The following is a 126,289-nucleotide window of genomic DNA, read 5'->3' as shown; positions in this document are numbered from 1 at the left end:
TATTACCAAATACTGTATTTAATTAACAATCTCAGGAGTGCAGATGCTTAGAATAGAAAGGCCATCAAATGGTTCATTTTGATCTGTGGTGAATATCTCAGTCACTGACTTTTTTTTTTTTTAACTGAAGTTTTAGTTATTGGACAGAAAAATTAATAAAGAAAGTGTTGAAAAGTTCATGAAGTTGTCTTCATTTGTCCAACTTGTGTGAGTAGGTTTTTACAGACTTTACAACAGCTGTACTTACTTTGGGTTAATAATTTGGGAAAAGGTATGTGTTTAAAAAAAAAGAAGTTACAGTGGTTGAACTGAGTCTAGTATTGTACTTTTTCCTGGGTTTTTTTACACTCATATGTTTTATAATTCCATTCACTGTATGCACAAAACATTTTCACTTATTCCTAGAAGGGCTTGAAGGATAAGTAATTTCATATTAGAGATATTTTCATATTAAGCTACATTTCTTTGAATATTGTATATTACGTGATAGATGAACTTTTATTTCCTTCTCTGAAGAGAGGCTAGCATGAAATTGATCTTTTTATAGAGATGTAAAGAAGAAGGCATTCTAAAACTATTGAATTAATGGATGTTAACGACAGCAAAATTTGGCTAGCTAATACTCCCAAAGATAACGATTATTCCCTGCCTGGTCTATTCATTCTTTCATCTGTTTTAATCTGTTGCTGTATACTTCCCGAGTTATACTTGAGAGATCCTTTTAACAATATCTACTTGTTTTTAGTTTTCAGAGTTTATACTTCTATAATATTGCACATTGAACATTGCATATTGAACATTGACACATTAAACATTTCCAGACTGAAAAGGCAAGTGTTAACTTTCATGAGCTGGTCACCGTCTATACCTCATAATATAATTTCACTCATATAATTGTATTTGCTTTTGGTTTTGCCGTAAGGAAGATTCATGTATCAAAAAATATTGAATCTACAGATGGACATAAACAGGCAGGTAAAGGAATGAAGACTGAAAGGTGGTGTTGATAGAATATACATGCACCTTTGAAAAATGCATGTCCATGATGCTGTTGAGCAGGATAATGGTGATTACTTTCAGGGAAAGAAAACACAAAATTACTCTGGCTGTTGTAGAAGCCATCAATTTGTGTTAAGTGACCTTGGTCCTTGCTGTGGGGAATTTCTCCATCCTAAATCTGGAGCAAAGCTCTGACCCAAGGAAATTCTTAGTGTAAAAGAATCTCATGGCAATCAGTTGTTTTGGATACGTTTGTAGTTCTGTAATGTTTAAATCGCATTGGTATAAATCTTTCTGTGTTTCATTGGAACATGAACTAGCTAAATGAGGTGTATTTTTCAGTACATAGTGCAAAGTGCATAGTTAAGTCTTTGAAATGATGGTAATTAGTGTGAGCAAATGAGTTTGAAATTCTGTATATCGTTACACTTCTTCCATTCCTTTCCCTAAAGAGGGAGTAAGAAATGTGACAGAATAAGTATCCAACTAAATCATCTTCCTCTCTTTGATGAAGGAATATTAGTTTCCATCAAACTGTCTTAGGGACTTGCAGAGCTATAGGTGCTCGTTATTAAATTTAGGAACTGTGATAGAAAAGTAGTTTTGCAGACTCCATACCTTTTGTTTGGTTTTGAACCTGACATCTTCCAGCTTTGGTTGGTGCTTGTTAATCTTTTTATGAAAATATTTTAAAATGGTGAACAGCTATTCCCTGTTTTCTTTACGATTTTTTAGAATGCTGTTACATCACTATTTAATCTTCCCTTTTTCTAGGCTGAAGAATCCTTAGTTGGTTCAGTTATTCCTCATTAAACAGCTGTAATGTATATTTCTCAGCCCTTGCTAACCATTTCTGTACTTTAATAATTTTACTACATAACCTTTTTGAGGCGAAGTCAGAAGATTTTGTAAGAATAGTATTTTCTATTTTATTCCATATTTTCCATAGTATTTATATGTATATTTCCATATCATCCCAACATCTGTTTTGTTTTCTTGGCCATTGTTGAGCAGTAAGATGCATTTTCATAGAACTCTATACTGTAACTCAGAGGTCTTTTTCTTCAGTGGTACCAGCTCATTCAGGGCCACCAAAATATATATAAACTTACAGTTGTGGGCATTTTGTTTGATTTGGTTTAGTTGTGGTTTTTTTGAGGTTTTATTGTGCGTTACTTTGGGGATTTTTTTGTATCAAACTTCACCTACCGTTTTGTCTCGCCATCACTCAGTATCACTAACTTACCATGCAGCTCTTTTCACGATCTTTTTACTACGCTGGTAGGTTAATATGAGCAGTAAAGTATATGATCACAATATTTACCTCCTTTTTCACTATGTTGAATACCATTTAATGGGACAAAGCCTTGTGGGACTTGATTAGTAGTTTCCCTTCAAAGCAGACCCTTCATTCTTGGCAATTTATTACTGTCCATTTTGTTATGCTGTTCTGTAATCTCTGTACTCCACATAATGGCTTGAGACATCTACCAATATGTTCCACATAATAAACGATTTTGTTTTGGAAACATCCCTACTCACACAAAAGTTTTCTTAAATCTATTTGCAATGACCTTATTTCTTCTGACTGCTGCTTCTATAAATTTCATCTCCTACAGCCTTCTCTTTCAGACTACCTGCTACTGAGGTATTCACAAATGAATACGAGTTTTATGACTTTAGAGATCCTTAAACTTGTGTGTGTGGTGTTAGGTTTACATTTAAATTGCCAGAGTTCATTTCGGTAGTGGTGTGGTGGTGGTGGTGGTTTGTTGTTGTTGATTGGTTTGGGGTTTTGTTGTTTTGTTTGGTTGTTTTTTCTCCCCACTGCTTCTGATACCACTGGAGGTAAGATGGCATCCTCAAAAAAGTTCACTTTGGTACCTAATTATGCTTGGGGAAGTTTTGTTCTCTCTAAGGTCTTGATTGTTGGAAAGTAAAGATGTGGGAAAGCAAGATGTGTGCTTGCAGCCACCTGGCTGATAAAGGAAGATCAACACTAACATGACCATCTGTACGGTCAAAGAAGAAATAGTACTAACATAGTTAGATCACAGCAACTAGTCAAAATATAAAGGGCCTTGGACAGGTTGTACTGAAGTACGTTTCTCATCATTGTAAAGAGTGATAGGCCAGGCTCGCGAGAATGGTATCTCGGGCTGGATAACCGCCCCCAAGTACATGTGATGTGTGGATTTCCTTGGGCCTGGTCTGTGAATGAGTGGGAACATAACTGAAACAAACATAAGGTGAGTGTGGTGTGTTTTTAATAACAATTATTGATAAAACATCTTGTGTAACCTCTTAGTCCAAGCCCGTATCTGTAAATCCCATAAATTGTCAATGGTTAATAAAGAGGGTCTCAGCTTGGCTCAGCTCTCTGCTCTGCCCGGCTCTGCGCTCCTTCCTGAACAAGATCTGTGCCTGTGTGTGCATCTTTGTCGGCATCCCAGTGTGCGTCGTTCCTCATCGCCACACTTGGTAATGTTTAATTTTGCTTACTTTTATTTTTTTAGTAGTTATTTTCTTAACTAGGAATTTTCATAACATCTAGCAAATTTAAAAATATTCCCACTGGTTTTATTTTACTGCATAGGTGAGAGAGACAAAATAAACGACACAAACAAAAACCCTCTTACCCCCATGCCAGTGGGTTGTTTATTTTCTTCCAATAATATATGGATGTTCTAGTTTTATCAGTTAATTAAAAGTTTAAAGAAAAATGAGTCTGCTGTTTTATTTGCTATTTTTCAAGAAGAGATGGCTGAGTTACTAACGTAATAACATTTCTTCCTCTTAACTTACAAAAGCCTAGTAAGAGTCTTACAGATATTAGCGAGCTTTGGATCAGAAGTTCCGCTCTTTTTTTGTTCAAAAACCAGAAATTACTGCAATTAAATATCACAGTAGCTAATGAAATACAGCTTTGAAATAAAATGTAATACTTCTCTTAAAGTTAGGGTGTTTGCATGGCACAAGAAAGATGTTTCAAGTGTATCTCCAACTTCATAAAAAAAAACTGAGAAAAAAAGCAAATTTTCAGCTAAAACAAACAAACAAAATCCCAGAACATCATAAATCCAAAAGGAGTGAACAGATCTTAAAAAATAATTTCTTAGTGTTTTTCTGGCTCAAGTTTTGCCATTCACTAAATTTTTTCATTTGTTGGCATGAATAAAATTAACCTCTGAATTGAACTAATCAGAATTAAGCCTGTTATATTAGTGAATTTTGTATTTGGTTTGGTGAATGACATTCGATTTATATCATTGCAAGTCATTAAATTCTATACAAATAGAAGAAATGTCTATCGGAAGAGCGCAAATCTTCATGTGTAAAGTTGGTATACTAATATGGATTTGGAGGAGTTCACTTAGTAAATTGCTGCTACTGCTTTAACAAATCGCATAAGTTATTGTAGTAATATTAATACTCTTGTGACCGTAGCTATTTCAAATACTGAAAATTTATTATAGAATGAGAAAAAAGTATTAATTCTCTTTTTCTATTCTGTTTCATATTTCTGTGAGGATCTTGATATTTCTCTGTTCAAATGAGTTATTTTTAAAACGCTTTCTCATAACCAGTTTTTAATTACTTATATTAAACCGAAGATACTGTTTAGTATCCAATCCAATGGATGTTAACCTCAAAACTTGGCAATGTAGGCAGATACGTTATACAAACATACATTCGATGTACAAATAAACAAGGCAAACTGTTCATAGACAAAGGGCCATATAGATTTTAAACTGGAAGAAAGTTTCTGAATGGGAAAAAGAATCAGTTTCTGAACAGATAAACTACATTTTACTAAGGTTTCCTGGTTTTCCTGTTGCAAGGGCAAAGTTAAGCTTTATTTGCATCTTTTAGTGAAATGTTATGAGTATTTTCTTCTTATCTAAGGTTACTTTAGTAATGCTAATAAACAAAAGCATTTAATGAAGACTGGTCAGTTCTGGTTTTCATACTGTAATTGTACTCTTCTTTATTTGCTTCTCATATACCTCTACATTTATTTCCTGAGGATGCTGTGTTCATTCCCAGCCCTGTAATACAACAAAACCGTACTTCAAATTCTTGAAGGAAGGAAATATTCTGTATGAATTAGGCAGAAATTTAATAGTAAGTCTGTTCCAGTAAATTTTATGTGTGATTTCTTTCATATCACATTGTGATTATTACTAGAGTGAAATGCTTTTCAGATGACATCATGTGGAACCAGGAAAAGCTGAATATCTAGCAGACATTCTACTCAATTGAAGGCTGATGATGTACTGGGAGTATGAGGAGTACTTCATGCAATCATTTAATCAGGATAGATACTGCTTTTTGGAAGCAGAGTTTTATCTAAATATGAATTTATTTAAGGGTTGGTTTAGCTTATGGTTTTTTAATTAACTTTATTAAATAGATGATCACTACTGTTCTGTAAGTTTCTGTTGTTACAGTTATATATCTGTGCCTATTTTTGCATGAATCTTTGAGTACTTCTTTAGGACTTTAGCATACGTTGTGTTGGTTTACATACTTTTTCAAATAAACTGTCCTCTTATTTCTAGATTTATTGCAAGAATTATTAAATGGGACTGCACTGCACAGCCAGACACCTTACTGATTGTATGTACTACCTGCATTTTATGCAGTAACCTTCAGAAAGATACTCCTTACTGCAGTTTAAAGCCACAGTTCTTCTTGACTGAACTATCAGCCAGGAGAATTGATCAAAGTGTACAGAGGAGACTAGTCATGAAAAGTGAGTGCCATATAAATATAGATTTGTCCCAAGTTTAGAGAAAATTGCACTAGTTACTTCAGTGATGTATAAAATACTTGCATGAGTATTTGCCCTCAGGCGAGGAGGACGTTACTGTTGGAATTTTTCTTGGTGGTGGTGCTCTAACTCAGAAATGTAGTGCTACTCAGCAAAATTATAGTGAACTCTGACCCTGAGAAATCTAAATCCTGTGGCTTCTTATTAGCAATCATAGTTCTTGACAGCATAAACCACAAAAATCTGGTCTGAAGAAGAAACCACAGAAAATAAACAGCAGCCACTAGACGTCATAGTAGAAATTGCACAATTGAAGTTAACATAGCAAAAAATAGTCATGCTAAGCTCCAAAAACAAATAGCCCCCTTCTTTCTATCCTTAGAAAAGAAGGGTAAAGGTAGATAATTATTTTGTAATAATATGTAATCTAATTTAATTATCCCATTTTTCAATAATACAAGAGAGTGGAAGTATTGAGGATCCAGATACATCATCATCACACCGACTTGAAACAAAACAGCAGTCCAATATGTGTTCTGGCTTTCTTAACAGAATATTGGCTATTACAGTGGTGGTGTTTGAAATATGTTAAAAAAGAAAGATTACTGTAAGTACTAGCTATCTATGACACAGCATATAAAAATGAAAAATATTTAGCTTTGAGCTTTATTAAATTTTCTATTGTCTTTTTCGATCAATACAATTTAAGAGTGGGTTCATACCACTTCCTTGATTGAAAATGCTAGGAAGGAAGTGAGGATCCAAAAATACTGCATATACAGGACAAAATGACAAAAAAGAAGAGCCAGCTACAGAAAGATATTACCAATGAAATATTTTGTTTTAAAAAACAGTTAATATTAAAATATTTGTTGTTGTTTTAATGCTGTCAGTGGCAATTAAGTGATGAGAGATTAAAACATAGACATCATGGAAATTGGTTAAAATACCTGAAACCAATGACAATGCTCTGGGATCAGGATGAGTGAGGAAATTAGTGAAAAGATACATGAGAAAACAGTAAAACTGATGAACAGTTTAATACTGTAGTATATAAGAAAACTCAGTTAAAAGAAACTGAGCAGACACATAGTAGTTGGAGTTTGATTATTTTACCCATGTGCTACTTGGTAGTCTCCAGCAAGCCATCTAGCTGGAAAATGCTGTCTTATCACAGGCAGAAGGATCCACTGTCATTTCCACTTTCATGCTCCTTCTGGGATGATAGTCAGTCCAAAGCAATGAAAAGTCTGAGTTGTGAATTCTTGGGAGATTCAGGTCTCCCTGTATCTGATCTGAGTCCAGCTCAGAGATCTGAATACTAAGTCTAGACTCAGGATAACTGAAATTGCAGTGGGTCAATTTTTTAGCCTATCGCTGTATATATGAGCATGTAATTTTTAAGTGTGGATGCATATACATAAATGAAAGTGCAATTTTCAAAGCCATCTGTTTAGCTCCTGCTGAGTTTAAAAAAAAAAAAAAAATACTGGGCTTCTGGAAGGGTGGCCAGCAACAGAGTTCATTCCAACAGAGATCATAAGCTTTTTTCCTACAGTGTTTTTCATTGGAAGCTTAAGTCACTGAAGAATGAGATTCTGCCAAGGCTAGCCAAGTGTTACACAGCTGGTGTAGAGCTGGGAAACAGCTTATTTCTTCAATGAACTGCATTAAGGCAGAGTCTGAAGGGTCTTAGCTTTTCTATTTTTGAGACCTTAGAAGGCTGTCTAACAACTCTTACAAAACTGAGAGCATTGGCCGTGTATGGTTCAAACAAGTGAGCTCTGCCAGTATATACTTATATATGTTTAAAAGGTATATAATAATATGTGAAAACCTAACCCCTGAGTGGAACCAAAATTTCATCCCGTATCTCTCAGTTTTTTATTTTATTGCACCCCCCTCCCCAATAAGCTCTACATAAGACTGTCAGTAAGTATATTTTATACAAACAAAAAGGAGAACATGACATTACTGGAATCTGATTTGTTAGGTTTTCCATATCAAATGATGGAAGAAAATCTAAAGAGTTAAAGACATGCACAGAAAGAAAAGTCATAAACTCTTTTCTTTCCAGAACCTGTGTGACATTCTAAGATCTGGAAAGAATAGGAAACAGATCTAAACAACTGACAAATAGCAGTACAGTAAAAATGCAAGGATATTTTGTAACAGATTTGAAAAGTAAATGAAAAATCGCTAAAGCTTTCAAAAAGCCACTAAGTTAACATAACTGCTAATATTATTAATAGTAAAAAGTTTCAGTTACATAATGTATACTTTAATTTTAAAAGGTCAAGAACACTTTGTTCTCATTTAAAAATTGTTTGCTTACTGCATATTGAGTTCGCAAAAATGTGTGCGGACATGAAAAACATAGATAACACACTTCTGTTTCCCAAAAAATACTACGACACGATGTGGAGATAACAGAACAGCAGGGTATTTTCATTCCTACTTGCCACCCAGTTCTAGGATGATAAGCAATTGTTACCATCTTAAATAGAATATAACTACAATTTTGTCTAAGATGATGAGATAAAATTTTGTTGATACAAAGGTTAGTGACAAGGTTTGTCTTAGTTAACTAAATCATCTACGTTTTTAGATAGCTAACCGAGAAACAGAATGGGAAAAAAATTAGAAAAATAATGAAGTAAATAATAATTGATTAAAAAAATGAAGCATCGAAGAATGACTGTATGAAAATCTAAGTAAATTATGAAAGTAATAATTGATACGTCTAATTTTTGCACTTTAGAGTCTCTTGAGAGGTAATTTATGAACAAAATAGAGCAGAGGTCACTGAGATTCTGGTCGTGATCATGGGCACCATTGCCTGCAGCCATGATTTGAAAATGAAAATGTGTACAGCTATGTGACCACTCTCCCAAAACATGAGAAGCAGCATGTACCAAGCTCGAGACAATGGAAGGCAACAGTTTCTATAACTTCTATAACTCTTTCACACTGACATAAGCCTGCCCCTGTTATTCTGTAGTTTACAAGGCGCATGGATTATTCAGTGTTCTACAAAGATGTCGTGGTTTCACAGAGAATCACAGAATGTTAGGGACTGGAAGGGACCTCAGAAGATCATCTTGTCCAATCCCCCTGCCGGAGCAGGAACACCCAGGTGAGGTTACACAGGAAGGCGTCCAGGCGGGTTTTGAATGTCTCCAGAGAAGGAGAATCCACAACCCCCCTGGGCAGCCTGTTCCAGTGTTCCGTCACCCTCACCATGAAGAAGTTTCTTCTCAAATTTAAGTGGAACCTCCTGTGTTCCAGTTTGTACCCATTGCCCCTTGTCTTACCATTGGTTGTCACCGAGAAGAGCCTGGCTCCATCCTCGTGACACTCACCCTTTACATAGTTATAAACATTAATGAGGTCGCCCCTCAGTCTCCTCTTCTCCAAGCTCAAGAGCCCCAGCTCCCTCAGCCTTTCCTCATATGGGAGATGCTCCACTCCATCATCTTCGTGGCTCACACTTGTTATAATCTCTTCCTTGCTTATCCCGATGTAGATGTTTATACCTGCCAGTTTGACAAGAAATTGCATATTCTGCACAGGCTTAGTTAACAGAGAAGGATAGTTGAGAGACTTCCTCCTCTTAGGAGTCTCCTCCTCTCATCTAGGTCGGGGTGTCAAACTCATTTTCAGCGGGGGCCACATCAGCCTCGCGGTTGCCTTCAAAGGGCGGAGTGTAATTTTAGGACTGTGTAAATGTAAGAGTAGTTATATTTAGACAGTCTTAAAATTACATTAAACAGAAATCTTCAAGTTTCTTCCTGCATGATTATATTCAAGAAACAGGTTGTGTAGAGATGGAAGAATCACAGGCTGCTAAATGGGCATGTATTTCAAGTTATATTCAATGTTGGAATAAAATAAGCACAAAAAAGTGAATAGTATAGAAAAAGAGACTTGCAGCAATATTCTCCTAACTTGCAATTTTTCTTTCCTGTCTTCCTGATAAAACTCACATTTTGAATTGTACACCTTGAGGAAGCAAAGGATTTTTGCATCCTCACTGAAGACAAAAGCCTGTGTCATATAAAGTCTGGAAAACAGCATCGGTTTTAAATTTAGCCTGTCTACAAATAAGCTACAGAACTGTGAAATAATTTGGTTTATGAGGAAATGCATCAGAGTGGAGTAGAAAAAAAGCCTCTGTTAGACATAAGTAAGGCTGAAAAGATTTTAAAGAAATAGTGCATATTTTTCTCTTCTGGAAATGTGATTTATGCTAAAGAAAATATATTTTGCATTTCTGACAGATAAAACCCATATGTCCTGAAGTTACTAATCTATAGCTCAGTGTACCAAAGGCTTGGGGAAAAGGAAATGCCTCGACCACCTTCTTCAGTCCCTTAGTAAGTGCTAGAAAACTGTTTTATTGTCATATTTCAGTATAAAAGATCAGCTTATTAGAAAAAGCTAATTAACAATAAAAGTGTAGCAAGTTTGGCCAGCCCAGCAAATAACTTCTCTCTAGTTATTCTAGTATTGTTAGTAAGGTGGACTCATAAAGATGCCTGTATAACAATCTTGTCCCAGAGTTTATTTACCTGCCTTACTATGAATTTAAATGTTTGCTCAGTTGCACTGCTTGTATTAATTCATATGTTTTAGTTTTCTGGAAAATGTCATAGTTTAGCTGCTCTAGGATCAAACATTGGGTTGTTGATATTCTATTGAAGGTAAATGTCAAGAGAAAGTATTCGAGTAATGCTAGCGTCTCCACTTAAAAATCAGTTTGTACAATAGTTCTCCAGCATATGAGACTTACTGTATTCTGATGTTATGATACAGTTACGGAAAAGACTTCATTGATAAGTGAAATAACAGTATTTAAACTTACCCTACAGTGACGCAATTTTGCAATAAGATTCCCAGTCTCCCTCCTGTGTCACCTAACCACAAACTCTGTGGTTTGTTCAGACCTGTAAGTGTGATATCTAACCAGCTACAAAGCCACATCGAACAGAAATGTTGAGTTCCTGCTGCATCCTTTCCCTAAACAGGACAATTAGCTTTGTTCTTTGCACCTTCTCCAAGCTCATCTTGTGGAATTCAAAGGAATTCATATCTTCTTTTATTTTGGTTGAAACAGGCAGGAGATTCAATGTGTTGCTGTGAGGAGAAAGCAGGAATGCAAGAGAGGCAATACGGGCGCAGTGACACTGCAAGTCTTATTTCCTTAGGAAAGAAGCAAGTCACATTGATCTATAGACATCACAGAAATATCATATTTTCTCTAGCCCAGGTCTCTGAAACCATAAGACAAATGAGGAAGTACTTCTGTGTCATAGTAACTACACAGAACATTTCACAGATAAAGTCAGTAAGCAGCACTGAGGAAACATTAAACTTAGTGAAGGCTAATGGATGCTATAGATAATAATGACACCTATCAAGTAGAAATTGTTGCCACTGAAGAAAAAGAGCTGAGACAGGTACAGACAGATTGGGGAAAGTTTACGGCCAGTTTGACATGTCCCCCAAAACCAGATAATAGATTAAGAAACTATGTAACTCAGTAACATACGATCCAATACATTATGCTTGGCTCTGATTGTCCTCTGATAATCTAAAGTAGAGAGAGGGGCAATTTAGAGTCGAGAAAGAAAAAAAAAAAGCTTGAACCTCAGAAAAAAATAGTTTCTGCACTAGTTTAGAATAGTGGAGACCATGATTGCTTATCCTTGGTCTGCCACGGATTTCATGCCGGACCACAAGAGCATTCTTCAAGCTTTCTCCACTTTAATTTCCAGTGTGCAAAATGATAATAATTATGGAGAAAATAATATAAACAAATACTTAGATCTACTCCTACTTTCTATGCTAACCTGAAATCTGAAGAGACTGTTTCACAGCACTGCTGTCAAATAGTAAGATTAAACAATTGCATCAAATTATAAAGGTAACTAAATCTGGAAGAACTGACTAGGGCAAGATGAATGTACTAAAGATTTTGTGTCACCACAGAAAGGTATAAAAATACATAAGATAAATTGATAGATACAAAGGACTTCAAGTTGTTGTGGGCAAGTGGTATGCCTGAATATTCTAGCTAATAACACACATTAGGTCATTGCAGGTCTCATACTACTGGGACTTTGTAGTTCTCACAGGTATCTTCTCAGGTTTGCAGAGGTTTATTTACCTGCCTTCTGTGCCATGTGATAGCACCAGCTGCTGCTGAAATGCAGCCAACCTTGAAAGTAGAGCAGTTGTACTCATACAGATTTGCAATCTAAAGCAGTCTGGGTTTGGGCTAGCTCAGGTGTCTCCTGTTACTCAAGCTTTCTACAAATCGTACAGCTGAGAACATAGACAAAGTGAATGGGCCGTCTTACTTATTCTTTTATAATATAAGATGGAAGGCAATACGACTGGAAGACAATATGCTTAAAATTGTAGAAGGTAATGTTTGAAAGCAAAACAATGTAAGGAAATTGAATATTTGAGACAGTTTAATAAGTTCTAAAATAATTTGTTTATATGGCTAATGAGAATCTATTGGACTACTTCAGGCATGGTGTGAAAATTATTATGTAAACAGTCATGTTTCTGGACTTAAGCCAGTTATTAAGACCACCATTTGATAAATCACTAAAACACGTTAAGAACATGCGAAGTTTCATTCAAGGTAATGGAACTATTCATACCTAAAGTTAGGCTGCACTTCAGTGCTTTAGTGGCTCAGGAGTTACGAGTTCATTGTTAGAAAGATAATACAACTATGGGCAGGTTCTTTTGAAGGTGTCTATTATGTCTTTACTTTATCCTAAAATAAATAGAAGTTATTGTCAAAGGCAGGATATTACAATAGATGGACCAGTGGTCTGATCGAATAGTTAGTATCCTCTCATATTATCCTTTAACTGGCAAATTTTTAATGCTAGTTTTGTTTTTCACTTTTCTGTGATGCATAACAGAAAAAAAGAAAAATGTGCCTTGTCTTCTGCGTGTTCTGTTTGATCTCTCTAAAAATAGGTGTATCCACTAGGAAATGTAAATTATTAGAAATTTATATACTAGGAACAGACAATGGACATTACCTTTTTTAAACATTATATAGCATGCAGGTTTTTTTAAGTAGATGGGAAAATAATTTCATTCTTCAGCAATGATGTCACTAAACTTGTAGCCCAAATGGTGTTCTCATTCTTGGCAAGTGACATTAAACAAAGAATATATGGCTTTCAAATGCTGCCTAGATTCAGTAAAAAGCATTTATACAAACAAAATCTGTTGTTGTGTCTAGAAACTATTGTTTATCTTTAGAATGGAGCCATGTTAATAGTTTTAATATGCTAAAACTGTGAGGTCCTAGATGCATGGAATAATCAAATTCTGATCATCTGACTAAATTTCACTGTCATAACATGATCTGCATTAGACCTATGTGCAAGAGAAAGAAAAGGTTCGAATGCTGAAGCCTCAAGCCCTGAGTAAATTGTGCACGAATTACATACCATAGAAGTCTTTTTTATTCTGACTTTCCACGGAAAGTATAGTTGCATTTCTAAGCTTTAGCTCTATTTTCTTAAATGTCTAGAGAAAATATATGTATAATAGGTATAACGGTCATTATGCTTCATCAATAGACAAGTTTACTGATCTGATTAAGCTAATATCTTTCTTTTCTGGAATCCTGAGGGAGATGTACACTGAAGAGAGTTTTGGTTCAAAGTGGTTTATGTCCACATCCAAAATCATTAAAGTAATAGTGGGATCTCAGTGCTTTTCACGTCCTCTGTTTTCTGATAAGTTCTTATAATCTCATCAAAGGATACAATGGTATTCAGTGCAAATATATGGAGTTATCTTCAAATTCATTTTACAGAGACTAAACAAGGACCAGAACTTTTCAGATGAGAATTGTATCCCTAGTAGTAGATAAAAATATACATATAGAAATGAAGTAAAATGAGCAGCATATTCTTGTGATGATTTATTTGACTGCCAACGTGAATTTCCAGTTTTAGCTTTTCTGTTTTTACCTAAACATTTACATTGCATTATAAAACAGTGTATAGTGCAATTTTTGCATGGGGTGGAAGTCATTCCCTTGGGGATGACTGACCACTGGAACAGAACTGCCCAGACCAGTTGTTGAGTCTCCATCCTTGGAGATATTCAAAAGCAATCTGGACATGCTCCTGGGCAACCAGCTCTAGGTCGCCCTGCTTTGATCACGGAGTCTCCAGATGGTCTCCAGAGGTGCCTTCCAACCATAACCATTCTGTGATTCTGTGATTTCATTTCTTGTGTCTAAAAAAAGAAGAGAACACTTGTGTTGGTGTTTAGATGAAGATTTCTGTTCATATTAGCTTTCAGAGCTATCTTTGTGAAGGTACTCAGCAAGTAGTGAAAAACTTTTAAAGTTTCCAATGCAGAAAAGTTAATATGGTTCTCAATTTTCTTCATTGTCCTTCAGTTTTTCTCTGCCTATTAGCTGCTGAGGGAAAGGAGGCAAATAACTTCACTGCCTTCAATGTGTCTCTAGTTGGGACCCGATAAGAACTGAGAAAAAGAACAGGGGGCAGCATTACTCCTCCAAATTGGTGAGTGCAACCAAATAGACAGTATGATATTCTAGCCAGGCAAAGGCTCAGCAAGTGAGAATAAAAAGAATACAGAAAATAATTTACAGGTATCCTTTTGGGGAAAAGAGTATATGACTATTCTATGTGTCATGGCTCCCCTAATAAGCTGGCACTCCTTAGCCAATTTCAGTCGCATTTGACTGAATTCACAGTGTGTCAGTGAGAAGTTCTCCTAAGTCTGAATATAAGTAACAGAGAAGGATTCATTAAAGGTCTAGTTCAAGAAAAGCCTACATCTATATTCATTGCCAAAAAAGCTACGTGGGAGAAAAAAAATCTTGATTGCTTCAGCCACAGGAAACACTTCAACTGGAGTTTGTATCTTTTTAAACATCTGCTTCAAATAATGACAGAAAAAATGTAGTCAGGAACCAAGTGTTAGTATTGATATTTCAGTGTGACTTGTCTTAATATTTACCTAGTGTCCAGGAAAAATGATGAGGAAAAAAACCCAAGAAGCGGAAGATTGGAGGACAAAAGAAAAGAAATGGCAACTATATGAAGTAGATTCATTTTCATTGAAAATGTTCATCTATGTTATTAAACATCTTTTCATCTCAATATCACTGTGACTTTCAGTGGAACAAAGAAAGAACATCTCTATCTCAGTTACATACCATACTGTAGTAAAGCACAACATCCAGACCGTTTGGATAACTGTATAATTATCAAGGCAAGTAAGATGCTATGAGCCATTTCTAAGATAATACACAAGCAAAATAGTTAGTTTCCATAGGCTGGTTTCTGGTTGCTTTCGTTTGCTCTTCCATGTTATTAAATTAGTCTCAAAAGGTCTTGGACAGAGGAAAGAGAAAAGAAAAACATGAAATAACAAAAAAAGGAGGAAAAAAAATAGGTAAAAGGAAAGAAAAAAGCAAAGTGGGGGTAAAGGTTAAATGAATATTATAATAAAAGTAACAGCTATCCATTGAGAACAAACAACTCCAATGGAGTAAAATTATTTTATGCAAAACCAGGAAGTTTTTAATCCTTTCTAGGAAGAGTTTAGGGCTCCAAAACTTACTTTGTAGTCTTTTAAAAAATTATTTGGTAGTGTTTTTTGGACAGCGCTGATCATTCTACCTTCATAATGAATCCACCCATATACATATATGAAGCGTAGGTTTTCTAAAGGCTTGGAAATTATACGTTCTTGGTAGTTACAGGGAAGCAGAACCAATATTTTTCTATCATTTAAATAGGAAAAAGCACTCCAAGCTGCATAACTAGTACCATTTGAAATTAAAGCAGTCCTATGGGACAGGTAAGGAAAGGTACCATTTTTTGGGAGACACAAGAAGATAGTTCTTTGTCCCCTGCTGCTGTGAAGCATTGCCCTCTCCGCTTTGAGGTAGACTGTTCCAGGTTAGTTTGGAATATGAAGAGCAAACCTACAACTAAGTGGATTCTTGCCTTCTCAAGAGTATGGAAACCATATCACTTACAATTTGAGACAGCCACGAAGTTGTGTAGATGCTGCACAGCTTGCCATTTAAAATTGTGAGGGAAAAAAATCTGTCTTTCTTACATCTTTTCAAATGACATGATTTTTCTTACAAAATGACAGAATCTAAGATCTGATTCCTTATTTTAAGTTGCTGTAGTAGGTCTATTACATACAAAAATGTATATTTGCCAATGATGTCACATTCTAGTTCACAGACTCACTGCCAGTGCTTAGGAATTAATAAACTTTCCTACAGCATGATACAAAAATTTCTTTAATGCAATCTTCCTCACGTAAAACTGAAATTAAGCAATCTGTGTGGATTATATCTTGTTTCTGAGAATCTCTGACACAAGCGTGTGTGATCATTTTGCAGTTTCTTATGCCAGTTACTGATCTATCATGAATATTTTTTGTAAATTTATGTGCAAAATAACAACTAATGATGCTTGCTTCGTATATATTTGTGTTTCAAATTTGGAGTCTAAGAAGTTTTAGCTGCTGATTTATCTTTGCCCAAGGTTGAGAAATTTGAACGTTCTTTCTCTTGCCTGCTTTCACGTAATAATTTTCTGGCATCTAATTAAGTACTGACCTGAGATTGGATAAGGTCATTCTTTATCCAAGTAGCTATTGTCACAAGCCTTTCATGGAAGCTAATAATCTTTTGCACGTTTATCTGTCTATTGAATTTGGCCCAGGCTGTGAAAATGATGTCCAAGAGACAGAAGTGTGAATGCACTAGGAAAACAAAAAAGGAATTTATTTTTAAGAAGTATTTTAGACAATCTAACCTCCTTTTTGCCTCATAGATTTTATTTTTTTTAGCCTTTAATGTTTGCCCTAGAAGACTTTTTATCTGTGAAGGTTATACCAGCTGAACTAGAAATCAGACAGCAGAGTTAAATGTAAAAGGAAATTGCAGGAATGCAGTTGGAGTAACACAGAGCAAGAATCAGCTTCAGGCAGGAAATTTTAACATGCTGAGGTAAAAACTGTTTTGCAAATTTGCCAGTGTGTTGAACAGACTGGTCTGATACATTGTCCCTTCACATCAGCTCCCTAAGATGTAACACAACCTCAGTGTACCCAGGGAGGCAGCAGTTCACAATGGGAAGTATTTGCCATTCATTGATAAGGCAAGTCATGATCCTTCACCTATGGGTTTTCTATTGTGTAGAGAATAGTCTTTATCTCATGCTGAGGTGCAGTGTTTGTACTTCAAGTTACACTGTTTGGATAGAGAAAGGAGGGATTGCTAATGGGAGTCTTCACTTTTAAGAAGTTTCTTCTTAAGAAGATTCTTCTCTGAAAATTCTCACATTGTGTGGTGCACTGAAGAGATAGGTAAATTGAATTCCAAACTTGCGTTGGAGATAAGCCCCCCCTTATCAGGGACAGCTAAGTATTCCCAACAGATCAGTTTAGCTAGAAGTCTAACTATAGGTGCGGGATTGTAGCTTAGGCTTTGTGCTCACAGGGGTGTTAAAAGCAAAGGATTTCCTTTCTACCACACAGTTCTTAAACCTAGGTATAAAATGGTTATGGGGTGCTGAATGTCTGCTTGCTCTACAGCAGACTGAGTGGGGAGCAGACATTGGCCTGGCTATTTGAATTATTTGAAAGAAGTTGAGTACATGTTGGACTTTGCTACTATTTTAGACAAAAAAATCTATTAGTGCTAAAGGTGGGTTTTGTTTGAGATGTCCTGCAAACAAACCAAACCTGAAACTCAATACAGTCTCAAATGATTACAGTACATTGTAAGTTAAAAAAACCCAAACCAACCAACAAAACCCCATACCAGTTTCTATACAATAGTGTTTAATTATAACTGTTACTGTTGCAACCACTAAAGGCCAAGAAGTTCTTCACTCATGTGCACAGCTTTTATTGCCAAAGACCCAGCAACTGTCCCTAAAATATTCTGATTTTCAACTTGTTGCTATAGCTGCCTCTTTCATCCATGCTGATGGAGCTTACACTAAGAATGCTGTAATGGTAACGTGTTCCTTGCTGTCTTAAGTAGTTTCCACAGCAGTACTGTTGGAGTATTTGTGAAGCTTACCATATGGTTTCCACACTTCGGTGCTGACCAGACTCTGGCCATTACCAACAGACATGAACAACACATCTTCAGAAACTCATGTTCTTTACTCCTTGCATCTTGCATCGGTTCATCCTTGCAAAAGATTGGTAATAAACTAGTCTTCATTAAAAGAGGAGAAAGTGAAATCAATTGTTCTATCTAAGTAAAGCTGCCGCCCATACCCAGGACACTAATCTGTGGCTGCTCTACTAGTGCTGTTTGTCCTTGTACGCTTCTTGAATTTACTTTACAGTTAAATTATTTATGATAACAGAAAAAAAGCTGAGAATACTAAGAGGGTGCTTAGCAGCTCAGCTATTATGACAAGACAACTAATTTATGTGAACACTGCCTTCTTTTTATTAGCCTCTCTTTCATTTGTGTGTTCACCTCTCACTGTAGATTTCTGTCCTAAATTTTAATAAGGAACATTTTGGCATGCGCATGCTCTTGTTTGGCTTCTAAAAAGAATTCTGTTTCCATTTTGTCCTACATGGTGGAGTTTTAAATATATTTAGGTGCTAATATGGCAAGGATGTGTTGACTGACTCTCCTAAGTCACTGCCTGTCTTTCTTTGCCTTATTGCCCCCATATTTGTAAAAACATTACCTGTTTGGGTTCGGAAATACTGATTTGTTAGTGTTTAGGATGTGCAGTCGTCTGTTCCATGTGGAATTCTGTTATAAATTCATCATAAAGATTAAAATGAGTGGAAACCTAACTAAATATTATCTACATAAGAGGCTCAATATGGCTTCTATAAAGGTAAGTTCTGCCTTATATACCTCTGGGTGATCTTTCAGAGGCTCAACGCATTTGTGGACATTGTTGTTCCAGGCAATATAGTCTCTATAGATATGTAATAAATTCAATTCAGTCCCTAACTGAAAGCTTTTAAGAAAATTAATCAGCCATAAACCAAAAAGGTCTTTGCATATCTAAGCAGTTGACTAAAATATCGGCTAAGGAGGATAAGTGTAAAAGGCAGTTTTACAATGGACTGGTCATTTGCAAAATTCAGCAGCAGTTTTTGCTAGGATCTACTCTATTCAATGTACTCGTAAATAACGTGGAAGCCAAGGTGAACATTGAGATTTAAAGTTTGTGGAAGATACTAGGTTATTCAGGGTAGAAAGGAGAACGCTGAAGAAGAACTTATAGAACTGACTGGGCAATAAAATGGCAGTTGAAATCCAGTATAGATGTGAAGTGATACACATGGTAAAAACAACTCTTGAGTCACATGTAAAATTGAACCAGCTGTTACCACTCAAGGGCAAGATTCTGAGGTTATGATCTTTACTTTCATAAAATGTTGACTCATTGCTCAATGACAGTCAAAAAATCAAATCAACTGTTAGGCATTCTCAGGACTGAAAACGAAACAGAACACCATTATGCCACGCGATTATGCCACCATGTGCATTTATATTTCAACCACGGCTTGAATGCTGTGCAAGTTCCGATCCCTTCATCTCAGAAAGTAGTATATTAAAACTGGAAAACGTTCAGAGAAGGCAGAAAAGGTGGTGAAGGTATGGAGTTTCTGTAGAAGGGAGGGATTAGCAGGCTAGGCATTTTTAACTCAGAAAAGGGTGATTTAGTGGGCTGATGACAGATCCAAGGAATCCTGGCTTTCATGGGGAGAGTTGATGTGGATCAGCTGTTCACTGTCTCTTATGCATAAACTAAGGACCATCGAATCTGCCTAAGCCACCTTCAAAACAAATATAATATGGTAGTTCTTCATGCAAAGGGTAGTAAACCCATGAAACTGCTTGCCAAAAGGCATTGTAGATGCTCAAATTTATGTGTGTTTTAGGGGGGAGTGGACAAGCACTTAGAAGAGAAATCCACTGAAGACTACGAAACAGAAAAACTCCATTAAACTCAGGAAATTGCGTGACCTGAATATAACTGGAGATGGAGAGATTATTGAAGGGAAAGTCAGGCCTGTTTGCTCTGTTGCTCTTTGCCGAGCATCCACTTATGATGATTGCTAGAACAAAGATGCTAGGCTAAGCGGACCCCTGGTTTGAATCCGTAGATGCATTTCTGATCTTATATGAGCCTTATTTCTTCTGCTCAGGTCCAGATGCTGAGCACTCGTGCTTGGAATATAAAAAGTGCAAATAATGTGTTTCTTTTTTAAAAATAATAAAGATCGAAGTCACTCAGTTAGACATTTTGGAGCATGCAGTGTTCTGTATCTATTTAGATACCTAAGTAAGAATTTAGAATTTAGACCTGATATTTTAATAAAACTTTGAGGGAGCCTGGCTTCCAAATCTGACTGAATTGCAGTCAGGTTTAGATATTTAATTGTATTTGTTGTCCTTGAAAACTGGGACGTAAAAATAATACAGGCAATATTAGAGAGTTATAATTCCAGTTACAATTATGTGGACTTTTACACTTTAATTAGGGGTTCATCTCTTATTCTTTATGACTATTAAGTTGCCATGCATCCGTTCAATACAGGGTGAGTTGAAACTCATGTTTCTGGTTTAAGTATTCATCCCTAGAGCCTAAAAAGAGGAAAAAAAACCCTGAAGATTTCAAAACCAAGCTGAGGTTAATAATGATTTTCCAGGAAACATGACTGTTCCTGAACTGTATTCTGTTGTTCATTCAAGCAGAATAGTGCTCTCTGCATTTGCTGATTCACTGAGGCTCCTGTAACACTCGAGAATGTGTAACTCTTTAGAATATCTTTTTCCTGAAGAATGAGCTGGGGCGGTTTTTTGTTCACTCAAGAGTCAACAAAAATTTGTGTGGTTCCTCAGTGCATATATTTCTTAAAGCCTCAAACTAAACAGTTTAAGATCTAGAATAATGTTGCTGTCCAATATTGTGTTAATGCTTTCAAATATTTCATCTGAGAATTTATGTATGAATGGACATTCCCAAGGCATATGCATTAGATTAACATTCAGTCCACCACAGCTAAAATGCATAACATTTTCTTTAATTAATTCCAGGGATGTCAGAGGAGTATAATTTACTTTATTAACTTCAGCTTATTGCTATTGGAGCAATTAATCCTCTTTTATGTTCAGCTTCATGAGATTTATGCAAGTTTAGGATTTTGAAAATAATATCGTTATATTAGTATAAAACTACTAATGAAGGGATAAATAGTGAAATCATTATTTATTCACTGTCTATCCAGATGCTACCACACTGTCCATCATTAACATGCCTACTCAGTTCACAGCTAAGTAAGTCTTTAGTAGCACACTGGGACTTTAAATTCTACCTAAAGAAAACTGCTACTGACTGCTTAGAAAATTAAGGTATTTATTTATATATAGAGAGAGGCTATATCTAGCAATCTAGTACAAGATTTTTGATAAAATTAGGAATATTCTTACTATATTAAGGCTTTTGCTTATATTATTTGTTGCTTGCAGTGTACATTAACCCTTAATAATAATAATCTTCTGTAAGTTTAGCATATCGCTTTAGTTCTTAATGTCAGATTAATGTGCAATAAACTGATATCGGTAGTAGACAACAGACTGTTTCTTGGTCTGCATCTCAGGTAAATAACAAAGTGCAAAAATTCAAAATTTTTTGTTTGGAATAAGAGTATTTTTTACATTTTGAATGAAGGAGGGAACACTCACTAAGAATTTTGCTACCAACATCAGAGCATCCAAGACTTGTCTAAAAATACACACGGTGTACATCACAATTTTGTTATTTTATTTTTTTTCTTCTCCTCTAGCTCTATTAAACAATGCTATTAGCCAGTTTGCTTGATGGCATTTAGAATATTTAATATTTTCACATATTACATAAATTGTAAGACAGTGCCTGTGTATTGAGCCTTCATTTGGGAAGATACTTAACGTAGTCTGTCACTTTAAACAGGAGTCTTCTCGTTTGATTAAGAGCATTGTTCAGGTGCTTAAAAGTTACATTTCTGTTTCAATTCCTTGCTGCATAGGAGATTTGTTTCTTAAAGGAACCTATGCCACTTTTGACATAACCAAACAATTTCTATGTTGCCAACAGGTGATATGTGTTTAGATTCAGGCAAATTGCCAAAAAGGCTCCACTATATTGTCTCTTGGATTGTTGAAAAATTGTCCTTAGTACATCAGAGCGCCTAGTGTAGGCAAATCTGTTTGAAATTTGGATTCCAAAGCAATTGCAAATGGCTAGTTTAGGAGCAATGAAAATTTTAGTCTACAGCAGAAGTTGCATTGCCTTGTTTTCTCCAGCCCTGCAGGACAGATTTGAGACCCATGCCTGTGTGGATATCTTTTAACATGAAATGAATGTGCTTTGAAAATTATACTTCTGATCAGCATAGTACATATATTTTTCCTGTTTCTCAATGGGAAGCTAAACTAGCTTTAGAAAGGAGACACAGCAGGTACAAACAAAATAATTACTTTAAAATTATTTCAAGATGTTACAGTCTCCTCTTAGTACTTCTGGAAGACTGGGCGAATTTTAAAAATGCTATAATCATAGAATGTCCCGAGTTGGAAGGGACCCACAAGGATCATCGAGTCCAACTCCTGTCCCTGCACAGGACAACCCCACAGTTCACCATGTGTTTGAGGGCCTTGTCCAGTCTCTTCTTGAACACTGTCAGGCAGTTGGTTTCATTCTCCTAGTAATCTCAGTGTTTGTATTTAATTTCCATAATGAATTTAATGTACAACTCATAAACACCAGGAATGTTTTGAGCATGCCATCGACATCACAAAACCAGAAGCAGCATTTGTACCTTTTGCCTCCAACTACCATTTTTCGCTTTGACCCCTCCAAGGTCCATGATAAAATTACGTTCCATATCTGCTAGTGCCTCAAGTGTGGACCTGTTAGACCCTTACGGACTTGATAGAGTCTCAGAGCTGGAAGAGAAGGCTCCAAATGCCAGTGCAGCAGAGCAAGGACTTCAGTGAGTTGCTGCTATCCCTTTGGATACCTGCATTACTAGTTAGAAGACATCAGCCTCTGGTTATGCTGGACATGTCTGACTCTCTCTTCAAACAGCTGTACTTCACGTATTTTCCAGTGTTTGGTCACATTGCTTGTATGTATTTCCAATTTGATGGGAGCTGAGTAGCATGTGTCAGTATTTGCCAGCTCCAGTTCATGGGAAAAAAAAATATTACTGCACTCTGTAGTGATGTTACTGCCTCAGTGCTTTGTGTCATGAGGATCCACTTAAAGTCTCCGTGTGAGCTTGTTGCATGCACTGAAAATGTCTCTGGCCGTGCTTCTGTCCCAGTTTGCCGTGGAGGTGTATGGATATGTAACGCAATGTAAGGCAGATATGGTGATTCCTGTCATCTTCCTTTTCTTCCTTCCACAAGCCAAAGCTGCGGCTCCTGCCATTGTTCAGGGTGGATACCATTTTGTTGCCTCACTAAATGTTGAAGACATTCTGAGCTAGAAAGGTTATTTTGGACATTTCCTTCAAGATCTTGAAATGCCCTGTAAGACAAATTGGTGAAAAATTACTTGTGGCCTTACTTATCAGTTTCACATAATGGTTATAAGAAGATGCCAGTTTGCTTTTCTCCATTTCACTTACATTGTTAAGACTTTTGAGCTCCTCCGTTTGGAGACTTTATATGAACCCATTAAAGAAACCAGAAAAACTACAGAATCTTTTCAAATCAACAGGAAGATGGCTCCATGTTAGAATTCAGGTGCAGCTGCCAGTTGCACTAAGTGAAAAATTTACATCGATTTTCTTTTAAGTGAAAAACTCAATTTTTGTTGAAATTTACATTTAAGTTCCATCTCCCCTTCTCCTGAGCCAAAGCTTCCAAAGGGTTTACACCTACCTCAATGTCCAGCGGCTCTCACAATACATCACAGTATGTTTAGCCAGAGAAAAGACTGGTGTAACAGGAAAGGGAGTCAGACTCTTTAGTATTGAGTATCAGAATAATTATAATGAGCTATGGATCCAGCAACAAAAAGTGTTCTTGAAAAAGAAAATGGGTTCCAGCTACTTAAACCCTTTCTTTTTAGAACCAGAGTATCTCAACTGCAGTATTCAAATGTAAATCTTCATATTCACAAGATCAGAAATTAAGAGTAAAAGGAATTTACACATTAATAAATGACACCCTAGAACAATAAATATAAGGTTGATTAGTATATGTGTACATACCAACTGCCTGCTAGTTTTAATTTTCTTTGAAGGACAAAGTATGGCTAAAGTAATCTCTACAACATAAAATGTTTCACATAACTTAGATTGGATCCTATTTCCTATGAAGTCAAGGATAATTTTGCCATAGACTTCAATGGATCTAACTATTGCCTGGATGCTTATGTAGTCATTTGAGACAAAGCAAAGAAAATAAAAGAGAAACCCCACTGTTATTCTGTCTTAGTTACAATTAGCACCAGTGTTAATGAATAACATGAGACACGGGAAAATGGATATTAAAGCTCACAAAGTACTGTAATTTAGAGCATGCCAGAACTTGTACGTTCAATTACATTGTTACATTTTATTGTAGGAAAAAAGCCTTGTAAACACTAGTTCAACATTTTTAATTGAGCAGAAGTGTGAGTATCTTGCTCAATTAAATAACTAGCAGATAGTAAGCTGTATAAGGCAATTTCAGCTAGTTCCAATGTGTTAAGAATTGTTAGTTGACTTCAGTGGTCTTTGGACCAAGCTTGCCTGTAAATGTACAAAACCGTCTTGATTATTTTTATTTTTTCAAGACTAGATTTGAAATTAAGTATGGCCTATTTTAACCCTGTGGGCAGTAAGTATTTCCGTGGATTTGTTTAGTGCAACTGTAATGTAGTTAGCTTGGTACTTCTGTCCTTGAAATTAATGGCAAAATTCTTGTTGATTCCAGCAGCAAAACCAAGTCTACATCATAACTAACCACAATTCCCTCTACTCCTCCTTTCCTCACCAAGTATCTTGTTTATTACAGAAAATTAATTTTAAAATGTTCTTTAACTAATGATCTACTGAAAGACATTGGACTCTTTCAATTTAAATTTCCTTTTTAAATGTCAGAAGTTAAGAAACAGGTTGCTTGATATGAGAAACAAAATACTTTGATTAATGGATTTCTTTTCGCATATGCAAAACCTATGGATAGAAAGGAGATGTTTACATAGCATATAGTATATTACAAACATTAATAGCATTTAGAAAGACCAGTATTAATGCAACTTTCCTACTTAAATATATCTTCTGTGTTTTGCATGGTAATAGTTAAAGCTTATTATCATACAAACTAAATGAAAAAGCCCAGTGAAATAGGCTTTTGTCAGATCCCACATGATGAATTGTAACTTCAGGCATCTCTGTTTAAATCTCTGCTAACCTGTTCCCAATTAGTGACATCTGGGAGCAGATTTTATTTCATTTGAAGCAGAGGCTTTAAGAAGTTTTGACTCTGGGGAAAAAACAACCAAACGAAACCAAAACAACAAACAAACAAACAAAAAACCACAAAAAAAGGAGACAGGAGATGTAGTAACAGAAAGAACTTTAAATCCAAGTCCTATATATGATTTTACGAGCAGTGTCAGAATATTTTTAAGTATTACTGCTAAGTATAGTGCTTTATACCATGATGTGTTAAAGGTCTGATTTTACTGTGATTGGTATTTTTCCAAGTCTAAGTTTCAAAGCTCTGGCTAGGATTTCTTAAAAGGCTCTTTTTTTTGTTTGCTTTGAATAAGGAGATGAACTTTGAAGAAAGACTAGTAAACTTCCTATCCTACATGTAGGATACTACGCCTCCTTTTTTTTCCCAAGATTTGGAAATCCTCTTCTGTTGTAAATTGGCACAGTTTTGTTGAAATGAGTGGAGCCGTGAGGATTTACACAGCTGAGAATCATGACATATATATACATATTTTCATACTTCCTTTGTGGTTTTGGTTATCATATCACTTCTGTTTTTCTTCATGCTATGGATGAGTTTGTAGACCACGTATCATCTGTTCAGTCTTTCCCTGAAATTATGGCTGAGGTGCAGGAGTCCTGAGGCAAAAACTTCCAACTTGCTGAAGTGTATAAATGGTCTTTTAAACAAGAATTCTTAATTTTGAGAGATACTGAACATTAACCTCTCATACATTTCAGCTGGAACTGAGGATGTGTTGATCCAAAACCCAGGCCAGCATAAAAATGCATGCACATATACATAAATACACAAACAAAGAAATACGTGCTCAAACTTAGCATTTTGGTGATGTTTCACAAATAAGTATGGGTGTCTTTCATATGTATTAGTGTCAAAAGAGAAGGTGGTGATTTAAGTAAATTTAAGTAATTTTGTGTGTGTGTCCCAGAAAATACATATCCTGTTCTTGTGATAACTACGAGTGCTTAAACAATTCATTGTATAAATGTAACTATGAGTGCTATAGTGACAGCTCCAGTCCCACACTTCAAAGGAAATGTCAGTCCTCTGCCCTGTGTACAATGGAAAACAGCTATTCCTTTTACTTTTATGTGAATCATCTGAAGAGAGGAGCACCACGAAAATGCCTCCAAATGAAATACAACCTGGGTGGTAAATGGGAATGCCAAAGCCAAAAATAGTACAAACTGAGAAAAATCTGAGCTAGAGAAACTCACTTTAGCTGAGCATTTCCTCATATTAAAAAAAAAAGAAAAAAAAGAAAAAGAAAGAAGTATAAATTTTGAACAGTGTCACATGGGACAGACACAGACAGAAATCATCATGTGTATATTCTGGTTCTCAAGCAATATAAGGCCTTTGCAGTCATAATGTCTGACTTAAAATTCCTGCAAGCTGCTGTATATATTGCTCAACTGTGTGTGTTAATAAGAAAGAGTTTGTAAACAAAACCCTTCTGCATTACTCTGAACAGAACAAAGGAACTTTAAAGTGACTTTATTAATCACTGTGTCACAAGAGCAGAGTAACCATGGCATACAATGGTTCCATGACAGCCAAAGCAATCATCAAAATGACCGCAAAGAAAGAAAAAAAAGTAGGAAAAAAAAAGGCAAACACACAAACACAAACAACAACAACAACAACAAAACCCCACAAAGAATACCAACTATGAAATAATTAAAACAACAGCCTGAGATGGAGGAAAATTAGAAACGACTTGTCATTCTTTGGCTATATTCCTGCATGAAAGCTTTATAGATGATTGTTCATAGATATGACAGAAGCCTTCTCCAGGACCTGTATTAGTTTAAAAAAAAAAGTTTTAGGAAGAGGTATTTTGAGGTTCCCTTTTCATCATATTTCTGGATGTAAGGGCCATATAGGACATAAGACCATAGGAAAACATCTAGAAAATACTGTGAATACTCACAATAAGCTTGAAAGAACCCATGCTGAAAGCAATATAAGGGCTGGTAAAGTCTTTCTTATAAGTACTTCTTTGATCTTGCTATCCTACTAGCATAACAGTGAGGACTGTATACAGTCACATACGCAATTAAATCTCATGTCCATCCTGGCTATGCTCTTAAGAGCAGATTTGTCCTTCCAGCAGGAAAGATCTCTAGTTAATCTTTCATCTCAAAAGCCCTCAATCTGATGAGAAGCTGTTAGCAACTTTGGCGGTTTAGGGCTCAAGTATTCTGACTGGTGTCTAAGGCAAATATTAAGTATATTGTATAAGGAGGAACCATGGAATGTAGGAAGAGAGAGCAGATGAAAGGAATTCTTTAGCCTATCATCAAAAAGGGTTTCCCCTGTTTTATTGAAAGTACATATACCGTTATTACTATTATTAATTACTGTTTATATCAAGGCAGTATGTAGGGGTCTGTCTTACAAATGGGGTGCCACAGTGCCAGATACTCTAGCAGTACACAGGTAATGTCTGTGTAATCAAATAAAGAAGTGATTCTACCACATATAACCATGCCTGAAATGGGTTACATTTAGCTAACATAATGAACAATAGTCATGGCGATGTGACAGTGTATTTGCCTGTAGTCTACTGAAAGTCCCTATTATTGTGTCTTCACTCCTGATTAAAGTGAATATGGGATACACTTTTGTGAGATACAAAGAAAGTAAAGTTCCATGACAAGCTAGCTAGCTCTTTAAAAAGAACAGTCATTGCCCCCTTCACAGAAGAAATAAACTCAGACTATCAGAAACAGGCTGTTCCACTTTTTAAAAATCTAAGGTCAGTTTTAGACATATAAAAACAATGCTGGCATTATTATTCATGTCTTCTTCCCCAACATTGGGTTCAGTAGAAATCTAGCAGTTAAAACTTCAGGAGCTCCAGCACAGATTTTGTTACTAGAAACAGAACAGCAAAACAGGAAAGAATTTACAGACATTTCTTGTAAGACTGGCTTTCCTAAAAAAGGAAATAGACCACTGTAACAACAAATGAAGTCAAAAGGACCTCAAATTGTGTGAGCTGTCAGAAAATACAGGAGGCGTGAGTAGCATGTATGTGAAAAAGATTCTTTTGACCCATGATGGAGTCTGGCAAATGCTGGCTTTTAAATAGCACTTGATAAATAGTAGTGAAAGACTACAGTTCCCAGCACATACTTTGGAAAATGAAAAGCATGAGTAAGCCTTTCTGTTTAGGACACTTTATAGAACCCAGTTCAGTAAAGAATTTAAGGGCATATATAAATTAAGGTGTGTGAGTAATCCCACTGAAGTTATTAAGACTATTAAAAAATGATGAAATGTTTTGCTATATTGAAATCACACTACATACCGTCTCACGGGAACAAGTCTTACAGCGCTCCAATAGAAATATTACCATTTACTTCAGTGGCAGTTACTTGCAAAATTAAAGCTATTCTTAGTTTTGCTGGTTCAGAGCAAGCAGTCAATTTTTTTTTGTCTAGGAACAGAACAACTGTATTTTAACATCTATTGCAAAACTTCCCAGAGTTCAAAAGAAAAATGCATCTAAGTGGCCAGAAAGACTTATCAAGGGGACAAAGCGATTTATTCAATGACCACTAATGTGTATCTTCATTCAGTGTGTTTAGCAAAGCACTTTCAGTATGGGAGATCCTCAATATATCGTTATAGAGAACTCTCCATGGTTGTTTTTTTAGGAATCTTGTTGCACCGTGACAATGTTGATAAATTTTCTGTTGCATGTTGAATGCAATTTCTTGCAATCTGGTGACAGCTCAGGACGTGGTTTTCAATCCCTTTGTAGTGGTCAGGGAATGGGCAGAATTGTTGTACACAATGCATCATAACAAAAAGATGATGCCACCAAACCAATCATATTTGTAATGTATAGCTAATTAGTGGAATATGCAGTATAACGTCAAGTTATGATTGATACTAATGTCCTGGCTTCAGTAAACAAAGCAAACAAAACAATGTTCATTGGCTTTTGGTATTGCTGCTGCAAGTGGAACAGATCTGAGGAGCAAGGCACACTGTAACTAAATAAGTGTAGAAATTTCAGTAGGTTACTGAAGTAGATTGCAGAGTGTTTGATGGAAGGTGTGGAAGTTATTTGTGTCTCCATACTTCGTGCATGTATATCTTTTAAGTGCATTTTTTTCCTATTCAAAAAGTCATCTTTACGTTTTGATGGGAACACGCAAGCTGAAACATACCAAGCATAGTAATGAAGGGTCTGTTGTAAACATATATTTGAATAATCCTTAATTCTGATAGCTTCAGGAGATACAAACCAATATACTAATATTTCATCAAATTTTGTGTATTTTAATGTATTTATAGTGAATTGTTGGACCTGGGGGCAAAACATTTCGTCAGTGTTCATTTAAGAAATATTAGTTTCTTTCTGAAACTGAGAACGAATTTTTTAATTTCTCTGAAAGCAAAACTTTCAGTGACACCATTGGAAGATACGAGTATGCATAGACTCTTTCACTTATGAAGTGAGAAGGTTTGTTTTACTCCACGGTAAAAGTTTGGGGATAATTTATGGTGCTAGTTTTGTCTTGAGGATTTGGCGAATTCTCAAGAATAACAGCTTTAGTAATGGTACAAGTTCGGTTCAACTTGTCAGCAGTCTGGATCCCGGTCTTAACAGAGAGAGGTCAGTTTCTTGGGCAATCTGGGTTTTCCTTGTAGGGAAGAGCTAACAGCAGGATTGGCCCCACTCAAGTCAGTAGGAATTTTGCCAATGATTTCCATAGAGCCAAGATTTCACTCGTCTTTAGCAGAGCTACTAAACACGATATATTAAGTAAACTGAGGGAAAAAGTGAAAGCTACAAATAAAGAAACTTCTTTTTCTGGATCCATGTTAATGATTCTGTAAATGGTTTTCTCACCAGCCATCTGCTTTGTAAGGCTTAAGATGCAATTTATATTACTCTCAAAGATACCTATTTAATGGGAAATCTAAAATCTTGAAAGAATCCTGTTTTCTGACTTGCAATGAAGCTATTGCTTACATGCACAAGTTAGATCCTTCTATGACTGGCCTGTATGTTTGCGGAACATTTCAGAAGTGAAGTACAAATTACGGAATAACTACCAAAGCAAATGTATATATCTGCTCTTCAGCTGGTAATGTGGCTGTCTGTACATTACTAAGTTTAGAGAAAAGAATAGGAGAGCTACTCTGAACATTAGCATTATTCTAATATAGACAACTATACAGGATGCTGCTTTTAAACACAGGAAATAGAAATTAAGCTAAAATTTGCCTAAATTACTTCATACCACATGCATGGGAAGTTAATGGCTCAAGGTTGCTCATTTATAACAGCTAACTCTTATGCAGCTTGTTCAATTTAATAAGCTCAAAACATTTTACAAATTAGGTTGTTCTTATAGATAAAATCAGGCACAGAGAGGTAAAGTATTTTGCCAAAAGACATCTCATAATCCAGAGGGAGAGCTGGAAACAGAACCTCTGTTAAAGTCTGCTCAAACTTGCTGTTTAGCAGGCCACATTCCTCTCAGATAATTAATTCCTAAATAGTTAGAACTCACAGGGGCTAAGGGGTGATTTTTGAAAGGTGACTGAGCATGTGTTTTCTACCTCCCTTCGGTGTAAGCTGCTGCTGTCTGTATGTCACATCTTCTTTTTTATACATTGCGCTGATGACTGGTCTTCGCTCTTGTAGGAGTATCTCATTGACTCAGTCCCAAACTCTATGACTAGGTCTAAGAACAGTTGTGAGATCACAGCTGAAAGAAATAAGAGCGGGAGGAAAGGGTTTTCTGGAATAAAATGGGTAGGACAGGGTTGGCTGGTTTGAATTTTTTCAGATGGAACCTAAATTCTGTTGCTAGCTCTGCTTCCAGAGCTCAACCAGGAGCTAAGAAAGGAGTGTCAGAGTAGTCCCTGACAGACAGAAAACTCAATTTTTATGCTCTTCTCCAGAGTCTCTGAGCCAATCTCTTCATCCACATGGGCTGTCGCCAATAACGTCGTATATACAAATGAAAATGTCTGCCCTGAGACCTGGGAGCCACTGGGTACACACAGCATGGATCAGCTTAACTTATTAGTTTCATTAAATAGGGCTAATCAGTTTATTTTTCCTTTTGCAGCTGTCCAAAGATATTCTGATCCATCCACCCTTCCAATTAAGAGTCAGTGTCTATCAACTTTGCGTGTCCCAGATGTCAGCCAGTTTCTGTAGAAACGTGCCAGAAAATATGGTTAAGTTCATAATACTTTCCTTCCAAACAGTTTGCTACACTACAATAACTTTTACATTAGTTTGTATTGAGGTGCCCTCCCATAGCCACTGCTCAGAATTGTGTAAGCATTGTGTAAATGCAAGTCCCACTCCCTGTGTATAATATTATTAACATGTGTTTGTAGAATCAGGCCACCAAGGATGATCTTGAGTTCCTGGGAGAAAGATATTACAGCCCAAAGCTGTAAAGTCTAAAAAATGTGGTACATGAGTAAATAAAGTTTGGGAATCTCTGTTAAAAAAACTGAGACTGAGGAGAAAAAACAGAGGCTGTCTATGAGGCTGAGGGAAAAGGAGGAAGCCTAGTATACATGAATTTGTTGTAGAGCTTTATCAGTGTTCATACTCTTTCCACTGTCTGTCTGCTTACATTATACTGAGTTTAAATCGCAGTTTCTACTGGTAAGAGAGAAGTTTTCTGTCAGGGTGAGACTGTTTGCAAATGGATAGGATGGCTTCTTTCTTTACTATACTTACACAAAAACATTTGTAGATAATAGAGCAAATCATAAACCAATAGTGAAGTAGCACTGAATGGAGCAGATTTTAAGCGACCATGAGGAAACACAGAAAGCTGTGTGCTCCTGATTTTAAGCTATTAGATATAACAGAATCTGGAATTTTATTTATGCAGAACTGAAATATCTTATATTCACTTGTATATTTTCTCTTTCCCAAAGATCATTTGGTCACATGTTTGGATATTATTTTTGTTTGACAGGGACGGAGCTCAGATTTATCAGGGATGTCAGGATGGGAAATGGCCTTTTGCCAGAATAGCCATTTACTTTATTGATGGCTTTTCCGCCCCTTTTATAATGAGATTTTATTTTTGTTTGAGCAGTGAAAATAACCATGGGCACAGATGCTGATTGACAAATTTAAGAGTCACCCTTTGAGAGAAAGCAGCTAAAATAATGACTGAACCCTGCTGTTGTTAGATTTGTGGAGGCCCCAAGCAGTCTAAGGCAGATGCCACTGTCCCCTCCAGCCCATGCGTGCCTGACTCACATGGCTCTCTCCAGCTTATCCTAACAGAGCCTGGCCTTTCTAGGCCTCAGGTCCTAGAAAATGCCTTGCCAATTCACACATAAGACCAGCTCTGCCTGCAGTGACATGAGAGAGTCTAGAAGGGGAAAGGAAATTTATGGGAAGAGCCAGATCTGAGAGACTGGGAGGAAGCATCTCTAGAAAGAGAGACAGGAAATACCCCATGAATGTCAGATTGAGTTATTCCTGAATTCTACAAGCAATGCCACAAGGGAAATGGCATGGATCATCAAAGCATTCCTTTATACCCCAATAAACTCCTTGTCTTAGAAGCAGACCCTATATATTTTAATAGAAAACCAGTGTGTGTTTTAAGTGTCTAAGATAGCTATACATATTTTTTTTCTTAATCAGATACAAAAGAAAATAAAATGTAGGCAACACTTACAAAATGGATGCAAACTCCAAAATGGGTAAGAAGTCAAAATGCTTAGAAGCAATGATGTTGAAAAGGGCTTGGGGTTATGAGTGCCAGTCTGGAATATTTAACCAAAAAAAGGTGAAATTCTGCCTTGGTATTCACAGACGATCCACACAAAGAGGGAAAATGTTCAGAGATGAATCTAGCAGTGAAAGGGTTTGTCGGCACAAGGAAAGCTCTACAAAGTAAGCTGAGCCTCTTCTAGCAGTCTTTAGGTATTTGAAACATAGAGCCCAGGAAGATACCCTGGTTTGGATACAAGCATCTGTATTGCTACCCGTATGGTATAAGCTGCTTGGGCTATTGGCATCTATTATACATAATTATATATATGCATATATGTAATATTACTGATATATGTATTTGCATATATATGTAACATTATTTATTTTAAAAGCAGTCTAAATTTAGGATAGTATAAATTTCACCTGACATTGTAATGATTCTGGAAGGAGTTCCGAGCCAGCTTCTCTGCCTGACTTTAGCTACAAGATGCCATCATAAGCCAGATGGTATAAAGGTGGTGGCAGCTAGGTGAGCCTTCTTGACCAGACTCAGAGGCACACTTTTGTACATGCTAGGGAACAGAGGAGGCTCTCAGTCCTCCCACCTTCCCTTGCTTATCTAGGGCCTGGCATGATTAAGGCTGGTATGTAATTCATGTGGATAATCAGTAGTTTGGGATCTGAGAATGAACACGAGCATGGGGGACAAATTGCCATATCTAGGGGGAGGTTTTATTCCAAGCTAATCCCTAAAAAGGACATGCTAGGTGCGTGTGAAGTGTCCACACTTCGATGGTCACTGATGACACATAAAGCACTGAGTACACAGTGAGAGTAACTTCAACATGAATACAAGCCCAGAGATCTATTAAAAACAATGATTTGCACTCAAAATAAGCAACAAAGCCTTCTCTGTAATGCCATTAACAGTTTCAAAAAATAACCAAGGATTATGGCGCATCCATCTCCGAAAACTCTGATAAGTCGGTTTTTTTGGTTGATGTTTTGTTTTGTTGTGGTTTTGTTTGTTTGTTGGTTTGGTGAAAGGTGTGTTCTAGTAAACCAGTAAATTGGAAAACCTGCCTATACTATGCAGAAGAATGGTCAAGACAGTCAGAGTGGTGCCCATAAACCTTAAAAATCCATTTCCTATATTAAGATGCTAAAACCTAAAAATTTCCAAAACTTCCAATATTAAAATGATTATGTGACACAGTTGTTGCCACATGTCCTTTGGACAGAGGTCTTCCTTATTATTTGAATTATTTTTTAATTCACAAAAGATTTGGGAAGTGTTTTCTCCAGGAAAGGAGCCAAATGCCAGTTGTACTTTCCACATACTAGTCTCTGGAGCTGAGTGGATCATATGTACTCTAAACAGTATGGATTTGCCTACTGTAGAATTTGGGGTCTTATTTTTACAATGGGAGGTGGTAAGATCCATATAGGCTTTTCTTAATCCTTGTGGATCCATAGCACTCAGTGAAATATTCTTCCTGTTAGGAAGGAAAGAGGCCTTTTTATGCATCTTTAAGGTGGCACGTTACCTTGATGAGAGCCAAAAAGTAGCTTCATTTTTTGCCATAGAGGCCAAGGAGTTTCCCTTTAGTAGATTTCACTTCTAGATAAATATATTTTCTTACTTGCAACATTCTGTCTGAAAACAAGGAAAATAAAGCAATTTCTTTTCCGCCCTTTTTGCTCAGCTTCTGGGGCAGACGGGTAGAGGAAAAAAAATCAGGATTTGGGAACTGCAGTAAAACAGAGGAGCTATGAGACACAACAGCTGGGACTATGGGGTAGCTTTGTTCGCTAGGCAGAGGTTGATGTCCTTATACAGGCTTATTCAAGCCATCTCAAGAATTCCTGTTCCCATGAAAACTAAGTAGCCAAATGACAACTGTGAACCTGCTGCCATAGATGGTAATGGATCTGTTAGAGTAATTCTAAATTTCTTTGTCAGTCTACTTGCGTGTATCTACCCTCAACAAACCCTTGGAAATCACTTGCGCAATGATTTGTTACGCTGTCATTACTCATTAATCTGAGCTTCTGCAAATGATTTTTATTCTTCTGAAGTAAAAATAAAATCCTCATTAAAGAATTTGTTTGTTTTAAAAGCTACACAAAGGATTACAGGGCCTCTGCAAACAGATGTAAGAAAAAATGTGGTTATGCAAAATGTTCCCTCTCATAAGCCCTTACTTTCCATTGACTTCCAGGAGCTTTGAATTGAGCCCGAAGTGCACGGCTTAGCTCACTACAAAGCCTGAGGTCAGTAATTAGAATCACATGTACTCCAGACCACTGAAACTGATTGTAGATGAGAGTGCAAATTTATACTGGAAAAGTGTATTAATATTATGCAAAAACCCCCACCCCAAACCAGGAAAAAACCTCTTATCAGATCTGCAGATGACCATAGCCACGACGGTTTCTTAAACTGTTACTTGAATTTGCCTCATTTCTGGTAAGCAGCTCGTGGTGGCAAACTAAACAGGAACAAGGAATTCTTACTCTGGAGCAAGAATGTCCACACATGGTGTTAATCAGGGTAACTCCATGTGTGGACAAGCTATTATGTGTGACTTTACACCGTTTTTAGTCAAACTGGTGAACGTCTTTCTATCAGCCTTTAATCAATTAGGAGAGGGTTTAAAGTAAAGAGAAATAAGCCAATATTGAACTGAATCCAGGGGTTCTATAGAGGGGATTCCACCAGCTCAGTTAAGCTGGTACAAACTTTAGACAAGGTGTGATCTTTGTTAGTTGCAGCTGCCTGATAAGGTGAAAAACAGTAGCTTGTAGGTTGTGATGAAACACTGCCAAGGTCCCACTATAGCTGATGTAAAATCCTTGTAAACTGAGTTAGGGCATGTAAAGAAGAGACAGAAATAGACATGCCTGTGTAGAAAAAGGAAGCAAAAAATACCCTTAAGTAAAGCCAGCCCTCCATCCTTCTTCCCTTTTTCTAGCTGCCCTTTCCGAATAAAATAGAGAAAACCAACCAAACCAACAAAGCAGAAACTCTAAACAAAAAAGAAACAGCAGTCGAAAAAAGATAAGCTGGGCACAATATGATAATGGCATTCAAGAGTGTGGATAGGAGTCAGTTCTTTGATGTCTCTTCCTGCAGTAGAATTAGAAGGCACCACAAGAAGGTTGGTGGAGCCAGGTTCAAAAGGAACAAAAGGAAATGGATCTTCACAGAGTCAGTGGTAGATCCCTGAAACCAGTTGCCAAAGAACATTTTGGATGATAGGGGTTTACAAGAACTTATGGGAAGACAGGTTAAATACTTGGAAAAGAAATTCACGGGGGGGTACTAAGTGCACAGAAACCACATTCCACTGAGGAAATGCTCCAAACTCAAAGCAGCTGGAGGCTGGAAGAGTAGTTGGAAGACTTATCACGTGTGTTTTCCTTGTTCATGCTCTTCCTTTGGTGACCACTTCCATTGGTTGCTGAAGACAGGCAATTGGGACAGTTGGACCCTTGGCCATACAGCCCTTTTTGTGTTCTTGTGTAAGAAAATAAAAGGGCAAGTAACCCGGTGCAGAACAAAACATACACACTTTCAACTCTTACTGCCTTAAATACTTTTTCCAGTTGGACATTTTGAGGAGAGATATTCAAAACCTGAGTTACGGAGTAGTTACAAGAGGAATAGTCCAATCAGGGTCCATGTGGCACAACTACTAAGTAAACACAAACTAACATCCAACTGTTTTTCTGAGCAAAACTGAGGGCAAAGTATAGAGAGGTGATGAACTCTCCATTTGTTTCCATGTGCATTTGCCTGCAAATATGATCCCCCACATTATCTTAAAGATCTTGGCCAACAGCATAGCCAACTGGGTGCTTTCAACTCTAGCTCTCCCTTTGACCACTACCAGTGTTTGTGTTCCTGTTTAAATAAGATAAAGAGGTCTAAAAAAGGTGGGGGGGGGGGGGGGGAAGGGGAGCGATAGAGCAGAGCTGACTGCCTCATTTGGGTTGAAATTCTCATCCTAACTTTTTAAGAGGAGTGGGAGGAAAGACGGCTTTTTTTTTTTTTCCCAGTGAATTTCATTGAAAGATTCTAGAATATATCTCCTTAAAAAAATCCTTTTTATTGACAAAAGTTGTGTTGATGTAAAATCCACAAAAAGACCACGAACGAGGGTTTAAAAATCTCCCCTCCGGAGCGTAAACCTTTCTTTCTCTGCTAGGTGGTTTGGTTTGATTTGTTTTTCTTTGCTTTGCCTTTGTTTGTGGCTTTCTCCTACTTGGCACCGAGAGAAGCCGCTGCATTTCTGCTGCACAGAGTCAGTCAAGCCGTCCCTAGGTTCACGCAGAGTATCTGTGAAGTTTTCCGAGCTAAAGGGAGTCACTTTTACAGCGCGTGTGGGTGTGGAGGGGAGAGAGGTAGGGGTACCAGAAGCAACAGGGTCTCTCTGCCTCCGAGCTGCGGTGGCGGCTCTGTTCTGCTAAGCACTTGCAGGCTGTATAATTAACCGGGGAGGCAGTGAATTAAATCTTTGTAAAGCCCACCGAGTGGGGGGTTCCTGCGAGCTCTTTTCCAACCGGTCTCAGGCGGCTGGGATAACATCAGAAGCAGCAGCAAGCAACAAGGGGGGAGCCCACCGGACGCTGCAGGAGAGCCAAGCCCCCGCTCGGTGCGAGTGCTCCCGCCGGCGGGGAGCTGCGGGCGGCCGATGGACAACCTCGGCGGGGCCCGGCCGCTGCGGCTGCTCTTGCTCCTGGCGCTGGTGCCTTCGCTCCGGGGCCAAGGTAAGTGCGGGGAGCGGCGCCGAGCCGATCAGCGGGGGCGTCTGCCGGGCTGCGCCGCGCTCTCCCCTCGCCGGCGCCCCAGGGCTCAGCTCTTCCCCCGGGGCAGGCGGCGCAGGGTCCCGGGCACCCTGGTGGGTTGCGGCGGGGTGCCTCGGTGGCCCCCCCCGGGCTGGCTGCCCCGGCGGTGCCCGCTCACCTTCCCGGGACCGGAGGGCGCGGGCTGCCGCGCTCCGGGCGGCGAGCGGGGTCCCGCGGCTGCGGGGCGGGAGCGGGGCCCACGGGGATGGGGCAGCGGGACGGCTGGGCTTCCCCTGGTGTCCCCCCCCGTGCCCCTGGCCGTCCCGGACAGGCTTTAAAGCGCCGCTGCCACGTTCAAGCGAGCAGAAAGGCGTGGCGTGCATCGGCTCCGCCGCAGCCGCCCGCTGCCACCACCGGCTCCCGCTCACCCCCCCGGGCCGCCGCCACCCGAGCAGGTTGGCTCTGTTCCGGAGGGTCGATACGAGGCTGCGCCGGGAAGGACTTTGCCGCTGGGAGCTGGTGAGTCGCTCCGCCGCGGGGTCGGGCTGCGCTGTCCGCCCGGCGCCCCCCGCTCCCGGGACCGGGCGCCCCCCCGGGCTCCTGGCTTTTGCAGCCCGGTGTCCCGGGAATTGCGACATGTCGGGGCGCCTGGTGCCGCCGCCCGTCGTCGCACGGTGCCCCTCTGCAGCGAAAGGCGCCCGGTGGTGGGCGTTGGGTTAAACTGCGCACCGCGAAGGTGATGTGTCCCGAAACCGGTGTCAGGTCTGATCTGCGGGGGACCAAATTGCGTCCCCCCCTCTATCCCCTCAAGTGGGAAACGGGATCAATAATTATTTGAAATCTCGTGGGAGCAGGAGGAATAGCGAAGCAAAGGATGCAGGCTCTTAGAAGACAAAATATGAAACATTTATAAATGATGTTGTGTGATGTGGTTGGTTTTGAAAGCAGAGATCTGGATGCAGGCCAAGACTCCCTTTCCATACTGTGCATTTTTCTTCCCATTCTGTTAATACTGTATAAAAAGAGGATATTCACTTGATTTAATTCAGTGTAATAATCCAACACAAATACCACTGGTAAGATGTGACAAAGAAACTACTTCTCATATGATGATAATGAATTTATCATAGCTAACAGATAAGTGACTTTTTCTATTAGAGTAACTCCAAGGGGGCCATTCAGAGTTGAGGCTTGATTATGCTGTACTCCAGGCAAACATTTACAAACATATGGTCTCTGGCCTGGGCCTCTTAATGGCAAACAAAAGCCAGTGAAGTAAATTATTTGTTACTGCCACAGTATTTTGACTTATAGATTTTCATGTTGCAGAGCACTTGTCACAGATATCCTTCAAAATATTTGCTTTTGATAGAGAAGTTAGCCACTCCTTTTAAAGAAGGAGGGACAGAATAAAGGTTAGAAAAGCAACATTTAGTACCAGAATCCCACGTCAGCTCCTGTTTTCTCTTAGACAACAGGGTACATCAGCAGAACTGGGGCTTTAATGTATCACAATGAATGGATGTGGTAATTTTAACCATCCTACATTATTGTAAAACACTGAATAATTTAATTTTGTAATCTTGGTGTACATTTAACCTTAACTGTTGGACTACTTTTTAAAAAAATGGCAAGTAGTTGGATATGCAAGTTCAGGTTTTCAAAGCTTTTTGTTAACACAAAGTATACCCAAATTTGGCAATAAAAGATATATCAGGTGTTTATTCTAAAAAAAAAATCCATGCTTTTAATTTCACATGGGATTTCTACATCCTTAGAATTTTGAAAACAATACTTTGGATAAAATTCGATGTAAATGTCTAAAAGCAGATGAGGATCCTTGCTCAGGACACTACCTTTTGAAGGGTAGACTTTGCTTAGGTGAAATAATTACTAATAATTGTAATTGCTGTAAGAAAGATTTTTTTTTCCCTGCATCATTTCACATGGATGTGTTTTGCAGGCAAATGAAGCAATTACCTTGTGAGGTGATGTTGTTTAAGTGCAGGCTCTTTGGGGCAGGGCCTGTGCTCCTCTGTGTGAGTGCTTTAGTGATACAGTTGCCATGCTAGTAGCAAATGTATTTCTGAAATGCAGCTTCCTCTTAAGCTTGTTACCATTGACTTTCTTAATTGCTTTTCCTTACTAATGAATCATCAAATCATCAGTATCTATTAAAGATCACATTCTGAAAAAAAACCCAGAAAGAACAGGCTTTGCTGGAGCTGCCCAGTGCATGTGAACATAGATATGGATGTCATTCTTTGCAAAAGTAAAGATCTCATAAACATTCAAAATTTTCTAATGCAGCTTTGCTTTATTGTAAACACTGATTTTTTTTTTAAAGCCTTTTTTTGCTTATGATGTAAACTACCATCTACTGAAGAAGATGAATGACTCACACCATTATGTCCAGTCAGTGTATGAATAGTTCATCCTGTAGCCGTGTCTTTGGCATGTCTTGGTGCTACAGGCACAGACAGTTTAACTCACTAAACATCTGGAAACATGTCTTTTCAGGATGAGTTTAGAGTTTGTAATAGAAAAAATGTTCCACTGACTTTGTGGAATGAGTTTTATTTTAGGATTATGATTTTTACATGTGCTTTTATAGCAGTAAGTTTGTAAGAAGTATATGGGTGGAGGTAGGCCTTATAAAAGGCTAAACCTGTGCTTTCTTGCCTGCGATCATACATAAAATCTTCCCCAAAATCACATACTACAAAAAAATACAGTTCTAAAATATGAGTGCTGTCTCTAAATTAGTTTTCAGTCGAGTTTCTTTTTAATAGTCCATTTTCAGACATGACATTTTATTGCAATCAGGGAAGAGCAAGATGTTAAACTCCTGTTTTTCATCTGTGTAATTGAAAGCAGACATGTTAGTGAAATCCAAGATGAAAATCCATAAACTAGCTTATCAAGTTACTGCAGTATATTTATACTATTCTGTCAGATTTCAGGCATTATCTGATAGCAAGTCAATGCATTTTCAAAAGTTATTTTTTTATTGTTGCACTTCAGCCTATGCTGCAAGTTTCGCACCAACTTTACATGTGTTTTTAATAACTAGTTAAGACCAACTTGTTCTGCAGTACTTTTATTAACATTTTCTGAAATGAAAGATGAGTCTTCGACCTCTTGGACTTGACAGAAAGTGTTACCTGGGACCATAAAAGAATTTAAGTTTGTTTTTGTAAGTTATGGATAGATCTAAAGAAGTAGGTGGCAAAATCAATTCAGTAAACAGAGAATATGAGTTTACTAGAAGTAGTAAAATATCTGTAGAGAATGAAAGGAGATGAGACAGAGAAGGTCAAGAAAGAGAGAACTGAAATCCAAATACTAAAAAAATCAGAGCACAGGCAAGAATTTTAATGGTAGTGTAGAGTGGTTTTGTATGAAAGAGATAAATGAACAAAAGCTTTTGTGGAAAAGGTAGCAAAAAGCGATGTTTTACAGTGACGGAGAATAAGGAAAATGAGTCAAGTTAAGGAAGAACAAAAGAAGCAGATCATTTCAGCAAAAATTTTTGTAAAGCACTTGGGAAATGCCAGGCACATGTATTTAGGTGTAGATTTGATGGAAGGAAGTAGGCCGGGTGTTAAGATTTTAATAGTTAAGTCATCACATATAATTAAACAAGGATAGTAGATAACATTGCTCCAAGATAAAATGTAGAAGTGGAGACAGAAGATGGAGAAGGCTGCAGGGTGAGAAAGAATAGAACAGTTCACCACAAAAGAGTCAGTGAGGGAGTTGTCAGGAGCAAGAGGGAAAACAGTGGGACAGGGCACAAGAGGCAAAAAGACCGAATATGAAGGAGAGAAAGGGTCAGTTCGGATCAGTGAAAAGCCCTAGAAGAATATAAATAATTATTTGCCATAATATTTTGTGAGTAAAAATCAGTTTAGGAACACTCGGAGTAATGTCAGGTGAGTGGAGAAGGAATAGTCGACAAAAGTAGTATCTACAAAGGTGATGTACTGGGTGACTCGCAGAGACAGGGAAAAGTTGTCACAATAACCTGCCTGTTTATCAGACCAGGTGATGATTCTTGTCCTGCCAAAATAATCTCTGGCAAGGCACTGGGACAGTGCTGGAAAAGTTGTGCTGATGCAGTAGTTCTAAAGCAGGATCTCCAGTGCTGATGCTTTCCTGAACGCACCGCCACATCTTTGGCTGACACAGCTGATGGAGCTTCTTGCCTTCACTTCTTTAAATAAGTAGCACTTTTCCGCCCAGCACTCATGAGTACTTTGTCTCTGTTTTGTGCTTTGTATAACCTACTTTAGGCTTCTTAAAAGTTTTGAGAAATTGCCCCTTGTATTTGAAGTATGTGCTGTTGGATCTTACAAAGAAACTGAATTTCTAGATTCTCGGGACTTTTCATCCAAATTCTTTTCAGTTAATCAAATTAATTTAAAATTTTCATTCAAAGAAAGCTGAATGACATCTTTGATAAAGTTTTGGGTACTTGCTGTATAAGTATAGGATGTACATTATTTTCTGGATTATGGTAGCATCCACAAATGACCCATGCTGCACAAGCATGTAAGATGTTCCCTGCTAAAGGGTTCATTTTTGAGTCTAGTATTATCAAAATCCGGATTGAGACCTTAAGCATAGTAATGAAGAAAGCAATATCTAAAAAAAGATTTTATATCAATGCTGAACTAAGTTTATGGATATAGATATGGATATCCATATGGATATAGATCCAGCTTTTTAGGATTTATTGAGCACTGGAAGAATACACTGTAGAAATGCTACCAGTGGTATATCCGTTCAAAATACTACAGTCTTCCAGCTCCAAAGCTCTTATCACTGACTAGATTCCACGTTCAGATTACCGAGTACTTCTAAAATCAATACTTTGGCAGAAAACTTGGAAGAGCTAGACATCAATTGGCAACTCAGTATATGTAATTTCAATAATGAGGAAAATCTCATTGAAGAGTTCTAGTAGTGTTTTCTCCAAAAGAAAACCTTTCCTAAATCATTGCTATATAAATATATACAAAAAACGGATCTTTGTTTTCCTGTTGCTCTGTAAAGTCTGCAGTTCCTTCCATGTTCATTAGCTACTTGAGCCTTATCCCATTGTACTACAGATTTTATCCCATCTACATAGTCTTTCCAGATTATTCTTTAAATATGGCAGTAGTAGAATGTCAGAATCTTTCAGTTCGTATTTTTTTTTCTTCAGCAATAAATATGCCTACACAGCAGATATGTGTCACTTAAGCAGTATATAAAAGCATAGTTATTCTTGCTAATTTTATGGTGAGACGAAAACAGAGAAATCCTACTGTAAAAATGTTTTTCCTGTAGCCATTTCACATGAGAAAACGTAGAAATACTTGTGCATATATACATTTGATACTCTGACTCATGCTGCTCTGTCATATTCTCACATACTTCCTATTTCAATTGATTTAATTTAAATGAAGACATATTTTTGTGCTTGATCCAAGGCTCTTTAAGGTTTGTCTAAAGACTGTAATGTACTACAGTACATTTTGGGTCATGCCCTTTATACAAATGAACAGGGCTAACAACAGATTAATTGTAACACCTGATATAAAACTTCCTAATCACACAATTTTTTAAGATTTGAAACGAGAAGTCAAGAGAAGATAAGAATTTGTTCTTGAATGAAAAAGAAATAGTGCCACTTCAGCCTATCAACACCCCATGAAATAATTTCATTATTTGCATGATTTTTTTTTAATACAGAGAAGTGTGAAGGACAAAATTTAGCATGTGCTTGTCAGAAAAGGCAGTTCCTGTTCTTCTTCCAGTAATGAGTCTTTTTTGTAGGTCCTCCTGTATCATCTTGGTGAGACTGGGTTCTTTAGGTCACCTGTGTCCATCAGAGCTCTGAATGTACCCTCTTTTTTTCATGTTCTTGTGAGTACGTATAGCCTAGGACAGCTGTTACTTATACTAAGCTGTTTATATGGTGCTGACTCAGTGGTCTCCAGTACTACATTTCTCTCAATTTCTTCATGTCTTCTAGAAAACATCAGAACAGCCTTCATTCTTCTAGTCTTAGTATCTGTCAAACTCCAGGCTCCTCATGTAAGTCCAAAAAATAACCTATCCAGAAAGATGAAAAAAGTTCATTTGTTGGAGTGCGTAAGAGCCTGTGTTTAAGAGGTAGCAACAAAGGAATGAGTTTAAATGTGATTCTGGAGCGGGCAGTGAGGTAATACACTATTAAAAATTCTCTGTCATTGGGGACATTTAAGCACAGGAGCACATTGCCTAGAGAGGTTTCCTCACTTGATATTGTTATGAACAGCTAAACAGAAATCTGCCTAGAACTGACCAAATTTTATCAGTTCTGCCTGAGAGTAGCGGGTAGGACAAGATAACTTCTCGAGGGCTCCTAAATCCTTATCTTCTGTGATATTTTGATGTGTAGATATGATTCTTTAGAGTCTTGCAAGAGGTGAAGTCTTCTCTATTTTTTTAGTATCTAGTTGCCTTTTTTGAAAATGTGGTGTTTTGTGGTTTGTTGTTGTTTGTTTGTTTTTTTCTTAGCACTTAGGAAAGAAACAAAACAAAACCACCACACAGTAAAGCACTTACTTTCCCCACTTAGGAAAATAAGGCATGCAGTGTTGCAACAGACCGTTGCCTCCCTCAGGCCTGTCTGTATCACCAAAAACTTCATCACCAGCTATTGCCATGAACGATTTTAAGAGCTTCTTTTATTAACTGCAAACAGACACCTTGTAAAATGAGGTTTGGCCATATCTGAAAAATCCCCTTAATTGTGTGACGGCCACCGCTGTTGCTACCAGAGCCGCATTCCCCATAAATGAATGTTCTCCAGACCTAAGAAAATTTCCAGTAAAGTGTTGGCTGTTTTAAAACCAACCACAAAACACAGTAACATACCAGACATTTCCGTTAGGGTGCTGCTCTTTTAGTGAGTGTGCTAACTGGGTTTCTTTAGGGATTTCAGCTGTCCCGAAATAATCGCACTCAGATGAGAATTCATCCACAGGTAAAGGTTCAGACCCTTTAAGCCTGTTTAGGGACAACATCATATTTCTTAGCAGCGCATGAACTGTGAGTGATTTTCTGTCAGTCCGTAAAGATCCAATATGACCTCCACACTTAGGAGAGAAAAGCACCTTTGCGATAGACCCTCTCTGAGGGCAAAGCATAGCTTAGAGTGGTACTGGAAAGGGACTGCTGGTGATGAACGCAGCCTTGCAGACTGCAAGAGATACATTGGAGCCTGCCTCCTGGCTTGTGCTGTTGTGGGGGTTACAAGAGAAGGCACGCTGGCTCCAAATTTCATGCATTTGTTAGGAAGTTCAAGCTGGTAGATTCTTTAAGGGAACCTGTAAGAACAACCTAGTGGAAGGACTAAAAATACCTTACTGTCTGAAGGGACTAATGCCGCAGCTCAACTGTGTCTGTTCATCTCATCCCATCAGTATATTGGCATATTTGATGTATAGTCTTGAGGTAAACAGGAAGGTCTCTGCAGAGAAATAAAGGTTCCTGTTCACTTTACTACTTTCTCTGCATCTACAAATGGAGGAGGGGCATCTTCATTCCAACTCCAGTCTGAAGAGATCTGGCAAATACTTGTGTTGTCTCAGATGGAGAAGGGTAAGGCTTTCTTGCATTGCTCCATTACTTCGAATTCAAAGCATTTGTTTCAGGGAAGCATGAGGCCAGATTTTCTGGTTTATGTCCTTTTCATAGTTTCTAAGGTATCGTTCACCCTTTCCTCTGCTCTGTGTACCTAATCCCTAGGCTTACACACAAGATCAAGATGCAACAATGCTGTGTTTATCCTGTTAGTCTATTACCAGTTGGAGTTTTGAAGTCAGCTGGCTTCCATCTTCTCTCTGGGTCTATCTGATGCCTTAAGTAGCCAGACAGAGTGTATTTGCATTGCCAGAAACAGCATTTCCACAGTTTGTTGTAAGGACAGCCAAAAAATCAAGACTGCAAATCCCAGCTGCCAGCACTTGACTGCAGTCCCTGCTGCAAAGGCAGCTGACTTGTCCACCTGATATTAGCCAGGTGTCGTCGTTTCAAGAACAATTGGTTTGGTTTAGCAGATCAGGCCAAACGCACTTTGTCTGCCCCGAACGTGTATCCAGCGTAGCCTTGGCCAAAGGTTTATGCAGTTGCTCTAGTTTTGTGTCAGGAGAGTTCAGATGTAAAGGGAGGTTGGAAGACAAAGAATGTGACTATGAATAATATGGATGGCCAGTCTGTCATTTTCAGGGTCAAATTCTATATGTAGACTTGTGGTTTTGGTTGTGGGGTTTTTTTGTTCTTTTTTTTTTTTTTTCAGCTGACAGTTAGGTGGATGAGCATCACTAGTAAGAGAGTTTTCTTGACGTGACAAGAAAGGTTTTATCAGAAAGGTACGCTGTGAAAGTTGAAAGTATTTTTCTTACTGGAAACCTAAACCAATGCATGTCTGTTGTAATAATGAGTTCCAAAAATTCTGGATGACGTTCTGTTACTGAAACGTGCTGGACTAGTGCTGAGCTTTCACAGAGTCCATCTGCTGCCTGTATCTGCATATGCTGAGAAGTGATAATCATGTTCTGTTTTCTCACATTCCATAGTGCTGAGTCACTTACAGAATAAATTGAGTGGATGGCAAGACCTAAACCACATTTTACGAACTTAATCAATTAATGTGCTTAAAAGATTAAAACCATCTTAATAAGGAGGTGTGACTTTGACCTCTTGACCTGAACTCACTTCCAAATCCATACCCAACTATAGGTGGTTTCACGGCCTGGGAAGTCGATGAATTTGATGGTCACATCACTTACTGCACTGAAGAACTGGAAAGCTTTACTACCCTGTTTTCCCAAAAATAAGACAGGGTCTTATAGTAATTTTTACTCCAAAACTTATTACGTTTTTTACATGTATGGCTGCCTGTACACTATTTCAATTGACTTTTTTTAATGAACTGTATTTCGAGCATCCTCAAAAATCCTGACAAATCATGGTAGGGCTTATTTTCAGGGTAGGTCTTATTTCCAGGGAAACAGGATAGCACTAGTTTGATAAGCCCACCTAGGCTCAGGTGTAACTTTGGTTTGGTACGATCACCAGCTTTATAAGTGTTCCATAGATCAGCACTGACTAATGAACAGCTATCTAATCCTGGATTGTGTGTAGGCTTTTCCATCATCATCAGCTGTACAGAATAGCTGCTATTGTAGATTATTACTTAAAAATCTGTCCGGTTTTGATCTAGCTTGAATGCTACTACTCTGAAAATTATCCAGTCCTTTTTACTTCTGCTTTTTTTTTTTTTTTTTTTTGCACAATTCCCAGAAACAATTCAGGATTTCACATTCCAGGAATCATGCTTTTGGGTAACATTCTTAAGCTTATCTTTATTTTTCAGAAAATATTCACTGTAGCAGCTGAATAAACAATTATTACATCATCGAAGTCTAAGGTTATACAGACTTTAACCACATTTCTTGCTTTGAACTCCCACACAATGTGGCAATCCTGTTAAGATTAGCAAACTACCTTTTTTTAAGACAACCATATGCTCATACACATTTTGTCTATGTACACATAGTTCATAGCACATGAATGCATCATTGTGTGATCTTTAACCACTTCTTATCTGATAGGTCTTCTTCATGACAGCTTTTGTAAAATTAGAGATCTGAGCTCCAGCTGGTTTTTTACTGTCCTCTTTCTCAGACTTCCGAAAGTTCTCTCAGAATACTGCATATACCACCTTAACATCAGAACAGGCATCCTCACTCTTACCATACTAAGGCAACTCAAGTTCTTTTGAATGCCTTGCAGCACATACCTTTTTACAGGGACAAAGTAGTAATGAAGCTGCATTTGATTTTATATAAAATTGACTTGGATTTTCTCAGTTGATCAGCATGCAAAATTACTGTATCTGAGTGCAAATCAAGTAAACATGCTACCATCTTAACAGATCTGATGTTTGTCTTCATATTTTTCTGTCTCGTGATACCAAAAAGCTGAACGATTGCTTCACAAACTTACAAAAAGCTCCAGGCAGTGTATTGCTGCACATTACAACTTTCCTGTGGGGTTTCTCCCTCCAAATAAAAGGCTACGTTTCAGCTGAACGCAGACAATATCACCAGCTTTTCCCAGAAGTGTTTTGTCTCTCAGATGCCTGAGATTTCTCTGTCTGATTTGCATGACACATTATTGGCAAAACAGCTGAGACAGCACCAGGTTCAGGACAGCAGGACCGTAATTCCTATTCAATCATCTTTGGTGCTCCGGCGCTGAGGGGTGCCATGAGCCCATCAACTTGCAGTAGAAGACACATGGTCACATTCAGAGAAAAAAGAACCATCACTTCCTGCACAGTAAGTGTGATTCTTTGAGATGTTGTAATCAGAGCAGTTTCTACCATCTGCTTTCCACTACCGCTTCCTTTCAGACACCCTGCGTTACGAACTTCGACCTGGGAGAAACTGAGGAGAGGCCATGGCCCCCCCATGCTGATGGTTCCCCGAAGAGGTTGTGAGGAGGCACAAACAGCCTCAGCATGAACTGTTTGCTCGAAGATTTCCAACTGGGAGCCACATGAATATGCACATGTAGAGTTGAATCCACAACACTGGAAAAATACAGTTACGAGACGATAAGTCTGTCCTATTTCTACATGCTCAGTAACAGCTCTTAATGCCAAAATAGTCAGAATCAATGCCAGTGGAATTGGGAGTTGACACCCAAGGTATGAGATACACACTTTGAGATTTTGCAAGAGTAGAGGTTTGTCCACGAATGACCATTTTTAAAAGGAAACTGCAAAGCCAAGCTAGAGAAAATGTTTTTCACTGTTTTATTCTTATGTTTTAGAAGAATGGCCTTGAGGGTGGGGCCCTTTTTTTACTGCTTGTTTTTCACTTCCCTCTATTCTCAAGAGAATTTTGGCAGGATCTTTGGAGGATATGAATTGTGATGTCACTGAAACAATGAGCCTGGACCACAGTTCTTCCTTAACAAACTATCTGAAATCCTTCTTTGTCTGGATGCACTCCTACAGACGAGCTTACATAGCTTAGCCTGCTTTGAATTTGTGAATTATTAATATTTGGTTGGAGTAGAGGTGTGTTGCCAGAGCTGGAAGGGAATAACTGGTGTCCAGAGCCAGGGATTGTCCTTCTGGAACTTGGCTAAAGACCTATTTGTACAAAGCCCTGCAAAAACTTGCAGCCAGCTCTCCACTTCAGTTAAATGTGTATCATTTTTCAACACAGTTAAGATGGATTGCAGACAATTGCACTAAAAAATACAGTTATTTGTAACACATTGTATGAAATTTGATGCATATAATGTTTGTTAGCAAGACACTGGCAGACAGAGAGCACCAGACAGGATCCCTATTCCCAAAGAAGAGATCAGACACAAATTCATGTCTTTCATCACAGGCAGATATTTATTTACAAGACTGATTTTTCTCTGTAGCATTATAAACTACAGTAGGCTTTCAGACACTGGCATGACTTCTGGACGCATTGAGGAGTTAAAGAGAAATATTGTCTTGACTTCATAAAGGCAGAATTTTGACCATTATTTTGGGTATTTAAGTAAGACTAGAAGGATGACCTGGGTCATAGAGTACAGAGCTCTGTTATAAACTAACATTTAATGTAGTTCTGTTTTTAAGTATAATGATTTTCTTACTAAAAAATATTTGGTCTACTCGATCCTATAATTCTGGTTATTGTTTACTGCTGTAATATTTGTTGTCAGGAACCACATATTTTCACAAGCTTTACTTATCTAGGCTTAAAATGGTCTGTTTCTTCTAGTTTCTCCTCATATAATAGCACTTTGATTCCCCTGACTGTCCTACTAGCCTTTCTTTACACATTTTCCATTTTGATGTAGTCTTTCATGAAGAGGGATTGCCAGAATTATGCTCAGTTCTCCAGAGCTTTGCACTGTAGAATTGATAACTACCTCAAGAGTACCTCCCTTAAGATAACTGATGCATCCTAACATCTCATTTAACCCTTTCCTTTTTGCTTTGCATTGTTGGATTATAATTACTAGTCAGGAATGCAGGCTGTTCCCTGCAAACCACTGACTTACTGGAGCGGGTTGTCTTCTCTACTTTCCAGCTGCTTTTTACTTTCCCACATATGAAGATCTGCCAGTCGAGGTACTCAGGTAAACTCTGTTTGATGTATGTCAAAGTCAGTCAAAGGTCATGCACAGGTTAAATAATATTTCTGTTCATTTTGATAATTGCAATAGGTTAGGAGGTGGATACCTGGACAGATGTAACCCCCATACATCAGGCCACCTGGGGAACAACGGCTTTGTAACTGGTATAGGGTGAGCCAGAGGTGACAGATGTTTGTCCTTACTAGACTCAGCAGGAAGTCATCTGTGAAGATGGGTAGTCTTGAATATAATGCTGCTGCTTATTTGAATTTTGCTCCCTTTAGATGTGCTTGGAGCAAAACTAAGAATGAGACAATCATGTGAGGCATTTTATGATCCAGTGGAGAGAGATGGTCTGGGAATGACTTGGTGTGCACTCCCTGTTCTGATACCAGCTTGCGTGTAATTGGGGCAAGTCATTTCATCCTTCTGTGCTTCAGCTTCTCCATCAAAAAGATGTAAATGAGATTTGCCTTCCTCTGTGCACCACAGCAACCTACAGATGAAAGGGTCTTATTTATTTTTCATGAAGTAATCAGTCACAGAATCATTTAGGTTGGAAGGGACCTCTTGAAATCATCCAATGTTTGAACACTCTCACACTAAAGAAGCATCTTATTGTGTTCAGATGGAACTTTCATATGGTGGCTGGAAAGCTGCCCAGTGGAAAAGAACCTGGGGGTGTTGACCAACAGCTGGATGTCTATAAACATCAGTCATTTCCCCTCTGAGCCTTCTTTTCTCCAGGCTCAACAGTCTCAGCGCTCTCAGTCTCTCCTCATATGAAAGATACTCGAGTGCATAAATTATCTTGGTGGCCTTGCACTGGACTCACTACAGTAAGTTCATATCTTTCCTGAACTGGAGAGCCCAGACTGGACACAGCACTCCAGATATGGCTTCATCAGTGCTGAGCAGAGGGGAAGGATCACCTCCCGTGACCTGCTGCCAATACTCTGTCTAATGTAGCCCAAGATGGTGTTGGCCTCCTTTGCTGCGCAAGTGCATTGCTGGCTTACGATTAGTTTGGTGTCCACCAGGACACCTGCGTCCTTCTTTGCAGAGCTGTTTTCCAGCTGGTAATCCCTCAGTGTGTACTGGTGCGTAGGGCTTATTCCTCCTCAGATGCAAGATGTTGCATTTCCCTTTGCTGAACTTCCTGAGGTTCCTGTCAGCCTGTTTCTCCACCTCTTGAGGTCCCTCTGGATGGCAGCACAACCATCTGGTGCATAAACCACCCCTCCCAGATTTGTATCATCTATGAACTTGTTGAAGGTGTGCTCCTTCACAGTGTCCACTTACCTAACCTGTACATTGTCAGCTTCTCAATGGCGATGTTATGGAAGATAGTGTTAGAAGTCTTACTGATGTCAAGGTAGACAATATCTACTGCTCTTCCCCCCGTCCACCAACTAGCCACCTCATTCTAGAAGGCTATGAGGTTAGTTAAGCACGATATCCCCTTCATAAATCCAAGATGACTTCTCCTGATCACCTTCTTGTCCTTCATGTGTTTGGACCTTGTTTCCAGGAGGATTTTCTCCATCACATTCCCAGAGAGTGAGAAGAGGTTGACCAGCCTGTAGTTTTGCAGATCACTCTTGTCCTTCTTCAAGACAGGGAGGCATTTGTTCTCTTCCATTCTTCAGGAAATTCTGTCATTCACCATGACTTCTCGAAGATATTCGTGACTAGCCTGGCAGTGACATCCCCCAGCTACCTCAGCACTCGTGGGTGCAGCCTGTCAGGGCCATCAGTCAAAAAACTTATGCAACAAAGAGAAAATATTTGAAAGCTGTCCCTCTTGATAATCAGATTTTTTTTTTTTTTTTACACAGATTGCGTATTTGTTACACAAGGAGTTGTTCTGTGTCCAGATTGCAAGATAATTAATAGGAAAATGTGACTCATGTTTTATTCCAAGTTCTGATACACCTGCTGTGCAGTGAACTTTTGCACTTGGAATATGAAGCAAACCTGTAGTGCTTGTCAGTTCATTAACAGTGTTTAGTTTTGCTAAATTAGAGACTTTTGCAAAAATCATACTCTGCACAATAATTACCTTCAGCGTGCTTTTCCCTTAGTATAAGTTGGCATCTATATTAATTTTTCTTTCATATGTTGTGTTCAAAATACCATATACCTTTCTGTCTCTTTGTACAATACTTTTGCATTTACAGACATACTTCTGAGTAAAACAGATTAATTGGAGAGTAAGAATAATAACCTCAGAAGAAAAATAGTTCTGCAAATTAACTTGTAATGAGATTCATTGGTCTTTCCTATCAGACAGCTAATTGATTTATCCTGTATTCTTCAGGACTTTAAAAGTTTACTTATTGCTGCTGTTGCTTTTGATAATAAAGGAGTGCGATATGACAGATCCTTTTATTGTGCAGGACTCTACCTATCTGAACTGGTTTGCGCTGGTGTATCAGTCGCTAGGCTGTGTCTCTGTGTGGAAGGTTATGGGAAACAGCAGTTTGCTTCACCAAGGCAGGAATGTCTCCAGCACCTGGGCTCATTGCAAGGTGCTGGCGGATGCTTCGTTTGGCCATGGCTGCTCTTTTGGATGGGTGCACCATTCTGTGTGTAGATCAGGGAGGGGAAAATGAACAGGCTTTCTGTTTCTTTTTTTTTTTCTTTTGTTCTTTCAGTAGCAGATGCAATACCATTTACTAAGGTTGCAATAAATATATTGTTGTGTTTTTCTTTCCTAATTTCTGCAGATCTTTCAGTGGAAGAATGCTGTGACAAGGGTGTTGAATGGGCAAATAAAAACAGAATATGTACTTCTCTACCGTTAATATCCGAGTCCAGAGAATGCAGGTATGTAGTTATGTATTATATATTAAACTGTAGTTTATATTTTCATGTAAAACCATGGGAATGGCAGGTATGAAAGCTGATTTAGAAGATGAAGCATGCAGCTCTCGAATTCAAGTTTTTCAAATCCACATTTAGTCTTGGAGAGCACCTGCTGAGTACTTACTTTTCTTTCATTACATCCTTTAAACTTTTGCCATTGCTCTAGCATAGATTCAGCCAGCCCTAATCTGTTTGACATGTACTGCCTCTTAGTCAGAAGTTTTTCCACTGTGCTCTACTCACAGGGCTTGGACTCTGCCTACACTCAATACATCTCACTGTGGCTCCCCTAATGTCAGCAAAACTTCTTCATTTTATCCTGACTGTGAATCTGGCCCAATGACAGTCCAAATTCTTGGGCAGAAGTTTATCAAGAAACACAACATATCCTGTACATAATAAACTATAGATTGCATATGTACATATGTATACATATCGCATACGTATGTAAGACAGCCTTTTAAAACTGTTTCACCTGTGTGGTGCCACACAACTAATTACCCCACAGTTGTCAGCTGAATTGCTGAATGGAGGAACTTAAACTTTAAGTCAAGGAGATTCCTAGTTACATACATTGTCCGACTTCTATCAAAAGTATTTGACCATGGAAAATAGTAACTTTTAGTTAATAACTAGATTTCTTAGTTCTACTGACTGTTAATAAGATGCTAATTTCTATTATGTAATCTAGCAAATGAAATAATGAAGTTAAATGTTAAAATTATTTGCAGAGTAATATTTTGGTTATACTGAATCTCTTATACGGTTGAGGTATTTGTATTTTTTATGTCAATGATAGTTTGCGTTATTTTTGTTGTTAAATGCACTTGTTACATTTAATTTGTGGCGCTAACAATTTGCAATTGGTAATTTGAAGGACAGTTTCACAGAACACTTGATATTTAAAACACATGACCTTGTTCCCCTCTATCTTTTCAAATGGATTGCAAAGTGATTTAACCTTGGTAATTGTAGAAGTGTTGGATTGATCTTTATTATGGAAAGTATGTGTCTTGCAGGCAAGTCTGCCCACGTTTTCTGGCTTTTGCATTTATATTGGCATAGAAAGAGGTCTCTTACACAGAAGAATTGACAGACAGGACTTAAATCCCAATTTAGGAAATACTTGAAGAGTCAGAAGAGTTACATACAGAACAGAGGAAGGAAAAACAGGAAATCAAGTTTATTGAACAATCTGGGAGCGAGAATCTTGATGATTTAATAATCATTTGATAAATGTGAGTTGCAATTCTGCTGCAAATGTAATTTATTCTTTTAAAGGTTGCCATTTTAGAGTCTTTAGGACTTCGTAGGGACTGAAAAAAGCTTATTAGTACTTGATCTAGTTTTTGTGCATAACTGATATGTAGTAAAGAAAATTATAGTGATGTAATGGTAAATCAGAAATGAGTAAATACATATATTCTGTAAGAGGCATGAGCACTTATTGATGAAAAAAAAAAGTGAGTAAATTCAGTTCAGTTGCATTTATTCATGACTGCACAATAAATAAACATCGCTCCCCCTCAAGTTTGGCTTCACTATAGAAATGACACCTTTGACTACTTTCTTTAATAGCAATATTATCTCACTCCTGCTATGATTACAAACCTGTGAGAGGTAGAGAAAAATCACTTTATGATGCAAAATCACTTTATGATGCAATTTCAAACACAAAAGTAAGGGCCAAATTCTACTCCTAATTGCTGGTGTAATTCGAGCCAGAATGAACAGTGAGGGATCATGATTCCCTTCTCAAGCATGTGAGGGTAATGACACTGATTTTTGTATGTTTATTCCTACTGTACAGAAATGTAAGCAAAACCAAAACCAGGTTCATTGCACTTGCTGAGATCTAGGCAGGTGGGAATATGGCACAGGGTGCTTTATTGGTTACAGATTTTCAAAAGAGCTTGCCATCCTATTTAGACACCTACATGCCATGGGGGCGGCTGGGGGGCAGATACCTGTTATTTATGTGGTGGCTTAAAACCCGGCTGGGATCTTTTTACTGCCTAGTGCAGAACAGTTTGGACAGTGTAGATAATCTAGCTTTTGAGTGCTCTAAAAAAACATGGCCTCTTGGGTGTACAAAACCATATTACTTTACGCCAGAGGGAGCCCTGTTTGCCCTGCCTACTTCGGCTTGGGTTTGCAAGGTTACAAGTTGAATGCAAGGGAAAAATACACGGTGAAGTGACCAGATTTGATGAAGTTACTGAAGTCAAAATGGTTTTGCACAGTTACATTGCAAAGACCATGCAACACAGAACAGATTGGATATGAGTACTTTCCCTGACATGCTTTACAAGAATTTACATGTTGATTTTGAATCCTCTGCTTTGAATAGTAAAAGCAGATTCAGTCCTTCCCTGAAAGCAAGCCCGCTGCTAGAGATTCTTTTGCTTCTCTTTTGCTCGTGTGAGGAGAAAGCTGCCTTATTGAATTAGAATTGCACCTCCTCGGCCTTTTCCCAACCATTTAAAGCACATTCATAGTAATCAAGAAGGGTTTCCACACAAGCACTGATGTTCTCCTATCTGCCATGCATCCTAGAAACAAGCTGACAGTTCTGGCTTTCAACGTCTTCTTAGGATCCTTCCCCCAAAGTTTCTTGTGGTTCTTGCAGGGCTTGCCATCTGTGTGGGTCTCACGTGCTGAATATGGTACAATTCAAACTGCAGATGTGCTCAGTTTCTTGTCCTCCACCACAGGTGAGCCAGCCCGCTATCTGAAGCTCCCACAAATTCGTAAGATTCATCTGGCTACAGTTCCTCAGTTGCATTTAAGTTGAAACAAGGCTCCTGGCTCAATGTCCAGTCACATCTGCAATCTCTTATTGTGGTTTCTTGTCCCACAAATGAGTATACCTCATCGTATTGTCACTCTGGAAAACGACAGTAGTTTTCTCTGCGTCTTCATGACTCAGTAAATATGAGTGTAGAGGTTTAATGAATGATAACTTTGGCTGTCAGAACAGCAGCTTTTTGCCCAGTCATCCATTTTCTCGTGATGCGGTTAAACTCACAGCAGCTGGAAACAGCTGCCATTGATTTTTGGAACTCAACCTGTCCAATAAATCTTATTCCTTTCAAAATGAAGAGTTTTCCCTGTCCAGAGCTCTTAGCAAGTGAACTTAATTCCTGGGCCAGAAACAGCTTATCTCCATATGTGAATTGCATGCCTTTAGCACCATGTAAAGTCTTTGGAGTTACATTTGGAATAACACCATTATTAGTGTTGCAAAAATGCATAAAAGAAGAAGCTACAGAACACTCTACTAGGTGCTTTCCAAAAAAAGAACAAAAAGGTGATCTGTGTTCCCAAGTAGAGACAAGTGGCAGCACTTAGAGACAGGTTCAGATGTGAACACAAGGAAATAATAAGAGTGTTTGGAGTGATAGGCACCAGATGCTTGACTGTGGATAGAGGTTTATTGGTTTATGCCATTGTAAGTGTGGAAGTGACCGAGATTTTGGACATCAAAGTTGTGACAGTTGTATGTCTGAAAAAGCTGTTTAAAGCTATTTTTGGAGAAGTTGTCTTTACTAATTATTATCTGCTCTCTGTAGCCTGCTAAGTGCACCTCACAGTCACTAAGATTTTTGGCTTCTCAGTCAGAGGGTAGAAAAGTCTGCTGTGTTGTAATGGTTTTATTGCCACTCATTTAGGATAACTCGCTTACTTCACTTTGTGAATAATGTCAAACTCAATCCTTTCTTTGCCACAATATTATTAGTATTGTTTTTTTACATAATATATAATATCAATATAGTTTTACCTTTTACCTTCAAGAACACTTTTATTAAGTAAAATGCAAGTTGTTTACGGATTGCAGCTGATTAATTTTGAGGTTTGTTGATTCAGTTATTTTTACTCGAGTCTCTTGCTAATTTATAACACATGTTCAAATAGATGTATTTTCATTGTTGAGGCTCTCTTTATTATTTTCATATGTCATATTATGTCACCCATAATACTAGATCTTGCTCTTGATTTTCCTAAGTTCATTTCCCTTGGATGTTAAACTGCAAACCAAAAGGACTAAGAGTGGAAGACCCTGCTTGTTTTTGCAAAACAATTCTGGAGTTCCTTTTTAATTCTTTTTTTTTTTTTTGGTCAAAGCCCTTCCACTGTGCACATGAATAGCACTGACATAGTTCGAAGACAGGCTAATAAGTAGAAGGAGGGAGACAGAGGGTAATGAAATTAGGCTGACAACAAAGACATTGTTTTCAGAGCAAAGCTAAATTTTAATGCTTTTATGGAAAGAAATGAAAGGAAAAATAGACAATTACAAAATCTGTGCTGGTTTAGGAGTACATCCTCTGGGAAGGAGAATAATGTGGAAGGACTGTGGAGGTAAATGGACATGTAGCTTTCCATCTGGAAAATTATTCTATGAAAATCTGTAACATTGGTTGAATTTTAACAGAAAGTAAAAGTGAGAATATAAACCATGATTTCTTAACTTGATTTATGATTAAATTATCCAGTAATGAAATAACTACAATTTTAGATCAGCATCTACAACAAACAATAAGGATTTTTTAAAATGTCTGTGTGACTTCTGTTTACTAGTGAGCCATGGATAAAGTTTATCTTTCAGAGAAACCAGCAAATGCATGATTTTACCTGAAATACCCTGAGTGAATGCCAGCTATGAGGCCTCATGCTCCTAGAGATTCTGTATTTAGTGTTTTAAGATTTCATCCGTATTGTTGCACTGTTTTAACTGAAAATCAGAATATGGCTGATAAGGAAGAAGGAGCCTTTTGCATTTTTAATTTTTGAGAGTAATTAAAACCAAAACACACACAGGAAAATACTCTATTTTTTCTTTTTTTGAGGCAATATTCTATGCTGTCCATAGACATGAAGTTAATAGGGATGCTACACGGGAGGAGTTGAAAGGTTTTATGTGAAGAGACAAATCTAGATGTCCTGTTGGCCATTAGAGATGGCTCCTTTACTCTGCCATGAGGTATAAAGTGGGTATGTATTATGTTAGTGTCTAAGCGAGGGAGACACATGTAACTTAGCAAAGACAGGGAGAGATACTCTTCGTCTCAAGTCTTGGAGACTGAAGAGCTTGTGGTGGTATATGCTTTAGTGACCATCAGCGTTGGGGCTGGTGTGTAAAGGGAAAGGATGGTGAGCTGGGCAGGCTAAATTGAAGCCAGAAGACCAGTACTGTACAGATTTTTCTAGCATTTTTCCCTGACATCTTTCAAGGTTTTCTACCTCTGTGAGAGCCGCACAAGTGTTTACAGTCTCAAATGGTGTTTGCTACCACTGCAACTTCACTGGAGGATTTGGGCAATGAAGTGTGATTTTATTGTTGTTGTTTTGAGAATGAATAAATGGTATTTTAATCTAGTATTCAATTGATGTTTACTTCCTTATTACAGCTGGGGTGGGCCACATGACTTATCAATATAGCTGTGGGAAACATTTTAAGAAACTTTTTGTTTTGGTTGAAATTGCCAATTTGTCAGTGATTTCAAAGAGATGACTTGTATTTGGAAAAAATGCCACACTGAAAATCAAACAGATCTACTGAAAGACTGCTGCTGTTTGTTTGTCTGTCTGTGGCTAACATATCTAGCTCCTCAACAGGACTTGGAGGGCTAAAGGAGCTGGAAAGGCTCAGCTCCCACACTCTTGGGCTTGAAGTTCGGGTTTTACAGGCTTCCAAAGTCCTGACAGACCACCCCAGAGCTGGGCACGGAATGGAAATTCAGCTTCAGAGGGAATTTCAGCAACAAAAAAGCTACAGTTTTCCAAACTGGAACTAAATCAAACATCAAAAACTTCAAATATTCTGCTGAATAAAGTTGCTCTCCTGGGCTTAACCTCTTGCTGTGACTTTAGAGGCTATTTTTGAATAATGCGTTTATGAACTTATCCTGGTTTTTCTTCCCGTACATTGAAATCTCCTAGCTGTTTTTGTCCGAGTGAGAACTGCACAGTCAGACTATTACAAAATCCAATAAATAATAAGTGGGAATCTTCAGGAATGTAGCTCAACAACCTCACCTCACCCACATGCACAGAGAGGCAGAATCTGAGCCCGGTACCTGCATGTTCCCTGCTTTTAGTGGCTGGACTGGATGGCCTTGCCTTAGAGCTGAGGGACACCTTCCCACTACTTGGGAGCTGAAAGATCATCTTACGGTCATCAAGAGCAGGGAAGCTCCGCCAGAGGTGGTGCATGGGAATCCACTATCTCAGAAGTCAGTAGTTCAGTGGTGCAACTAAACCACCTTTCTTCCTTATACTTCCAAAATCTCCAACAATATAAATAAAGGATTTTTAAGAGTAAAGGGCATTGGTTTGCTGAATATCTTTACATAATTTTGTTTACTTCTAGGTTACCCTTTAAAAGATTTTACTCATCAGTTCAAATAATTAGAGTTGAGGAAAAAAATGGGTGAATACTCTTAACAGCAGAGAAAATGCATTCAATGTTGTTGGTCTGTATAGAAATGCGTTTATAGGGTTTTTCTGTGCCTTTCTTATAGACCTCTAATGTATCAAGGCATGCCTTTTAGGTGCCCCTGTTGTACTATAGATAGAATTTATCAGCTTGGATTGCCTTTGGGATAGTTTCCTTTCCCCCAGCAACTCAGGTAACGTTATTCTTAGTGAAACTGGGTTATCGCAAAACACATGAGTATGTTTATATCCTTGTATGTATAATCTCATTTGTTACTCTTCTTTAACTTTTTTTTGCTGTTTCTCAGTGTCTATTACAGTAGGTAGTGGTGGAAGAGTTTTAAACTACAAGCTCCAGCCACAATGCCACCCAACAAAGCTGAGTTACACATAAAAACGGAGTGGAGAGAGGGAAGGTATCTCCTTCCATGGGCTTCGTGTTCAAGTGGCAGTAGTAACAGGAGTGGATGAGTTTAAATCATAGAATCATCGAATGTCCTGAATAGGAAGAGACCAACAAGGGTCATCGAGTCCAACTCCTGTCCCTGCATATGACAGCCCCAAAATTCACACCATGTGTCTGAGGGCCTTGTCCAGTCTCTTCTTGAACACTGTCAGGCTTGGGGCCGTGACACCTCCCTGGGGAGCCTGTTCCAGTGCTCCACCACCCTCTGGCTGAAGAACCTTTTCCTAATGTCCGACCTAAACCTCCCCTGGCACATCTTCCTGACATTCCCTCAGGTTCTGTCACTGGTCACCAGAAAGAAGAGATCAGCGTCTGTCCCTCCTCCTCCCCATGTGAGGAAGCTGTAGCCGCCATGGGTTCTCCCTTCAGTACGCTCTTCTCCAGGCTGAACAAACCAAGTAACTTTAGCTGCTCCTCGTACGGCTTCCCCTCCAAACTCTTCACCAACTTCGTAGCCCTCTTCTGGACACTTTCTAGTAGCTTTGTGCCTTTTTTATCCTGTGGTGCCCAGAACTGCACACAGTGCTCCAGGTGAGGCCGCCCCAGTGAAGAGTAGAGTGGGAAAGTTTAGAGTTTAAAGCCTCCTCACACAATTTTTTCTTTCCACAGGAAGGGGTTTTCATTTTATTCAGTGAAACTGAGATTAAAATAGAATGCTTTTATGAGCAGTGGAACTAACAAAGCCCAGTTTCCTGCAGATTTTTATTGTTTCCTCACCATATCTTCTTGCCCTGTAATACTCTTCTCTCCCTTGTCTTTCTTTGCCTCTTGCTTCAATACACTCTGTTCCTCACTATGGCTTTCCTTGATATCTTCACTTCTCCCTGTATCTCCAGCTTCCTTGAACATGCTGTACCTGTTTGTTTGAGGGTGGGGCAGCGGGTGTGAGGGTGGACTGGCCATGGGCTTGCAAACTCTCACAATGTCCAGGGCCTGACTTCTCCCTCCCATCAGTTAGAGCACTGATTTGGTTTTCACCACCCTCTCTTCAGCCACCAGCTGTCACCAAACATGCAAGAATGCAAGTTCTGGAAACCATGAGCCCTGTGGCGAATGTGGTTGAAGTTATTCATTTGCTTAAAAAAAATTTAGGACAGACTGCAAGGTAGACAGGCAGTTAAACTGTATTAAACACATCACCTAGACATTCTGCCTACTCCTAGAGAATAGTTTTACTCTATAACTAAAACGTGTGCCCACAGGAACCTCTTTCCATGAGACTAGTACAAGTGGTAGTTGTCAAAACATGCGTTATTTGTTCTTGACCTATATATGACATTCTTCTCCCATTGCTTCCATCCTTTTGTCAGCATGACGCAGGTACAGTGCTGCCGCAGCCAGCTGGAGAAGCAGTACTGTTCGGATGGGATTGAATTTGCCAACGTGCGTGAGGAGTGTGACTCACATATTGGTGAAAATTCCACCTGTGAAGCTGAAAACTTCAAGGTGAGATGTCATAGCTACTCCTGTTCATCTTTAAGAAATGGTATTCGCTCTCTAGATGGGTATGAAGGGTTGACCCTGAAAGTGACCATGCTCAATTTGCACATAGACAGCTTTTTCCCACCTACGCCTCATGTCTCGGTGAAGGCTGTGCACTTTGTGCTTCTTTGAGAGAAATGGTTCCTCATTGAGCGAAACAGACTGTCTCATTACATTTCAGCAGAGGCAGAGGGTGGAATGCAAAAGGCTAGAAAGTCTTAAATGGGTAATTGGCTAGGAAACTATTTTTACATGAAGAGAAGACATCAACGCTGTAGGAAGGGATGGGTGAGAAACTCAGACACATTTCAGACTTTAGCTTTCATTACAGCTTTGTGGCCTAAGGTCAAACTCAGTGGTTTTCATCATTGATGGTCTAAAGGGATAGGACTGAAGTTAATCCTCTCAGTGTACTTGCAATTCCAGCTTGTGTACCTGTCCTTAGTTAACATGACTTCAATTTACAATTGAATGGAGACATCCGTAAGCTTGTGATAATAACATTTTATATTAGAATAAAAATGCCCAACATTGGCATCTTTAGTTAATCTGTGCCCTGCCCCCCACCTTTATTACTGTCTTTGTCTCTCAGTTCCTGAAAGGGGGCATATTCGTGCCACTCTGCAGAGTGTTTTTGGAAGACAGTTCTACCAGTAAGATCAAGACCTTGACCATGACCCAGTCATGAGTAGCTCTGGTCCTGTTTCAGATTTCTTTCAGTAATGATGAAAATAGATGACAGTGATTTGAATTCTCGCCAGTGCTCAAAGATGCTGAATGTTTTGGTTCATTCAGTTAAAAAATATACTATATAGAGGAAGGCAGACAATGTCTGACTCACAAGTTTCATATATTTTCAAAATGCCAGTTTGATCATGTTCCTGGCCTTGGGACGCCACCAATGCCGGGGCTGTGAGCAGAAGAAAGGTAACACGTGCTGATGACGCTGGCATTGTTGGGCTGTCACAAACCTGTCTGTATATGCAGCATGATTTTGTCCCATGGTGGAGTGTGTCCCGCAGAGGGGATATATGTCACCTGTTGACCATGTCCAGGGTGTGCCCTGCTCCTGGGATGGAGGTTCCTCTGTGCAGCCTTTGCTGTTACGAAGCCTGTCCACCCCAATCTGAATGTGTCATGAAAACATATTTAGCCCTCTGTGTCAGTTCGTTGAAGGGCTATGGACAGATGAAGAAGGATTGTGATGGTGAGTGCTCTGCAGATTCCAGTGCTTGCACCAGAGACAGGTTTATGGCAACAGCACTATTTCAAATGGATGCCATGGGACAACTCCAAACTAGAATGCAACTGTTCAAGAAAACCCACTTTCCCATCAATTGACTGATGTTTCCCTATGTGGACTTGTCAGCACAAGGAAGAAGAGTTAACATTGCTGTTTTTAAAATGGCCAGACTTCTTTAAAGATGACAGGTTTTCATGGTGACAGCTGTATTATTAAACAAAATGGACTGGGCCTTGATCTCTGGCCCTGAGAATAGGTAGCTCAGCACAGCTCATGTCACGTAAGTGACATCTTTTCCCTGCAGAACACAGTGTTGGGAACGCTCACTGGCCTGTGCTAACCCCAAAATGTGCTTCAGCACTGTCTGAGAGGATGTTAGCTGCCCATTAGAGCTTGCTCATATTTAAACATTACAGACGATTGTGGGACAATGCCTGAACCGATATTCTGTCCCTGTTTTAATTTACTGGTATAAACATAGTCAGTGTTTAATCTTTGTGAAGCATGTGCTGCTCTCCCCTCGCCCCCCAATTGGAATATCCTACCCTTAATAACTGTACTGATGTATAATAGCTGTAGGAGGATCTTTGTAGATAATCTCTTTGATCCATGATGGGCATAGATGATTTATGATCTAATATCAGTGAACAATTCATCATTTCTTTTGTTGAATACATTTTGAATCTGATGACCTTGAGACATAAAGTGTATCTGGCAATTGTGCCCTGCTCTGGTAAACAAACTCTGACGTTCATACCAAGCCTATGTCACATGGGCTCAAATCTCATTTTGCCTGAGTTGGTCCTTTTTTTGTTTAGTTTAGGTAGCATAGGAATTCTTTTGGATCTTCTTTGTCTCCTTCAAGGAAGCAGAAAGAGTGATTTAGTAATTCAATTAGTAGGATTAATTGCATCACTTTGCAGCAAATGAGGCAGATAATCTTTCTTTTGAATGTAAAACTTGTGATTGAAAAGAAGATAAAAAGACCATATTTTGAAAACATTTGCCTCAGCTTTTACACTTAAAGGTGGTAGGGATCCGTAATGATGGGCATGATTTTACTTCTCAGTTTTTTTGGAAGCATAGCTTTTCTTACCTTGAAAAAAAGGATGCAAAATTAATTACTAATCTTTAAAATCTTCATCAAGAGAGAGTAATCAATTTCCAGATTTATTGCTGATACAGGAGATGTAGAAGTGATTTTATGAAAGTTTCTACCGTAACAGCCCTTCAGAAATGAGCGAAGCTCGTCAAAATTGACCTTCTTTAAGGTACTCGGATGTTTTCCCCAAAATTTGTCATAGGTACTTTCTCTTTCCAAAGATCAAGATATGGCCTTATCTTCCCAGTTTTGTCAAGAATACTTTGGTTGTGAGCACAAAAGTTTTATTGCTTTGGACTGCTTAAAATATTCTAAAATTTTTGTTCAGATCTTCAGAAGTTCTGAAAAATTCTACTGAGTTATTTGTATTTTTTCAGTCTGTTTTTCTTAGCATCTACTAGTTAGTCTGGATTTCAGCATGTGAGAGACCTCTTGTGGGCAGATACACAAAAGCAATGTCAATACATAGTTTACCCTTCCACATCTGCTAACTTAAATGGTGACATAAATAGTAAAGACCTATTATAAATTTGACTAATTAAGAGAGCTTGTTGATGAAGGCAATTTCAGGTGCTTCCTAATCCCACCAAAAACAAATCTTCAAACTTCTCGCATGTAACTATTTATTCCTTTATTCCTTTTATCTTTATTCCTTTCTGTGAGTAAGCAAAGTGTAAGAGCAGTCAAGGGATCATAGGACTTCAAGGAGGGCTCGGCTTTCTGTACAAACACGAAGAGCAAGGCATGGCTTTGGAGCTGCATTAGCTTTTGCTAATAATGGGAGAGGCAAAAGAATAAATATTTGAGATTATTATTGGGATCACTTAAGAAGCAAAGGTTTACAGCCAGTGAAAGTGTGTGATAACAACTCAATCGTTCAGTTGTACCATGCATGAAGGCAGCGCTGGTTCTAGCAAATGGGTGAATGGTCGTCACAATATGCCTCTCGGCAGCTGGCAGCCTTTTGGAAAGTGTCTGCAAACACATGAAGAACTGAACTAATATGGAGTCTAGACTTCACCCCAGACTAAAGGATCAAAATCTTTTAGAGTAAGTAACAACCCTGAAAAAAATAGTGTGAAAAAGGAAATGTTGAGATTAATCTTACCAGGACAGTGATAGTTATAATGAAATACTGCTTTATGTCTCAGACTATCAGAGTGCTCTTTGAACATGGGTTAAACTAGCCGTATCACTGCTAGATTATTACCATTCCACAGTGGAAGGACTGAACGAAAAGGCAACTTCCCAAGTTCACAGGTGAGATATGTGGGGATGTATGTGGGTCTACAGAGTCCTGGGTGTGCTCTGAGCACAAGGCCATTCATCAGCTTCCTCATCTTTTTTCTGTAGTTGAACAAGTAACATTAGCCTTTAGAACTGCCAGTGCAGAATCTTCTGGGGTCAGTACTAAAAGGCAGTTACCATAAACATCAGTGAAGAAAACATTTGACACTTTCCATCTCTGAATCATTTTGGCTGTGGTATAACGACATAAATTATTATCTAGATGTTAAATCAAGATGGATCATGCACAGTTAGAATAAATGCCGGTTGGAGCAAACGGTTCAATGCATACAATTATTTTAAATGAAGATACAGTTTCTTACAGACATTGCAAGACTTGGCAAGCTCTGCACTTGAAGATTCACATTAGGTGGAGACAGAGAACTTTGAAGTGGTGGCTCAACGTGGAAGAAATGAATAACATAAGGTTGTTCAGCATTTGATGAATGGCAAGATTAATGATTGCTCTTCACAAAAAAAAATCCAGAGAAACTCTGTAACTCCCAGTTTGAGCATGTGTGACAAGACAAAGAAATAGATTGAGTCAATTTGTATGCCTAACAGTAGAAGCCAGTGGGGATACTCAGAAGTATATAATGTCAAGGTTTGGCAAGGCATCAGCTGTATTGAGTAACTTAAGTAAGATTTGGTTATCAAAAATAGGCAAGCTTAAGTCAAACAGTGAATCTTCAGCTCAGTTTTAGTTTCTGTATTCTAATTTATGGTTGCAAAAATTGGAAATCTAATAAAATTATAGACAGATGTTAAAAACTTTGAGGAAAATGCCTCAGGACAATGTTAGATGTGTTAGACAATAAATATTCAGAAATGTTGCAATTCTTGGAAGAGATTATCAAGCACTTATTTCTAAAGTCACCCAGAAAAAACAGAAAAGATGGAAATATCCCAGACATACTAGTGATGAAACCAGATCATCTTCCACTAGATGGAAGTACTTGGAGAACCAAGTAAAAAAAGTAGGTAGTGAGGAACCACCCCAACAAACCGTAGTTAATAAGGGAAAAAATGTACCTTAACATGATGGTGGGCATGAAAACAGCACCTCAGCAGTGGACAGGAGGGAAGTGTTCCTGCTGTACAGCATTCTGCAGCAGGAAAGGAGTCACTTGTGTATTTGAAGATAAAGTACAAAATAGTGTGCTTGCATACTTCAAAATGCTGCAAAGTAAAAAAAAAATTGAAGAAACAAGAAAGAAGGATTTTATTATTTTACTTTCACACTGCTCTAGCTTTTAAAAGAGCTTTTCACTGCAGTACAGAGAGAGAAACATATAATACCTCATAAAGGAAAACAGAATACAGCCAGGGGTATACGTCTCCGAGTGGTGAAATAAATGTAATAGTTGCCTTCTTTTCAATAGATGTGGTGCTTAAAGCACCAAATTACAGAAACGTAGTTCAATGTTTACTTATTTTATATTCCACCTGCTCTGTTTGATGGTGCAGGCTATTTTCTTCAAGAAAAAAGAGTCTGGAAGAATAATAAAACTGACAATAAAAGCTTAAATCTGCTTTTACATGACAGTAGCAACTGGCAGACACCAGTTCCAGAGCACCAATCATCTTTGCTGCTTTTTAATGGCAATGAAGAAAACTGAATACATCAGCAGTGTCACCTCAATTTAAAATAAAAGGAAACTACACAGGATTAACTTGTCCTATGTTCACTTCCGTGGTGTAGTCTGGGGCTGTCTTTTAGCAGGTCCAGGAGGGGCAGATAATGTTTCATTGCTGGAAGCCATGTCAGGACTATGATACTTTTAAATAATGTTTGACTATGTGGTCTGTTTTTCAGGGTAGAGTATCTTCTCTTTGTGACCTGTTAACGCTAACTTTGGATGAATCATGTTTGTTTACTTGTTTGTTAGTTCAGAGAGGGGTATTTTTTGCTGGGAAGCTGAGTGAGCAGTTTAATTATAAACTGGGTCATGCACTTCCTTGGTTGTGTCTCAGTTTAATTGAACTGGACACAAAAGGGAAGCAGAGGTATTAAGAATTCCCACTGTTTGCTGGTGTTTGAAACTGGGCTGTGCATGCAGGGAGCAATGAAATTCCATATACATACATGGACCATTGTGGTTCTCCACATCACCCTGCACACACATTCACAATATTTGTGAGAACTGGATCCACATTCTGTGCTGAGCTCTATGCAGGCCAGATGCAGACCCCACTGAACAGATTAAATACAGATTAAAATACTGGAGCCTGAGTACACCAGGAGTTCTTAAAGAGTTTGCAGAAGGTTTTCCATTAATTTGCCAAGGTGAGATAAGACTATCGACACAACCGACAAAATTTGTATTGATACCTTCAGGGCTAGTATGCTAGGATTTAACTTTTTGTTTGTTTGTTTGTTTTTTGGTCTCCAACAGACATGTTGTTACTGTTGTTTGCTGGGAAAGTCTGCCCAAGTTCAAGGACAGCGCTGTGAACCCAACCCGAAGATAGGATACCAGTGTGGAGTTGTCTTCAGAGCTTGCTGTGTGAAGGGTCAAGAAGGCATTGATGTGTCCATCAGCGATGATGCTCCTAAAAAGGAGCAAGGTATTTGACGTTGCAAATTATAAGAGAGTGCAACACAAAATGATATGGGGTAGAAGGAGTGAATCACAGAATCACAGAATATCCTGAGCTGGAAGAGACCCACAAGTATCATCGAGTCCAACTCCTGTCCCTGCAGGGGAACCCCACAGTTCACACCATAACTGTGCTTGTTGGAATTCCTCTAACTTGACATCTCCTCTGAGTAATTTAATGATCCATGTTTTGTAGCTTGTTTTTTTGGCTAGTGAGAACTGAAACGTTGCATACTACAGGAGGCTAAAAGAGCTGGAAAGTGGTCACTCAGTTTCTGGTGCCAGAACTAAACTATAAGACATATTATTTTGGCCACTAATGATCTTATATCAGAAACTGAGTATAAGCTGTTAATTTTAGTAGCATTTTGCCCACTGATAAATGCTTGATTAAAAAGAAAATCAACAACTGATTCTTTTAATTGGATTTAAAAGCCAGATGGCCCTTGCAAGCTTGGCAGAATTCAAATGTTACCTTGTGTGTGAGAGGCAAATGCCCACAAACTGGGGGCATTTGAAATGCGTGGACTGTCTGGGAGAATGGAACATTTCCAAGAAACATGGTATCTGCATTTATTTCAATATTATCAGAGGAGAGGCGCATCTAGATGGCAGCAGCTCCTGACACCCTTTTCCATACCTGGTCCAGAGAACTGAAGAGGATGAATGTGGACATGCTGACCCTTACAGACCTGGGTTTGGGATTCTTTTGCCTTTTTCACTTAGCAGACAGACCTGATACTGCAGAAAAGTCATGCTATATAGTGTTGCCTCCTTCGTGGGCAGCTGAGCACTGGAAACATGCAGTCTGGCTTGCAGATCACCAGTGGCAGATTTTGGGAGACCTCATCCTAATCAATCACTTAAACCCAAACCCCACCACAAAATCTTGCATTGCTCTGCTTAAGCCAGTGTGTTATCAGACTTATTTCAGGTCTTTCAGACCTGGCTTATGTCAGTGTACACCCTTATCAAGTAACACTGAGAAATGCCCTGCCAGTTTCTTTGTGTAGTCCTGTCTCAGCAGGGGAATGCCCCTTGTCCATTAGCGCTGGCTGAAGTGATTTGACTGGTAGGTACCTTATACTTAGACCACTCTGCCGATAACAAAAATTTGCAGATGTGGTGTACCTGCATGATGTGAGAAGAATAACAATACCTGAAAATCCAGAATTGTGAACAGATCCAGTGTTGCCCCACTTACCCTTGTAGGCTAGTGGCACACGTAATCACCAGTATGCATATGATTAGTATGGTTATTATGGCACACATAACAACCATTATGCATTACAAAGACGTGTCTGTCAACAAGCAGGGCGAGACAACATTCTCACCATTAAACTAAGAAACAAGCAGGTGGCTGAACTTACGTCAGCTCTCCCTACCGACAATAAAAATTGCCTGTAGAAAGGCAGAGCAAGCAACATGACACCTTTGTTAGTGAGGAAGGAGAGATCAGTCTCCGTTTTGTAAGGCAGCTTCCTGGACTAGCACCTTGTGTTTGTGTTAGGCGATAGCAGGGCGAGCAGGGCATTCTCCTGCAGAGGGTAAGGCAAGCTGACTCCTTGGATGATGCTTCCTTAGTCACATGAAGAGTAATCTCTGGTACTGTGACCCCAGAGACCTCTACAAAATCAGACCAGACTTGGGCAAACTCATTTCATTAGCTTCTGTGTGACCAAAATGTACCCCTATGGCTTGAGGACTCAGTGTACCAACCCAGCCTTGTGCCACTGTGCAAAAACTTGCTTTGACATCTGTGATGTATTGTTTACTTGTAAGTGACAGCTGGTTGAATAGGCTTATGGACGGTCATTGGAATAAGACTAAGCTTCCCATTCAAGTTACCGGAATATTTTGAGATTGTGCTTTCACATATCTCACTAGCGACCTACCACTTCCCCTGCGTTCAAAATGGTGGCATTGAAGGAAGTCCACTACCTTGTCCTTTGGGCAAGCTATGGGTTTAGGCAGTGCATGTTTTTAGCCTGTTTATGTCCTCTGTGTGGAGAGAAAGAACTCTCAGGACACATGCTTGTAGCAGAAGCACCGCTGATCAAAACACTCTAAGTTAAGGTATATGAAGTACATTTGAAAGAATGCCATAAGTAGGTGCCCAAATGTTGGGTGTGGAGTTCTTTTTGGAATGAAGTCTAAATAAATGAGGTTAATCTGATTTTCATTAAAACTCTGAGTACTCCAAGCTACTATAAAGTCAGGGGAAGCCAAGCATGTCCCAACAACATGTCTTATGAAAATGAGGTTAAGCTCTGGTTAAAAGCCTAATGTTAAGAACCTGCGTTTGAAAGTCTCAGCCCATATGTAATCTATGATCACAGCATGACTTTCATATTGAATCAGTCAGATGGAAAATGCCCCATGGCTGTGTGCATTTGAATGTAAAATATAAGTATGAAATAACTGTAAAATATGTAAATAATGCTCTTTAATTTTGTCCTGGTTTATCCAAAACCCTGGTCTGAGTCTCATCCCAAGCAGGCAGCTTTTTACTGTGAGAAGAAAAGTGCTTTCTCCTCTAATGTCTCTCTCTCCTCTTTTTAGTTGAAATTTCAAAGGAGGAACTAGACCAAGAAGATCCTTATCTGCACGATGGCTGCAGAGGTAAGTCAGGTGACTGGTCCTGTTAGCCAGCTCTTTTGTGATTGCCTCCAATAAAAGAGAAGCAAACTTAGACCTAGAGATTATCCAAAACCTTTTGCTTAGGGTAGTTATGGGTAAAAATATCAGAATGAAGATCCTTTCTGAGAAATAGTAGGTCATTATGTGATGCCTCAATAGTTCTTAGATACAAGGAGGCCTTGTCTCCTATAGTGGAGTTCGTCTTACCCAACTGAAGCTTAGACTATATGTTAAACTTTTATTTAACATCTAGTGTGTAATACCTCAGAGGTGTTACCCATTGAACCCGTGGAGTACTCTGGATTCTCCAGAACATGGGGATCCTATATTAAGTATGTGCATTCTTTTATCTTCCTTTTGGGATGATTGGAGTGATTGAATATGAAATGAAAGTTGTTTCCTTTTGAGATGCGTCACCTGAAAAAAAGGAAGAAAAGTGGCTATTGTCCTCGTTAGTCAGGCTGTTCTGCCTCCTGGGAAGAATGTGTTATTGTGATATTGTTCTGCTAAGTATTCTGATTTATTGCTTGCCACATGTTATTTACATATCTATAAACTTTAACCAGTAGTGATTTATTATTTTCTACAAGCATTTCAGAACTAAGTAATGTATTTAGGATAAAATCAATTTAATAGACTTATATTCCAGTTGAGACATGATTTACTGTACTTCGTGTTGTATAGCCATTACGCTCTAGAGAGGATGGAAATGTCTACTAGGCGATTAGCTAGTCAAAGCTAACAGTGGCTCTCCTGCTTGTCTCCAGCTTCTAATTACAAGAGATGACATCAAAAAATGTGTTACATGTTTTCCTAGCATTATTTCTTCATGTAATTAGTTGTTGCATTTGCCAGATAATCAGCTGCCTGCAAGAGATGGATTGGTAGGGCTAATTACAAATTAGAGTTTCTGTCTACACTGTATTTTCTGATAAACTTGGCATGCCAATATTACTTGTGATTTTCTGATCTTCACCAGGGGAAACTTAAATTTCCTAGGCAGTGGACCTTCCAGAGGTTTGTGTTGGAGCACCTCCATGGTATATAAGGAAATTAGTTCTTTTCTTCCAACACCCTCACAATAGGTTTTACTGTGGCTGACAGAAGCTCACAGAGGTTCAGAAAGGTGTAGCTGTCCGTCTCACCCACAAGACTATGGTTCCCTCAAATGTCATTGCCTATGTCAGTATTGTGTACAGACCTAATTTTCTGTGGTGTATTAATGGCCCTGTCCTCACTAGAAATTGTTGCACTTAAAAAAAAATTAATTTACTCGAAAGTTTAAATTATTTTAACTACATTTGCCCACATTGATTGTGCTTATCTCAAACCTTTTTTTTTAATGCCTATCCAGCCATTCTGAAAAACAGAAGAAGAACATAGGTTCTATTTGTACTAACAATATCAATATTCTTACAACAAGTAGTTGAAAGTATATAAACTTTTGAGGCTATTAAGGAGAATATTAAATGTTTTTAATGTTAATTTCTTTTTAATAAGATCAGAAAATGTAAGTTTTCTTAATGATGAGCCAGTTTTTGTGCAAATCTCCTATAGTATCCTCTCTTTCTCTTGGATGGAATAACCCCACCTCTCTTTCACATCCTTTGGGACTCTTGCACACACCTCACTAAGTCCTGAGTACCCCAGTAGTAAGTCTTGGTTGCTTTAGGTTATTTGAAGCCTTTGTCATCCACAATACCCCATTCTCCCTTTCATGTTACCTGCCTGCTGAGTAAGGAAAGAGCACATGCTATTGGTAATTCAGGAGTATGGCCCTAATAATGATAGGTTAAAAATAAAGCCTAACGCAGCTAATAGTGAAAATGTTTCATTAACTTATGGTCATACGTCTTGTCATCCTTGTTTTACAGTAATCACTATACAAAGTTTTAACTTCCCAGCCAAAGCCTGAGGAGGTATCTGAATTCATCAGCATTTTCCCTTAGACTTCTAACAATGATGGACTATAAGCAACTCCTTAATTTACTTCCTACTTGTTTTCATTTTTAGAGCTAAAAGAATCTGGTGGTTACAAACACTTATTTCAGTGTTTAGCCCTTTCCTCGTTTTGTATATGCATGTGTTTATTTATCTGCTTTTCTAAATATATCAGCAAGCATCCTGTAAATCAACGGTTTGATTCAGTCCCTGTGAAGAGATCCTTAACTATATTAGACTTCTTAAAATATCCAATTAGGTGGTGGTCCCTGTTCTCAGCAGTGCAGAGACACAGGATCCAGTTACGTCTGCTCCTGCTTTGTTGGGTATCAGCTTCAACCAGATGGTGTCAACTGTGAAGGTAAAAGAAATAAAACCATTGCTTCGATTATCAACACCCTTGTTTTAAAAGAGCAAGAATAGTTTAAAAAGATCCAGATAGAAGAGATCAGAATATACTTAAGCCAGCTGAGGAAAGAGGGGAGATCATAACAAGTTGATTGAAACAGAGTGTTGGAATGAAAGTTGTGAGAAGTTGCAGTTAAGAATCAGTAGAAGAGATGGAGGATTTAGAGTGGAGAAGAGGCAGAAGATCTTGAATTTATCATTGTAACTAAAACAAACAAAAACTTGTTCTCTTTTATAGTAGGTAGTAATTGATGAGGCAGATGAAACAGAGCAGGATTCTTCAGCTTGTTAAGGACACAATTGATAGAAAGGATGAAAGTTTTAGATATCGTGAGTGTCATGTGAATAGTCAAGGGGGAAGAACCGTTAAGTTTCTCCTAGAAGAACTAGAGGGACATCAAATGAAACGGGCTGGGATAGAGCAATGTAGACATCTGCTTCTGAGCTACTCAGCCTAGACTCCTTTTGTTGCTTACTGAGAGAAACAAGCACTTCAGGGCACAGTTCATCTTGCCTGTTTTGCATAGCTATTCTAGGATGAAAAGCATTACTCATCAGGAGTGCCTTTTTCTATTATTGACTGAAAAGGGAGTCTAGGTAAGTAACTCAAACAAACCTCAAAATATAAAATAGATATTGGTGACTGGTCAGATTAATACTCACCTAGTGTAAGATATAAAAAGGAAGCATTTTTACATTTGCTATATGTGGACGACAAGTATTCTTACATATTCAAAGAGAAAAAGAAAAAAAATTACAAAAGAAGTGTCTATCAGTAGCTATAAAGCAGAAAGTTGCAGCCTGTGGCTTGGAGAGTCCCTAAGCCATATGTGGGTGGGAGGCAGAACAAGGGAATGATTTTTGAAAGCTTGCCTCATTCCTACAGCCACCATAATCATCTGCTGCTGGACTCCCATCAGATGATGTTGGCCCTTTGCTCTCACTCAGTGCAAGTTCTTCCTCTTTCTTACTTGCAGTGAATCAGCAGTCAGAAGTCCTGTTACCAGCGGGGTCAAAATGTCTTTACTGACTCACACTCTAAGAACTGAGATGACTAGCCACAATGTGGGTGTGTGAGGCCAAATCCACACCATTCTTTGTGTCCTGATGCTCAAAGTTATGACTGGTTGGAGGTGCACAAACAGCTAGCCTTTGGTCTCATACCTTGCCTGTGATTTCATGTTTCTTACTCTTTTTTTCTTTTTTATAATAATTTTGAATATTCTAGATATTAATGAGTGTATCACGGGGACACACAGCTGCGGGATTGGACAAACTTGTGTCAATACGTTAGGATCCTTTCGCTGCCAGCGGGACACAAGCTGTGGAACTGGTTATGAGCTAACGGATGACAGTCGTTGCAAAGGTACGTCCTGTGCAGAAAAAACTGAAATCTTCCAGCTTTAAGTAAAAAAAAAAAAAAAGTACATAATCACTTCACACTCTTTTACTTTTGGTAAATACACATATAAGCTGTAGTTACACAGGGACACGCAGACAGCGCTACTTCTTGTGGGACAATAGTTTTCCACCTGTCACCTTGCAGATACCAGATCAGGCTGTCTGTGGACTACTACAAAGACTTCCAGGAGAGATAACTACAGATATTTAACGCTGGCAACTTGGTGTTGCACGATAGGAGCTGGTCTGGGGACTGAAACAGTTGATTTTGAAGGCCCAGCACTCACACCATACACATTTTTGTGGTGTTTACCTCTGGCTAGCTCTAGTCTGATCCTGTGAATTGGTTGCTGAGTGGAGTGCCTAAGTCTTGCTCCTGGGGCATACCTAGTGGTTTAGTTTCATCTGAAAGAATCAAGTTTGCATGCTTCGGAGCGTGAAACGAAGTGTGGCAAGCGAAGTGACGACGTGGTTCAATTTGACACCCCTAAGGTAGACGCATCTTTTAAAAGTAAGCCTTTATCCTCAGGAGGTTTAAATTTGTTACAAAGGGATTCATTTCTTAATCACAACATTCTTAAGGATTTCAAAATGAAGAAGAGTTAAAAGCACTGTTCTTGACTAGGTGTGTTTGAACACAAGGGTCAAAGTCTTTTTTTTACTAAAGAAATGACTGATTTCAAGTTGCATGTAGCACAAAGTATGCTGTTGTGTGCATCCAAAGCTTCACTTGACTTACTGCCTTCATGTAGATATAAATTAGCAGCAAACTCCATTTGATGTGGAATTGGTTTCCACTAAGAGAAAGTCTGTTCCCCCAGAGCTTAGAATTGTTCATAAACCAGACTGTAATTTCATTCAACTGAGTAAATTAACTCAACTGAATGACATCAAATTTAGGCCAACAAATAGCTTACCAGCAAGTATTAACAATTTTTCTCAGGTGGAAAGAAAGGAGTACAGACAGTAAATTACGCATGACATTAATATTAGAAATTTCTTATCTGGATAAGATATGTTAATAATGTTAATTATTAATGTTATGTTAGTAATGATGAAAATAGAAAATGAATAATCCTCATGTATGATTTTTAAATGCCAAGTAAAATGGCTGAGTTGTGCAACATGTAGAACCCTGCTGAACCCAATTCAGTATTAACCCATCCTAAACTTGAAATGAGCTCCACAATCATTATTTAAGTCTCACAAAGCTCTAGAGATAAGAAATGGCATCTGCTGTTGTGTCCACTGCTTAAATGGGAAAGCTGAGGCGTCCTGTTGCTAGAAAGTCCCTGAATTTTAATACTGTCAGGAGATTTCACTCCATTGCATGGCAGCAAACATTAAATTTTAGTTGCTTTTATGTAAACAGGGTTACATTCATGAATGAGGCCTCATTAGCACTCGTCTGCTTTATCTGAATCATAATTTATTCACAAATATTTGTTGTCTATTGTGAACTGGAATGGAATATTAAAAGAAGCAGAAACCATATTTATGCGCATTTTAAAGCATAATAATGCAAGGATATTGCAAACCTTAATATGGATGGGAATCAAAGCCAACTAATTCACCAATGAAAGAAATGAACAATGCCTGCATTGGATCTAAAGTTAAAATTACAGCTGTACTCGGACATATAATTAAATGTTACTAACTTCAAAGCTGAGCCCATGTATAAACACACTACTGAATCAAGGCTGAACACTGTTGAACATGATGCTTCAGGTGCTCTGTAATAATTTTGAATCATTTAGTTGTGAGAACTAAATTTGTGAAGCATAATAAACACACCACCCCCTATATATAATGTTAACAATGAAATAATTTTAAAACCTTAACTGATTTTACCAGTTTTTACTGAGATTCTGTTTTGAGGTGGTAGGTCAGATTGATCCTGGGTCACTGCATTGAATTGCATGAAGGATTAATCAGTCTAGTGGTTTTAACTGTGTGTTATGTTTTAAATGTGATGAAAAAGCTTCTGTCAAACTCCTGCTAACAATTTTTTTTTGTGATGTACCAGATATTGACGAATGTGAGACTGGTACTCATAACTGCCCCCCCGATTTTATCTGTCAGAATACTCCAGGATCTTTCCGTTGCCGACCCAAACTACAGTGCATGAATGGGTTTATACAAGATGCGCTAGGCAACTGTATTGGTAAGACATATTCTTATCTCAGTGAAAACTTAAGTGTTGCCTGTGAGATAAGTGGTAGTTTCACTGGGTGAATTCTGAGCTTCTCAAGTCATTCTTCATGCGTGTATGCATTGCTCTGCTATGTGTTTTTTCTGCTGCTTTAAAGACAGGCTTGATCCCACAAGTAAGATTTACAGACGAGAGCCATTTAAATAAAAGACTTAAATACCAGATCTCTATTTTTAATGAGATTTGGTTACTTAGGGCACTTAGCTGCATTTGAACATTTTCCTTAAGTCTTCGGGTATTTTATCTGAAACAAAACTCGTAAAAATATTGTGATACGTTTTATCTCTTCTTATCCAAAAGGTTTTCACTATGGCTTAGTATAAAAAGCTGTAAATTGTGACATCCTGTGTAACACACTTTGCTGATATTAACATGCATGGTTTTACAGGCATGTAGGTCTCTCCAGACCTGTCCCCCGTTAGTTATAGCCTATCAAGAATCTTACTGTGGATGAGAATGATGGGCCAGTCACTGTGGAGAGTTTTATTTTAAAGAGTGATTACAATCTGTTGGGCTAATGCTTTGTTTCCAAGACTCCTACAAAACAGAATTATAACCTTCATGTAAATATGTTAGAATTACGGGTTTCCAGCACACTCTAAATGGAATTGTCTAACGTGACCCACAAATCTATCAGTCATTCCCTTGAGTAGTATTTTCAAGCCTGAACTTAACTTTGAATTCCCCCAGCGGCGTAGCGTGTCTTGGACTTGTGGAACTGGCTGAGCGGCAGCAGCTGCCAAGTCTGGCTCATTGTCAGCCCCTCGTTCTCCTGACCACATCGTACCCTGTAGTGCCGAAATCCGACACTGGAAACACTGAGACTGAAAAATAAATTGCAGCTTTTGAAGTGAAGGGGGCCAGTGCTTGTGCACAACAAACCCTTTGAAGACATGTATCTGCCATAGTTAGCACCAGGTGCGTGGCAGTTAGCAGTTAGCTTGCCTTCCGTGACATTACTAAAGCCACATCAATTTGCAGCAGCAATAGTTATGCCGCCTAAAATGCATTTGCTCAAAATACTTACCAAAATAATTTCACAGTCTGTTTTTACACACTGGATCAAATGCTGCCGTATGTTGTGTCGAGGGGAAAAAATTATGAACACCTTCCTGCCTTTCCAGTGTCTTTCTAAGTTGAAAATTTTACACTCTAGTGACGTGGGATAAGCCTGTCTGAAATGTTTCACAATATAGTACATCCCTTTCCCCATCTTCAGGCAGCCAACATTTTGCAAGCTGAATGCTGTGCTTAATACCATACCATACCAAACCAAACTGGAAGGTAGTAGCTCTTTGACAGTTGACATTAGCACTGTGTAAAATGATGATAATATCCCAGTGAAACAGTTGGGTAAACTTTAGGCAGAGAAGTTACTCACGTGAAGCTGGACTTCGTTAAATGTTATGACATGCAAGCCCATACACATATAAACAGTGCTGCTCCTGCAAACTGTAAGGTCTTAGTTACATTAACATTTCCAGGTAGCAAAGGCTGCCTCAGTACCCCCTGTAGCCACTGATTCCTGGCTCTGAAACTCCATTCCCCCAAATGAATAGCATGTGCTCACCTTGTGTAACAGTGAGTTCTGGACCTTCTTGGCTAGACACACTGCACCAGATCATACTTTAATACAGCTTAGCCTCATCTCAGTACATTTTCTGAGATTTTACTCTCTACTGGGTTCTTACGAGGCAAAGGATATCTTTGTCACAAAGTGATAAGATGTCCGGTTTGTGAAAAAACAGACACACGTTTGATGGATGGTAAAGGGATGCATAGTCTTGTGAGTACATAATTCACATTCTTACGTGCTCACATGGACAACTTACCAGGATAAAGTATTCACATTGAATACCTGTGAGCAGTAGTTTATCTCTTTGTAAAAATGGAGTCAGCTACTACCTCTGTGAGCACATACTACCAAATAAATAGCTCATTCACTGTGAGCCACAGACTGCAGCATAGCTGGTTGAGCTGGTGAACTGAATTGCTGATCATCTCTTCATATGTTTAGGGGAGACTTTCAAAGGCTTTTGAACAAAAGCAAGTTCTGTACCCAATTTCCTCTACTTTTCAGTGGGATCTGGGCCTCTCATACCTCTCCCAATCTTCACCCTGGACCCTAATGCTTATTATCAGTGAAGCTAAATGGCACAAATAGTTTTATTCTCCCATAGGCAGAACTTTTCCAACGCTGAAGGATTACATCAGGATGTAATCCTCTGAAGAATTACATTAGGAAAGCATCTTAGTTTAAACATCTCCAGGCAGCAGATAGTTACTCTGACTTCTTGTGCTCTTGTAGATATCAATGAATGCCTGAGCACCAATATGCCTTGCCCAGCTGGACAGATCTGTATTAACACTGATGGCTCGTATACCTGCCAGCGAATCTCACCCAGCTGTGGCCGAGGTTATCATCTCAATGAAGATGGAACAAGATGTGTAGGTAGGTAACAGTCCGGAAGAAAAAATGGTTTGAAGAAAATAATTCACATCTGTTATGTATGTTTACCAGTTTCATGCACTTTGGCCAAGTTTTTCTCATTTCCACAGTGAATTCTTCATCCTGTTCTTTCCCTTCTGGCAGTTGCAACAAGTGAAGAATGACAAGGATCCACACTCTGTCCTTCATATATCTCACAAAACCCTAAATTCTGAGAACAGGAAAAATCATAATCACCTCCCAAAAATGGCATTGTCTGTGACTACATTAGTGTATTGGAACAATGCTGTGTAGTCTCAAATCTCCCCAACACAGAGGTATAACACAAGGCCCACTTAATGTCCCACAGAAGCTATTCAAGTAATAGTGAAAGGCATATATGCCTTTAGCTGGCTTTTAACTAAGGTGCCTTTTGCAAAAATAAGTATTTTTGCATGTGTTTTCAATTTTTGTAAGTGGCTTATCAAAGCAGTACTGTCTTTGGGAGACCCAGGCATCTTCCACCAGCTGAAGATCTGATCCATAAATACAAAATGTCCATAATAAAACAATTTTGCACCTGATTTCCTCCAAAGATTGTCTGATTTCCCAATTTATTTTCCCTCTTAAGTCCATCAACATTAACAGGACACCTGAGAGAGAACCTGTTTCAGTAAGAATAGTTTGGATTTGTGACTCTGATCTTCTTGTGGAAGCTGAGAGCTAGATTAAAATCCTGCTTTCTGCTTCAGAACACTTTATACCTACTAGAGAACACAAAAATAATTTAACACGTTGCTCTTCTCTCAACTTGCATGCTCAGAAGTGTACTTTCAACCATTTTCCTTCTTTTTTCAGATGTGGATGAGTGCTCATCCTCTAATCAGCCTTGTGGAGAAGGACACGTTTGTATAAATGCCCCAGGCAATTACCGTTGTGAGTGCAAATCTGGCTACTCTTTTGATGTCATCAGTAGAACTTGTATTGGTAAGTTACACCTATCAGCTTAAATACGTACAGCTATGGCATTTTAAAAAATGATCCAGTGTAAAGAATGTTATTGGTCTCTGCATAACCTCTTTCACCTGAATGTAAAATTGACTACCGTACTGTTCGTATAAAACTAATACCGTATTAAAGAGATGCTGATACTTCAAAGGAAGCTGTATTAGTATTGTCAACATGTTATTTGTTATCCTGTTAAAAGGTAAGATTATGAGAGTGCGTGTAATTGTTTTCTGTGATATTTTTATATGCACTTACAGCAAAACATTCCTTTGGAAGATCAAAGAACTTTCTTCTTTATAGATCTAATTAAATTATGCACTGGGGTGCTTCTAAATGAGCGTTTTGAGCAAGTTCTTCCCTCTCTAGTATGAAATTTAGATCCGGAAAATAAAAATCAAACTTGTATGACCACGTTCTTGTCCAGACTACTATTGCAGTGAAGCCAGCCAATACACAGACCTCTCTATATATTTATCTTTCCAGACATCAATGAATGCAGACGCTATCCAGGCCGCCTTTGTGCTCACAAGTGCGAGAATACCCCTGGTTCCTATTATTGCACGTGTACCATGGGATTCAAACTTTCAACAGATGGCAGGTCATGTGAAGGTATGGCTGTCATATGCTTTGGTCACATAGCATGAGATACAGCTGATTGCTTTTTAGCTGTTTTCATTTGATTGTAGCTTGTAAGACTGCACTAGAATAGCATGAGAAGTGCCTCATCCCTGGAGACATCCAACGCCAGGCTGGATGGGGCTCTGAGCAACCTGATCTGGTTGAAGATGTCCCTGCTCGTTGCAGAGGGGCTGGACTAGGTGGCCTTTGGATCCCTTCCAACCCAAACTATTCTATGATTCTATGAAATCAACCCAGTGTGGTCTCTTTGATTACAAGAATGATGTTATGGTTAATCAAGGTCACTGTAGTCCACAGTTCCAATATCTTGCCCTTTGGCTGGATCACGCAGAGTTGTATTGTCCGTGTTTACTGTATTTTGAAGGGTGATTCAGCTAGATCAGATTTAAGACCTTCAAAACCAGCTTTGCTGATATCCAGATATAAAAATGCAAGTGTGAGCCTAAAGGCTCCCTCCAAGTCACACAGCTTGAAGGACAGTGGGAAATAATAGCACAGTGTAGATTAGCCTATACCACCAGACCCCATTAGGAGTAATACACCCAAAGCCCCCAATGTCCAGCTTTCTCAGTGACATGCATACCATCCTTTTTTAATTAAAAAAATTGTCTTCCGAACTTTTGCCTTAGTCCTGTAATAGAACTGACAAATCTAACAAGACATTTAGGGTTCAGGTATATAATTTTGCATTTCAGATTTAAATGAGTGTGAGAGCAGCCCCTGTAGTCAAGAGTGTGCCAACGTGTATGGTTCCTATCAGTGTTACTGCCGCCGTGGCTTTCAACTTAGTGACATAGATGGGATTTCATGTGAAGGTAAGCATTATTGTTTTGCAGTTGGAGGATGAGTGAGCATTTCTTATTCTCACCATAACATACATGAACAGCTTCATGTACCTGTAATGGTTTTGTTTTAACATTTTGTTCTCTTTGGTATTTTCCTGTGAAACTGTGAAATTCTATTTGTGAAGATTTCCCACCGATGTCCTAGTCTAGAAATATCTCTGCTTGTGTGGTGTCAGTTTTGCTGTTTACACTGAGTTGTAGCTTGGCATACTTTTGGAACTTGCCAGAAATGTGGTGTGTGTTGTTATTGTTTTCATTTGTGTATTTATTTGTTTGTTTTCCTGAGGAACTAACAGAATTTCTAGTCTTCAGCAAGTGAAGATACAAACACATTTATATGTTACTTACGTAATATATAATGTTGCTGGGTAGTATTTTTATATCTCTTTTTTTTGGCTAGTTCTGAACTAATGTGTAAGTAGCTTTTCCTCAAATACAAGGAGGATGTGGGTGTGACCTCATGGACGTGACCCTAAATTTGGACTTTGGTCTCTAGGACTTACTAGACTTACTTGAGCAGAACACTTCATCTCAATTTCCTTTTTGTAAGAACAAGGATAAAACTATTCCTCTCTCTCCCTTTTGTAAAGTACTGTGATACATGTCACTGTGAAGTGCTTGCTCTTATCCATTTCCTTTGTCTCTTGGGCCCTGATTGCTTTTTGTTTTCTTCACACTTCCATTTATTCCTGACAGCTTTCGTTGAGTAGAGCCACCCCTATCTGATGATCTTTTTCCTTGCTCAGCAATTAGAATCATGAAATCGTGTTTGAAGCTTGCAACGGGAATATGGTACATGTGCACTCGGTTGAATGGCATGAACACATAGTAAATTAGCGGTGTTTTCTTCTTGCAGATATTGATGAATGTGCCTTACCTACTGGAGGGCACATCTGTTCCTTTCGATGTATTAATATTCCTGGGAGCTTTCAGTGTACGTGTCCCTCCACTGGTTACAGGTTGGCACCCAATGCACGCAACTGCCAAGGTAAGTTCAATAATTGCAGGGAGACCTAACTTGATTGTGGACATCTGAAAAGTTCTAACAAGCTTTTAAGTTTTAAAAAAATGGCTTTCTTATAGCATAATAGGTAAAGCAATAAACATCAGCTTGAAATCTGAAAAAAACAGTATTTTATAATAAATATGCAGGAAATTTCTCTTACAAACTATAGAATGCAGTAGAGAGTATTTTTATAACATTATTAAATAATTATAACAAATTCTAAAGATGAAGATTTCCACTGTGAAATGGTATGAGTTAGTTTAGCCATTGAAAGGAAAGGTCGTGCTGTAAGCATTTCAGCAAATATTTACATCTTGTCCACTTGGTGGCACTGCTGCTCTTCCTTTGCCTGTTCTTTCCTGTTAGTTTTCTTCTTTTTTTTGTTCTTCTGCCCTCTCCTTCCAATCCTGCAGTAACGTGTAATTGCTCCCGACATTCTGTAGTACCTGATAAGATACTTTCATCATCTGGCACCTGCAAGTAGAGGAAAGGCATGTGTTTAATCCACTCACCTTTTTCCATTTGGCAGATATTGATGAGTGTGTTGCAGAAAGCCACAACTGCTCTTTCAATGAGACCTGCTTTAACATCCAGGGAGGCTTTCGCTGTCTGTCTTTGGAGTGTCCAGAAAATTACCGCAAGTCAGGAGATACGTAAGTACTTTCTTTTTCAAGGTTGAACAGATTTTTGGTTACACGATCTCCTTTATGTCATACCACTGCTGACCGAAAACACAAGATTCTGGCAAATATGTACGTTGTTCATAGGCCTACCCCATGTTTTGCACACACAGGTCTGGTCCCTTTCTCATGCTCCTGTTTCAGTCTAAGAAAAAGGTATTCCCTTAAAAAATGCCATGCATCAGTGGTTTGCATTATAGTGATCTCTGGGCCATAAGCTGATCTTCTCTCTCTGGCTACCTTTCAGGCAACCTGTTAGGAGGGTTGCATTCAGCTTCAAAATTCTGAGTTTTGCTTTCTTTCACACATAGTGTTTACTTACTATTACACTCCAATAAAAGAGTTGTTTTTAGCTCCCTATCTGAAGTCTTACCAGTGCTGCTGCAAAGTATCACAAGAGTGTCTTACCTTTGGTACCATTTCACCTCTGGTAAAAAAGCTGAGAATTCTCGCAAGGGTGGTGTGTTGGCTGCTGTCCATATTTATGTCTTAACCTAGCTCAGAGAAAGTCCATGCATTATGGTGTTGAAAATATGAGACAGAGGTATGGGAGGAGGAGCAGCTGTCAGCTCATTTATACCCATCAAATGGTGCTAGCAGCATGGAGAAGTTGTTGTAAAATTTCAGTCACATAGCTAGAGTTTATGGCTGATGCAGATGACTGCTTTTCCTCCTGCCTGGGGCTTTATGGCCCCCCTGTACTCCAGAGGTTCTCTGAAGGCTGCTCCCTGGCCTATACCCAGGTAAGTGTGTGCTCCACCAAGTAGGGAGGAAAGCTGATAAATCAGGTTGGCCATCAGCCTGCTATTGCTTTTCACGATCAGCATTCATATGCCCACCATCTTTTAGATAAAATTGAGTACTCTTTGCCTTCTCTGTAGAGTGAAGGTAATGCTGATCTTCATCAGAGAGGTTAGTTATTTATGGATAGTTTCCTTGTAAATCTTAAGCTTTGAAATGCCATGTAAGGGGCACAGCAGATATATTTGATCAGAGTGCTGTAGAGAAAGTTCATGGTATAAACCCAGATATTTATAAAATATTCTTGTATTCTGAGAAGTGTCAGTAGTAATTAAATTTTAAATTGTATTTGTCACATCAACGAATAAGCAGTGCCTTGTGATGCAGATGTATTTTTTTGTATATTGTGGGTTCATTTGTATCCTAATTAAAAAAAAAGTCATTTGCAGTGGGCCACTTAGCAGAATTAGCAGATTTCTACTCTTATGGACATCACCGAGTTGCAAAGTTCCGTTTATAAAATATGCATCATACACACACATTCCACGTCATCTTCTTTCTTATCTATATGTTTATGTACGTGTCAAAAATAATGGCCATTTGAGATGTGAGGGATCTTTTTGGGAAGTAGTAGAATGTCTGAATTGTTTTTCTGTGTCTGGGTTGTTGGGGCTCTGTAATGGCTTACTCTGCCTAACTCAAACAGACTCATAGGGAGAGATTCTTGTGATATGCTAGGGCTATAATTAGGCTATGAGTCAGACACAAATCCTGTAGCTGCTCAGTGAAGTTCTAATTATTTTAATTCCTTGAGTTATTATCTTGTTGGATTTATTAGGTTTTCCCCTCTCAACAGCTACAGACATAGTTACTAAATTTATTGTCAAAAATGTGTTTGCATAAACCAGAGAGAATATGAGTTCATTATCTGTATTGCAAAAAGTCCTGGTTAGTTCAATGGGGAGACAGGTACCCTCATACTCAGGCAGTATACAAGTATTATACAGACATGCTAGAATCAGAGTTTATGTATTGGGTTACCTTGTGCCCATTGGGGAACAGTTTAATAAGACAGGTCTTTAGCACCCTTCTAACATCCAAACCAATTTACATATTCTTGAATAATTTATTTTTGCATCTATAACCCAACATAGCTGATAGCTGGCATACGTTCATTAGCTTTTGCATGATAATGACATTAAATTACTTCTTCACCCAACCTTGTGCCAGGACTTTAAAATCAAAATAGTTGGCTTCTCATAACATCGTATCTATTAGAGATACCATTTTCCTCTCCTTTTTATTCAAAACACAATCCAGTTTCACCAACTTGGCATATCATAAGAAAGACAACACATTTTCCGTTCTCATCAATTCGGCACTTCATGGGACTTTCTTACCCTATTCTCCAATATTTTCTTTGGAACACCTATATTTTAATAGGTCTCAGTCCTGCAAATTCAGGTTTGCTCATTCTTATTTTTCCTTAAATTCCTTATGTACAGGCAACAGCCCTCAGTGACCCAGAAGCTTCCTTACCCAATACCATTAAAGCAGAAATTTTTTGCATGGTGGCCATTGCAGTGGTGATTGTCATCAGGTGAAGTAATCACAGATCATCCCATGCTACAGGCTGAAAGCTCAGGACGCTGTTATAGATACTCTGAGCTTCAGGAGGAAATGGCCTGTGTAACCTTCCCCAAAGACCAGCATGGTGCTTGGCATGGTCCAGTCCTTAATGGTAACAATTTTATTGAAGGTCTTATCTCTTTTGCTTAAATTCTGCATTTTTTCTTTCCTCGATCAGCCTGTAGGCTTGGTATATTTCCAAGGAAGATTAAGATCTACTGCTACTCACAATAGGACTGGACTTGCTGCACTGCCTTGCCAAACACTTTTTGTTTTCAAATTGCATAACAATTAAATTCTCTTTATGCGACACTGAAGTCTAACATTTGTAATATTTAAGCCAAGAAAAATAGTAGAAAAGATAAAGAAGTGGATATGGCAGCATGCCAGAAATGTGTGCTGCATTGAGCCAGATTGGGAAATATTTTTATATTCTAGACATGTCTGTGTATTATTAAGGTTGCCTGTCACTTCTCATTAGTAGGACCTGTTTTAACTGCTTAGAATTTTGCCAAAACGTAACCAACGGCTGAAATTTTACATGCTAGGTGTCTGACTCAGGCTCAAGTTTTGGCAAATTTCAGCCAAAGCAGTTGACTCATTTCCAAGAACAGGGTTAAGGGGGGCCACGTCATTTTGCGTGTTTGACATTTTGGTGTGGGTTTTTTTTGTTTTGTTTTTTGGTTTTTTTTTCCCTTTAAACAGTTTGCTGTCCTGTTTTGGAGCAGAAATCTGAAATTTGTTAGGAGATCACTTTTGCATTTTACTCATCCTCAACAAAAGCCTCTGAAATTGCTGAAATTACAAACTTCGTAAAATTGCAGTTAGCATTTTTAAATGAGCCTTAAGATATGAGGCCCTCAATGGGTAATCTTAATTCACCCCTGTAAGCCAAAACAGAGTCAGGTCTACCTAGTGTATTTCTGAGAGTTGTTTATTTAACTTTTGCTTCAAGTCCTTGAATGATAAGGATTTCTTAGCCTCAGTGGCAACCTGTCTTCGTGTTTGACTGTCTTCCTCAGTGCAATTTAATTCTTATCAGTAGAGAGGTCCTTCTTCTTTAGCATCAAACAATTCTCTTCTGATTTAGCATACCTGAGCTTCTTGAGAGAACTGGGCTTGCTCAGCTTTGTGAAAAGAAGGCTTAGGGGAAACCTCATCACCATGTTCCAGTATTTAAAGGGTGGCTACAAAGAAGATCGAGATTCCCTTTTCACAAGGAGTCACATGGAAAAGAGGAGGGATAACAAATGCAAGTTACTCCTGAGGACAGTCTGATTGGACACAAGAGGGAAATTTTCAGGATGAGAACAATTAGCCATTGGAATAATCTTCCCAGGGAAGTGGCGGATTCCCCAGCATTGGACACTTTCAATATTCAGCTGGACAGGGTGCCGGGCCATCTTGTCTAGACTGTGCATTTTACCAAGAAAAGTTAGACCATATGATCCCTGTGGTCCTTTCGAACCTGGTATTCTATGATTTTACGATTAAAATGTGCAGATACCAACTCCACAGACTGAGCCTGCTCCCACATATGGCCTCAGGAATGAAGCCAAATCTTCCCTATAATGTCAGCTCCTATGTGTCCTGGGCCAGGTGCTGCTGGCCCTGATGACCCCAGAGCCTGTTTCTTCTGTGCTTCCAAAGACCACCCAGACTTCCTGGATAAGAAAGCTGTTTCTAGCATGGGTGAGAGTAGAGCCGACTCGGTAAGAAGGAAAGGCGCACTTAGGGATAAGGAGGCTGAATGTAGGGAGGGAAGGATCTGAAGGTATGACCAGGTGAGGAGAATTAGTCTGGAAGACGCTTGAGGGGTAGAAGGTAAAATCGTGTAAACTAATTTAGAGACAAGGGGGAAACCAACCGCAGGAGTCAGGAACTTTTGGTTAAGGGTGATTGATGCCAGATTGGGATGAAGACCATGAGAGCAAGGAATAATTTGGGATGGCTAGACAAAGATACTGAGGGAAGGAGTCTATGCTTTGGGACTAGGGCTGTGAGGTGGAAACTGAGAGAACCAAGGGTCAGCCAGGAGAGGATGGAGCAAGAAGAAGAGGATCGGCACAGGCTGGGCAGACAGTCCTGATGCCAAATGTTTGAGTGAGTAAGAAGGGCAGTAGGCAAGGAAAGAGGCTATGAAGAAGGAGCCAGGTCGGGAAAGGCAGATGAAAGAGACACGGATAGGACATAAAGGCTCAATGCTGAGGGCAAAATGGAGTTAGGTCTGTCTCTTCTATAGCTTGGAAACTCCTTGAGACTTTCTAGCTCCAGACAGGAGGAACATGCAGAGTATTCGTCCATCATGTCTACTGTGCTGCTGTATGGTGTATTCCTACCTGAGCCTGAAGTGGGACTCCAGATTCTCCCTTGGTTAAGAAATATCTGTGAGAATCAACCATCAGATGGTTTCATTTCCTTCAAGTTCTGGTCTGTTTAAGACAAAAAACACCTTCGCAGTTGCTCTATTAATGAAAATGTAGGGGTCCACAATATGATGATACAGCCCGGCTGATGGCTCATCTCAGCCTCAAGGTGTGGTGCAACCTCCCGAAAAGAAATACACATTGATGATAGCGTAAGTGAGTGCCTTTGTAGTAGATTGTGTTCTAGGAGGTTTGAAAGATTGTTACAACTCTGGAAATCTACAGGGTAGAATTTCATAGATTCATGGTGTGTATAGTTTAGCAATAATACTTGGTTGGTCATTCAGCATGGTGAGATGGTTTCCCTGTATGAAGTAAATTGCAAAGCCATAAATCTTGCTAAAAAGTTCTTTTCCCTTCAGTGCATGAAGAATTATTGTATACCATTCAGCGTCTTTGGGCACAAGAGAATAAATGGCCTATGCACCACATGAAAAACAGGCTCAGAAATTAACAGGAGGGAAGAGAGAAAATATTTTCTCCTCATTTCTGTTAGGAAATGCATTCTTTCTCTAAAATGGAATTTGTCCGGTTTTGATAGTTTTATTTTCCTTTATAAGTAACCAACGTTTGGCTACTCCATGAAATTCAAACCAAGTAATTATTTGAAACCTGCACTTTAGCCACATACTTAAGCCCAAGACGACAGAGTATTAAGTGAGCTAAAATGATCAGGAGCGAAATCAGGAGTAAGCATTTAGCAGCATTACATGCTTATTTTTTGAGCCCGTGAGCCTAATTGCAGAGGTTTGCAAAGATGTATTTAAAAGCGCCTCACTGCAAAGTGGTGCACGTTTCACTTGGGCTCTGCGCTGGGTTTCTCTGGTAGCATCGTGCTGCCTCTGCAGCCCTCCCCTTCTCTGGTTGGGTCCCCTGTGCTCTCTCCTGCAGCGATGCGGCGCGGTGGCAGGACGCGGTGGCTGTATGACCAGCTCATCACTCCTGAGATGCCACAGAGCTGGAGCAGCACCCGAGGTCTTGGGATGCTCACTCACTAGCAGTGGGCTGTTGGATTCCCCCGCCATTTGATTTTTCTTCTCACCACTGAAGGGAAACATTTAAATAAGGTCTAGAGAGTACACTGGGATTTAAAGACTCATTGCTTCTTGCCTTCGTGGTGTGTGACCCCGGAGTGAACTCTGGTTCTTGAAGGCAATAATATTCGCTCTCTCTCCTTTGCGGTTATTTGATGGAACAATTAGTGCACATTAACTAAACCTATAGTGAAGTGTGCAGTGTGTAGTGTGCACCACCAAAGAATAAGATAAAAGATGATGAATTTTGAATAATTCTAACTCCTAGCCACAGGCACATCTGCCTCCACAAATAACTTTCTGAATCAGCAGAATGTCCTTTTTCAAATCTTAGGAAGCTGTGAGCTTTGGGTTTTTTTGTTCTCTTAAAATTCTGGCTGTTATTATAAAATGCATTTTATTTTTATAAAAGAATAAATAATGGCACCTTTATGAGCATGTAAGTGCTCATGAGCATGTAAGTGCTTCCAAAAAGATTTACATGAAGAAAACATTTCCAGCTAAGAAATTAACTGCCTCTACTTGCTTCATGATTTCAACAAAACCAAGTAATTATTCTTAGTGGAGTTATTGATGACATTTCAGAAAAGAATGCAGAACTCACTATACCTGAAAATATTCCAAGAGTATCCACACCTAATTAGCTGGCCATCCTGTGAAGACTTGTGTGTGCTCTTTACACACATGAATAAAATTAAGGATGCAGTTAAGTCTTCAAAGAATTGCTTTGTACTTTCATTTGCAAGTGGTATTAAAAGAAAATATAGAACACATTAACTGAAGTACTGATGGTGCTTTTAACTAGTGTTTTTGAAAATGCTTATTTTGCATATAATAAGAAGTTCCTGAGTTCAGGTCACCATGCACTGGCAATGAGGTAGTGCTTGCTTATGAGCCACAGTTCTGTTGATACCAGATACTGCTGATAGGAGCTCAGTTTTATATGTCAAAATAATATAAATGAAATGGGCCTCAGATTTCCTTGAGGTAGTAAGATGCAAACCTTGCTTTCATGTTGGCGCTTTTCATAGTAAAGAAATTAATAAATAGTTTAGGTTGCAAAACCTCAGCCTGTGGACTGAATATTGCTTTTCAGTGGAGAGACTCTTGTACATAATTGTATCAATTAATTCATACTTGTGCATGAGGCAGGTTTGGAGCTAAATACACAACCTGTTCGTCCCCAAACTTTGCAAAGTCAACATCCAGCTGAGATCGTCATGTCTACCTCCACTTCCATGCAAATAGATCTTCAGATACCAACTTGAATGTAGTGATTTGGACATATCTTTAATCTGAAATTCATATAAACTTGCCTTGTATGCAATTCTTTAAACACTTCTCAAACCCACCACATGTCAGATCTTCATTAATGTGGTGGTAAACTACAGCATTCTTTAATAACAGTGACTTTAATGCCCATACCTGTCTGTGCCATATTTTACAGGAAAAACTTCACTTCTCTCAGTAACAGACAGAGAGAATCATAGAATCATTTCAGTTGGAAGAGACCCTCAGGATTATTGAGTGCAATCATAACCTAACCTAACTCTAGCACTAAACCATGTTCCTAAGAACCTCATCTAAATGCCTTTTAAATACCTCCAGGGATGGTGACTCCACCACCTCCCTGGGCAGCCTGTTCCGGTGCCTGAGAACTCCTTCCGGGAAGAATTTTTTCCTAATATCCAATCTAAACCTTCCCTGGCACAACTTGAGGCCATTTCCTCTTGTCCTGTCGCTTGCTACTTGGGAGAAGAGACCAACACCCTCCATGCTGCAACCTCCTTTCAGGGAGTTGTCGAGGGTGATAAGGTCTCCCCTCAGCCTCCTTTTCTCCAGGCTGAACAGCCCCAGTTCCCTCAGCCGCTCCTCATCAGACTTGTGCTCCAGGCCCCTCACCAGCTTCCTCGCCCTCCTCTGCACTCTCTCCAGCACCTCAATGTCCTTCTTATGATGAGGGGCCCAGAACTGAACACAGGATTCAAGGTGCGGCCTCACCAGCACCGAGTACAGTGGCACAATCACTTCTCTAGTCCTGCTGGCCACACTATTCCTGATACAAGCCAGGATTGCTCCCTTCATGCAGATGATGATTTCTAGTGCCAATGTTCCTTGTTCCCTTTCAGCCTGTACGGGTGATCTCTTTCTAGTTCCCTGGATTTGTCACTATAATACGGTGCCCAGTGATAAGGGAAGGAGAGGGCAACTTTCTCACTCACCAGCATCATTCCTGCAACTCAACGCTGCAAAGGAGTGGACTGAATGTGTAGGGCACATACTGGAGACACCAGGCCATTGGATCTTGTTTTCAGTGCTTCCCTAGGTGTGTGTTAGACTGACTCAGGCTGGTTCTCCTGGTGGCAGAGAGGAATACTGTGCCAGACCAGGAGGAAGGTTTGTCTTCAAAGCAAATAAACCTTAACATACAGGCAGTGTTGGAAATAAGTTTTACATTCCTCTGTATGCTGTCAGGCAATGAACATGCATAGTGCAGTATCTAGAGTGCCTCTTCTCTCAGGAAGACCAATTCCTTATACATTTGTGGTTTTCAGAATACTTTGCTCAGTCTTAAAATTCAGCCAGATATCCCAAGTAGGACACAGTCAACTCACTAAGCACTTAAGATCTCTTATTTAAAATATGTCCAGTGAACAAGAGAATAAAAGTGGGGGGGTGGGCAAAGCACCCTCTATGCCTGTAAAGAAAGGGCAATACTTCTGAAAATGGCAACACTTCTCCAAAAGCACCAACTACAGACAAGTTCATCCTTATTTAATAAATGTCCATTTGCAATATGACTGAGGTGCCAGGCGGAAGAATGGATATAATATACAAGTCAGCATATCTTTTCCCAACCCCACTGCCCTTGCTCTCCTGTCACGCTTGCTAAATGTACGCTAATCTTCCTCTTGTCTTGTGTTCTCACTTTTCTTGCAGTCGCTGTGAGCGCTTGCCTTGTAATGAAAATAAGGAGTGCCAGAGCCTGCCTCTGAGAATAACCTACTATCACCTCTCTTTTCCTACCAACATTCAAGTACCCACCGACATTTTCCGCATGGGCCCTTCCAATGCTGTCTCTGGGGATAAAATTCTGCTGTCCATCATCAGCGGGAACGAGGAGGGTTTTTTCGCCACAAAAAAAGTGAACAACCACAGTGGCATTGTGGTCATGCAGCGGCAAATCACAGAGCCCAGAGACCTTCTTCTGACAATTCAAATGCAACTTTCCCGCCATGGAACTGTCAACACGTTTATTGCCAAACTTTTAATCTTTGTCTCTGCACAGCTTTGATCCCTGACTTACAGGCATCATTGGCTACTTCTCTTCTAAGAGTAGCTTTTTTTCCCCTAATTTTAATAAAGTTTTAGTTCATCTGTTGCATGCTGCACTTGCATTTTATTTGCCATCATCATTACAGTTCTTCACTTTCCCCTATCATTAAACGTTTCAATTGGGGGAGATTCTTATGTGTACTCTGCATCATTATAAAAAGTAGAAATTGGTGTCCAAGAGTTTATTATCTGAATATACCGAGGACTGAAAACTATGAATTTATTTCACACAGTAGTAGAGTTGGTCTCATTGGAGGATAACACAGCTGCATATGTTTAGACCTAAATTTTCAAAACAAAATAGGTACATAATTGGATCTATCTCAACTGAGACATCTTTAGAGAGTTTTATCATTTAGGGGGCAAATACCGTGCATAACTTAGACCCTTAGGACCTCAGGGGTGCCCTGGCACACAAGTTGCTTTGAAAGTGTGGAGCCCGGTTCTCAAGCTGCACTAGTTTTCATTGCTCTATTGCAGCCAGTGAGCTTGTGCTGATTTCCACCAGGTGCAGCTCCCAGTTCTAACTTTTAAGAATGGTATAAAAGAGAAATCTGCTCTAAAGAACATTTATTTCAGAGATTTTTCATCTTCTTTTCTGTGGAATTTCCACTAAATTGAAAAATTAATGATGGGAAAATAGCAATGAACTTCCTAACAGCATTGAGCTAGTAGCAGAGAGCTCCTGTTTATTTCACAGACTATATCCCGAGATGTGCCTACAGGAACATTTGAAAAAGATATTTAATTAGTCTCATAACACTTTTGTCTCTCCAACTTCAATATCAAAAATGATAAATTTTTAACTGTAAAGACTTTACCCACCACCACCAAAAAAACCCCAACCAAACCCTGGCAGCCCTGAAAGGTCAGCCAGAATTCCAATATCCAAATCTTTCTTCCTTCTATGGCTTCCTTCTTTTACTTCTATGCAATCAAGAACAATATAGACAATACAACTGGAATTTCTTTGGAATTCTTTTTTTTTTCTGAGCTGGAAGAGGATTTATTTTACTCTTCAGTCCTTGTACTGATAAATAGTGAAATCTCAGTCCCAGGGTAGTGATCTCAAAATGAACGTTCTTTTACACCATCCTGGGCTCAGATACCTCTGCTGTCCGATACATAGGCAGAATAGTCAGTCCACAGATAAATGAGGAATAATTCATGTGAATACACGTATAAAAAATGCCTCACTGTATAAATACAGACAGCACAGTCAAGGTACAAGGTTAGAATCTGGGAACCTTCTAAACCAAGATCACAAGCCTTAATCACTTGAACACCAGGAATTACTCTATTAGCTGTATCAGCTGCGGGCTCTCAGGCTCATCATCAGCCAAGGATGGGATTGGGGCACGATCGCAGCACTGCCAGAGCATTACATGGTCCCTAAGGCAGAGTTTACCCCAGCTGGCTGACAGGAGTTCAAGTCTCAGGAGGAATGCCAATGTTTAATAAGTCTGTTGACACGTACTTATAAAAGCTGCCAGAAGTTGCCAGTGGGGATAGAGCCCCAGCTTTAAATATTGAAAGCACAAGCCTCTGCTACTTGAGCTAATGGGGTTTCTTACCTCCAGAGAAGATGCTTGTATATAAACGCCCTCTGGCTACCCGTTCATTATGAGGCCGTAATTAAGTAGGATAAAGATTCAAAAATAAACTTCATTTTTGCAAGCATTAACATATACTTTTTTTGGCAGGAAAATAAGGGAATGTGAGAATTTGGCCCTCACTATTGTAAAATGCTACCACACTAATTTCATTCAGCAAGTAATTCAAGAACATGGAGCTCAGATGCTTTAATGCTGCAGTGTAGCTGGAATATTCGAGAACATGTATTCTATAATTTAGCACCATTTATGCACAAGTTTTTTTCCAAATGAAAATGAAATGGCAGCTCCTGGTCCATGGAACTTATTAATTGAATCCAACAGAGTATATGAAAAGGAATGATATCAGGACCCAAGAAGAATGAAAAAAATATATTCAGGAAAGATTATTTCCAGAATAATCAGAGCAACTGAGCCGCTTGTTAATTTTTTTCTCTTTTAAATTAAAAAGGCCTGGAGGTGGTACCAGCTCCAAAGCTGCAATTTTTGTTAGAGAGTGCAAACTTGAATGAAAGATTTTAATAAAGAAAGTTCACAGCACTTAGAAAGAAACTTTTGTCAGTCACAGTCCGCACTATAGGAGGACAAGAGCAAAAAGAAAAATGTCAGCTAATCAGAAGATCAAATTCAAAGATGACATGTAAGGATGAAATAAAAAGCATTTTGAGATCAGAGCACATCACTAATGGCAAATATCAGGATTTGAAATACATGCTAGTTGTCAAAGAAATTGTTCCAGAAGATGTGTGAATATGTGCTGTCGAAGCAAAGGGAGAACGAAGTGTTACCAACTGCACTTTGGATATGCTGAAACAATTAGAAGGGATATCAAAAGAAAGGGGATCAGAGAATTGATATTTAGGCAGGGAAAAAGACTACAAACTCAAGTTTAGGAGTGTGGACAGAGAATGAAAAAAATTTAAAAGGTTGTGGGATTTTTAAGAAGAGAGAGAAATGGTGCAAAGAAATAGAACTGACACAAATGTTTATCTGTCACATGTATAGGTACCAGCTGGATGGACCTAGAAACTAGTTTTAGTTAGGAACTAACACAAATCACTTGTGACCACTGTGATCGTTTCTGTATGCAGGATACCTAATTCATGTCAGAATGCTTTACTCCAGTGAATCAGAAGTGAGAATTATGAATATAAGTCTTACTTAGGACTTAAACAAATTCATGGCTTTATTGGACGAGAATTTTAGAAATGTTTGCATATGTCAGTGTTGTTCCAGCTGAAGTCGAGAGTAAAGCTCCCTTTCCTTCCCAATAAATAGCAAAGGCAGACCAATACTGGATGCTTCAGACATTCCCACCACAATGTTTTTGAGTACAAATTCTATTATCTGAATATAGCTATGAAAATTCAGGATGCTGTATGTATTGTATCAATACTTCACTAGCAATAATGTCCCAAAATGAGTTACGCAAGCTACTGTTTATTGGTGTCCCTAAAACCTTTAGATGATACTATAGTTATTATTTATGTGTTATGTAACACAAGGAGAAAAACTTTTTCAGAATTCTTAAACTTTTTATTGGAAGTAAAACCAGTCTGACTTGGCTGTTGTGACCCCAGTTCTGCAGGATCTTGAGGAAAGAGGCAGTTTGTGTTTGTATGGCTGTGTATTACAGATGTAAACGTCTACTAAACTCCGCTATACACAGTAAGGAAGAAAAAAGGGAGAGAAGGAGACAAACACAAATTACGTACATTTTGCCTCATTTCTATTTGTTACATAGTAAGAAATAGGCTGTTTTACACTGGAACTAGACTATGTAATTTAGCTGATCCTTATTTCACAGACGCAACGGTCAGCTAGATAGGAGTCCTTTCTTAATTTGGCAGCTGACGTTTAAAATAAAGGGATGGAATCTGTTATCATAGGTCCATTATGTCTATTATGTCCATATATCCAGAATTAATTTATTCTAAAATGACCAGCATGAGGCATTTCAGCAGAAAGCCCATTCTGTTCCCTGTGAGATGTCTAAGAAAAGGTGAAATTTTGTACCCAGATAGTGGTAGGAAGTAAAGGGTCTCTCCTGGCCAGTATCTCCTGGCCAGTCTCAAAACATCAACTACAGAGTGCGAATAACAAGCCAGACCCAGCTGGTGTAAATTAACCCAGCTTCATTGCCTTCCCGTGGACTATGCCAGTTCACATCTGTTGAAGCATGATTTCCTTAATGTCGATTCATGTTTTCTCTTTTATCTTTATTTTAGCTTCGTGCAATATCAGCATGTTTGGCTTTGTTGTCTTTGATGAGCAAATGTGCGTAGCATATAATAAGAAATTACTGATGTATTTATTATTAATAAAGCCATAAAGTCCCTTTGAACATCTGAAAAAAGATGGCTTGTAGGTGTGGACTTGGGTAACACATTTTGAAAAGAGCAAGAACCATTTGTTTCTAGAGGTATTTGACAAACTAAAGCTTCCATTTTTGTTTCCCTTTTACTCAGTGAATTTTTCTTCCTTTTAATCTTTTTAATTCCACTCTCTCTCCCCCCACTCCTCCGACATTGCAGTCTTTTCTTTTTTTTTTTCCACTTAGAAATATGAAGAAATGGGCAGGTCAAAGTTGAGATAATTTGTGGGGCTTAGTCACAATGTAAGTCCCAGCATAGCCCTTTCATCTCTCGTGAATACAGACTGGGTATTGTGTGAAGTTCTTGAACTGTAAGTGACTTTAAATTCACTCTAGTGGACAAGGGTGAGAAGAAGTCATTTAACTTTTAATAGACTTTCAAGGACGAATGAGCAGCTGGTTGAGATGGAATATGAAATAACCCTTACCATTTCCCAAACCCCAGAATTCAATCTTTGAGGTTACAAATAATGTGGTTAACTTTTTTCCCTCCCCCAGTTTCCACTCCTCCATTCCTCTCTCCTCTTTCTCCTTAGATGGGAAGGGGGTGTGTGAAAAAAAAAAAGACCAAAGAGAGGCTCTTCTGGCTCTTGACGCACTGAAAATCGTGAAATAAAGTTGGCCCTTCAGATATTTCTTGCCAGATTTCTAGAATAGAAACAATTGTTTCTGCTTTATATGACTGATATTGCATGGAGTAAAAAAAGGACTTGTGCAAATAAGTGTAGCTCCACTGAAACTGGTGGGACCGCACCAGGGCACTGCAGCTGAGGATCTGGGCGTAGTTGTTTCGTCCTGTTTGTACTTGGAAAGAGACTTTACATGGCATCTTATGCACTGCAGTTCTCCCTGTTTTTACATGCCTGGTTTGAAGAACTAGGTTGGGGGGGGCGGTTGACTGACAAATTAACAAGCCAAATTTTTCAGTGGTCCAGCAGTTCTGATGATCTGCATTTGTCTAAGTTTTTGAGGTGAAGAACAAACACTTATATCGATTATAGTTTCTAGCTCCCCAGATTGCAAAACACAAAGTAATTGATTTTCAGGAAATATATGCATCTCTCATTTCTCTTAGTGTCAGACTTGAAAAGACAGATACTATCCGCTGCATTAAGTCTTGTCGACCAAATGATGTCAACTGTGTGTTGGATCCAGTCCACACAATTTCCCACACTGTCATTTCACTGCCCACGTTCAGAGAATTTACAAGACCTGAAGGTAAGTGGCTTGTTCCTTGTTCTATTTAATAGACTACAACATATAAAACCTCCACCGGAAATCCTTGCCTAAAGCCAGACTAGCTGCCGGTGCAGTAAAATGTTTGCACAGTTCCAAATTATAGTGTACTATTCATTTAATTAAAACCTTCGATATCCAGGAGTTTTAATTTTATGGGGCAAAGAAAGTCATTCTGATCTCTAACTCATACAGCTTCCCAGTGTAAGGAAATATTGAGTCTGAATTCCCATTTACCACATTTAGTCACATAATAGCCATGTGCCTCATGACTTTTTTTGTTCCCTTTTTGCAGATTTTGCCATAGGAAGTTGATGCTCATTATATTTCTCCCATATGTTTGTGGTCTTTTGTTTGCTATTGACAGGTGGCTTGGTCCAAGAATATAGCCTTTATCTACATGAAAACATTAATCACAAAATACATTATATTGCGTATGCTATCCAGTACTGTGATTTACTGATTTTTGACCTATGAAAAAAATGTGTTGTTTTTTAAAATATAGAATAAAGGAAGGGAAATTCCAAGGACTGGACAAGAAGTTTTTAAGCTAAGATTTTCAAAAAGCATCCAAGTGAGTGGATGTCCAATCATCCAAAATGAGTTTTCCAGCCCCAGATGCTGCATTCTCATGGGCACTGGTGTATTTTTTTTAGTTTCTTTAGCCTCTGCAGTACCTGCGAGTTTTCAAGTCCTGCAGCTCTGTAAGGATAGCATTCCCTTTGCTTAGTTCCCATATAAACTTACAGATAAAGAGCCAATTCTTGCTCTTTGGCATTTGCATTCATCTTCTGGGAGCTCCCCTGTAGGATGACAGCCATCAGCCCTGCTCCTCGGTAGGATGGGCCTCTGTGTGGCACAGACACAGAGAGGGAAGAAGGGGAGAGAGGAAAAGAAGATTACTTTGGAGGGGTTTTTAAAGATCTTCAGTCTCTGTTTCTGATGTACCCAGACTCTCTCAGCCTTACTACCTCAGAAAGTTGTCCTAAATGAAGGCCAAAGCTGATTCTTTACTTCTGTATCAGGCAGAGGGAGTAGGGCAAGAGACGTCCCAATCCTTGTTCATATAGGAAAAATTTAACCACCAATAACTTAGCTGAGAAGAGCTGCTGTAGGTCATGTCAGGCCCGTTTCAGGCCTTGGCTGGCCCCACTTCACAGGGAACAGGGGAACGCCCCATAGCCACTCCAGCTCCCATCCACACCCCTTCAGCTTCACCAGGTGTACTGGCAGCAGAGCTAAGGGTTTGGCCCAGGATCCTTCCCAAACCGTTCCCTCATTAGTCCATCCTCATGATTTAATAACACGAGATGAGACCTAGCAATCTGAGAGTACTACTGAAGCCCAAGTACTACCTAAGCTGTAACCCAGTGCATGGCCTTGGGTGAATCCTTACAGCCCCATGGTTTAGTTTCATCATCTGTAGAGTGAGGATAATAATGAGAATAATAATACTTACCTCCCTCACAAGGGGCTTGAAAAATAGCTTAACTTTTTTTTTTTTTTTTTAAACCTGAACAACTACTCCAGTACTCAAAATGACTCTGTAATTTGTAATGGCAATACTTTTTGTAACTGCCTAAGGGAATCAGAGTCCAGGGGATTATCTGTTTGGTCGCCCTCCACTGCCCACCTTGTGGATCCTCAGTGTTGTCCTCTGTGATATTTGCTGGAAGTCCGACTGGTTTCTAAGAGTGGTCTTTCTGGACTCTCAAAGTAATAGTGTTTTGCCTTCAGGGCTTCTTGGATGTTGCAGGAGGAGAAAATAAATCTATTTAAATCCTCCCTTCCCCCAGGTGTTCTTTCTTTCCATTTTAAAGGACAAACTGGGGGTGGGGAGGTGTCTTCCACCAGCTTTGAGGACAAGCCATTTCGGATCAAATTCTGTTGGGTTCTTCAGTATTGTTTTCAAATACTTCTAACTACATTCTGTGATACTCTTTGTTTGCAGAGATTATTTTTCTTCGTGCCATCACACCTACATATCCAGCCAACCAGGCAGATATAATATTTGACATAACAGAGGGAAATTTAAGAGATTCCTTTGATATCATCAAGCGTTACATGGATGGTATGACAGTAGGTGAGTAGAGTGTTTTCTGCTTACTTTCTTCTCTCAATAATCTTGTAGAACAAGGTTGAAGAAATTAACTCAAGTAATTAATTTCCACCTTGATTTTCGAGCCTGTATTGATTTAATATTCTCCAGTTCAATATGTGTAATTTGAACTAATATCACAGATTCTTTTAATTCAAAATACCAGAAGCCTAAACTTTAATTTGAGAAGTATTTTAACTTTTTTTCAGAACTGGCTCTAATTAGAAATGCAAATGGCTTAGCTTTAAAATGATGAGGTTTTTCCACTATAATAAAGCCAAATAGAAAATATGTAGTACGTCTGCAAAGAGACTGTAAGCTTAATTAACCGTTCTTTCTTGTTTAAACAGCATTGCACAAATTTCTGGATAATAATCAACATTTTAAAGCAGGACTGGATTTACTGAAACTGTTACCTGTTTTAATATTTAATGACAGGCTGGTTCAGTTTTAAATAGATACCTCTGTTGAGTACAGAACATAGATATTTGATTTACAGTCTCAATTTGGCAGGGAAGAGACACAGCAGGCGGTATACCTGTGTATATGGGTTATGTGCTAGACCTGCATCTCATCATGTGTCAGGGAGGGGCGGCAGCACAACCTGGGGTTGTATTATCTGGTAGGTTTCTTTCAGAGCAGGGCCCTTTTTGGGGGATATAATACACACTATATCCAGTATGTCGTGTGTATATTTATCTGGGATATATACACGCATGCATACAGATATATAGGTCCAGTGTATACTGCAGCTTGGCTCTTGCTGTGGGATTCAACATCCCCAGGCATAGCTGGCAAATGCGGTGAAAGTGGCAGAGCAGGAGCAGGTCCCAGCCGATGAGCTGCTTTGGCCAACGTGAGTTGGTAGTACAGAGACACATACGCTGCAATTCTCATGCTTAGAGAATTAACATGCCAGGTATTCAAAAGTGGTATTTGATTGCTCTTTAGTAATGTTTATTTGTGAAAATTAAGGAACAGTGTTCCCAGCGAGCATTTGTGCTTCAGTATGTGAATGTGCAGGTTCTGCTCAGGTTTATACATGTGCTTCTGAGCTTTCTAGCAGGACTTGTCTGGATGAAAAGAAAAACTGCTGCTGTGCTTCTTCCATACTGGTTTGTGAAAAAGGTCATATTTAGGATGATCTGAAGGTGGCACTGTTGCATTTCAGAAGCATGAAAGTGCAGCGTCAGCCGTGCAAAGGTTGTATGAACTGTAGATAAAAATCATAAGTCATTAGGTTTATATTTCTTTCTTTATCAAACAGAAGTATACATGTAAATGCTGAGAAAGAGGGAGAGTCTGTTACAGCAGGATGATAAGATTACAGATTTCAGGTATCGGGTTGATTCTTTAGAAGAGTATAAATGTTATCTGTTACAGTAGTTTGCTTTTCGTGCTGTGTTCTTCTTTCTGTCTAAAGTAAGAAAGAAGGATGTGTTTGGAAATTTGACTGGCCAAGGTATTCGGCTGAGGGAAGCATTTCCATTTTGAATAATAGGACTGTGTGTCAATGGTATTTTGCTTGGTAAACTGGATATCTGCCTCACAACGTTAGGAGAGAAAGGATATTCTTATACATCAGGCTGAGAGGATATAATATATGCCTAAGTACATTCTCAGCTCTGCAAAAGAAGTGGGCAACTGTTTCTTCACCTCAGTTCCCCCATGTGCAACATGGAGATGATAAAACATGTCTACTACTGTTCTTAATTAATTCTTGTATGAAAGAGTCTTAATTAATTCCTCTATGTAAAAATACTTTGAGATTAATGGATGGAAGCTGCAAAGTAAACTGCCTGCAGCAGAATTGGAAAAGGAAAAACAAAGCAAAACCCCAGCTGATATTACCTGGAGGGGCAGAGGTTCAGGACATCGTGTTATATGTGTGAAATTAGGATTGCAAATAATTCTGCCAGCAGCAGTTCTGCTGCTCTCATCATAATATCATTTTTCTTTTTATTAATAATCAGAATGTTAGGTGTTCCCATAAGAGTGCTGGGAAGTTTTCAAGACACATAAATAAGATGGGATCCTAGTCCACAGGGGTTCACAAAATGAGTCCTTCTTGTAAAGAAAGGGGAAGGGTTTGTATAAGGGTGGAAAAAGACAAAAGGCATAGATGACATCAGAATTATTGGTTATCCCATAAAGTTATAGGAAAATAGGAACTATGGAGATGTAACAAATGCACTCGAGCAGAGCAAATGTCCAACTAGCCCAGTAATGAGTGGCCAATATATGGGCCAGTATCAGACAGGTATGCAGGAATCTTTCTCCGAATATAATGTTCCAACTTACTGCAATCATTGGTGTATATGCTTCTGGAAAGGCACATCTGGACCATCATGCTTGATGACGGCTGATGGACGTATGCCTCTTGAATCTGAGTATCCTATTTTTTAATCTTTTTTTGCTGCCTATATTGTAGAGAAAAGAATATGTTCACTCTGATAATTAATCATAGATGCATGAGTAAAAGGAATAATAAGCATGTTTCATTCTGCTGTGATATTTCAGGAGAGATGACCAGAGTATCAAAGCTATTTTATCTGTTAATGGAAATTAGATCACCACATATCTTTTATCTACAAAACAAATTTTCTCTACAAGAGGAAAAATAGAAAAACCTCTACAGGAAGTTTATTAAAAAAAGCCAACCAAACAAACAAAACATGGACTAGCTCAGAGAGAGATGAAATGCATAAAAGCATATGGAAAAAAGCAGGAAAATAGTTACCAATGTTACTGATAGAGCTGAGAATAATAAACCTTGACCTGGTGTCAGAGCAGGGGAAACCAATGGAGGGATTCAAAGAAAGAGGGAGCACTGGGAAAAGAAGGGGAGAAAGGACAGATCAGTGAAGATACTCTTGCAGGAAGTCTGTCATTAGTAAACCAGTTTTTTGCTAGATTGTCACAAACAAGAAGAGAGATGATGCCTTAAGAGGAGCTGCATCTAAACTGTGTTTGTGTGAATGGAAAGGCACAAGATGGTCTCAAAAGTGTTAACACTAAATAAAACTGAAAAGCTACAGGTTTGTTTTGGTAAAGGTTTGGAGAGTGGGAGCAGCTGTTAGAGATGGAATTACAGAAGAAAAGTGAGGACTTCAAAACTGATGGAGAACTGTGGACTGAAGAGACTTGGGTCATCGGTTTTAGCCGTTACCCCTTCAAATTGACACTGGGACATCAAGAAGATGTTAGTGAAGCTGAGAAGTATGTAAGATTGGACAGAGAGTGGCTGGTCAGGCTGGTTTGTAATTTGTTGAATGCGTAGGAGCAGGTTGTTACGAAGGAAAAAAATGAAGCTACAGAGAGAGGAAAGAGCTGCGCTAGAGAATGTTAGAAAAAGAAAAAACGTGGTCTCCCATAGGAGATGTAGGACGAGGAGCCACAAAGGTATGAGAAGAAAGAGGTAAGAACAGTATTGCAAAATCAAGGAAAGAAAATATATCAAATGAGAATCAATGATCAGCAGTATCAGACACGGAGGAGCCAAGTAGTAAGAACAGACTCCAAAACTACCTATGCTGACCTACAGAAGGTATCTTCCAGTGGAAGAGAAGGAACAAAAGCCAGCCTGCTGCAGTGGCAGTGGGTAGATTTCCTGCAAGCTGAAGAAAAAGAATTGTGTAAAAATTATATTAAAAAGACATGTGAAACCTCATTCTTTTCAGGTTCAAGAAGTGCTGTAGGACTCTCTGTTGCCTGGTGTGGTTACAGGCTAAGCTGGCACTGAAGCCAAAAAATACTGTTAACAACTGAACATCACTTATTAGCATGGATGGGAGAAAGCCAGAAGTGCAGACCTATACAGGTTGTTAGTTCTTTTTTTTTTTTTTTAAAAGCTTTTATAGACTTTTCACTGCATTCCTCCTTTAACCAGCTGTCAGTGAAAAATGAAGAATGCATTTTCAACCTGTACAAAAATGTCCTATCAATGCCTAAGGTATTATCAGATACTATAAAACATTTTCCCCCTCAGCTATGCATTCATTTCCTTAGGTGACTGTAATACCACTTTGTAGTCTGCTAATATTCAGGAACATTTAAAAATGTCATAATAGAGGTAAAAGTAGTTTTGATAGGCTGAAATCTGCCATATCGTATTTGATACTAACCTAGGCATATATTCTTGCCTATTAAGCAGAATGGTACTGTTCTTACCAAAAGCATCCAAAGCCAACACAATTATAAAAAATTCACTTGTACTTACAGAGCTTCTTGGTGGTGTCGTGCTGGTGCTTGAATACACTGATATGAATAGTTGCTTATAATTTTACAGATATGTAGTACTGCTCTCCATTGTTACTTGCAAGAATTTCACTGCTATCCCTGTCCTGAATTTCCAGCCTCTTTTACACATGTGATAGTTCATGTTGTTACCTTTGAACCATTATAGAAAGTGTCTCAACTACTGGTAGCACAATGCTGGATTTTATAGTAGTCTAATTTCTGCTATGGTATCATGATTATTTATTATGTTCCAGATGCTTGAGGAAGACTTTTTAAAAATGATCAGAAGGTAAAAAAAAAACCAAACCAAAACCAAACAGATAGCAGAAGAAAGTGTGTTTGTGGGATCCCGGCTTGGCTGGGGCAGGAGAAGGAGATGAGAGGTTTGTTTGACTTTTTGAGAAACCTGTCCTTAGCACAGGAGTAGTAGTTCTGTATCTCATAAGTAGTTTCGCCATTCCCAGTGTGGCGAAGTCTTATCACAGTCCGCCACACAAATGTTTGTATGGTCTGACATTAAATTCAGAGTCACTGGATTGCAAAAGATTTGGTTCTGAACTTTGTCCCTGGACCCACTCCGCGGTGCCGGGCAAGTACCTTCATATTCCTCTCTGCTTCTCCCTTATCCTCTGTTGCTCCTGACTATCTTTGCGCCAGAGGCTGGCTGGCTCTTGCCGTGCATTTGTTATGGTGTTTAGCATAATGAGATCCCCGGACTGATTGGGGCTTCCTGGCACAGCTGCAATGCTGAAAGTAGCAGTTCACCTACAATTTCTTTTCTGTGGGGAAATGGAGGCGAGGTGTAGGCAGAGCCAGGGCGTCCAGGAGAGCTCTGCTGTTCACAGGGGTGAGGATTTCAGCACATAGTTATCTCCCCTTGTGGATGCTCTTACTAGAAAGTAAGCGACAATAGCCACCTTTTGTCATGACTATAATGTCATTAGCATGAAACGACAATGGTGTCTGGCAATACAAAACTGATGCTGTCCAGTCATTCACAGTGAGCACACAGAGCAGGGACATAATTCAGCAGGTTTTTCGACAGGCTCTTCCAGCCTTACATTAAAAAAAGACACGGTCCCTTTCAGTATCTTTGTTCTGGTTTCATCTAGGTTTGCCCCTTCCACAAGAGGAGCCCCTCAGCAAAGAATATTTTTTGAGTTTTTCTCTATGCCAGGTTGCCCCGTTGAAATTAGTAACTATGCATTTGAGACAAGGGTGCCCAGAAGCCATTTGGTAAATGGAATTCTAGATTTATTGCCTGAACCGGCCTTTTCGGGATGCTGATGACTGCATTGTTCAGTAGTCAAATCTCTCAACGGCCTCTCTCCCCTCCAGAAAAAAATGTCAGGCTGGAGAGCTCTTCTGGAGGCAAACAACAAACTCCAGCAGGAGGTGAATTTTCATTTTGTGTCTGAGAAATGCTGAAGGTGCTTTTCTGGTGAGAATGAGTCTTGGTGCTCAAGTGGAACAACCTTCCTAATGCCAAATTTCACTCTAGCACATTGCAAGTATCTGGTTAATCAAACTCTTCTCCTTGATTCAAGGTTCTTCTCACCCCTCAGGTAGGAAAGTATAACATATTACAAAAATATTCATAGAGACCACCTTCAGTTACAATTTCCATAAAGCCAGCAGACGAATAACACTGCATCTCTGCAATGTTTCGTGAACTGTGGCGTGAAGTATAAAACCTGCCAGCTTGGGAAAGAAATGGACTGAGTCAGGGAACAGCTAAGGGGACCACTGAAGGTCCTTGGTTCAGATTACCTAGCACGCATTTTTTTGTATTAATTTTAAACAGTGTGCTGCGATACTACACAAATGAGCAAATAAAGCCAGATTTGGAATCCAGTACACTAAAAAACATACTATAATAATTCCTCTGAAATATGTCTGTGTCAGTTCAGCCTTTTGAGTTTCTTTGCCATGGTTTAGAGTAGTCAGAGACCTGCTTTTTTGAGGATCTCCAAGCGCAAAATGTTTGTGCGACTGATTCAGCTGCTTCTGCTGCTGCTCCCGAGTTTGTGTGTTGATAGCAAGTATCTCATTCCTGCAGTAGTGCCTACACACCCTATAAAACTGGAGGCGGGAGGTAAGAGACTCAGGGCATGTCATAAATCTTTCCCAGTATGAGGCACAGATGCATGGCTCACTTGAAAAAAAAAAACCCAAACCACCAAACCAAAAAACTCAAACAACAACAACAAAAACCCCACCACCCAAACTTTTATTTTTAATTTTTAAAGGGGTCAACTGTGGTGAAGTGACCCCTCCTTATTTCAGCCTTATTTTGAGAATTTGGTCAGGGATTAACACACATTAAGATTCAGAAAGCTTTCCTCGTCAGAAGTTCTGCTAACAATACCAGCAGAGCTGTCGCCTCTAGGTGATGACTGAGCAGCTATATAAGGGCTTTCATGTCAAATCCTCAGGATTAGGTACTTTTTCTTCCATGGTAAATTGAATCACAGAGCCATATCGTGCTGTGTGCCGTATATGTGGCTCTTTGCCAAGAAATGCTTAGGGTTACAATAATTAATTGCCCAGGTGTCATGGATATGCTACTGTATCAAAGCTTGGCTGAAACTGAATAATGTGGTCATGGGACAGGTAGGGTAAACTAAGCCACTCTCACTAAATGGAGAGATTGCATGGATGTGATGATGTACTGTGATGGACACTAAACCCCCTGTAAATAAGATAGTGGGAACAAAGAATCAGGAAGTCTGATTTCTGTGATTTTGCACATTTTGGACATTCAGCCCAGAAGTTTTTCCACCTGTTTTTGTAATATGAAAGGTTCTTATACTGCATACAGCATGTCACATTCTCAAAGGTGGAACAGGAAGGATTAAAAAATATATGGTGGAAACTATTTTTTAATGAGACTGCTTCAAGTACGGTTATTGCATTTTAGGCATGAGTGATTTCACAGCATTGTCAATGTTGAAACCCATTGCGAGGTTTGGCTGGAAGGCAAACCAGAGATCTAAAAGCACTTCAGGTTTGCCAAACCAAGATAAGAGCACATCTCTCTGAAGTTATTCGGTATCCTTAATAAAGATCATAGTATTTGTAAACTAGCCAAACCTCAGTGAAGTCAAAGGTTGTTTTTAATTCTTTCATAATACCAAGGCTCCATATGATCCAACATGACAGATAATAGCTTTGAAAATATTTACTATTTGTTTCTAGCCAAAAAATGTATTAGTACCATGGGGCCTCTTTATTGCCTCTTTATTTGATGCATTTCAGCAATCAAAGCTTTCTAGAGAAGCCCAAGTGTTAATGAAATTAAACTTTGTTGAGTGGTTGAAGGATAGCATTTATAATAAATTGAATCCTAAATTTCCAATCTAATAAATATGGCTAATCAGAAAGATCCTTTTTCATGCTGAAATGTAACCGCTGTACTGTAGTTTCCTTTTCCTTTTTTCTTCAGAGGTGAAATAAAAGGCAAAAAGGAAAGCAGATTCAAACAGTTTTAGCTAACCTTAAACTGTGCCTTGTACCCTAGGTGAAAACTTCAAAGTCTGGAGAGTTTTAGACACAGTAGTTTGGACAGTCTTCAAATAAGAGCTTCGTTTTTACGTGGTTTACAAATGATTACTGTGGTCAGCAGATACTGTGAGTGTGGAAGAGATGTGAGCTGTTGCTTATGGTCACGGGCACAGGCCCTCTCCTCTTTTATTTTGCAGAGTGTCTTGCCCTACTTCTGATCTGCTTCTGCACCTCTCAGAGAATGACACAGTATAGCTCTGAGCTGCCCTGCTGGGTAGCACTTATTTAATTGCTCTGGGGACATGGACATTTTTGCCTGTCGCTGAGATAACTGGGGTCAGCATTGCATCGACTGGCCCAGGGCGTCAAGAGTCCTGTTTATGTTGCTGGTGCAATACTCACTGTTACAGCTCCTAAATCAACATCGCCTGTCTGTTCCCTTATAGAATCATTTTGGTTGGAAGAGACCCTCAAGATCATCAACTCCAACCATTAACCTAACACTGGCACTAAACCATGTCCCTAAGAACCTCGTCTATGTGTCTTTTAAACACCTCCAGGGATGGTGACTGAACCACTTCCCTGGGCAGCCTGTTCCAATGCCTGACATCCCTTTCCATGAATAAATTTTTTTTGAATATCCAATCTGAACCTTCCCTGGCACAGCTTGAGGCCATTTCCTCTCATCCTGTCACTTGCTACTTGGGAGAAGAGACCAGCACCCTCCATGCTACAGGGAGTGTTGGGATTGTTTTAAGTGATCTGGAGCTTTGTTGGTGCTCAAAAGGGAAATCTCCCTCTCCTGCCTACCTCTGAACAAACACTCCAGCCCTTTCTCTATTGCCAGTATTAGTGCTTGTGCGGCAAGCTACACTTATGTTTCATTTTTTCTTTTAGGTGTTAATCCAAGGGAAGGGGTGGAGGATATAGCAGGACTACTATTTGTGATCAGCTTAAACCAACAGTGAAATTGCCCTGAGTGTCACATAGCTTATGGAAGTGCGATTTTATGTGTCCACGCTGACCTATAAAGCATTTTATAAGCATTTGGTTGCTCAGCAGTTGAAAATTAGGCCATTTTATTTGGAATTTGAATAAAGTTCTGGGAGGTCCATCTTTGAAAAGCACATGCTTTTGAAAATCTTCTCCCCGGATACTTCAGCAAAGATATGTATAGCCAGACACATTCCTGTGAAGCAGTTCTCCATCAGCATGGAAACCTTGTTAACTCCCAACTCTAACTTGATTCTCCATATCTATTATTTTGTGAAGTGTTCGCCACCAAACTTGAATGAATGTCTAATTCACAATGTTATGAGGGCAATACACTTCAAAGCAAGAGGAAATCTATTTCAGTACTTGTATTTTGATTAATGAGTTTTCTGAATCCTTTAACCATATTTATGTTTGTCAGGTGTGGCAGCTCAAGGATTAATTATATCTTCAGAGCTATTTTTCTGTATATGATTTGATGCCTGCAGTGATGATTACTAAGAAATATTTCATTTTCCAAAGAGCAGCCACTTATTAATGAAACAGATTATATCAGAAACTATAGAGCACTGCATAGCAGGAGCCTACATTGTTATTGTCACAAGTAATTGAGAGAAATATAGATAGCTTTCAAAAAAAAAAAAAAGAGAGGGAGAGAAAATGAAAAGGACTATTTAGCTTTTGAGAGATGGAGGAATCTAAGGTGTACATTAACTTTCTGAAGTCAGCAGACATCTGGTGGTCTGGTAAGTGCCTGCAGTTTGACAGCTAGATTGTGCCTTTAGGCACAGTCATGAACTAGAGAGGACTGGAAGAACACAATTCCTGTGAGACTGCCTTTGGAGACACAGCCCTCTGCTCTGAAGGGCAAAAAGAAAGGCTTCTACATCAACAGCAAAAGGAAGAGTAGGAAAAATGTGGGTCTGCTTCTGAATGGGGCAGGAGACCTCGTGACAAAAGACATGGAGAAAGCTGAACTATTCAATACCTTCTTTGCCTTATTCTTTACTGATAAGACTGGCCTTCAGGAGTCCCAGGTCCCTCAGCACCATGGGAGGGTCTAGAGCAAGAAATACTCACCCTCGGTGGAGGAGGATCAGGTTAGGGAACAATTAAACAAACTGGACACCCCCAGGTCAATGGGAGCTGATGGGGTGCTCCCCCAAGTGCTGAGGGAACTGTCTGATGTTGTTGTGAGGCCACTCTCTATTAAGATGATGGTGATCGAAAATTCCCGTGAACCGGAAGAAGGCAAATGTCACTCCAACCTTCAAGAAGGCCAAGAAGGAGATCTAGGGAACTACAGGCTGCCCAGCCTCACCTCAGTCCCTGGGAAGGTGACGGAGCAAATCCACCTGGAAAACATTTCCAAATATATTAAGGACAAGAAGGTGACTGGGAGCAGTCATCAAGGATTCATGAAGGGACATCATGCCTGACCAACCTGACAGCCTTCTACGAAGAGGTGACTGGATTAGTGGATGAGAGAAGAGTGGATGTTGCTTATGTTGACTTTAGTAAGGCTTTCAACACCCTCTCCCTTAATATCCTCAGAGGTATCCTGAGGAAATGTAGATTAGATAAGAGAATAGTGAGGTGGATTGAAAAACAGCTGAACTGCCACAGTCAAAGAGTTGTGATCAGCAGCACACCTAGTAACCAGTTACCAGTGGTGTATCTGAAGGATTAATACCAGGACCAGTTTCTCCATTAATGACCTGGATGATGGGATAGAGTGCACCTTAACAGGTTTGAAGAGGAAACAGAAGCCTGATGAATGGTTGAAACACCAGAGGGTTGTCCTGACATTAAGAGAGACCTTGACAGGCTGGAGAAATGGGCTGACAGGAACCTCATGAAGTTCAGCAAAGGGAAATGCGAAGTCCTGTCACAGGAGATCAATAACCCTATGTAGCAGTACACACTGGGGGCTTACCAGCTGGAAGGCAGCTCTGCAGAGAAAGACCTGGGGGTCCTGGTGGACACCAAGTGAGCTAATGACATGCCTTTGTGCCAAAAGCAGCCAGTGGGCTGCATTAGGAGGAGCGTCACCAGCAGGCTGAAAGAGCTCGTCCTTTCCTTCTACTCAGCACTGGTGAGGTCACCACTGGAGTGCTGTGTCCAGTTCTGGGCTTCCCAGTACAAGAAAGACATGGACATAGTGGAGAGAACCCAGGAGAGGGTGATGAGGATGATTAAGGCACTGGAGCATCTGTCATATGGAGAGGCTGAGAGAGCTGTGACTGTTCAGCCTGGAGAAGAGGAGGCCCAGGGGGAATCTGATCAATGTAATGGGGTGGAGTAAAGAAGGCAGACTCTTCTCAGTGGTGTGGAAAGGACAAGAGTCAATGGGCACAAATGGAAATACAGGACATTCCATTTAAACATATGAAAAAAACTTCTTTACTGTAAAAGTGGTTGAACACCAGAACAGGTTGCCTGGAGCTGTGGAGTCTCTATCCTTAGAGATATTCTGTGGTGGGTTGACCCTGGTTGGACATCAGGTAGCCACCAAAGCTGCTCTATCACTCCCCTCCTGGACAGGGGGAGAAAAATACAATGAAAGGCTCATGGGTCAAGATCAGGACAGGGAGAGATCACTCAGCATTTACCATCACAAGCAAAACAGACTCAACTTGGGGAAATTAATTTTATTAATTATGAGTTAAATCAGAATAGGGTAATGAGAAAGGAAACTAAATCCTAAAACACCTTCCCCCACCCCTCCCTTCTTCCTGGGCTCAACTTCACTCCGATTTCTCTACCTCCTCCCCCCAAGTGGCACAGGAGGATGGGGAATGGGGGTTGCGGTCAGTTCATCACACGTTATCTCTGCTGCTCCTTCTCCTCACCCTCTTCCCCTGCTCCAGTGTGGGGTCCCTCCCATGGCAGACAGTCCTCCATGAACTTCTCCAACGTGAGTCCTTCCTATGGGCTGCAGTTCTTCATGAACTGCTCCAGCGTGGGTCCCTTCCACAGGGTGCAGCCCTTCAGGAGCAGACTGCTCCAGCGTGGGTCCCGCACAGGGTCATAGGTCCCGCCAGCAAACCTGCTCCAGCCTGGATTCCTCTCTCCTTGGGGCCACAGGTCCTGCCAGGAGCCCGCTCCAGTGTGGGCTTCCCATGGAGTTACAGCCTCCTTTGGGCATCCACCTGCTCTGGTGTGGGGTCTTCCACAGGCTGCAGGTGGAGATCTGCTCCACCATAGGCCTCCATGGGCTGCAGGGGAATCTCTGCTCTGGGCCTGGAGCAGCTTCTGCCCCTCCTTCACTGACCTGGGTGTCTGCAGAGTTGTGTCTCTCATGTATTCCCATTCTTCCAGCTGCAATTGAGCAGGTTTTTGCATTTGTTTGTTTTCTTACCCCCTTCTTAACTATGTTATCTCAGAGGTGCGACCACCGTTTCTGATGGGCTTGGCCTTGGCCAGCAGCAGGTCCATCTTGGAGCTGGCTGGCACTGGCTCTGTAGGACATGGGGGAAGCTTCTAGCAGCTTCTCACAGAAGCCACCTTTGTAGCTCCTCCGCTACCAAAACCTCGCCAAGCAAACCAGACTGAATCCAGCCCAGAGCAACATGCCCTAGGTGACCCTGCTTTGAGCAAGGGGCCGTACAGATTGTCTTCAAAGGCGTTTCCCACCTCAACTGTTCTGCAATTCTGATTATGGATTGTGGAAATGTAGAAAACATGACAGGACTGGATTGCTACAAAAGTAAAAACTTTGCAGCTTTCACCTACCAAATGCAGTAAGATATTGCCTAATGTGCAATGTTTGAAGCATTATATTTTCAAAGCTAGGGTACATTAAACACTTACCCAACAGTTGATTTACTTCCCTTCTCCCCTGGCATGATATAGGCCAGTAAGTAGTAACTGTTGGCAGAGCAATTTAAGCACCGAAAATCATTACTTTGGCATAACCTTTTGGAATAAAGAGCAGCCTTTAGGAAAGGAATTTAATTAAACTTTAATGTATGCAGAGCCTCAAAACTTTTTACAGAAAAAATAAATTGATAAAATAACTTAAAATATATGTGTTCTGTTTGTGACCAGAATGTGAATTATTTTTCAACCTTATTGATGAATTTTGTATATTTGTAATGAATACTGAATAAGAAATAGCTTTTTTCTTCCAAATCTAAATATGACTTGTTTGAGTTGAGGTCTACAGAGCCAAAAACCAATTTGGCTATATGGCTTTGGCTTCACACCATGGATATGTATTTACATGTTGTAGACTGAGATAGTCTGGTATTCAAGCCTAACCTGCAACTTGTTGTCTATGATTTGATCCAAGGAAGCATTTATTCATGGCTGGATTTTTTTTTTCTCTTGCTCATTTCTGGAATGATCCTATCAATTTTGCCTTTTTAAATAGCCACTGCAACCATAATTTCCCTGATCTTAAACTTCCTAATTGCCTGAACATCTCCTTTGAAACTAGGACTAGGCTCTTAAGTAATACTGATGCACCTAAGATGTTAATTTTGAAAATCTTGGCCAGCAGTATAACGCAAGAGGCCTTGAGGAGAAAAGCAAACTCGAAATTATACTCCAGGATCTTGCATTAACATGAGATCAGTCTTCTTGTATTGCTTAAGGGAAACTCACAAACATTCTTTTCCCCTGCAAAAAGTTGCTCACCACACACTACCACTAGCATGCTGGTGTTTTGGGCTGCTTTCCTGTAATAGCCATGCAATGGCTGTAGGTTCCAGGAGGCTGAGAGGATAACTTCTTGGCTTCCTTACTGCAACGTCCACATAGGATAAAAGAAGTTTGCTAACGTTAGAGGAGGGCCTGTGTGTGTCCTTTGTACATAATCGTACCTACTCGTGGCCTGACACAGACTACCAGACTATTTAAAGGCTATTTTTGTGATTCCCAAAGATCCATTGCTTAAAAAAGGGTAGTTACTGTTGTGGCAGCTAGGGCTGTTCATCTCTGACAAGGCTGTAAAAAGGACCAGAGTGTTTTTTTGTGGGGAAACAGAAATCCAGGAACAGCAAAATGTAGGGCTTCAGAACATAGGCTAAGGTTATTTGGAAGTTAATATAAAGCCAAATAAATTACCTGAGTTTCAATTGAGTTTAGGCTCCAGCTCCACAGCTCTCACCACATTCTCTGGTACTTGAATTTTTGCAAATTAATCATTTCACATTCCGAGTATCCATTTAAAGCACAAGGAAAATAGCTAGAGGAAAAATTACAAGGTGCTTTTTGTGTCATTGAAGTCTCTCTTTTGTAGGCGTCACTAGCAGCTCATCCCTGAAGTTGTTGGAAAACAGCACTAACTCTCACCGTGTAATAGCACGTTCTCTTGACAAGGCTTCCTGTATTTTTTTTTCAAAGGGGGCACATTTTGTGATGGACTTGAGCTTTCACTTGTGATCAGACCTGTAGACTCCTAACCTGAGGATTAGGAAACTCAGGGCAAAAACTGATTTGCTTGGGCTTTTATGCATCTCACATGGGATTTTATTTATCTCATGAGGAATAGCATATTGCTACCAAAATGCCATATATTCTGCATGAACAAGGAACACATTTTTCAGCCCTGGTACGCATTTCTGCCTCTCACCTGTTAAACCTCATACCCTGCTCAGCTTTTTGACCCAGCTGTCCTGACTGCCTTGCTGGCATGTGCTTGGTCAGAAATTGCCTGGTTATCTCAGAGCAAGGCAGCCACTGAAACAGGCCGTGTATCAGGGCCAAAGGAACATCATCACACACAAGAATAACCAAGAAGATCCTAGGAGATTCTTTAGTTTTCCTCAGCCCTTAGACCCTTTGCTGTCCATGACTGTATTTTACAATGGAGCTGATAGTACCATTCTTACAGAGCTTTATTGCACACAATAATTCATGTAATGTTTCATGTACCAAGTTGCTGTTAATTCTGACTAATGCAAAATATATATTTTTTAATATATAGTCAGTAGTTCCACTTGCAATAGAATGAATGAAGACTAATTTGCAGTTGCCCTGTTAGTTTCTGATCTATGAAAGTTAATTTTAATAATGAATGGCCAGGATGCAAACACACACCAAAAAATTCAATAGCAATGCATGCTTATTTTGAAGAAAAAGTGAACAATGAGTTATTCTCGGAGGTGTTTGTCTGCCTTTGGTATTTCAAATATATATATCCCATTCTTATTATTTTAGATATTCTTTACAGTGTTTAATTTAAAATCAATCTCAGAATTAATAAAAAGATGTGTTTTGTTCTATTTAGGACCAGATGAATATGCTAATTATAGATTAATGATTCAGAAGAGTAGATTGTTCTTCTTTTCACCACTTCATGCTCTCTCAGTAACTCCTCACCATCCATCCCAATATTTGTCAGTCTATGGTCAGTTTGTAGCTGACCACAGATCATACAATTAAACAATTTAAAAAAATAGGAAATTTTCCTAAATAAATTGGTTGTTCCCAGAAAAACTGGCTAAATTAGCACCTGCCTATAATGTCAAGTGCAAAGTCTTGTACAGATGAAAAAGGGAGAATACTTTGGATTCCAATGATAATAAAAAGCCACATGTCTCTTTGTTAACTTGCCACCTTAGAAGAATCACAGAAAAGAGACTGTGCACTTGCTGTGAGCATAAAGGACACACAAAAAAAGGTAGTTTCATTACTATCCTTCGGCATGTGATGACCAGAAAACAACAATATGGCTGTAATCCCGTGTATGGGGGAGGAGATGGGAAGGTGGTAAGAGGAAAAGAGCTCTTGTGCTCGTTACTTAACACAGAGCTTGAAATGTGGTTGAGGGGTTTGATCACATTTTGGATAACTGTGTTTATTGTATCTTCCTGAGCATAGCCCACAGGTTATTTGGAAGAACAATTTTTGATTTGGCAGTAGTTTGGATTGTTTATACATACACAAATACATATTGCCTGCATATGCATATTGCAGGTAAGGCTAGAGGAGGTTTACTTCAGCACATCCCCTCGTCTTCCAGCATCCATCAGATACAGCTCCCCAGTCATCAGCCATCCCTGTTACCTCTCCCTTCAGCCTCTCATCCCTTGCCCGCTCCACTAACACTCCTCAGCTTGATTTTTTGGGGGTCCTTAAAAGCTTAGGTTATCTGAGGCCCTCTTTTTGAGGAATTGGTGCAATTTCTGCCTGTACTGTGTTCTTATGATGATACAGATTTAAATGGTTGACTAGACTCAAGAATCATTCCCTGTGGAAAATCTTGCGACCTTTACCTCTGGAACAGAAAACACAATGTAATACATCCTCTACCAACCCAAGCCAGCCTTTTCTAGTGGCACTGTGAAAATAAGATGCTTTGGTTCTGCTTTGGAGATGCCTTTTAGACGAACTTTTTCTAGACAAAATGCAAATGCAGTTTTCAGCAAGAGGTGTAAGGAACATAATGACCCAGATTCATTGCAGATGTAATTGCTGCAGATTTTGTGGTTAGCAGTGGAAAAAAAAAAGAAGAAAAGATGTGGAGATTTTTTTGTTTTGGTTGGTTGGTTGGTTTGTTTTGTTGTTGTTGTCGGTTTGGGGTTTTTTAAGTATTTTAAAGAGTTTTGCAAGTGCTCCTTTGGCATACTGGACAGTGAGCTTAGCACAGAAGTCAGGATTTCTGGAGACAAAATGTTAATGCAGGGACTTCTCATCCGGAATGGGTTAATGTGGTAACAAACCAGCAGTATTTCTCCTAGTTTCAAAATGGACCTTCTTAGCAAGCCAGCTACATAATGCAAAAATACAAGCAGGAACCAGACACAAAGGTGAATTGCCTGGGGGTCTCACATATTTCAAAACAGAGAAATGTAATGATATCTTAAAGAGGTATAGACAAGCCAAGGAATACCTGTGGCATCTGATTACGATAATAGAAATTCTGCTGAAAGGCTTAGGAAGATTAACAATATTAACCTTGCTGTCTTATTTATCCCATCTTCTTTGATAAGCAAAGCCTCATTAATCCAATGACAGTGGCTCCAAGGTTGTTGGTTGTTGTCATTATTCTCGCTTGAAAATAAGTATTATATTATTCCTGTTAATGTCTTCACTGCACATGTTGACATACTTTTACCTTAGACAAAATTGAAACATGAAACATGAAAGAAGAAGAAACAGGGCAAGAGAAAAGCTCCGTGTATTAATTACAGAGCTTTAAAAGTTCTAGGCCTTGGTCAGGCTATCAGTGCAGAAATAACTGTGACATCCAAAAACTTACTACCACTCAAGTCAAGGCTGTTTGCTTACACAGATCAGCAGATGGAAAGGATTGGCGTAGATCCTGTTTACAATGAGGGCAAAGTGTGCAAGAAAAAGAAGCCTTGTCATTGTTTTCTAAAAGGAGTTCAGCAAACCATGGAGATACCCAAGCAGATTTGGGATGTGTAACAACATCTCTGCTCAGTTAACAAAAAAAAGCAAAACCAAACAAAGGTGAGCTGATTGAAAGTAGTCTGCCTGGCCTGTGACACACAGGGTTTTCTGTAGGCTGAGTCTGTGTTTGGGTCACAGATTATGAACCGAAGAGTATAAACAGCGACGGCAGCACATCAGACTGGCAGGTAACAGCACTTGCTTGCATAGATGTGCCTGTAGGCAAGACAACAAAGATGCTTGAGATTGCCTGGCACATGCAGTGCCAGGCAGCGTGAATCTCCTTGCTCGTTTGTTATCAGTGATTCACCCCATTTTAATATAGACAAATATTGTCCTGGCTTTTTTTTTTTTTTCCTTTTGTGCAAAATGCTAATCTAGCTGAAATCTAATTTTTTTGGAAAAGGATTTGGGTGAACTCGCTTAAGTAAACTCGCCCCATTTACCATCTGTAAGGTCTGCAGCTTTGGTCCCAGAGAGGACCATCTGATGGTGGTATTTGAGAGCACTCTGTTTTCAGGCCATTTAAGGAGCAACACCATTGTTCTCCTGGCATACTACAGAGAACAACTCACAAGATAATGTGTTCTTCTACAGTGATCCAGGACCAAGTCCCTATCTGTAGTTATCCCCCTGTCAAATCTGAGTGGCTCCATCCAGCTACTTTGGATTTAGAGTGGTTAAAAAAAGAGATGAAAAAGCAGCTGTTTAATTTCTACGTTTCCTGACTTTTCAGTACATTTAAAAATTGTAGCCTTCCTGCTACTATCAAGTATGTTTTTATACTTAGTATTCAGCTAAAAATGCTCAAGGACTCCAGACTACAAATCTGGACCCAGCATTAGTCTGCCAAAAGGCATCGTGGAACAATGTGTTTATGCAAATGTTGCAGAAACTGATAAATCCGCGTCACTTAAAACCATCCAGAATTATTACACATGGCGTCTTCAAATGGGTCCTGTGCTAAATGCTCTTGAGATATTGACTGAGTCATTGAGTTGTGTATCTGAATTACTTGTACCAGGCCTGAGTCTCAGGCTTTTACTTCAGAGATCTGTTTCTGAGAGTAGGTAGAAGGCACTGCTGGCCTTATTTGGGACTGGAAGAGCTGCGCCTCCCTTGTACGTGATGTGAAAGGCACGAGACATTAGAGAACCAGACAGAGGTAGTGTCAAAAGGTGGTGACGTGATGGCAGGTAGCCATTGACAGCACTTCTGACACAAGTCACAGGATCCTTGGGAACTGGATAAGTGCATAGCCACATTTCAGGCTCTGAGCAGCTTTGCTATTGCACGATTTCCACCCACATTTGTCCTTGAGTTTGGTGGAGAAAAATGCTCTGGTTTTCTATTTTAGCACTTTTCACCCCCAAAAAATTACGGAAAGCTCTCGCTGCATACATCTGCCAAGAGCTGAAAACCTGTCATATGCTTTTGTCCAGTAGAACATTTCAAGGTTTTTTTTCTTACTCTTTGTTTTTACTTCTGCCCATTTAGAATGACTGCATCCTCACACACGTGCTGTAGCACAAACCCATCTGACTGCATCATCCTATTTATTTAGTAGGAGAGGAAGGGAAATAGTTCTTTTGTACCCGTGGTCATTGCAGGACCATCTAGGGCATTGACATAACAAACTGGATAAATAAACATTGTAAGAGCATTGTGTTTCCTTCAGTTTCTTACATGAATATAGCTGTCTTAACAAGTGCAGCATTTGCTTCTCAGACCATTTGATTTTAAAACTGCAGCAAAAGAACTGTGTGGAAAAGTACTGTCACACGGATCACAGTGTTTGTCCATTCCACCTCGAAAATAAATGTTCCATTTTTTTTTCTGCCTACTAGCAGAATGTGTCCAAATAAGAATGAGAAAGTTACTAACTGCTTTGAATGCTACATCAATAATGTATGGATAGATGCCATAATGTGGGATAAATTATCCTGAGTAAAATTGCATCACGTCAGAAAAAAACACAATTTGCAATCCCAATTCTAGACTAGACTTTAGTTATTAGGGTAGAGCAAGAAAGTGTAGAACACTATAAAAAGATTGCTAAATGGAAATAGCAGCAGCCTTTGCCATCTGAGACCTGGTGATCACTGCATGAGCTGCTGTCAGGGTGCGTTAAGCATCTTGACAGTGCCAAGTGATTCCAATACTGTGTGTTTCTGTGGTTGTCAGTTAAAGCAGTATCTGCAATAACGTGATGTGTTGTTAGAAAAGTGCTTTAAATGCTGCCCTAAAGGGAGGGCAATTTTAGGAAGGCTTTTCTTTTTCAATATATCATCTGCCAAGCGCAGCCATTTTCATGAAGTGCTGGAGAGTAGCCAAGAAAACAAACAAACAAAAAAAGAAGTATTCATGTACGTATGCACATATAGATTGTAGGGGGGTAGGGGGAAGGATGCTTAAAAAGTCTATTCATCAAATATGGCAAGCAAAGAGAATGTGGTGAAAAGTTCGCAGTTTTACTGCATGCTGAAGATATTAGTTGGTATATAAACAGGACAAAACTGTAACGTCATCCCTTGCTTTAGAAAAAGGCGCTGACAGCCTGCATAAGCAAATGTTTATCTCCCCATCAGATCTCAAGCCAATGTGTTCGTAGGGACCGCTGCAGGAGTTCAGCTGGGACTTCGGGAAGGTGCTGGTGTGTTGTCTGCTTCTGAAACATAACCCCCAGCATGCAGAAGAAACATATCTTAAATAATGCTTTCTCAAACTCTGTATTTCCTTCTGAATCAAACGCCCTGTCAGATAAGTCAGTTGTCAGAAGGAGGAGTCTGAGGAGGGGGGTCTCCACCAGACTCCCCATGCTTCCTGGCTGACCTCTGGTTTACATGATTTTGACCTTTCAGGTACATCCTTTCAGATGAGAGATATTTGGTAGCTCCCTGCTCTGCAACACCAGGCCTGGAAAATAACTGTGAAGTGAGAACGTGTCTCCTTATGTCCTACGTAAAAAGCGGTGTCACAGACTGCTTACAGAATTTATGTCTCTGAATAAAAGCTGAAAAAAAAAAATGACTAATTTCAGAAGATGCCACTAGCAGCATTTTAGTGTTCTTTCTAGATCTTCTGCAAGGTATTTTGATTCAAAAGTTACATTTTATTCTTATTTTGCAAGCTTTCTTTACAGGTCCAACAGATAAAATAACTTTCCATCAGCTGTACTGAAAACAAAGGGGAGTGTACGTCATCCAAACCCATCTGATTCTCCTATTAATCTCAGCAACCTATTTCTATCCCAACAGGTGTAGTTCGCCAGGTGAGGCCCATTGTTGGACCTTTCCATGCTATCCTGAAACTGGAGATGAATTACGTCATGGGTGGAGTGGTATCTCATCGTAACATCGTCAATGTTCACATCTTTGTCTCCGAGTACTGGTTCTGAGACAACATTTGAAATCCCGGACAAGCAAGCCGCTCCAACCTAAATCATTAGCACAAACTATTATGTCATATACTTGTTTGTAAAACCCAATAGTGGGGTTTTTTTGTTTTATTTTTAAATATTTGGTTTGTAGTTTAAGACAAATAACAAGCTATTATGTTGATTAGACATAGGGTGGAGCAAATTAAGTGAGCCTGATGTAGTTGTTTGTATAAATAAGTAGTGTGTGAAAGTGCTCAGCTGCCTAGTCAAATTTTAAACTTCTCTAAATGTTTAGGCAGATCTTAGCTATTGCTCCTTGGCCGGATAACCAGAGCAGCTGAGGATATGGAACAAAAGAGACATCAGAGTTCATTGAGATGAATACATGGTATTTTTGGATGGAAGAAGTTTGGTAAGGATTAGCAATTTCACCTCAATATTAACTACCTTGAAGGAGTCAGATGGTTAGAAAGTGCCAAATATTCGCTTTTGGGCCCCAATAGGAGAATTCTGAATAAGAAACCAGAATTGCTAATCTTTTCTGGAAAGTTTAGTCTAGATATTTAAAAAGTGCCATTCAGCTATGGCTACAAGAGGAAGTGTGAAAGGAATCGGAAATAGTAAGAGACTAACAAGCTATTGCACATATTAAAAAAAATATTCCGTGTTTTTGTACTTATTGTTTGATACTAAGATTATGTTTGATTCTAATTAAACAAAGACCTCTCAATGAAATTAACCTGTTACAAGGATAAGGCATATTGCTTAAATTCCAGTCTCATCTGTACTCAGCAATACATGGGAAACTCAGACCTATATCTCCTGTCTATTATAGAGGAAAGCTCCATACCTTTTAAAAATTGGTAATAAAATTAGCATGTTAAACCGTACACTTCCTATGCACCAAACCAAGGCATATGTAATAATATAATGAAACTGTCACAAATAAATGAATGTTTAATGTTATTTTCTGGGCATCAGAGTAACGTATCTTTTTATTACAGAAGAGAAAATAAATAGCTCCATGTTTCAGTTGGTTATGTTTGTTAAAAGATGAGGAAATAAAGAAAGTCAGATGGGAAATACTCAGATGCTATGGTTTCTGCTTACCAGAAAAATTGTATGATGTATTTCCTGTAAGTAAATTAATTATATGCATATATACACATTCCCCACCCAAAACAGTCCACTATTTCATCGGTCATTATTGGCACTAGGCATTTGTCTCTTCCTTTTAAACAAAAGCCACTGAAGCTTGAGGGAATTTTTCTATTGACCTGAACGATCTTTGAATCAGAATAATAAAGACGATGCTCTCCGATCCATTGCAAATAAAAGACCATAGCAACTTTACTGTGTACATACAGAAGTCTTTATTCCATTCTCTGTGGCAGGGAAGCTTCTCTGCCTGCAGCATTCTCACTGCTTCAATTAAGATTTTATGATACCACATTCTGATAAATAAAATTTGACTGCCCTCTTGACAATATTTGTTCCCCCCACAATCACAGAGCATAACAACCCCTTACATACCCTGTTTTTTAGGATGCTGTCAGCTTAAAATGTGTTCAGTGTTGTCAGTGGCTGCCTCTACAGTCCTTATTATTTTGATAAATAGTTACTGTATTTCTGTGGAAATATTATGTGAAGCAGATATATTTGTAGCAGGTGACCTTCATCATTCAACAGGCTGATGGAGATTTTGGAGAACTCAAGATTACAAGAGATACTGTTGACTTGATGGATTGCTAGCCTGTGTAATTCCGATTTAGACTGGAAATTAAAATGCTTTATTATGCTAACAGAGTCCAAGAACAGGAGGATGGAATACTCTCCTTATATTGTCAAGTTATTTTTCTTGCCAGTGTAGGAAAACTAACTAGCCCAAGTACCAAAAATACAAAAATACGTTTCCATCTGATTTTCCTAGACTGTAATTTTTGATCCTTTATTTCCTCTGTAAGTGGTATTTAGTTGCAGTGGAAAGAACTTTGGGAGAGCAAAAGTCTAATTTTAGGATCAAACTGATGAACAAACTAATTTACAAACTTCTCCTTGCCATAAAGGAGAAACCACACACCGCCACACACACACACACACACCCCTCCCCTCTTCCCCTTCTTCTGTCTGCATTTTGAGTAAAAATAGGCTAGAAGAAGGATTACCACTACTTCCTGGAAAGCTGTTTTCCTACATTGTCCCAAACAATCTTTGCAAATTGCAAGCAGCTTTTTAAATAGGCCTGATGTCATATGAGAACATTGATCCAGTAGATGATTTTATGTTTTCTGTATAATAAAACTAAAAAGTGCTTAGTGCTGTGGTCACTGTGATATGTCGTAACTTTTGATAGGTCAGCACAGAAAAACTACATAATTCAATAATGAAAGGAAAGATTAAATATTTCTCTCATCCAAACCTGTCACAATAAACTTCCATTTTCTATGAACGGACCAAAGTAAAACAATTTGTAATTTATATTGGCAAATCATTAAAGCTGTTCAAGTGGGAGAACATATTTATGAAATTGTCACTGAGATCCACTTACTTCGAGAGCTTTTCTTTAGCTGTGCTCTCTTTGGATTGATTAGACCTAAGTTCAAATCATTCTGATTGTGGGGAAACAGAATCACAAGTAAATGAGCATTTAGAAGAAAACAAGTACAGACAGCTGAGTGTTCATTAGCCTGCTTTTCAAGAGTCATCTGCTTAGTCGTACACAGAATTATACCATGTGCCTTGGAAACATCATCGCACACCATTAAAAGAATGAGTAATGATAAACACAAAATTACAGATACTAGCTAGGATCAAATTACCTGATAAACTATCTTACTTGACACTGGATGACTACAGAGAGACAAAAATCACTGGAACGAGCAAAGGCTCATAGATGCTAGCCTAATTCCCAACAGAAGGAGCGGCACATCTCAGGTTGTTCTGGCCAAGAGTCTGGCATCCTGCATCTGTGGAAAGATGTCTTGTGTGCTACAGGAACCGCTTGTGGCAGGAAAAATTCCCCCAAAGTTGTTTCTAGTGGGATAAGGACAGTTTGTCTAAGTCAGCATTCGATGTGTGTAGATTAGGGGTGTCAGACTCATTTTCACCAGGGGCTACATCAGCCTCGCGGTTGCCTTCATGGGGCCTAATGTAATTTTAGGACTGTATAAATGCAACTACTCATATGTTTATACAGTCCTAAAATTACATTAGGCTCTGTGAAGGCAACCGCAAGGCTGATGTGACCCCCGGTGAAAGTGAGTTTGACACCCCCGGTGTAGATGGTTCAGAGTAATCAGGGCCATAGCCTTACTCTTATTCAAATAACTAAAATAATGGCTAAGAAGTCAGGAATATTTCTGAACAACTTTCTGAGACACTGATCTACCTTCTGCTTATTCTTCCATTTAAAAATCACTTCCTGATGGATCTGTGATTTATTAGCAGATAGAAAACGCAAAATAGGATAGGATATGTAATCCTAGCACAGTTACTCCTTTTACAGAGAGAGGTCACAACAGCCAAGGACAATAGCAATGAATAATAAACACATTTTGTAACAGTGTTCAAACCAACTCATTCCATGTATGATTGCTGGATAAGCTTTTGCAGTGATGACAAAAGTTACTTCATGATTTGGAGAGCAATACCATGTGCCTTTCCAGGGTGGCTGTCCTAACTGCAGCATACGGTAACTCTTGGAACCGCTGGTGACTGACTGCAACACTCCAACATGGCAAATCACTTGTCAGCACCGTGAATGTGTCCATTATTTGGATGCTCATGCAGCTTTAATGTCTTCCTGTCCCAACCACAAAATCACACTACGCCCAAATTTGGCCCATGAAAAATATTACAGCATCTGCTTTGCCCATCCAGTCGGTGACTGCGTCAGTGCCTGAACACACACCATCCACCAGCGCTGCGGACCTGGCCCCGGTGACATCTGCTGCCTCGTGCATGTTGGGGTGAAGTGAAAAGTGTGGCACAAGCTGACTTTTGGAGCAGAGTGGGTCACACCGGCGTCACCAGCATATGACAGTCTGTGCTTTTTATGGCTGCAGGTTCAATGCAGTTGTGTTCTCACACCCATGCCAGTATAAAGGAATTAAAACAGAGACGGTTTCCAGATTAAATACAGTAACTCTGTAATGATCTGCAGTTCAATCAGCAAGCGTATGTGGATGGCAGTCCATATTTTGAGCCAGCTGAAAACAGTCTTACTGGTAACCGAAGTGAATGCAATTGTTATTTAATATCTAATTCTGAAGAGTGGCACAAAGCCACTAATTAAAGACTGGTTGCCTTCTATCTCCTGGCAGGCAGGTACCCCTGTGAAGATAACTCCTCTCAGGATCAAGTGTCGGAAGATATTTGTTCCACTGAGAAGAGAATATGCTCTGCTCATCAGTCAGTGTGACCATGCTACCTTTATTTTTTTAAGCGAGTATTTGTATTTTTGGTCTGTTTGTGAAAATGTTATTTATGCAGAAAATAGGTGCCAGCTGTGGCAGAAAAAAATAAGAGCATGGGCTCTTAGGAACACTGGCTGTGAACAATAGCCTCTAGCGATCGTCTTGAAATATTTCAGCAGCTTGGATTTAGTATTTCATAAAAAAGTTTTTTCAGGGGTGCTGACACAACTTTTCTGTATTCTGTGGTGGTGTTAATCCATATTGCACAGAAAATTGTGTATACGTATGTATGAGGTGTAGTTTGCTAAGTAGGCTCTTTAGAACAAGAAATCCTGATGCCCAAGGAGCAATTCACATCTGCTGGGATGGACAAGATGTTCATGCCATGACCATATTGCCTCTAACTTACCCAGCTGAGCTTGACAGCTAGTCTCCCAAGTCTCCCTCTCTTGACAGTAGCGAGATCACTGATGCAACTGGGCAAGAAACCCACCCCAGGGATGGTGTCTATGGGTTGGGCTTTCCCGGGTAGGTAGTCCTTCACAGAAGTTAGAGGATCAGTTCCCTTTGCACAGATTCCCTGAGTGCAGATTTCTCCACACTCTCTCCAGAAGTAATTCCCCTTACGTCACGTCTCCGTGACTTATTTCAGAGAGCTTTTGTGAATGTAAAATGTTACTCGCTTTTCCTCTAAAGCAGGGGTGTCAAACTCATTTTCACTGGGGCATCAGCCTCGCGGTTGCCTTCAAAGGGCCAAATGTAATTTTAGGACTGGATAAAGGTAGGAGTAGTTACATTTATCCAGTCCTAAAATTACATCAGGCCCTTCGAAGGCAACCGCAAGGCTGATGTGGCCCCCAGTGAAAATGAGTTTGACACCCCTGCTCTATGGTAATGGCTGAATGACTGAGGGATGTCAGCTTACTTGCAGCAAGTGCCTTGTCTACATTTTGTCTTAATGAGATTATAAAATGCCTGGAAAATTATTTTGTCTTTCATATATGATCCATGTGCTGTATTAAATCAGTACAAAATTAAGAGTGTATATAGAAAATTGTTTGGTTGCTCCCCCGCTCCACGTCTGTTTCATTTAACTTTTTTTGCTCATAAATTGTAAGGATACTATTTGAAAGAACAGCAAGAAAAACATTCACACAGTGGGAAACTACACTTTTATCTATTTTTTGCATGAGGATTTAGTGCACCTAAAAATAAGCAAACAATGCTGTGGACAGCAGAGCAACTTATTTTCGTGGGGATTCAAAATGAATCCAAGGTAATTCCAAGCAGAATTTAAGATGAGGCTGTGGGAATTCCGTAGAATCAAATAAATGTGCTCCTTAATATTATTTTCTTTCTTCTTTTTGGGAAAATCAAAATCTGCTTATAAAAGAATTGTGCATTTTTTTTCTATTGTGGGCACACCTACTGTCTTCTTATGTCTTCTCATTTGAAAGGTATTTGTTTTCTATAGCAAGGTTTGAATTTGGCTCCATTGGCTGCTGCTTCATTTTTGTTTTTTAGTAGATTTAACACCCAGTCAGAACTAATTAAACAGACCTCTCTGATTTGTGGAAAAGGCCATTCTCCCTGAAAGGAAAAAAAAAAAAAAAAATCTTTCTCTTCCCTAAGCTGGGATTTTTGCTAGCTCTTTAAAAGATGTCAGCTGAGGTCTGCCAGGGATGCTCATTCCAAGGGCTTGGAGTCAGTCATCCTCGAAAATAGCACTTGATTGTTCTCTCTTGGCTAAGTCTACAGCAAGCACAGTTTTGATACAAACGCCAGAGCCACTTCTGGCTGGCCAGCATGTGCTTAGCCATTAGTTAAGAAATACCGTTTCTCCTAAGGAAAGTGAGAGGGACCAGAATCTGATTTATATATCAGGGTCTTGAGTTTGGCTGAGGTTTCCCACCTGCCCGCAGGCAGCCCCGCACCCTCGCCTGCCCTCAGCGCACCTCGGCGCCTGCCCATCACGGCTGGAGCTCCCCGGGCCGCCCCGCGTGCCTGTGGAGGACGCCCTTCCCTCAAATTACCCGTCTGGTCTGAGGCTGAAGGGTCCTCCCCGCTCCGCAGCAGCAAGGAATGCCAAAGCCCTTCCCAGCATCACTTCTGCTCTCTGAGCGTCTTTGTTCCCTGCTGCCTGTGGTGAGCGCAGGAGGTGTGAGGCTGCGTGGAAATTGCTGCTACTAGACAAGAGA

At 39.3% G+C, this 126,289-nt stretch overlaps 1 protein-coding gene across 2 annotated transcripts; it reads left to right on the top strand.

Moving 5' to 3' along the window:
- Positions 1 to 37,405: 37,405 nt before the first annotated feature.
- On the top strand, positions 37,406 to 120,708 carry FBLN1 (fibulin 1). 2 transcript variants are annotated; one of them, XM_065658019.1, is made up of 17 exons: positions 37,406 to 37,809; positions 52,746 to 52,845; positions 61,099 to 61,234; positions 67,299 to 67,470; positions 70,065 to 70,124; positions 72,343 to 72,444; positions 73,720 to 73,857; positions 75,919 to 76,056; positions 78,413 to 78,556; positions 79,391 to 79,519; positions 80,024 to 80,149; positions 80,875 to 80,994; positions 81,881 to 82,012; positions 82,560 to 82,683; positions 96,939 to 97,081; positions 99,051 to 99,182; positions 119,555 to 120,708. In XM_065658019.1, the coding sequence occupies exons 1-17, from the start codon at positions 37,734 to 37,736 to the stop codon at positions 119,692 to 119,694; spliced, it is 2,112 nt and encodes a 703-aa protein (XP_065514091.1). In that variant the 5' UTR covers positions 37,406 to 37,733; the 3' UTR covers positions 119,695 to 120,708. The 2 variants fall into 2 exon arrangements, with proteins under 2 accessions (XP_065514091.1, XP_065514099.1); XM_065658027.1 differs by lacking the exons at positions 96,939 to 97,081; positions 99,051 to 99,182; positions 119,555 to 120,708 and adding an exon at positions 91,481 to 91,835.
- Positions 120,709 to 126,289: the final 5,581 nt, after the last annotated feature.

Source organism: Caloenas nicobarica, chromosome 1 (assembly GCF_036013445.1).
Source record: "Caloenas nicobarica isolate bCalNic1 chromosome 1, bCalNic1.hap1, whole genome shotgun sequence".
NCBI lineage: Eukaryota > Metazoa > Chordata > Aves > Columbiformes > Columbidae > Caloenas > Caloenas nicobarica.
This window is presented reverse-complemented; position numbering and strand designations above follow the sequence as displayed.

Bases quoted from the DNA above. Each gene is read 5' to 3' on its own strand.
- FBLN1 (XM_065658019.1), top strand. From the start codon at position 37,734: ATGGACAACCTCGGCGGGGCCCGGCCGCTGCGGCTGCTCTTGCTCCTG. The intron at 52,846-61,098 runs GTATGTAGTTAT...TCCTTTTGTCAG, and splicing joins TCCGAGTCCAGAGAATGCAG to CATGACGCAGGTACAGTGCT. The intron at 80,150-80,874 runs GTATGGCTGTCA...TTTGCATTTCAG, and splicing joins AGATGGCAGGTCATGTGAAG to ATTTAAATGAGTGTGAGAGC.